The following is a 144,179-nucleotide window of genomic DNA, read 5'->3' on the forward strand; positions in this document are numbered from 1 at the left end:
CCCGGCCCGGACCCCTGGAGACTCCTGCACCTGCGGCGCCCTCCCCAGGATGCACTGGGGCAGGACTTGAGGGTCCCCACCAGCCGACTCGGCTCAGGACGACCCTCTGTGGGCACAGGGGCGACTGGACATGAGCCAGATGGACCACAGAGGTGTGGCCCCAGGGAGCCGTGCCATTTCCTGAGCTGCTCACCTGGGAGTCGGGGTCCCAGCTGCATCTCAGGTGGCCTGGGGAACCACAGGAGGGCGTGTGGCCAGCCGAGCCAGCATGATACCCCGGGGCGCCCAGCCCCACCGTCCACTGTGGAGGCGTCCGTTCCGGTGTCCGTGGTGGCCTGTGGGCTCCAGGAGGGCTGCGTCCACGTCCCGTCCGACAGTGCACCCTCACATGGTGGCGTGTGTGATGCATACGGCCAGGGCTCCATAAATGTGGCAGCTGCTTGAGGCAGGGGCCTCACCCTTCTCACTTGCTCTTGAATTCACTGAGCCTGCGATCCCAGACGCAGGGGGTGCGCCCTCACCCGCTGCACGAGCGGCGTAGGGGAGCGAGTAGAGGCGGTGCCCCGTATGCCCTGAAATTCTAGGGGAAGCTGACGTAGGATCCGGGCTGAGAAAGCCGAGCATGGGGCTTGGAGAAAGGATTGAGACCCCGTGAAGGCAAGGTTGCAAGCTTCGTGTGTTAACGTTTAGACGTGCTTTTTGTCCACTAGATTGTGCCTCCTAAGACTTCCCTTAAGAAAGGGTCCGTTCTGGTCCTCCACGGGTCCACCTGCTTCTCGTGCGGAGGTCTGAGGCGTCTTGCTCGGAGCCTGTGCGGCGGCGCTCAGCTCCCTCCTCCACCTGCAAACGTGCACCGTCTGATGCCTGAGCCTCCCGTGGGAGACGTGGTGCTGATGCGAGACCCGTGACTGGAGTCGAGGGAAGACGGCTAAGGAGAGGAGTGACAGTGATAAACTCTAACCTTTCATTTCCCTTTTACACAAATGCTCGCACTTGCAACGTGGAGCCCAGGTCTTTGAGCGTGAAGTCCGCCGGCTGGAGCCGAGCAGGTTGTTTCCTCTGCAAAGGGCACTGAGCTCTGTTTACAGTGGTCAGAGCGGGTCAAGAACTTCCAAATACTTGCCACACCACCTTCCAGAAGAAGCCTTCCGGATTCCTAGGGGACTGTCCCTGTCTTTTCTGGTTATTTTAGCCAAAATTGATTTCGTACTAAGTGTTTAAGTCACTTTTCTCACTAGCTAGTTTTCCCCAAGCGTTTAACTTGATTTTCATAAAAATAGCTCTCTCTTCACATTCATGAGATTGTGTGACATTTAATTAATTCACAGATTTAATGATAGAAATGTGATCCGCATAAGCACATTTTTGAAAAGTTAAATATGCCTTTTGGAAAGCGTACAAGCCGAACGGTGGTGGCAGATGGACAGGTGCCTGATGGCGAGGCCGTCACAGACACGGTCCTGGGGGGGAGTGTCTTAAAGGGTGGGGGAGGGTGGGAAGCTGGGTCTGAGGCCCGAGTTTGAGGGAGGAGCTAAGAGCATGTTATGGGTTGATTATGTCCCCTTCCCCAAATCCATATGTTGAAGTCCTAGCCCCCAGGACCTCCGAATGTGACCTTACTTCAAAATAGGATCTTTGTAGAGGTAAACAAGTTAAAATGAGGTCGTGAGGACAGGCCCTAAAGCAATATGAGGGATGTTCTTATGAGAAGGGGTAATTTGGACGCGAAGACGGGTGCACGCAGGAGGAAGATGTTGTGAAGACACACAGGGAACGTGATCTCCATGTGAAGATGGGGATGGTAGAGATGCACCTACAAGGCGAGGGATACCAAACCTGCCAGCAAACCCCCAGAGACCAAGAGAGCGGTTGGTGCAGAACCACAGACGGAGCCAGCACTCCTGACACCTTGATCTCGGACAAGTAGCCTCCAGACAGCAAGGGAATACATTTCTGTTACTTGAAGCTGTCCAGTTTCACTGGTTCCTCGTTAGTCCTCAGGGCTCAGTGCTTGGACCTTTTCTCCTTGTCCACACTCTGTCTCGATCAAATATCTCATTCAGTCTCATGGCTTAACTAACACCCATAGACCCACCATCCAGACAGCTGTGTCTGCAGTTCGGACCTCTCTCCCCAGATCCAGACCCATGTAACCAGCTGCCTGCCCGCCATCGTGCTTGGAGCTCTAAGCATCTCACTGAACATGGCCAGCATCGAGTGTTTGATTTCTCCCCCCAAAATACTCTTCCAGAAAGAATTCAGGAAAGCACCTGGGGGAGAATTAGAGCCAGAACTAAAGTACGTGGAAGTCGGAGCCTCACAGGGCAGCCTTCTTCACGCTGGCACTCGGGAGTTTCCCGTCGTAACGCCTGGTTCACGGCCATCTCTTCCTCACTTGAAGTCTGCCGGTTGGCAAGCCTGCCCGTGTGTACCAGAACCCAGGAAATAGGATGGGCTGGCTCTGGAGAGAGGCGCAACTCAGGGGACAATAGGAAACATTGCAAGTGGCTCTGATATTCTCAGAGAGAATTCAAGAAGATAGTGTGTCTTTTAAATAAGAACATGCTTCAAATAATCGAGAAGCAGGAAAGTTATACTAGAAGACAGTGACCGTGGACTTCAAACTTCCAAGAGAACGCAATTTTCCACCTAGAATTATATACCCGCTGGGGCCGACGTCCTCAGGGTCCTCCCACACCACACTGCAGTGGTCTCTCCTGAGCAGAACCGTGCTGCTCCCTGTGACACTTGCAGATGTTCGCCCAAGGGTTTTCCTTCTTCGGCTGAGGGTGCCGACCTGCAGGCTGGAAGCTCCAGGCAGGCAGCACTCCTGGGAGCAGCCTTCTCCCAGTGTCTGATGGGACAGCCTGGCTGATGACTCTGACCGGGGTAACTTGGAGGATGTACTATCATGTGCTCACGGTGGTTACCTGAATGTCCAGGGCCGTCGCAGTGGTTTGCTTCTTCTTTTCTTCCACGATTTCCTGCCTCCCTACCAGGGCTCCCTGGGAGTACCTCCCCCCAAAACTGCTTGCCGTTAACTGCCCCCTTGTTTCAGGGGTAACCCAGTCTTAGATACAAAGCAAACTATAAATAGAGTATAGATGTGTGCGTGTTCATTGTTTATGCCGCATGTACCAACACTGTGTTAGGATATTACATGAGGATGCAGTCCAACAAAATAGTGAGGAGGTCAGGAAGATGTGGATCTGGGAGAACAGTGGATACAACAGTGGATACAACTCAGCACAATGAGAAATGGGCCATGGTGACAGACCCAGGAGAAGAGAGGTCTCCAGGGGGGAGGCCTCGGGGGAGAAGGAGACAATGTGGCGGTAGATTTCACTGACTTGAAAATGACCTTAAATATTAGATCTTAAGGACGAGGCTAAAGAAGTTAATGCAAGAAAAACAAGGCAAGTAGAATCTCCAGGGAAAACAAAAAGCTACCAAAGGAAGGGAATAGAATTGTAGCATATGAGCACACTTCGCAGCGAGTAACATAAAAAATCCGTAATGTAAATATGGTTCATAGATTTTTTAAGCTTTAGAATCAGTCACACAGAAATCAGAGAATTCTTAATTATGATTATGGAATAGAATGCAAATGGCATCAAACTTGACAATATAAAAGTAAAATGTAAAGAGAATTTGGGAGGTGGAAGGGGGGGATGATGAGGAAATGGAACCATGAGGGGTGGTACCATGCGTGGGGAGATTCATTCCATAGTTAATGGAACAAGAAGTAGAATTCCAACTATATGATCCAAAGTGACAGAGTAATCAATGGAAGAGCTAAAAATGATCAGACGTGGAGAGGGAGAGGTCATGGGAGTGAGTTAAAGTCACATCTCAGTAGGAAGTCAATAGATAATACCAAAAATTGCTATTTCAATAAATAGTGCTATAAACATATTATTAAGAGAAGTAAAGGTAAAAATAACTGGAAGAACTAATACCAGCAATAATTCGAAGTGGCCTTTCCCAGGGGATGTGTGGTCAGACTGCGGGGCGAGAGCTCTGTTGTTTTTTCACTATTTGAGTTAAGAGTCAGCATTCCAACATATTGTTTTTGTAACAATTTAAAAGTGCAATTAAAAATTTCAGCAGTTTAATAATCCACACGGTATCTCTTTCTTGTTCTCACTGTGCAGTTCTCACCTTTAAAGCTAAATGTACATTGTTTTTAATTGCTTGTCAGTCGGGTTCACTCCTTTCACTGACCTTCTCTTGTGATGGATAATTGAGAGCTGGCTCTAAAAAGGGACGGAAGCTTAAAATTGCTGCTGTAAAGCGAACGGCACATCATCACAACCGGACAACTAATTCCCAGTACAGAATATTTTCATGGTGACATTTCCCCTGTGACATCTGCGTTTCAATGACATGGAGGTCTCTGGAAAGGGAGCACGTGGCTAATGGCAGGGTGGGTGACATGTCCTGCCCATCTGCTGTCACCGAAGTCCCCCTTGCTGGAGCCTGCCTGCTGTGGGGACCCCCCTCTTCCCCTCACAACTTTACATAATTAAACCCGACCAGAATCACCCTCATTATAACCACATCTCCTGATAACTTCCAAACTACGTGGTCCCCGGGATCCTACTGGAATAGGAGGTCCTGTCCTATATTTGGCTATTAGCAAATGAGGTCCTTTTTCCAAACTGCAGAAATAGACCAATAAAAGGTACTGGTGCAAATCAATCCAAAAGTAGAGGCTAGAGATAGTAATTGAGGTGGTAATTTGATGGTATGAAACTTAATGACAGAGGCTAGCACCTAGATAATTTTGTAATTGGAGTCAGTGCGATCTCTGAGGTAATTGGGTGGAAGTAGCCATTTTTCATCACTAATAGGAAAGTGCTTGGGAAGTAACAGCATTAGTGCTGGAAGATAACTCTGAATTCCTTGAGTCACACTGCCGTGTTTCCAAATGGAGACTCTCAGGGCCCACAGAGGTGAAATAAATCAGGCTTCCAACCCTATCCCCACGACTGCAAATCAAGTCCTCTGCATGTCATCCCCGTAGCTGCTTGGAACTTTATTAGTTGTTTAAAAATTGTGTTGTTAGGCAGTCACGCTGGACATAGGAAAATGGTCGATGCATTTAAACTGTACTCTTTCAAGTACTTGGTGACTGTAACCATTGTAAGTGCTGCGGGCAAAGGGTTTTTCCCTGCAACATGGTGTTTTGTGTAAAAGTGGTGAACAGCAAATTGGATGCGTTGTAAAGCCAGAGGACACATCTTTTGGAGAGGCCGTTCAGTCAAGTGGTGACCTACATAGACCTGGAATCAGGCGGGTCCCGTGCCCGCCCACACTTGGCTGTCCTGTAAGTGTGGGACGTGAGCCTCACCCACACCCTTGCTGGGAGCGTCGAGTTGGATGACCTGGAAGACAGCTCCTGTGGTCAAAAGGAAGCTAGAATGTGGTGGCTGAATGTTTAAGAATCCTGTACTTATTTAAACAGAGAGGAGAAAGCATGGCTGTCCTGTCACCCACAGTGGATGCCCAGACCACGGCCGTCCCAGGTGCAGGAGTGGACAGACGCTCTGAGGCCAGAGACCTGGATGCCGTGTTACGGCTGCGCATCCTCTGAGACATGGAGACAAGATGAGAAATGGGCCCGGGGAGGTGTCAACCGGGAGCCCAGTCGGGGAGGCTGGGATCAAGCTTGTTCTAGGAGCATCGCGAAGTGGTGGGGGGGCAGGAGTCACCAGACCACCCACCCGAGCGCCTGTGAGGCTGGGTTTCCTGGCTCTGCCCTTGTTCTGAATACAGCAGACACTTGCAGAGCAATGCTTTGAAGTTGAACCCGAGTACCTCAATATAAGTTACCCCCTACTAAAAGACACGTAGACAGGCCGAGAAATAAGACAGCTCCCTTCCTGGGGTTGTCTGTGTGGAGATGCGCAAATTCCATGGCGCCCAGCATCTTCCAGAAAAGTCTCTCCCCTGACCATGTCACTGTTTAAAAAAAATGACTCTGTTTTTATTGTGGAAGGAGTACATGCTTATGATAGAAAATTGAGGAAACACAAACCTTGTTGAAAACAGCATGTTCTTAGAGAAATGTTTAGCTGTAGCATCCTTTGGATTTGTCTCAGTAAGATGGCAGCACCTAGGTGACGGAGGCCTCAGGAGATCACTGGGGAGGCTTCCTTCTCTCTTGATTCTGCCGAGCATGGAACCTGTGTTCCTTAAAAGCTGGAAAAATTTCAACAGGGGCAAACCCGTAACAGTTTATTTCTTTTTCAAAATAATGAAAGCGTTTCAAGTATCTCTATTTTCTCTGAATTCAGCTTTTGCCACTTCCTATTCATTTTCATGGGTTGGGTTCTCATTTTGCTTTTTAAATTAGCCTTTAATTGGAGTCTTGCTTTCCTCTTTGAATAGTGATTTAAGATTTTGTTCTTCAAATTGCACGATTGGTTTTTATTTTAAACCCCTGTTACTTGCTTCTCCAGTTTTCTTTTATTGTCCTTAAACTGGTAGAAATGCATCATCCAGTACATTCATTAAGGATTTCTTTGAAAACTGACATTCGATTATTTTCTACAAACATTTGATAGTTGTTTCTAAGTGAAGGAGGAGAAGTCTTTGCCTTTAAAAAGCAGTTTGCTTCATAGCTGCTAATTTACAGTTTATTCTTCTTGTTTCACAGATCGTATTGCTTAGCTCTACTTGATCCGTCTCAGGCTGAGAGTTTACCTTTGTTAACTCTTTTCTTTTTAATAAATTTATTTATTTATTTTTAATTTTGTCTGTGTTGGGTCTTTGTTGCGGTGTGTGGGCTTCCTCTAGTTGCGGTGGCTTCTCTTGTTGCAGAGCACAGGCTCTAGGTGTGTGGGCTTCAGTAGCTGTGGCATGCGGGCTCAGTAGTTGTGGCTCGCGGGCTCTAGAGCGCAGGCTCAGTAGCTGTTGTGAATGGGCTTCGTTGTTCCACGGCATGTGGGATCTTCCCGGACCAGTGCTTGAACCAGTGTCCCTGCATTGGCAGGTGGATTCTTAACCACTGCACCACCAGGGAAGTCCCTACCTTTGTTAACGCTTGACGTAAGTTTAAATTTCTCCTTGTACTTCTAATAGTTTCCTTACTACAATATCGAGCTAACTAGTGTTCTGACACCTATTTCCTCATTGTGTGTTATGCGTCTTGTCAGTTTAAAAGACCCTCGTTAGCAGTGGGATGCAGTTGACTGTGGAGATTGTCATTACTGATCTGTAGGTGTGGAGATTGGACAACCGGCCAGTTCCCCACACCCTACCTCTAGGGATCTGTCCCTCTGTACCCAGAGCAGCCTTTCCTCTCTGGCTTAGTGGAGACACTTCAGGTCCTCTGATGTGGGCTTGGCCCTGCCACGAGCTCTGGACGCCGGATGTTAAACTCCAGGGAGTGGACTAGTCTTAACCTGCAGCCTGAAGTAGAGCCCCCAGGTGAACGACAGACCTTCAGCAAGAGATACACGCTTTTATTTTATTTTAATAATTTTATTGGAGTGTGGTTGATTTACGATGTTGTGTTAGTTTCAGGCGTGCAGCAAAGAACACTATTTTAAACTGCTGAAATCTGAAGGTTGTTCAAACAGCATTACATCAGCAAAAGTCTGCCTAAGACATGATGCCTTCATATTATTTCAAAGACCTTTGCAACAGATCGTCGAGCTCTCAGGGTGCATTTTTCTTGTTAGGGAAGTAAGTTCCCACAGATGCAGAGATTGTCTATAAGAACCCCAGATATCTTTAGATCCACTGTTTCAGATTTTAAGAAAATTTTGTTCACTATGTTGTAAATAAAACTGGTGTTTAAGAAAATCATTCACTGATAAAAAGAAAAACTGAAGGGTGATTCCCCTAACTTTATAAGATATTTATAAATGGAATAATGATAGTTGTAAGTCAGAATTAAATCCATAGGGGATCTTAGAATTTTAGGTTTGTGACTTTCCTATGTATCTATTCATAGAGTAAATATTACTTTAAACCAAGTCCCTGACACAGTCTGTTCTCTGCACAAAAGCCACCCGTGGGTAGTGACACCCACCCACGAGCAACTGCTCAGAAGAAGACGCACATCTGGGGGGGGCTGAAGGGATGAAAACTGCAGTCGTTCTCATGTTCAGCAAAGTCTGCTCCCACCTCACTTCTTGTGTTGCCTGCCTGGAGTGAACGAGGGCTCAGAGCTGGGGACTTTTTTCCTTTTATCTCCATATGTATTTTTTGTTAACTTTTAAATACATTTCCATGCATTCTTCTTCTTTTTTTTTTTAGGTTTAACGAAACATTGTACAGAGAGAAAAACTTTTTTCCTCCATGTAGATAACTTTTACTTGTCACTTTTGCCATGTCTCCACTTTCCCTCTTGTCAAAGAATGCTCTATATTTAAATCTCATCTCTTTTTAAAAAAGATATCCTGCTTATGTGAGTAGACCGTGGGATTTATCACCCAAATGGGGACATTTTAAAGGTGAGAGATTAAAAACCTTTATGTCTCACAGAGCAAGCCAGGAGAAACAGAGGCGCAGAGACGGAAGGTGAGTGGATTTACAGGCCCCGAGGGCTGCCTGGTGGTGGTGTTCCTGGGGCTCTGTGTGCACCTGTGACCAGTGCCCTTGAGAGCGGGGTGTCCTCTGGGGCTGGACTTTCTCAGCGACACATTCCGGCTGACCGAGGGAGCAGCAGACTAGAGAAGAGCTGGCCTGGCCCGCTTCGTACGCTGGCAAGGCTGCAGCCTCTCATAATGTCCAAGTCCCAGCTAGCCTGTGGCATGGTTTGGTGTGCCACCCTTCCTCCTGCTCTGCTGTGGGTGGTGACACCGGACAGGGGCGTTGGCCAGAGGTCAGATGGAGTCTGAAGGCCCTTTTAAAAGTGAAATAAAAACCTTCTAACATGGGAAGAGCTTGTTATGTTTCTCTGATGTGAAAATGATCAGTTGCTAGTCATTGGGTCCCCGCTGAGAAGCCCAGGCTCCAGCCAGGCTGTGGGTTTGATCAGTGCTTGATTCAGAGATGAAATGTGTTTCATTTTCACCAGCACAGTTCTGAAGCTGAGATCCACAGAGATAAACCGCTTGAAACCCCAGCGTCTCTTCCTGCCTTCCCGATGCTTGTGCTGGGTTTCCTTTCTGACTGTGGCTGAAGTGGAGAGTTTAGTCATCAGTGAAGCTCAGGACTCATCCACAGGATGACAAAAATAATGTATTTGAGTTCATCCTAAAACCAGCACCAACGAGAAGGCTTTGGGTCTTCCCAGGCGGTCCAGTGGTTAAGACCCTGAGCTACCAATGCAGGGGGTGCAGGTTTGATCCCTGGTCAGGGAACTAAGATCCCACAAGCTGTGAGGCTCGGCCAAAAAAAATAAATAAATAAAAGTATAAAAAAAATCCTTGGGGCTTCCCTGGTGGCGCAGCGGTTGAGAGTCCGCCTGCCGATGCAGGGGACATGGGTTCGTGCCCCGGTCTGGGAAGATCCCACATGCCGCGGAGCGGCTGGGCCCGTGAGCCATGGCCGCTGAGCCTGCGCGTCCGGAGCCTGTGCTCCGCAACGGGAGAGGCCACAGCAGTGAGAGGCCCGCGTACTGCAAAAAAAAAAAAAAATAATAAATAAATAAAAAAAATCCTAGCTTATAAAATTTTAAAAAGCAAAGAGAAGATTGTGCACTGACTTCCAGTTTGTTTGGAGGGCTGCTCTCCTGGCCTTGCTCACAAGTATTGTATGGCAATAGTTTGCCACCGAGTACGAGCTGAAGGCACTTTCAGAGTAATTTTCACTTGAAAATAACGTTAAGTGCATCACTTTTAATTCCTAGCATTTAACTCCATCATTTTCATTCGACCTATTTTTCATTATCTGTTTGGTGACTGGTAAACTATTAATTCAAATAGACGTGGTTAAGTTTCTTTCCTCAGTGCTGTCCTTAATCACTTCTTAATAGTTTCGATCCTTCATTTTACAACTGAAGTTCCAGAAGACAGGGAGGTGTGTCCACTGGGCAGGAAAAACCTCAGTCCTCCCGCCTGTGTTTCCTTTGCTCCCCAAACGGACCACTTCACTTCTGACACTTCTGGTCACCGAAGCTGTGGTTTCTCCCCACACTGAGCAATCCTGCGACACCAGCTGGGTGTCCTACAATCTAACTCAGTTGGAACGCTGTCCACCTGGAAACAGCATCAGATCCCACAGGTTAAGGGCTTAGTCCCACAAGACCACCGCCCACTTCAGAAATCCCAAAGGCAAGTAGTCGGTCCCCAGGTTACCCCAACTTCTGCCCAATTCAGCTACAAATCGGAGGTCTCACCACCCCCTCCTCAGGGTCCATTAATTTGCTACAGCAGCTCAGAGAACTCAGGGAAACACTTCCTTACATTCACCACTTTATTAAAGGATATGAGAAAGGACACAGGTGAGCAGTCAGGTGAGGAGATGCAGAGAGCCAGGTCTGGGAGGGTCCCAAGCATGGGAGCTTCTGTCCGCATGGAGCTGGGGTGCACCCCCTCAGGGTACATGGCTGTGCTCTCCCACCTGGGAGCTCAGAGAACCCCCTAGTCCTGGGATGTTGCAGAGGATTCCTCACGGAGGCGTGGTCCACCATTTACTCCATTTCCAGCCCCCTCCACTCTCTGGAGGGTGGGACGCAGGGATGAAAATTCTAAGCTTCTAATCACGGCTTTGTCTTTCTGGTGACCAGCCTCCAGCCAGGAGTCCACCCAGAGTCGCCTCAGTAGAACAAAGGATGGTCCTGTCACCCAGGAAATTACAAGGGGTGTAGGAGTTCTGTGCCGGGAACCAGGGGCGGAGACCAGTATGTGTATTTTCTAATTCATGTCCTCTTTCAGAAGAAGGTTTCTATTTGTTCCCAGGCCACTCACCCACCCACCGTGTGTAAGAAGAACCCAGTGAGTTCCCTGCTCCACACGGCCACGGCCATACCCTTCTCTCCTGCTCCTTTGAGAATTTCTCCCAAATGCATATCAGTAGTCCCTTTGGCTGTGTAGACAGTCCAGTGAAGCAACTTCCTTAGACATGAAATGAATCACCGCCTCTTAGCAAAAGTCAGTGAGAAAACAAATTTGAGAGAGTAATAACATGGGCCAAATTCAGATATTAATATGAAAATAATAATCACTAGCAGATTTATTTTAAAAAACAAATAATATAAATGATACATAATATTAAAAGAGATATGCCAGAGTCAAGCATGGGACAGGGAAGAGGGAAGAATAATTATCATCTTATGATCATTATTGTGAGGAATAGGCTTTTTTTTAAGTAAAGGCTTTCCCCTTAATAAAACTGTCATTAAGCAAAAATATTGACAAATGCTAGGCTTCAGTGTCAGTATATAAGACAGGGAAATTGTATGCAGGTTTGTGAATTTTTTGTATAAATCTCTTATCTGGTATAAGCGTTAATTAACGCAGGAAAATGCATTTTGTATTTTGTTCAAATAATCAAATGATTAGTGTTAATAACCAATACAGACAAAATCCTGGTGAATTAATATGCTAAATAGTCTTCCCTCTTGCAGACATCCGCCTGCGGTGTTCAGTTTTTTTTTTTTTTAATTTTATTTTCTTTTGCTGTGTTCAGTTTTAACACGATGCAGCAAGGTACGTTGTTTTCATGAAAATTATGAAGTAGGAACTGGGAAAAGGTGGAACCCGGAAGCACTGATATCTGGGAGACTTGTGGGCAGGGCCCATAGTATCGGTTCCTGTGTTAGTTTCTACGAGGGTCCCTGGCCTTCCTGTGTAAGCAAGGTGCACATTTAACTCCTACTAAAGATAACTAATAGTGCCATTTGTTGCCTCTTAATGATTCCACTAAAGAACTGACAGAGGGAGGCCAGGAGAGGAAAACATCTTGCGTCAAATATTCTAACCAACAGTGCACGGCCGGTGCTAAACTTTGGAATAACTGTTACTGTAAAAATTTACCAAGTGGCTGTTACAACCACTCATGAATTTCATGGTCCAGAGTGAAGTGAGAGCAAAGACAGTCAACAGAAATGTGATCTTGAACGATCTGCTTTTCTACACATCTTTCCCCCTTCTGAAATTTAAGTGAAAATGATCAAGTTGGCCCAGATGAATAAAAATGCAAAGGACGTGGGTTGGATTAGGAGGAATAGGTGTATTTATTCAAACATACCTCAAAGGAAATCGTACTTTAAATAAACCCAGGAAACAGCATAGAATCCACTTTTTAAAACCTGCATTTCTTTTTTTTTAAGTATTATTGGCAGGGTGATCAAAAAAATAAGGTTCCTTATGCATGAGATTTTCCTTCTATCTTCTCTGTACTTGTTGTATCTTTTAAAATCTTCTGTCTACTCAGAACAGGATCGGTGTTACCCGTCTGAAGCAAAGGTACGGCTAAGATGACAACGCAGTGGCTGCTTCTGTCTCTGGCACCAGCACTCCCTGGGCTGCACTGCCCTTCAGGGAGAGCCACGGGGTTAGAACCCTCTGTCTGCCTCCTTCAAACCCCTGAGGGACGGGGTGCCCCACATCCCCTCTGCTCTTCACTTATCATCCCTGCCAGCCATTCCCAGGTCCCCTGTTTAGTCTCATCTTCTCACTCCTGGTATCTCCCTCGGAGCATGCAGTTCTGATAGAGCAGGCTGGGGCCCTGATGCTGCAAAGGCTGCTAGTTAAGATGCCACATTTCAGTTTTAACCAAGGCTTATGAAGCCACCCTGCATTTTAAAAATAAGGTGCTCTGGTGGGAGTTATTTCAGGTATGAGATAAGCCTCTGGAGCATTTGGGGAGGAGCATTCTTTCTTTTGATTTATTGAAGAATAGTTTAGTTGATTTACAATATTATATTTGTTTCAGATATACAACATGTGATTCAATATTTTATAGGTTATACTCCGTTTAAAGTTATTATGAAATATTGGCTCTATTCCATGTGCTGTACAATATATTCTTGTAGCTTATTTACTTTATACATAGTAGTTAGTACCTCTTAATCCCCTACCCCTATCTTGCCCTCTCCCTTCTCTCTCCCCACTTGTAACCACTAGTCTGTTCTCTACATCTGTGAGCATTTTTTTTATTATATTCATTTGTTTGTTTTATTTTTTAGATTCCACATATAAGTGACAACATACAGTATTTGTCTTTTTCCGTCTCACTTATTTCATTTAGCATAATACCTTCTAGGTCCATCCATGTTTTGGCAAATGGCAAAATTTCATTCTTTTTTTACGGCTGAGTAGTATTACATCGTGTGTGTTTGTGTGCATGTGTGTGTATGATATATATATATGTACCACATCTTCTTTATCCATTCATCTGTTGATAGACGTGTAGGTTGCTTCAATATCTTGGCTATTATAAATAATGCTGCTACGCACATTGAGATGCATATTTCTTTTTGAGTGAAATTTATTTTTCTTTTTTCAGGTATATACCCAGAAGTAGAATTGCTGGATCATATGGTAGCTCCATTTTTAGTTTTTTTGAGAAACCTCCATACTGTTTTCTACAGTGGCTGCACCAACTTACATTCTCACCCACAGTGTAGGAGGGTTCCCTTTTCTCCACACCCTCTCCAGCATTTGTTATTTGTGTTCCTTTTGATGATAGCCATTCTGACATGTGTGAGGTGATATCTCATTGTGGTTCTGATTTGCATTTCTCTAATGATTAGCAATGTTGAGCATCTTTCCACGTTCCTGTTGGCCGCCTGCACTTCCTCTTTGGGAAAATACCTACTCAATTCTTCTGCCCATTTTTTAGTCAGGTTGTTTGTTTTCTTGATGTTGAGTTGTACGAGCTGTTTATGTATGTTGGATGTTAATCCTTTATTGGTCACATCATCTGCAAATACTTTCTCGCATTCAGTAGGTTGTCTTTTCGTTTTGTTGATGGCTTCCTTTGCTGTGCAAAAGATTTTAAGTTTAATTAGGTCCCATTTGTTAACTTTTGCTTTTATTTCCTTTACTTTAGGAGGTGGATTCAAAAAAATATTGCTGTGATTTATGTCAAAGGGTGTTCTGCCTATGTTTTCCTCTAGCAGTTTTATAGTATCTGGTCTTAGATTTAGGTCTTTAATGCATTTTGAGTTTATTTTTGTGTATGGTATTAGAGAATGTTCTAATCTCACTTTTTACTTGTAACTGTCCAGTTTTCCCAGCACAACTTATTGAAGAGACAGTCTTTTTCCCATTGTATATTCTTGCCTCCTTTTCTGTAGATTAATTGACCATAAGTGTGTGGGTTTATTTCTGGGCTCTCTCTTCCAAATCCCTTATGCATTCTTCAGTATCGCCTAGTCGGCTATTAATTCCTTCTAGTGTGTTTTTAATTTCAGTTATTGTATTCTTCAGTTCTGACTGGCTCTTTTTTACATTTTCTAATTCTTGTTAAAATTCTCATTGTGTTCATCTATTCTTTTCCCTAATTTGGTTAGCATTCTTATTACTAATGTCTTGAACACTTTATCTAGTAAATTATTTATTTCTGTTTCATTAATTATTTTTTCAGGGGTTTTCTCTTATTCTTTCATTCGAAACAAATTCCTCTGTCTTTTCATTTTGCTTAACTTTCTCTGTCTCTATGGAATTAGGTGACACGGTTGTGTATTCTGGTCTTGAGGGGGTGTCCTCGTGTGACAGTGTCTCTGTGTGGTCTGTGGGTGCCCACTGGGAGAGCTGAGTCTGGCATGAGTACTAGTCGAGGCGTCCCCCAGGGTGTGCTGGCAGGTATCACGTTGGTAGGAGGTGGGGCTGGGGAAGGAGGGGTTGGAGCGAGAGCCAGGTGTGAGCTGGGACTTCTCTCCTCAGTGACCTACACCACCCTATTAGGGTGGACAGGCCCCAAGCTGCCGGTGCAGAAGCCCTGAGGGTCGGGTTTGAGTGGGCTTCATTCCCCCTAAGTGTTTGCTCTCCCTCGTCCCAGCACCAGCATCCTCGCCATAGATGAGGGCAGTGCAAGAGCAGCGGGGGATGGAGGAGGCACTTGGCATGGGTTGGGGCACTGGCAGTGGTGGCCCCAGTCCCAGTCAGGGTCCTGGACCGTTCTTGATCTGTTGCCTCCTTGGGTGCCAGCAATGGCTACCCTCACCTTGTTCAGATGCTGTTTAGGGTCCAAGCCGGGTCCATGCCTCACAACCTTGCACTCCCCTGCACCAGGGCAGCCCTCACCCTGGCATCATGGAGCAAGAGAGGCCAGAGTGGGTGGTTTGCTCAGGCCAAGGAGCACACTGGGGCGATTGGGAGAAACAAGCCAGAGCCCTGGGCAGTTGGTTTCAGGAGTTAGCAAGTGTGTGCGTGCTTTTTACGGGTGTGGGCTAGGCTGCTTACAACCTCACCCCTGCCAGTCCCACTGGTTTTCAAACCAGTCAAGGGGACCTGCCTTCCTGATGTCGAGCCCCAGGGCTGGGGCACCCAATGTGTGGTTTGCAGCACTCACTCCCCAGGGAGGATCCCTGAGCCCGTGTAAGCCCCTCCCCTTCCGTGTCCCCTCCTAGGGGCGTAAGTCCCGACATAACCACTTCTCCCTGCCTACCTGACTCCACATGCATCTTTCTTGTGTCAGCCGCCAGCTTGTTTTCAGTGAGGATTGCTCCACATGTAGATGTATCATTGATGTGTTTGTAGAGGGGAGGTGAGCTCCACGCCCACCTACTCCACTATCTTTAGGAACCGCTGCTCTGTTTCCGAGAGCTGGCCACACAGGCTGTGGGCTGTGTCTGCACACGAGCTGGCTGGCCTTGCTACCAGCATTCCTGATTTGGTTTTCATCTCAGCCCACCAGCATCATCCCAGTGCCATGCGCCTCTGTGAAGTGAGCTGCGGTGAGAGTCTTCTGTTCAACCTGAAGGCAGGACAGAATATCACTGAGACAGGCTTAGTGCAGAGGGCTGCAGCCTCATGGAGTTCAAGGGCGCTGTCAGAACTCAGCCCTGGGCCCCCAGATTCGGACTCTCTAGTCCATGTGAGAAGTCAGGCTAGAGATGTGATTGTGTTTATTCCAAGTGCATGTGCAACCTGGATTCCATCACTATTCTCACTAGCAACAAGTTTACTTCATAGGTACTGAGTGTCACCCGGGTGACAGGTGAGCAACGTCAAGCAAAAGATGGTTAATTGAGGAAGATTCAGGAAAGTCGTGGTGGAGAAGCTTGTTAGACTAATCTTCCTCCAATGACACTTGTGAACTCCCTAAAAACAAATTTAAAAACCCCCAACTATTTGAAGGCAACAGAGATAGACTGAAGGCAGGAAAAGAGTGTGTCCAGCCCTCACCAGAAGGAGTGATTTGCAGCTGGGTATGATTTGCAGCTATTTGGCCTTTCACCTGCGGAGATTCTCCCTTCTGCACAGTGTGGGGCCTCTGAGGCTCAAGGGAAAGCCACTGGCTTGCTGCCTTTAGGAGTCAGGAGCTGGATGAGCTGCTCAGAGGAAGGAGGGAATTCCCTTTAGGAGGGAACACTAAAAGGAAGCCCCCAACTCTGCATTTATCATGTGCAGAAATTTGTGGCTTACACTCAAATTCACAGGGATGAGGGGCTCCAAACTTCCCAGAAAAAAACAAACAGCTGCAAGATTCGAAGAACTGAGTGGAGATCTTGGCTGCCATCTGCTGAAAGGTGGACAAGATTGGGCTGTGAGCCCAACCACGTACAACACCTGCTAGAGAAAGTAGCATCAATCATCAGAGAAGGTAAAAGAGTTCCACGTCTCTATCATGTATAATTCACAGTGTCCAGTATATAATAAAAAAGGTTGGACATGTGAAGAAACAGGAAGTGTGATCCATCCTCAAGAAAAAAGACAGATTATGGAAATTAAAACCAGGAAGACTCAGGCATTGGAATTAATAGGCAATGACTTTAAAATAACTGCTGAGGATATATTTTAGGACTTACAGGAAAATGAATGAATTGCGGTATGGATATAGAATCTCAGCAGAGAAACGAACTTTAATGAAAGAATGAAACTGAAAGGACAGAACGGAGACATGTAATACTTAAAATGAAAAATTCACTGGATAGTTCTAGCAGCAACTGGAGGTGACATAATCAGCCCTAGTGAACTTCAAGATAGATCAACGGGACACCTTCCCCCTGGAGAATAAGAGACAGATATTACAAATAACGGACGTGGTCACCTGTGGAAACTATCAGCCAGTCTAACATATGTGTTACTGGATTCCCAGTAGAAGACACAAAGAATGAGAATATTTTTTTTCAAAACTAATGACCAGGGCTTCCCTGGTGGCACAGTGGTTGGGAGTCCGCCTGCCGATGCAGGGGACACGGGTTCGTGCCCCGGTCCGAGAAGATCCCACATGCCGCCAAGCGGCTGGGCCCATGAGCCATGGCCACTGAGCCTGCGCGTCCGGAGCCTGTGCTCCGCAACGGGAGAGGCCACAACAGTGAGAGGCCCGTGTATTGCAAAAACCCTCAAAAAACAAAACTAATGACCAAAAATTATTCAAAATTTGGTTTTAAAATCCCCTTATACTTACAGATCCAAGAGCCTCGTGAATTTCAAGCAGCACAAATAGAAAGCCAACCAAGGCGCGACCTCATCAAACTGCTGAGAACCAGAGAAGAAAAAAATCTTGAAAGCAGCCAGATTTAAAGGTACATGCATTAGTTCTCTGTCACTGCTGGAATGAATTACCATGGCATTAAACAGCAGCATTAAACACAAAAGTGTTGTCTTGCGGTTCCACATGTCAGTAGTCTGGCATGAACCTCACCTGGCTGAAATCAAGGTGTCTTCACCTGTGTTCCCGACTGAGGTGCTGGGGCAGACCTGTTTCCCTGCTCATTCACGGGGCGGCAGAGCCCAGTTCCTGTGTTGGAGGACAGAGATCCCTGGTTCGCTGTCAAATGCAGACCTCTGCCCCCACCAGGGGCACCCGCACTCCTAGGCTCGTGGCAGGTCCTCAGCGTCAAAGGCAGCAGTGGTGGGTCCAGTCCTCCCCTGTTGAACCACTCCTCCTTCCTTCTCCATGCCATCTCTGAGACTCCTTCTTCTGTCTACCTCTTCCACTTTTAAAGACTCATGTAATTAGATTGGGATGAACTAGAAAATCCAGGAAAATCTCCCTATTTTAAAGTTAGCTGATTAGCCCCCTCAATTCCATCTGCAAACTGAATTCCCGCATGCTGCGTAGCATGCATATTCACAGGGTCTGGGGTTAGGATTAGGGTATGGACGTCTTTGGGGCACCATTATTCTGCCTACTCCAATATGTTGCACACAGGGGAATAATGGTACTGTTGACACAAATAATAAACTATCTGTAGTGAGGAACAGAAGGAGTTTAACTTGAGCCATGCTCAGGACTCTAGGCTGGGAGTACAGTCTCCACCAAGGAAGAAAATGCTCTGGAGAAGTGGGATTTTCAGTGCTGACAGTTTTATACTTTGTCTGAACAAAGAAGTCATTCTCTCAAGGTTTCAACAGAGATGTATAGCTACAGATTAGCACACACACAGTGACTCAGCACAACTCTGGTGCCTGGGAAAGGATCCTTGTCTGTGGAGGCATCCTAGCATTGCCCTCAGAGGAAGGGGGCTTATCGAGGCAAGACCCACAAGATTATGGTTAGTTACATGAGCTGTTTATCAAAAAATTATAGTGGGAGGTGGCAGGAGGTAAGGGTGCTCGTTAAGGAAGGATTGGTTGAAATGGTTGCATAGTTACAAGGGGAGACCTCGAGACCATAATGGTCACAGCTGGTAGGTGCTTTTCTGAATATTGCGGGTGGTATCATTGAACCTGGTACAGTTCAGAGAAAGTTCAAGTTCTGGGTGGGGCAGAGACCTGTCTGAGACCACATCCTCAACAGCTGCGCGACTCCAATTTTTGTAAACCTGAATTGTGGTCACTCCATTATAGTTTCATTTTATCATCAGTATAAAATGACAGCCGATTTCAAATCCAAAAAGGGAACCAGAAGACAATGGAACATTTTTTTTGGTTCACAAAGTTAGCTTTCTATTCCCCACATCCTCATGAAGGAAACTGAGCTGTGTGACCTTCAGCAAGGTATTTTATTTTTTTCTAAAATTTTTCTGTTTTCATTTTTATTGGTTTCTGCTCTTTACGATTTCATTCTTTATGCTTACTTTGAGTTCATTTTGCTTTTTTTTAAATCTAGGTTTTTGAAGTGAGAACTTACATTATTGATTTCAGACTTTTCTGATTATGTATTATTGCTATAAATTTTCCTCTTAGCACTGCTTTAACTGTTTTCCACAAATTTTCGTTATTTGTAATTTAATTTTCATTTAGTTCAAGTTTTCAAAAATATTTATCTTTAGCCATTTGTGAAAAACATTATAAACCTGACCAAGTGAGGTTTAACCCATACAAGGCTGGTTTTCAGTTAAGAACCAATTAATACTATTCACTATCTTAACAGAATAAAGGAGAACGACATATGATCTTCTCAATAGATACAGAAAGAATCAGAATTCAGCACCTATTCATGTTATAAACACCCAGCAAGCTAGGATTAGAAAAGAAATTCCTCAGTCTGATGAAAGGCATCTGTAAAATAAAAATACATCATAATTAGTGGTGACACAGTAGTTGTTGTCTCTGAAACTGGGAGTCAGGTGGAAGTGTCTCCTCTCACCACTGCTGACAATACTTGATTCCAAGCAATACAAGTCTGTGATAATCAGAAAGTGTAGAATTAGTATAAGAATATAAACTTGAATCAGTGAAATAAAATAGTGAATCCAGAAATAGATCCATACTTACAGAGTCAATTTATTTTTTGACAAAGGTGCTAAAGCAGCTGGATAGCAGTAGACTAGGGCAATATCTGTAGGGATAAAAATGAAACTTGAAGTTTTGTTTCACATCATACTCCTATCTTAATTGGAGATTGATTGAAGACCTAAGGGATATAATTTCCAGAGGAAATCTTAGGGAAATATCTTCATGACCTGAGTGTATACAAAGATTTTCTAGAAAAGACACCAAAAGCAAGACGCATATAAGAAAATTATGTGAAAATCATAATACGTCAAAAATTTAAAAACCTAGCTTATTAAAATAAATCATAAAGAAAATCAATAGGCAAAGCAGAGACTGGGGAAATATTTGCATAACATACATCTGATAATAGATTGGTATCCATAACATAAGGAATTTCCACAACAGAATAAAATACAAGCAACACAACTTAAAAAAGACAAACTAATTGAAATGACATTGCAATATTCACGTGGCAAATGGTTACATGGAAAAATGTTTATTTTTTATCAGGGATGTGCAGCCATAAAATGATAACACCACACAGACTTTATAATAGTGAAAATTAAGAGAAAAAAGACAAAACTAAATGAAGAAGCAACAAGAACCCTCATATGAAGCTCTTGGCTGTGATAAAATGTATAGCCTCTTGGAAAAAGTTTGGCAGGTCCTGGTAAAGCTAACCATACAATTACCTCTGACTTAGCAGTGACACTGCTAGATACTTACCCGAACGAAAGAAAAGTTTTTTTGACAAAAGGGCTTGAACAAAAGTGTTCACACAGCTTTGTTCTTAACAGCCTCACCCTGGAAACAGTCGCAACGTTCATAGAGAGAAAAGTGGATAAATAGGTTGTGTGCATTCGTACAACGGAATAAAAGAGCGGTGAGAAAAGGAGCAAAGTACTGATACAAGTGATGACGTGGGTGAAACTGACATTATGCTAAGGAGAAGGAGTCAGAGACCAAAAGCACAGACTTTATGAAGCTACGGCACGAAGCTCTTGGACGGGAGCACTGATCTGTGGCGACAGCAAAAGAAGTTTGTTTTGTGGTAACTGTGAGGCATTAAACGGAATTCTGGACATGATGGGAACGTTTGATATTTTTATGGGTTACGTGACACATGCATCTGTTGACCCCCATCAAACTGTACTGTTAAGATTTGTGCACTTCACTGCATGTAAATTTAAGTAAAAGCAAAGAAAACTTGCATATATTGAACTCTGGTTGCAGGCTTGCTTTTATCACTTTTATGAGGTAACATACTTGAAACTACTTTCTGTGTATCCTGGGACTCAGCAAATGAGCACCTATTTTGGGAAAATGGGAGTCAGTGTTTCTCACCGTAGGAGGAGGAAGCTCCATGTATTGAAAAGGAAAGGCTAGAAAGTCCCCTGTGGGTTTGGATTGATTAGAGGTATTATCAGTAAACTCATAACTTCATTTTTACAGATGGAGAAATATTGATATATGTTTATGCACCTGTCTGTATCTATATCTGAATCTATTTCTTTCATAAGTCTGTCTACTGAGAGAGTCTAAAAGTGATGATACATCAGTAGCAGTGAGCACACCTACCACCCAGATCTTGGTTTCTAATCGCCTTTCTCCCCGAGAGGAAACAAGGCATCCAGAGGACAGACTGATGCGGGTTGAGGCAGGCAAAGCCCAGACCATCTTGTTTTCCAGAAAGTAAGAAATATACCCCCCAGATCACTAGGACTCCTCCAGACTTTCATCCCCGGCAAAGTGAAGCGCCAAGATGCCAGTCCGCTGAGCTGGTCCCTGGATACTGGCTGCCCCCTCCTGCCCCAGCCTCCTTCTGAGGGTCACTCTGTACTCCATCCCAGAACTGGAACCCCCATCACACTCCTCATCAAACAAAGAGATTATCATGCCAGATAAAAAGCAAGATCCAACTCTATGATGTCTGTAATAAATGTACTTTTAATATAAAGACACTGATAGGTTGAAAATACATGGATAAAAAGATATATAAAATATGAAAATACTAATTTGAAGGTAGGTGGTGTGGTGATAGTAACACAACCCAAATTGTACTACAGAACAAGATAAAGATGAAGAGGAGAAACCACATAATAAAGGGGTCAGATCATTGAGAGGACAAAATAATCCTAAGTGTGTACACACTTAACCACAGAGCTTCAAGATGTATGAACCAAACTGACAGAGCTGCAGGAGAGAGAAACATGTACACACTTGTATTTGGAGATTTCAGCCCCCTCTCCCAGGATTCAGTGCAACTTGCAGACTGAGATGGGTAAGTGTGGAATCCTTGAACTACTAACCAACTGGACCACCTGACAGATGAGAACACTCCTCCCAGCAACAGTAGAATACATGCTCTCGTTAATAACACAGAGAACATTTACCAAGAGAGACTGTATGCTGGCCTTAAAACAAGTGCCAGGATTACATGTGTGAAAGGATTACATCTACAGAATATGCACTCTGACCACAATGCCCATCAGTTAGAAATTCTTGCAACTCATTGAAGTGACAAAATCCTCACCAAAATGGGCAAATATTTGCAAAGCATTTTATTAAAGAAGACGTCTGAATGGCCAGCATCCTCAGTCACTTGGAATGTAAATTAAAACCATAGTGAGGGCTTCCCTGGTGGCGCAGTGTTGGGAGTCCGCCTGCCGATGCAGGGGACGCGGGTTCGTGCCCCGGTCCGGGAAGATCCCGTGAGCCATGGCCGCTGAGCCTGCGCGTCCAGAGCCTGTGCTCCGCAACGAGAGAGGCCACAGGAGTGAGAGGCCCGCGTACCACAAAACAACAACAACAACAACAAAACATAACGAGATACCACTGCATACGCAATGAATGGTGGAAAATAAAAGTGCCAGAAACACGGTGTTGCTGGGCACCTGGAGCAGCTTGGTTCTCAGAACCGCTAGGTGGGTATTAAAGGGTCCAGCTGCCCTCAGAACAGTTCAGCAGTTCCTTCCATGTGTGAATGTGTACGTATTGGACCACCCAGCGATTCTACTCACAGAGATTCATCTAAAACCAATGAAAACAAAGACGTAGGCATGAATCTTCCTAGAAACTTTAGTTACAATCAAAACCTGGAAACAACTCAGTGTTCTTCAAGAAATGAATTAACAAATTATGATGGAGACGAACAGAGAAATACTACTCAGAAATGAAAAGAGATGAACCGCTAATATAGGCAACAGAATGGTCTAATCTCAAAATTATTATGTTGGGTGAAAGAAGCTGGCCACGTGGCTACATATAAAATTCTAGAAAATGCAATGTAATATAGAGGTCATCAATCCATCAATTGTTTCTTTGGGCTGGGAGAGGAGAGAAAACTGATGCACAGAGGGCTCAAGGGAAGCTTTTGGAACAGTGGAAACATTGCAACATTTTATTGTAGCAGTGGATACAAAACAACGTGAACTGTACTCTTAAAATTGGTAACCTTTGTTGTATGTCAGTTATATCTCAACTAATTATAACTGCATTCCAGTTTTGTTTCAAATGTTAAAATGTCTGAATTAGTAATGACAACAACAGAAGTCAGGTGGGCAGGTGGTCCTCAGCCTGAGGGGCTGTGGAATTAGCTGCCTTCCCCTGACAACCAGGGTGGGTTAGGGAATCACCAGGGTCAGTGGACCTTCTCTGCAACCCATCTGGGCTAGCTGGTCCATTTTGTGCAGTTCTTGCAATAACTCAGAATTTGAATAGCCAGAAACCGAAAAGGAGTTTTCAGTTCATTTCTTTACATTTTCCTCCTAAGACAATATCAAGCCACCAAAAGCCATCAACCAGCTAGCTCTCACTTCTTTCCTTGATTCCACAGCTCCGAGTGGGGAGACCCCTGACTAGGGAGACGCTTCATCTCTGCACTGTTAGAAACACTGAGAATTACCAAGACTGTGGCTTCTCCCCAAACGTAGAGCAGAAGGGGTGGGGCCTGCTGATTGTTTCTTGCCTTTGTTTCTTTCTTTTGTAACCTTCCAAACTTTAGGGATGAATCCGCTTGCCAAGCTATAAGAGTCTTTCACTTTTTAGGATGAAGGGCCAACATACAGTAAGTGGGCGCATGTTCAGACTTTCCATGGGCAGGTTCATGCTGTGGGCTTCCCCTCGCCCCTGCCCCTGGGTGGGGCAGCCACGTGTCCAGCCCTGCCTGCTGTGAGGAGCCATGTGCTGAGCAGACCTTGTCAATGGGCTGAGGACCTTGGGGCTCTGACTGAGCAGAGCTGAGAAGTTGGGACTGACACCTCCTCCTTGCTCTCTGCCCACCCAGGGCCCCAGGCCACAGTGCTTCCAAATGCAGTTAGTGGACCTTCTAAAACTTGACATTCAAGGGCTGTGCTCCCAAGGGTTCTGGCCCAGCAGGCCTGCCGCAGTCTTCCTGAGGTTGGGTGGCTGAGCCAGTGCTGGATCCAGGGGCGACTGCCCGGAACCCTCAGCGGTTTTGGATGTAAGGACTCATCTTTAACATCGAAAGTGGGGGGAATCCCAAATAACAGTTTACCTGTAATTTCCCTATAAAGAAGCTGGGTAAACCATCCATGCGACTTCTCTGATTACTTCTTACAACCGCAGGGTGAAGTTATAATTATGTCAATAGAAGAAGGACACACATCGCCCTTCCCAGGCCAGCCCTCGGTGCCCAGCATCTTCCCACATAGCGGCCCCCCCTTCGGTGACCGTCCCAAGGAGAGGTCACTACTGCCCTCCTTCCAACCCTAGAGGAGGAAAGGAAAACTTAACCAAAGGGAGAGACGTTTAACCATAGAATTTGAACAGGTCACTGGGGAAGTTTACTTTGGACAAAGGTTATTTTTTTCCCTTGAGATTTCATCTCTTTAATTTTTCTGTGCTCTAACAATTTCAGTTAAGGAGCCCCCTTGGAAAAGTGATCCCGTGACCCTCTATTTCCATAATCGAACACCTTTATTTTACAAATATTCTTAAGTATTCTTGTCACTCTCAGCGCAGGTCGGGCCTGCTGGCGGCTGCCTTTGTTAACATTCTCCTGTGAGCAGACACGTGGACACTCTCACAAGATAGCCGTTCGACCCCTGGATTCCTTTAAGACTCTGAAGCTGGCTCAACCGGGCTTCGCCCTTGAGGGGACACCTATGAGTAACTGGGTGGATGTACTTTACGGGAACATGACAGTTTATCCTCTCAGACCCCAAGGATGACAGCGAAACAAAGGTCCCCCATCAACACTGCTCGCTGGTGTTCAGAAAATGATGGTTTCCCAGAAGAAAGCCCCCGCTCGATGCTGGGGTGTCTGCAGGGCAATCTCTCAACCCACCAGGACTCTCCACTTAGCATCAAGCTGTAGCCTCCCTGACCCTGACCACAAGCCAATCTTTGGGGAGTCCCAAAGCCCCCCGCCTCAACTGTTCCCTTCCCATGATTGATGGCCTCCGTCTGGCAGCCCAGAGGGCACCTTGTTAGGTCCCAGAACTGGAGCGGTTGCAGTGTGCAGAGATGGGGCAGCCCTGGGGTCGCCGGGCACAACTGCCACATTTATCTCTCAGGCCCTAGACCTGTCATCCAGTTGCCGTGGCATCAAGCATGTCCGCTGAACCGGCAGCACGTGAAGGAGAGGGAGTGAGGGCGCCTCACCCGTCTCTGCCCCTCAGCTCTGCCTGCTTCCGACACCACCTCCAGCCTCCTGATCAGCCCTGAATTCTTACAGTACTGAACCTGTTGCTTTGCTCACAGCGTCTGCTGAATGAGCACCTAGAGCTTAGAAGCAGGTGTTTTTGTTTAGTGTGATCCCAGATCCTAATTTTTGGCCTGGACCACTATTTGATGGTAATTGCATGATCTGACTTTTCCAGATAGCTGGACAGATGCCCATATACGATGTGTCCTTAGATTATTGAAACCCCCATAAGCCGTTACCACTGCTGATCTGTGAGCCCGGAGCAGCCGCTCCCCTCTGTGGGGTCTGGCCACACCACTTCTCCGCTTGTCACCGCACAGAAAGAACTTGCCACCTTCCACTCCCCATGTTACTAGCCTAAGAGGAAGCTGGTTTTCTCAAAACATGTATATTTTGGGGTTTCCAGAGAACAGAGGCCATGGGGCCAAATGCAGAGGCTGCTGATTCCTCTTGCTCTGCTCTCTCCTCTTGTCTGGGGACGAGTGGCCTGGCCATCTGCAGACACCAAACGCACAGAAGGCACAGCCCATCCTGTGCGTCACGGGCTGTCTCGTTCTGTCTTACTGATGTCTGGACGCCCACTGCCTTCCCAGAGCAGGAAAGGGATGCCCTTTCACGTGGCTGCTACTGACTCACTCCAACCAGGCAGCACCAGTGTCCTGGTCAAGCCGAGGTTCTGGGCCAGGCCATCCTGTCGACGCTTAGCTGAGAGATATGGGTTAACCTCTCTCTCCCTGCTTCCCGGGCTATAGACTTGGGAAAAGATGTTTTCTGCCTCAGAGGGTTGTGAGGATTACGTGAGAAACTCAAAGTCCTCGAAACAACACGAATGCAGAGTGAGTCAGCGCTCTGAGCTCTGCGACAGTTTTTGCTTTTTCCTCTGCAGGGTAGGAGTTGCCTGGATGGAGGTGAACTTCGGCCTGTGGTTCATTTTCACTAAGCTTTCTTGTTATTTTCTTGCAAAATTCTTGCTTTTTATAAAAGATAGGTTTGCTGAGGTGCTTCTGGCCGCTCTGAGTCACCTGCTGCTGGGAGCTGTCTGAGAGGGTTTCTCCTGCCTCTAGGCAGTCCGGGCGTTGCTGTGTTAAAGGGGTTGGAGGACCTATTTAGCTCCATAAACTGTTAACGGGCCATGGCATGAGAGTTCAGGTGGTCCTATTTGTACGTCCAGGGTCCTTCACATCGTCACCTCTGTTCACTGCCGGGAAGAGACCAGAGTCACCCCGAGCTGGTGTCCGGGCCTTACCTGCTCTAGCCCCACCTACTCCACCTACCCCTTTATCCAGGTGGGGCTCTTGTTGTCACGATGTGTTTGTTATGTGATTATTATGATGTAAACATGCTCTCAAAATATAAATGAACAGAGTTCCCCCCACCCCCAGCAGGAGGCTACAGCAGCGTGGAGTGCGGGGACCTCCTTCCCCCTGTCCCATCACAGACCTATGAACCCACGGGGTCTTGCTCAGAGCCCCACCTCCTGTCCCATAGATATTGGTGGGTGGGCACTGGCCACTCATGGCCAAGACCAAGTCAGAGACCCCAAAGGGGCCAGCTCTCAGTGTGCGCCTGAATGACCATCCGACCACCCACAGGCTGGGAGTCTGGCCACTGCAGGACCCCACAGCATCCTGTGCTCAGATGTTACTGGTCTCTGTCTCCTCTTCTCCCAGCGTCCAGGCGAGATGGGGCTCAGCTCTCTTGTGATACCCAGAGGTCTCACACATACAATATATACATTTCTGTGTTAACAGCATGAAAGCAATTGCTTTCTAACCTGATCACCAGGGACAGCAAGGGTCAGCACTTTGGCTGTCTGTCCTGCCCTCGCCTGCCCCCATCTGCCTGGGGTGCTGGTGGCAGGGAACCCATCCTTCTGGTGTCTCGGGACAGGAAGGAGCTGCCCTGGGAGGAGGCCGTGCCCCTCGACATTGTGGAACCCCAGCCTGATGCTGTGATGGCAGAAACCTTGGGTCGGAGGCCCTGGGTGTATCTCGTGGCGGGAGGTGCTGTGTACTAGCTGCATCACAGCCCCACTGTACTGCCTCTGGCATCAGGCCCTACGAGCCCCTTCTCACCAGGACTCTGGGCTTGGACCTCCCTTGCTTTGGGTAGAGGGGCACCAGCAAACACTAGGAGAGGAGGGGCTGGTGAGCCCGGTGCCCTGGGCCTGTCCCCCATCCCCTCCACCGAGTGCAGCCCTGAGCCTGCACATGTGTAAACCTGGCCACCTCCAGGGGGAGGGAAGGCCACACGGAGAGGGGCCAGCCGTGCCCGACATCCCCCTGACCTTCCAGCTGAAAGACGCCCCACAGGCAGCCCGAGAGACACCAGGAGGAGAAGAACGTGCTTCGATCTGAGCCCCTGAGCTCTGCCGTGTTTGGTACACGGTGATGGTGATGACACAGTCCATCAAAACCCAGTTAGTGAGTCTCCGTGAGGCCGACAGACTGAAGTTTCAGTGATGTTTCTGTGGCCACTAAATAGAAATGGTGCATTAAAAAATCTTAATAACTTTGCAAAAGTTAATCTAAATTGTAATTGAATTATGTCCACTTTAACTGGATTTTATTTGATTTTGGCTACAAATCATAATAACGGGCAAAGAAAATTTAGACTACCTCAATGCTTGGAAATGCCTAGGTCAGTCCTTTTTTTTTTAATCACCAAAAGCCAAAAGGATTCTGAAGCTGTTACTGCAATCAGAAAGGCTGAGATCTCTCCAGTGTAGATGGGTTTTGATGGCAGGCCAGACTTGCAGCCAAAAGAATGAGAAAGTCTTTATTAATAATTATTGACAGCATCATTGCCTTAAAGACTTGATGATTTTTTGTGTGTGTTTCTCTCACAAAATTGTCTTGGCCAAAACCAAGAATAGTAAAAATATCTATCTGTCATACCTGTCAACCTGCTACCAAGCTGAGGAACCGTGAGAAAACTCCTTAGTGTCTGGGCTACCAAGCTGAGGAACTGTGAGAAAACTCCTTAGTGTCTGGCAATGTTTAAGGCCTGGAGATTATGGCTCATCAGTTTTTATCTTCTAATTGATATAAAAATTATACAATGAAGCTGCTAATTTATTTGCATTTCTAACTCTAACCCAATTAATTCAATTGAAACAAATGTCCACTGTGAAAGTAAATTGTCAGGATTCACATCATTAGCATTTTCTTTGGTGGGTCACTGTAAAATGTGGTAACACAAGTGTTGATGGGCTGGCGTTCGGGGATGCTGACGGGCTGCAACTGTGGGCAGAGCAGTGGAGAGGTGCCCAGGGGATGGAACAGACATCAGAGTTTCTCCTGAGCCCTCCGTGGGGCCCCATCTGCAGCGTCCTGAGACTGGAGGAGATGTGCCTGGAATTCACCACGACCAGAGAAAGCTTGTGTTCCCAGGAGCAAGGTAGTATGTCCTTGCAGTGGACTGGGTACCAGGAGTCGTCCTCGGATGGCATCACCCAGTAGAGATTAAAAACATGCTCTAGGCTTCCCTGGTGGCGCAGTGGTTGAGAGTCTGCCTGCCAATGCAGGGGACACAGGTTCGTGCCCCAGTCCGAGAAGATCCCACATGCCATGCTGCTGAGCGGCTGGGCCTATGAGCCATGGCCACTGAGCCTATGTGTCCCAAGCCTGTGCTCCACAATGGGAGAGGCCACAACAGTGAGAGGCCCATGTACTGCAAACAAACAAACAAACAAAGAAAAAAACATGCTCTGAATGTTCAAGACACAGAGTAAAACGTGTAACTTACCTCAGGAGGTGGGACATAAGTTACATAATGAAAGTCATAACAGAAAGTCTAGATATAAAAAAGCATGATATCTGAGCTGAAAAGTGCACAGAATGGGATGAAAAGCAGAGTCCTATTAGAAGAAAAGTTTGAAGAAAAGTTGAGTGAACTTGAAAACAGCAATAGGAAGTATTTTTACTGGAAAAACAGAGCATCAATAAGTGGGAAATATTAAATAGCTTAAACGCATGTATGTGATGATGTGGTGGGTCATAAGATATTTTAAAACTTATGGCTGCAAATTTTCCAGACTTGACAAAAAAATGTAAACCCCCAGGTGAAGGAAACTCAGTAAACACCACACACGAACATGAAGAGGACTTCATCTCATGACTTCATAACCAGACTGCTGACCCCTGATAAGGAAAGTCTTTAAAGCAGACAGAAGGAAGAGATGCATAGGGAGGGTGGGAGGGAGATGCAAGAGGGAGGAGATGTGAGGATATGTGTAAATGTATAGCTGATTCACTATGTTATAAAACCGAAACTAACATACCATTGTAAAACAATTATACACCAATAAAGATGTTAAAAAAAATAAAGAAGCAATGGAAAACACAGCCAGCAGACAAGGGGCGATGCCCTCTCAGGTGTTCAAAGAGAAAGAAACTGTCAGCTGAGCACGTTTATTTCAGACGGGACAGTGATGAATTTCAACCGTGAGACCACCTCAGGACAGAGGAAGGAGGAAAGAGGCTAACTGAGGAAACTTTGGAAGTGAGTTATCTGCAGGGCTAAGTGCAAAATAAACTACACAAGCACTGTTGTCTAGTCAATAAAGGTGTTTCCACAGGAGGGGAAGTTGACAGGACGCTGCTGCATGTGCTGGAATTTAACAATCAATTAAACGGAGGCAGGTGCTGGGGCCAAGTCCTGCTGGGGTGGAAGCTACAGGTGAAACTAACACAATATTGTAAATCAACTATACTTCAACTAAAAATTAAAAAATATAGTTTAGTTACCAATAACGTGTTAATATTGGTTCATTAATGATAACAAATACACCACAGAATGGAAGATGTTATTAGTGTGAGAACCTAGGTGTGAGCTCTATGAGAACTCTCTCTACCATCTTCACAATTTTTTGTTGGTCTAAAATTATTCTAAAGTAAAACATTTATTTAAAAGCAAAAGGAAGTGGACTCCCACTTCCTACCAACCAGGAATGACATGGAGTGGATTTACCCTTATACATGAAGAAAATACAGACAAGTTTTCAAAACACAGTGAAGCACAATGAAGAACACTGACCCCTGAGATACTGGAAAAAAGTAGGGTGAGCCCAGGGTCATGAGCTTACTGTCTAGACAGAGTTTCTCTGTGCAGCACAGGGAGGGGAGCCCAGGCAGAGCTCACTGCACTTGTCAAGTGGAGGAGATGGACATGAGAGTTTGGCAGCTGGAGACCAGGGGACAGAGAGCAGAGAGGAGAGAGGGATGGAGAGAAAGTGAGGGAGAGAGGGGGAGAGAGCACTGTTCAGATTTTGGGAGTCATCCTTGAGTAGTACAATGATAACAAAGGGAATAATGGTAAACCCACATGCCTAAGGAACTATCCCAGTGAAGACTGGGGATAAAAACACCCAAAGGATTAGAGGGAATGGTGATCCCTGAGATATGGGTTGCTCCTGCCAGGCAGAGAGGAAAGTCTCCAACTCTACAAGACATGGAGCTGAGGCCTCAGTGCAGAACTCACACCAGCGGGGAACACTTAGACCCCAACCAAGCACTCCTCCAGTCCTGCCTAACACATCTTAAAAGGAGACCCAAAGGGTAAAGCTTTCAAAGGAATTTAATATGGTCCCACAACTAAGTGTAAGAAGATTTTTACCAACACAGAAATACCCAGCACCTACAAACTAAAATTCACATTACTCAACATTCAATAAAACAAATTACCAGGCATGCAAAGAAGCAGAAAATTGCAACCTATAATGAGGAGAAAAATTAATCATTTGAAACCAAAAGAGAACAAAGATGTGAGAATTAGCAGATGAGGATAGTAAGCATTCCAAGTTACAGCTGCAGTCCGGTTGTTCAAAAAGTCAAGGAGAGATACGGATGCTACAAAAATGACTCAAATGAACCTGCTAGATGGGAAAAATGCAAAGTCTAAGATGAAAAACACACTGAGGGGGATCAACAGCAGATTAGTTCTTTCAGAAGAAAATGTTAGTGAGCTTGAAGACAGCAACTGAAACTATCAAAAATGAAACACAGATGATAAAAATAATTTTAAAATAGTGAGAGTAGCAGAGCATTAGTGAACCCTGGAACACATTCGAGAAGCCCAGTATACACAGAATACTAGCCTAACCTGCAAGCCTGAGGTACTTGGAGCCCAGGAAGGAGAAAAGGATGGGGGTATAACAAGTATTTTAAGAAACTGTTCACCAAAATTTTCCAAATGTAAAGAAAAGTATAAACATGTACTTCTAACCAGCTCAGCAGACTACAATCATAAGAAACATGAGGGGAGCACAAAGGCACATCAAAATCAAATCTCAACAGCAGGGATGAAGAGAAAACCTTAAAAGTAGCCAACAAATAAGACAAACTGTGTACAAAGAAACCAAGATAAGGAGACTGCAAAGTTCTCACTGGAAACAATGTAAGTCAGAAGACAGTGAAGCAACATCTTTAAAGTTTTGAAAGAAAAACAAATCAACCTAGAATTCTATACCAAGCAAAACTGTCTTTCAAAATAAAAAAAATAAAGCTTCAGACATATCAAAGTTGAAAAGTTCACTACCAGCAGACTTGAAATGCAAAACTAAGTTAAAGGAAGGTCTTTGGACAGTAGCAAGTTATAACAGATGGGAAGATGTGTCTACACAAAGGGCGAGGAACACTGGAGATGGTAACTATATTGTCAATATGTAAGATCTTTTCTTGTTATTTATATCTCTTGAAAAAGTAGTTGTCTAGCAAGACCAAAATAATGGTAACGTGTGGGGTTAACGGGTAAGAGTAAAAGACATGAAAACAATAGAACAAAGTTTGGAAGGCAAGGAATGGAAGGTTCTTATTTATACAGTATGAGGCATAATCTGAAAGTAGATTGTAGTAAGGTAAACTGCATCCTAAAAACTCTAATAACCAAAGTCAAAGTGAAATACTAAAAGCTGTAGCTAATAAGAGAAAAAAAGGTAGAATAGATAACAAAAATTTAATTAATCCAAAAAAAGGCATAAAAAGAAAAAAGGGAGCACATAACAGATGGGACAGATAAAAACCGATAGGATATGACAGATTTAAACCCAATTATATTGATAATCATCTTAAACATAAATGGTCTAAATTCTCTAATTAAAATGCAATAATTATAAGATTAGATTAAAAAAGAAAGACTCAAGTATGTGCACCCTAGAAGAAACCATTTTAAATACAGAGACACATATAGGTTAAAACTTAAAGTGTGTAAAAACTATACCATGATAAGAATTTGAAAAATTAACATTGCAGTGGCTAGAGTATATCAGGCCAAGTAGATTTCAGAGCAAGAAACGTTACTAATTCGCGACAGAGGTATGATTTTATCAGAAGGGGGTAGTACCCCTAAATGTGTGTATATAACGGTTCTTCAAAGTAGCGATAACTAATAGTGACTGAAAAAGCAGACAAATCCACAAATATTGCACAGAGACTGCAGTGCGCCTCTCTTAATAATTGGCAGTAGAAACAGACAGATTATTTGTAGGGATATAGAAGACCTGAAAATACACTATAATTTAATTTCCCGAATTTACATATATAGAGCATGTCACAAAACAGTAGCAGAATATACATTCGTCTCAAACACACAAAGCATTTACCAAGATAGAACCACACTGTAGGCCATAGAACAAGTCTTAATAATTTAAAAATCATTCAGATACAGAATATCTTCTCTGCTCACAATGGAATGAATTTGGAAATCTATAGCAGAATTAATTCTCGGAAATTCCCTGTATTTAGATAGTAAATGACAGATGTCCACGTAGCCCATGGGCTAAAGAAGTAATCAAGAGGGACATCAGGAAGTATTTTTAACTGGAAGAAAGTAAAACTGCAACATGACCACAACAAATCTGAGGGAGGAAGCAAAGTGGTAGCTAGAGGGTTATTAGATTAGATGCCCATGTGAAATAGAAGGAGGTCCCAAATCAATGAGGTCAGACTTCACAGTAAGAAATGAGAAAAAGAACAAATTAAGTCAAAAGTAAGTAGAAGAAATGAAATAAGCAGAGAGGAAATCAACGTAATAAGAAACAGAAAAATAGTGGAGAAATTTAAATGAAACCAAGAGCGGTTCCTTGAGAAGATCAATAAAATTGATAAATTTTTGCCTGATTGCTTAGGAAAAAAAGGAGACACATGCTTGGTATCAGGAATGAGAAAGGTTACATTACTATAGATCCTACGGATATTAACAGAACAAGAAGGGAATATCATAAAACAATTTCTTCCAATAAAGTTTACAACTTAGATAAAATGGAAAAAAATCGTTGAAAGTCACAAACTACCAAATCTCATTCAAGAATAGACAACCTGAATAGCCCTAAGAAAAGTAAACTTCTGATCCAGATAGCTTCACACTTAAATTCTACCAGGGATTTAAGGAAGAAATAATACCAGTGCTACAAAAACTCTTAGAGAAAAATGAAGAGGGAAGAATACTTTTGAACTTGTTCTATGAGACCAGCATTACTCTGACACAAAAATCTGACAAAGATATTATAAGCAAATAGAACTACAGACCCATAACCCTCATGAATGTAGAGGCAAAAATTCTAAACATAATTTTAGCAAATTGAATCCAGCAATATATACAAAGAACAATACATTCCAAAAAGTGATGCTTTTGGAATTCCAGGAATTTGTTTGGATTAACATTAAAAAATTAGTAGATGTAATTCATCATATTGACAAACTATGAAAGAAAAAAATGTGATCATCTCAATACATGTCAAACATTTTTTTTTTTTTTTACAAAAACCAACAGCAATTCCTGATGAAAACTCTCAGCAAACCTAGGAATGGAAGGAAACTACCTCAAACTGATAAAGGGTATAGGTGAAAATAAATGTAAAAAAACAGCCAAACAAAAAACTGTAATTAACATATTAAATGGTGCAATACTAAATGCTTTCTCCCTAAGATCAGTAAGGAGAAAAGGATGTTCTCTTTTGTTCCTTCTATTCAACACTGTAGTGGACCATCTAACCAGTGCAGTACATTTAAGGAAACAAACAAAACAGACAAAGGCATCCAGATTGGAAGTGGTGAGGAAAACTGTTTTTATTCTCAAATGACATAACCACCTATGTAAGAGATCTTATGAAATGTACAAATAAGCTACATAAACTCGTAAATAACTTAGCAGATTGCAGGATACAGCATCAATGTGCAAATATCAACTGTTATTCCATATCCTTGCCATAACTATTGGAAATTAAAGTGAAACAATTATAATCGCATATGACCAAAATGTGTAAGACCTACTAAAAACTACAAAACATTGATCAGATAAATTAAGAAACACCTAAACAAATGGAGAGATATATTATGTTCATGGGTCCAAGGATCCAATATTGCTACTAGCAGGCTTTTATAATATTTTTGTACAAATTGACGAAATTATTCTAAAATTAATTTGCAATTCCAAAACGCTTTGAAACATCAAAACAACTTTGAAAGTGAAGGACAAAGAGGACTAATACTAACTTACTTCAAGACCTAATGCTACAATAGCCAAGGGAGTGATTGGCAGCAAGTTAGACAAGATAAATGGAACAGAATAGAGTCCAGAAAATGACAGTGACATACGTGAAGAGCTGGGTTTCAACAAGCATGCAAAGACAATTTAGCAGAGAAAGGATAGACTTCTTAAGAAACGGGGCTGGAACAATTGGATATCCACATGCAAAAACTGAACTTTGATCCATACATCATACAGAAATGGATTATAGACTTAGACATAAAGCCTAAAACTACAAAAATTTTTAGAAGGGATCATAGGAGAAAATCTTTGTGACTTTGAGTTAGGCAAAGATTTCCTAACTATGAGATCCAAAGCCTGGTCTATAAAAGTAAAAATTTGAAGAATTTGACTTCATAAAAATTAAAAGATCTGTTCTTTGAAAGAAACTGATAGCCTCATGAAAAGGCAAGCCATTGACTGAGAAAAACATTTGCTAATCTTATATTGACAAAGGACTTATAACCAGAATATGTAAATAACTCTCAAAACTCAGGAAAATGAAAACCACCTGATTAAAAACAGGACAAGGGCTTCCCTGGTGGTGCAGTGGTTGAGAGTCCGCCTGCCGATGCAGGGGACATGGGTTCGTGCCCCTGTCGGGGAAGGTCCCACGTGCCGCGGAGCAGCTGGGCCCGTGAGCCATGGCCGCTGAGCCTGTGCGTCCGGAGCCTGTGCTCCGCAACAGGAGAGGCCACAGCAGTGAGAGGCCCGCATACCGCAAAAAAAAAAAAAAAAAAAAAAAAAAAAAAGGACAAAAGACTTGAATAGAGCTTCACCATGGAAGATGTATAAATAGCAAATAAGCACATGATCAGATGATCAGCATCAGTAGATATTAAGGAAATGCAGTTTGAAACCACTGTGAGATGCCATTAAACCTCTGTTAGATGACTAGGCGTCAGAAGTCCCCTCCGCCATGTGCTGTCCGGGAAGAGAGGAGGATGAGGCAGAATGTGACATGTGACCGCCCGTCTGGAGTTACATCAGTGTGTACGAGGCACAAGGTGCTGTCCTCTGTGGCTCTCTAAGGCAGTCCTTTCTGCCTCTATTTGCTTCACACGTTTCACACATATTTAATATATAATTTCCCATTTTTCCCTCTGACCTATCAACGGGCAGCTTGTGTCTCAGCCTTCGGCACAAGCCACGTTACACGGGCGGCCAGCAGGCAGTGGTGTCCTTAGATGGTCCTGTCCAAAGCATGCATATATATATATATATATATATATATTTGTACTTACCCAAGAGAAAAGACAACCTACGTTATTTATTACAAAGACTTGAACACAAGTGTTCATAGCAGCTTTATCTATGATAGTTAATAATCAGAAACAACCTAAATGTTCTTCAACACGTGACTGGATAAACATTGGTACCTCTGTTCAATGGAAAACTACTAAGTGATAGAAAGGGGAAAAAACAAACTGTTGAGACACACAACTGCAGGGATGAGTCTCAGAATTATGATGCCAAGTGAGCCAGTCCGGACAAAGATGAATACATAATGTATTGTCCTGTGTTATAAGATTAGAAAAAATGCAAACATCTCTGGAGACAAAGCAGATTAGTGACAGCCTAGGAGCAAGGATACTTACAAAGTGCAATTTTGAGGTGCTGGGTATGGTCATTATTTTGATAGATTTGGTGGTTATTTTCTTAATGGGGTACATGGTAAACGTTGGAGAAACCATTAAAAAGAAACCAGTCTGATTCATAGACCACTTACAAAGCTAACACAGATGTAATACAAACAAATGCACAGTGCGTTCGAGCAGAATTTCAAAGAAATTGCATCGTAAGTGAAGAACTGATGGGATTCGTCCTCAGAATTTTCTCCTACGGCCTGGCTGACTGAGGGATTCAGCCCACTTTCACGTGAGACAGATTCCTGGGACACGGGACCATTACACTTGTTGCAACTTTGTACCTTTTTTTTTTTTTATATAGTATTGTGCATCTGTTCATCCCAAACTCCTAATTTATGCCTCCGCCCTTACCCTTTTGGTAACTATAAGATTGTTTTCTATGTCTCCGAGTCTGTTTCTGTTTTGTAAATAAATTCATTTGTGTCATTTTTTTTAGATTCCACAAATAAGTGAAATCATGTGCTGTTTGTCTTTCTCTGTCTGACGACTTTGTGCCTTTTTAAATGGTAGAAAGTAGCCCCCTAGTGACTGAGCAACTCCCACAATCCTGAGACTGAAGGGAGCTGGGTCCCAGGTGGTGACGTCACTGCATCCTCTTGGAGACAAGCTCGCATTTGCAGAGGGGTGTGGTGGTGTCTGTGTGGTTCCTGCCCCGCTTTCTCTCCTTACTACTGCTTCCCTTGACAGTTAGCAACGCTCACTTCCGTGGCACATCTAATGCACTCTTCTATTTTAACTTAGCTTATTCCTCCCTGCACACTTGGTTATCAAATATGTTCTGTACAGTATAACTGAACTTTGTTTCTGTTGTCCATCCAAGATGTTTCCACTCTGCTGCGGGGTGTCTGTGGCCCACAGAACCCATGAGAACTGGTCGATCTGGGATGGGGTGGAGGCACCCGGGGGCTGGGCCACAGGAACGCTACCATCTGCTGATGGTGCAAAAGAAACACGTGAGTCAGTGTGGCTCCATCTCAGTCTGTGTTCCGCATCACAGGTAGCGAGGGAGCTGTGGGGTGTTTGAGCTCCACACCCTGGACCCGGTGGGGCAGGGACCCCCCAGACAGAGTCTCAGCGTGGCCACAGTCCCAACCTGCCAGCTGACTGACATCCAGTTTCCAATGAGGCTGAAACTCAGGGCAGGACTGTCCAGTCAGCAGTGTCATAATTTGCTCTAAGTCTCTGCATTCTGTGCCCCAGGAAATGGCTTTTCAAAGAGGGCAGCCTGCCCTCAGTCACTTAGCTGTCCACTGCAGAGCTGATGCCAAGGTCTGCGGCTACCGGGCACTGAGCACATCTCCCCAGCCCTGGTGGGAGGGCTTCCCAGAGGGCTTTGGAAGTGGAGCCTGCCATTCAGGGACCCTGCCAGTCAGATAGGCAGTGATGCTCTCTAGGTCCTAGCGTACAGCATCTAAGGGGCCCCCTTCTCCTACTACTGCAGCAGATAACGATGATAGATGTAGGAGTCGTCCTAGTTTGTGTTTCTATGGCAAAAAGCCATAGACTGTGGCTTACACAGCAAATGCTGATTTCTCACAGTCCTGGATGCTGGGAAGGCCAAGACCAAGGCGCCGGCTGATTTGGTATCTGGTGTGGACCCCCTTGCAGGTTGCAGACTGCTGACTTCTCCTCGTGTCCTCACAGGGCGGAGAGCGGAGGGCAGTAGTAAACTCTCTTCTTGTGCAAGCCCATTCACGTGCATCCACCCTCATCACCCGCGAAGACCCCAGCTCCCAGCACATCCGGGCCAGGAGCTCAACACAGACATTTGGGAGGACACAGACATTCAGTCCGTAACATGTTTAAGACATTTATGTATTGATAGAAGGACAAACTCGAGCGTATGAAAATACGGCACTCAGCTGTGATAACTAAAAATGACATACAGTGATCATATTTGCAGACAATTTGATGTTAGGAATGGAAACACTGACCACTCATGTTTTTATTGGGTACCCAGCTCTTACCCGGCACTGTAACTCTATGAATGAGAAATGACATATGGGAACTTTAAGTTCTGTGACTCAGCTTCTAAAGAAGGAGATACAGCTCAGGAAGACACATCGAGCTTGAGAAAAAGAATAAACACAAAATAAAAGGAGGCTCTCGTCTGGGCCTCCGTGCAGCCCTCGGAACCTTGTCTATGGGATCTCTGCTTGTGGTCCTTCATCAGGATGACATTCGTGTTCCGAGCCTGGTGGCCTCTTTGACATCACATGATTCCCAGCATCACTGAATTCGTCAAGATTGCCCAGCATACAAATCAGGAAAATTGTCTGCTAAGTGTTAGAAAGAATTTTGAACGACAGGTAGAATTTTTTTTAACACCTTTATTGGAGTATAATTGCTTTACAATGGTGTGTTAGTTTCTGCTTTATAACAAAGTGAATCAGCTATACATATACATATATCCCCCTGTCTCCTCCCTCTTGCATCTCCCTCCCACCCTCCGTATCCCACCCCACTAGGTGGTCACAAAGCACCGAGCTGATCTCCCTGTGCTATGCGGCTGCTTCCCACTAGCGATCTATTTTATGCCTGGTAGTGTATATATGTCCATGCCACTCTCTCACTTCGTCCCAGCTTACCCTTCCCCTTCCCCGTGTCCTCAAGTCCATTTTCTACGTCTGGGTCTTTACTCCTGTCCTGCCTCTAGGTTCTTCAGAACCATTCGACAGGTCAAATACAATTAACAGACAGATTCCAGTCAATCCAGAGATTCCAGTCAATCTCACTCTGTGTTCAGATGTTTCTTTGGTGGGTGTTTTCCTCTCTAGAACACTGAGCACCTGAGACCAGGGGCGGGGCGGAGAGATTCACTCCCCGGTCAGACAAAGAAGCAAACCCTCTGGGAGTGGTTCCTTTGGGTGAGAGAGGAAAATACCTTCCAGCAGACTGTCTGTGGAATCTAAAGTCTTGTTAGTTATGCACTCTTCCAACTGAACGGCCACTTGAGTAGATTCAGCGACCTTCCTGTGACCCCTCAGCAGAAGCATCTCCTGGGCTTCCAGGGGCGACAGGTGACGGCGGTCGACGCTGAGACCATGGAGTCCCTTTCTCACTTGGGATGTGCTCAGTGCATTTCCTACCGGATGCCCTTTGTTCTAATTTCTGAACCCTGCCCTGGTGGGAATTGAGAGCATTTCTTCCTTTCATAAAGCCAGTAACCGTCTCGAGGCCAGTAGGGGGACGTGCTGGTGTCTCTCCTCCGGCTCCCGGCTGCACAAGGCAGGTGTCCTGGCCACCGCTCTGCAATTGCCCGAGACCGTGCACCTGGGCTGACGTCTCTATTCTTCTGTCTGACAAATCTGTGCACCGGCTTGTGAAAAATCAATACTGTTTTTCCCTGGTACTTTCTGCACAGATGAGTTGATGGATCATCTCGTCTTCCCCTTCACCCCCCCATTTTGTTATCACTTTGTTTCTCTTGCTTTAGGGTTGAGCATCTGATAACATCTCCAGTGGGATGACACCAAAAGAGTTTCCACGACCTTATCCCCTGGCGATCGTGTCCCTGGTGACTGAGTGCCGGCCGAGGCTATAATGCAGGGTCCGTATCATCCAGGATCTCCCAGCCGACTGATGAGACATGTTCTGGAGCCAATAAGAGCAAGCAGCTGTCGCTGGGCTTTTCTGCCAAAGGTGACCCTGTGCACCGTTCTATTGCCGACGTTTAAGAAGACGTAGCTCTATCATATCAAGCTGCCTTTGAACGCGCTTTACGCCTCCTGTGATGGCATGGGGGGAGGGGGTGCTGAAAGCAAAGAAGCTGCAAGAATCTGTCACAAAAGGAGCCGCTTATCTGGCAGGGAGATCATATTAGTTAGAAAAATCGGGGCTTTCCCTGCTCTAGGCAATTTGTGACTGTCTGGTGGTATTCCTGTCCCCACACCTTTGGAGGCAGGGACTGATTTTGAGCAGCACGCAGACCGCCCTGGGGCCCCGACAGCCGAGGATCCTTCACTGCAGAGGGAAAGTGCGTGGGGCTGTCTGAGCTGGAATGCTGCATGCTGGTCTGAAGTGGGGTTCTTGCCTTCTCTTCCTGTCTTGAGATGGTGAAGTCCGTCCTCAGCTCCCGGGTTCCTGGAGACTGGTGGCTGGAGAAGCGAGGCCTCTGCCAGTTAAGTCCGGGTCCTGCATTCCCTCCTACGTAGGCTTCGGGTCAAATCAAAGCGCTGCCACTGACCCTCCCGTGTCTCCTTCTGTCCCTGTCTCTCTGTCTGTCTGTCTGTCTCCCCCCTCCCTTTGGCTCCCCGTGTCTCTCTCTCTCTCCCTCCCTCTTGCTTGCCCTTGCTGTCTTGTTCTGTTTCCTCCTCTCTCTTTAACTATAAACTTGCTCGTCTCCATCTGAGATTCAACCACTGACCCAACACTGAATGTTATGGGATACTCATCATGAAGATGTTTGATACTAGAAAACGACCGCAGAGAGGTTAGGATTCTTAGCAATTATAAGCAAACTAGAGGTAAGAAGTACTTTTGAAGATTTTAAATGGATTTAAAATCTGACAGTTTTTTACCCAAGATGCTGCTCTTTCTGGCCACTCACCAACATTTAGTGACAAATGAGAGACTGTCCCTTGGGCTGGATAACTGACCTCAGGTGCTCAGCTCTGGGTCTCCATTATGGGGGGCCGGCACCACTGGGAGAGGGGGTCCACATGCACCCTGCACCCCTAATTGCTTCGACTATATTCCCGCAGGTCTGTGTCTTTTCCAGCAATTTTCACAAATGCATCCCCTTTTTTTTTTAACATCTTTATTGGAGTATAATTGCTTTACAATGGTGTGTTAGTTTCTGCTTTATAACAAAGTGAATCAGTTATACATATACATATGTTCCCATATCTCTTCCCTCTTGCGTCTCCCTCCCTCCCACCCTCCCTATCCCACGCCTCTAGGTGGTAACAAACCACCTAGCGTCCCTTTTAAAAGCAGCATCTTCAAGATTAATCTCATTCAGCGATTCATTTATTAAAAAGCCCGACATTTCCACCGTGCGCTCCTTGCGGAAGCTCCAGTGGCGCTGAAGCGCACCGCTGCTTCTTTACAGAGATACTCCATCGGGCGTCTCTGAGCTGTGCTCCTTATTTTATCTTAAATGTGGCTTAAACTCACATTTAAAATTTTTATGGCATCTCAAATTATTTTAGTTGGGCTGCATGTCATACGACACCGACATGTTTGCTCCAAATCAGCAGAGACAAGGCGATGGGTTTGCCCCTGGGCGGCACTCACACCCCTCTTCCGGCCCTAGGGGTCTGAGCGGGAGGGCGGATGCTGTGCTACTTCCTGAACTTGCTCTGAGGGCAACGGGCCTCTGAGCACGCACCAGGCAGGTGGGGGCTTCCCAGAGCCGATGGGGGCGTTATTAGCCCTTGCTGAGCCCAGTGGATCGTGCGGAGTGGCGGCGAGCTAGGACGGCCTGACCGGTGCCCCCGGAATGGGCTCCACCTGCACTTCTCCTCCGAGGCGTCTGCTTCTTAGCGGTCGAGTGTTCGTCCAGCCCCAGCTCTAAGGGGAAGCCTGGCTTACAGCAGCCCTTACCAGTCAGAGCCAGACCAAGCCGTCAGCAGGCCAGGCTGGCTCAGTCTGTGCGCCTCTTAACCCGGACCAGCCACAAGTGCACGAATAACCCCGCCCCTCCTGGTCGCTTTCTCAGCCTCACACCCACATTTGCCCACCGCATAGTACTGTGACACCCTCAGCCTGCAGGCACTACTAAACCTTAGCTCCTAGAAGGTGGAAAGAGTGAGCTTTCAAAGGAAGGTGCACATGGTGAAGAAGGAAGACCAATCTCTATCTCAGTAGAAGCAAGGGGCACAATAAAATTACTTGGAAATATTTAAAAAAATAAATGCTGGGGATGGGTAAGATCCAGACGATTGAATTAGTTACGCAGTGCTTGCTACAAGTCAAGTGTGTATAAGAAATTGCAGACATAGTGACAAAAACGTATGTCCTAAAGTTTACAGTCACTCTGGGAGGTGGTGGCGGGCAGTACCTTTGAGCCCATTTTACAGACGGGAAAGCTGAAGCGCAAACACTAAAACAGCTCACGTCCCCAGGATTTAAGCCCCGGCTCTCTTAACTCCAAAGCCAACCTTCTTCCTGGCGAAAGGACTTCTGATGGGTCTGGAAGGACATCCCCGGAGACCTTAGGGCGGAGCCTGCAAACCCATCACCCGACAGACGGCACCTCAGGGCCGCTGTGCATCGTCCACATGGGCTGGGGCTCCAGGGACTGGGTTTGGCTTGATCGGGCAGGGCTCCTCTCCAGGTGCCTGGCCACTGCTCTGCATACAGCGAGGCTCCCTTCCTTCCTCCAGCCTGGTCCCAACAGCACTGGAATTGTGACTCTTACCTCAGTCTATCTGGACATGCAGAAGCCACTGGTGAAGGGGGAAGGTGACCTAGAAAACTCAGGGGAGCAGAGGTGGCTGCAAAAGGAAAAAGGAGTGACAAGAGAAGGGGAGTCTTACATACCAGTTAAGACGCCTCGAGAAAAGAGGTAAGTTAGATCATTTGCACGCTAGTTTGTCACTGAAAAAGCAGTCCATGCAAAGGCGAAAAGTCAAACAGCACAGACGTGGGTACCATGGAGAGGAAGCTGCTGCCTTACCGACCCCCTCCCCGTACCCCAAGATCTTGCTGCTGTAAGAGCAGGATCCCGGCCCCGCAGGCTGTGTCGCTCACTGGAAGAGCCCAGGTCCTGCGAGGTGCAGCTTGAGGCTGTTTCCTCTAGGGAAACAGGAGCTGCCCCTCGGTGCCTGGGCAGGGCCAGCTTCTTCAGCTTATTCTGTGTCCGAGTGCGAGGGGAGTGTGTGAATCACCAGGCAGCTGAGGCCGTGGGATGGGCGGGAACAGAGCACTGATGTGCTGGTTTGCCACCTTCCCGGCCATCAAACCCTGCTTCCTGAAGCTTTGGGGTTTAGTGTTGGCGGGATGATGGAGGGCCTCTGTCCCCGGGGCGTGTGCTACACCTTCTGATCCGAATTGCCATAAGATGTGGCCCATCCACAGCTCACCGGAACCACTGTGGATCGCTTGGGGCCAGGACCCGGGTCTCTTTAACTGCTCGGCCCTAATCACCGGTACAGCTCCTGGCTTACAGTCAGCACGCAATTAAAACTTGTTGAGTAGATAAAGGTCTTAATGAATATGCACATTTTAACATTTAGCATAGAATGGACAAAAATAAATTATTGGGGTGCAGAAGCTGGGACTTTAAAATTCCACCAACGTATTTCTGTGCTTACGTTAATAGCTCTGCCGTATTCAAATGATCAGTTCAATGTCAAGATGTAAGTTTTTAAAAAGCTGGTTTGCTAACTCTAGGCTGGAAACAGTTTTGTATTTTAAACATCTCTGCAGTGTGAGACACGAAGGACACGCTTTCTTGGTTCCAACACTTTAACTGTAATATGTCAGTTTCAAGCAGGAAATCCGATCTGAGTTTGCATCCCCTTCTGTCTCTCTGAGAGTCGATAATTCACCATTTTAGGGCACTGGGCCCATTAACACTGAACAGCTGGAGGATACACTCTTCATGGATCAGATAAGCAGGTCATGAGATATTTTATTACACAAGGATGGACCAATTTAGCCATCTTTTCACCAACAATGGACTTATATTGAATGTGAAATGGCAAGAAATTTGCTTCCTTGGGGAGCTATCATGAGAAATACAAAGTGAAAACTTATCACTAAAATGGCTTATCTACATGGATTTATATTGAATTCAACCCAAATTTAAGCCAGACCTCTGATCAACAAAAGTTTAACAGAATGGTGATTGGTTTTCCTTTGTTACTCCAAATCATGTGCAATACTTTGTTTCATATTTATGTCATGATTTTAGCTTTTTCTGAATGTTTCTTATTGAAATACGGTAACTATATTGGTAACTTATATAAGCATTATTTATCATAGTTCTGAATTAATTTTAGGGACATGGCTGAGACAATTTAAAATCCACCTATGAAGATTTTAAATTGTTTTCTAACTTCTAAAAATATAACAGTTATTGGCTAGATACATAAGCAAGACGTGAAGGGAGCTCGTTTGTGCATTTACATAAAATCAACTGCAGTTGTGACTAACAAAAACTGAACAAAAAGCAGATGTGTAGTTGAATCAGGGTGTTTGGGAGGCTGTGGGATTTCCCTTTCCAGCATTACTTCACACTGAATATTCAGAGAAATCCCTCTCACACAGACTCTCTAAAAATGTGGGGTGAAGTTAAAGTCTAGCTGAGAAGGCATCTGACGGCAGCAGTGACGAGAAAGCACGATGCTGCCCAGGGCGTCCATGTCCGTCCTGCGGTGTCTACAGGGGAAATGCTCCCATTACAGCGCATAGTGACCACTCCCCACAGAACGCACCATAAGTAACCTACAAGGATGTATATGGCTGTCCTGCTTCTACAGGTGAAAGCCCTCCTGGAGCTGGTGTTTTCCTGACTGTGTCTGCTGATGCCTGATGGTTTAGAACCTGGATGTGAAAGGGTCCGATGTGGGGCAGGAGATGAGGTCAGGGTCAGGGGACAGATATATCAGAGGCTCCTGCAAAGTCAGGACTTCTGAGGAATGGCATCCTCAAGGGCAGATGGGGGGAAATGTACGTTCTAGAACACACCGCCTGTCTCTAAATGTTGACTCTAGGAGAGAAGATCAAAAGAAAAAGTCCTATTCGTTCTGCTGCTCAAGCAGAAGCAAGCACAGGTCTTTTCTGGAGAAATACAATTTACTTTTATTTTTTTTGTGGTTGCCATTATTTTCACTACCTCTTCCCCCTCCTTTTTCTAATTGAAGTATTGTTGATTTACAATGTTGTGTTAATTACTGCTGTACAGCAGTGTGACTCAGTTATACATATGCATATTCTTTTTCATATTCTTTTCCATTACGGTATATCACAGGATATTGAATATAGCTCCCTGTGTTATACAGTAGGACCTTGTTGTTTATTTCCATCCTATATATAAAAGCTTACATCTGCTAACTCCAAACTCCTACTCTATCCCTCCCCCAACCCCCACTTCCCCTTGGCAACCACAAGTCTGTTCTCTATGTCTGTGAGTCTGTTTCTGTTTCATAGATAGCTTCATTTGTGTCATATTTTAAATTCTACATATAAGTGATATCATATGATATTTGTCTTTCCCTGTCTGACTTACTTCACTTAGTATGATCATCTCTAGTTGTATCCATGTTGCTGCAGATGGCATTATTTCATTCTTTTTTATGGCTGAGTAGTATTCCATTGTGTATATGTACCACATCTTCTATATCCATTCATCTGTAGATGGACATTTAGATTGTTTCCATGTCTTGGCTATTGTGAATAGTGCTACGATGAACATAGGGGTGCATGTATATTTTTGAATTATAGATTTTTCTGGATATATGCCCAGGAGTGAGATTGCTGCATCATATGGTAGCTCCATTTTTAGCTCTTTAAGGAATCTCCATACTGTTTTCCATAGTGGCTGCACCAACTTACATTCCCACCAACAGTGTAGGAGGGGTTCCTTTTGGACAAGTACACTTTAAACAAGAACAATGCCTTCAAAAGTTTCCCACAGATGAAATTCTATGAGACATGAACTCAGAATAAAAATTTAATAAACAAAGGAGATGAGCTGCCACAACCAAGAGTAAATGGAAACCACATGCTACAAAATCAGAACCACACATGGTTCAGATATCAGAATCATAAGAAACAGAATATGAAATAAATATATGTAATACAGTCAAAGAAACAAAAGAAGAAATTCATAGCATGAAGTAACAGAGACTATCAAAACTGGCATGTTGAATTGACAAAGAACCAATAGAATTTCTAGAAATGAGAAACACAATAATCAAAACAAAATCCATGGTTCTGTCACATAGAAGTTCAATGGAGCTTAAGTTATTATATATAAAATTGGGAGACAGAATTTAGGAAATGACTCAGAATGTGCCAGAAAGTTAAAAAGAGATGGAAACTATGCCAGAGTTCAAAGCACACAGCACAAAGAGGAAGGATGGATGAAGAGGCAAATTCAAAGACTCAAAGACATATACTAAGAATTTTCCAGAATTGATAGACAACAGATCTCAAATTCAGGAGGTCTAGTGAATCCCAAGCAAGATAAATAAAATGAAATTATCTCCCAGATAAAATCATGAGACTGAAGAACACCAATGACAAGGACAAGATTTCTCCTGTTGAGACAGAAATGAAGATTTACTACAAAGGGGAGAACCTCAGACAGCAGTAGGCTGAGAAGTTCTCCAGGCTTATACAGATCTGGGAATAGCTTGTATTCCAACCAGCCAGGGTAGGAAGCCCTGCAATGACTGAGGCACCAGGTAGAGACCACAGGGGTGGGGGGCTGGGGCATCACTTCAGTAGTGGGGCTAAATGAGCCCCAGGCTGCACGCCACTGTGACTTTCCCCCTCAAAGCTTCAAAGGATCCTCAAAAGATTGAGCTAATTCCAAAAACTTAAATGTAAACAAGAAAAACAATAATCTTTAGAGGAATATAACAAAATTTAGCATCCAAAAATGCAACATCCAATAAAAACACATCAGGCATGTGTAGAAGTGGGCAGTATGACCCAGGACCAGGAGAAGAATTAGTTTAATCGACAGCTATTCAATAGCTGCTTCTCTTTAGGAGCCATGGAGGCCAGAAGAGGATGGACCAACATCTTTAAAGTGTTGGAAGAAAATAACTGTTCAATCCTAAATATCATATGAAGTGAAAATATTCAAGAATGGAGGCAAAATAAAGACATTTTCAGATATAACTAAAATACCTCATCAGCAGCAGACCCTCTGCACTAGAGAAAGTGTTAAAGATAGTTCTTTAGGATGAAGAATGACACCAGAAGAAAACCGGAATATCAGAAAAAATAAAGAGTACCAGGAAAGGTGAATATGTGAATAAATTCAAAATACTCTTTTTCCTTTTGCTTTTCTTCCTCTTGATTTTGTATAAGCCAAAAAGATGCTTAAAAAAACTATAACATTGTATCATGTGTTTATAAAGTATGTAGTTGTATTTTAGAATGTTATAACATAAGGGGCAGGGAAGAAATGTACACCTTAAAGTTTCAAAATTTTGATATTTTACAAGAAAAGTGGACCCATTAAACGTTAAGAATGTATATTGTAATCCCTAGAACAACCATGAAAATAAATTCAATTTTATAAAATTTGTAGTAGTGTAACATATGGCAACAGTTGCCCAAAGAACAGGAATGAAGGAGAGAGATAGATGATAGGTAGATGGATGGATAGATGCATACATTATAGATAGATACCTATAGCTAAATAGGTGAGAGATAGAGGTATATAGATAGATGAGAGATAGATGTGAGATAAAGAGAGATAAATAGATAGATAATATCAATATATAGATAGATACATTATAGATAGATGAAGCCATTGAGTCAATAGAAGACATAAGAATAAATTGTAATAATATTAAATTAGTCAAAAATAAGGCAGGAAATGAAGAAAGAAAGATCAAATAGAAAATATGGAAAGCAATTTGAATAGAGTAGAAACAATTGTCTGATGAGTTCCCATTTTTTTCAAAATTCACGTAATCAATAATGATTTATTTATTTATTTTTTTGCGGTACGCGGGCGTCTCACTGTTGTGGCCTCTCCCGTGGTGGACCACAGGCTCCGGACGTGCAGGCTCAGCGGCCATGGCTCACGGGCCCAGCTGCTCCGCAGCATGTGGGATCTTCCCAGACCAGGGCACGAACCCGTGTCCCCTGCATCGGCAGGCGGATTCTCAACCACTGTGCTACCAGGGAAACCCCAATAATGATTTTTAATGACCAAATAAAATATTCAGAAAAAGGAAAAAAAAAAGAAAATATGGAAAGCAATTTGAAAAATGGTAGATGTAAACCTAACTGTATCAATAATTACATTAATTGGAAATAGTCTAAATATTGATTAAAAGGCAGATATTGTTAAATTGGAAAAGAAAGCAAGACCTAACTGTATCAGTGCACAAGAAACTCACTTTAAATATAGAAAAAACACATATACATTAAAAGTAAAGTGTGGATAAATACATATCATGCAGATATAAATCAAAAGAATGTTGAAGTGGCAGGGTTAGTATCAGAAGTGAATTTCAGAATAAGAAATATCATAAAGGATAAAGAGGCAAATTTACCAACAATAAAGGAGTTGTCTCATGAGGAGACCAAAACAATCCAAAATGTGTATGGATCCAATGACAGAGTATCAAAATACATGGAGCAAAAACTGATAGAAATAAAAAGAAAAATGGAACAATTGACAATTATAATAAAATAATCTCAACAATCCTTTCTCAGAAATTGGTATAAAAAGATGATAGAAAATTGGTAAAAATATAAAAGGTTTGAACAACACTTTCAAGCAACCTGACTTTTTTAAAAATAATACTTAATTACCAACAGTAAAACGTACTTCAATTTTGAAGGAACACAGACAGTTCACAAGATAGACCATATTCTGTGCCTTAAACTCATCTCCATAAATTCAAAAGGACTGAAGTAATAAAAAGTATGTCTTTGGACATTAATGAAATTTACCTAGAAATCAATGACAAAAAGCTGTCTGAAATTTCCTCAAATTTTTGGAAGTTAAACAACTCACTTCTAAATAATTTATACATCTCATCCTCACCCCAACATAAGAAATTAGCAAATATGTTGAACTGAATGAAAATGAACACACAACATATCAAAAATGCAGCTAAAGCAGGGCATAGAGGTAAATTTATAGCATTAAATGTTCATATTAGAACAAAAGAAAGGACTCATGTTGATAATATAAGCTTTTTATAAAAACTAGGAAATGAAGAAAAACTTAAGCCTAAAATAAGCTGAAATAAAGGAATAGATATTTGAAAGAATAGAATCAATGAAAATCAATGAAATAAAAAAAACAAATTGTTTGGAAAGATCAATACAAGCAATTATCCTATAGCTATGGAATGACATGTCATAGTATGTATGTAAGTATGAGTCTAGCTCTCTTTTCTTCTGTTATGCCTTTAATTTCTCCTCCATCCATTTTCTCTGTTGTCTTTCTGGAACTTGTATATGGACCATGTTTCTTAACTCATTTCTTCGTTATTTTTTCTCGGTGATCAGGGTGGGTTATTTGACCTTTCCTCAGGTCTCTAACAGTTTTGAGCTCTTCTTTATATTTTATTTCAGCAATCCCATATTTAATATTCACCAGTTCTTAACAATATCTTCTTAAAGACCTGTCAGTCTACTTCTATGAATGCAGTCTCTTATTATACCTTTCTGGGATTCTAATAAGAAATGTATATATTTTTACTTTTCTTCTATTCTTTAGATAACTTGCATTCTCTAGTATCAGTGGAAGAGTATTCAGCATCATTCTTTCCACCTGGGATTGCTATGGCATTTGTAGTCATCCAAGTGCTCTTTCCTGTTCCTCTCCTGGCCTTGGACTCTCCCTGAGACCCTGAGTCCTTCTAGGAAGACTGCTTAGTATCCATGGAGACAGTTCTGTGCCCAAACTGTGGGCAATGCTATTGCCACCATCTTGTAGAGGCCATATTAACTGATGACGTGGATTCCTTTCCCAGGGGGCCCTCCCCTCCTCCTTCAGCCTAGGCCTCCCCCCACCCCTGCCACACACACAGTGGTTAGACTTCTCAGGATTCTGGCTGGGGGAATTTTCACCCTTAACCACATCCTTGCTGTCCCATTCTTTCCTGGTCTGGGACATCCCCATCAGGCTTCATCTGCTACAAAAATCCTAGGTCTGCAATGGTGCCCCATCCACTCTGCACAATTATGGTTGTGGCTTAGTGTTTGCAAATTCCTGGCCATGTCAGGATGTTCAGTGTGTGTGTGAGGCTTGCGAGCTCAGTCTATCATTTTAAATCACAAATTTGTAAAATTGGCTGATGATTGGTCGCCAAGACCGTTGAAGAGATCTACCCACTGTTGGAATGCGGGTGATTCACTGAAAGTGCCTGCAGGACCCCTTTACCAGCCACACTGTGAGGAAGTATCAGCACAATTTCCTTTGCTTAAACATCTTTGTTCAGCATACTCCCATCAATAGCAAATGGATAAGCCCTCCTGGGGGCCCTGCAGCTGACCTCAGAGCACAATCAGAGCACCTGACCGGACCACTCCAGGTGCTCCCCCTGGCGACCCATCACCCTTGGGGAGCTTTGAGGGCCTGTGCTCGATACTCTGAGAGTCAGGGCAGGTCCACTCTTGACGCTTCTCTCTGTTGCTGGCTTCTGACGCCCCAGATCCCAGCTCTCCTGTGCTGGCACATCCTTGTGGCTGTGTTCTGCCCAGCTGCTCCAGAACCCGGCACTGAGTGGCTCTTCCAGGACCTCTTGGATGGAGATGTCTCTCTAGGAGGCCACACGGTCCATGACAAGCACGTCATAGGCACTCGGCTCACGTCTGGGGATGGAATCAGTGGGCTGTGGGTGCAGGTAAGGGTAAAATCTGGGTATTTGGGCCATTTCCAAGATCAATGGAGTCAGTTTCCTGCTGCAGGGGTTTATGGGAGCCATTTAGACTGTGCAAATGATCAAGTTATATGTCCTATCAATTGCTCCAAATAAAGACAACCTAACGCAGCCTGCCCCAAGGAACAAACAGGAGAGGTGGGATGCAACATCTTATACCTGCTTTAGATACAAAAATCAATAAGGTAAGTCAGAGTCTAAGGAGAAATATTTCATTTGTCAAGTTCACTTATTTGTACTTGTATTCAAATTTGAATGAAACTCTGTGGATTTCTGGCAGAAGCCAAGAATTGTCCTTAAATTAAAAAAAAAATCCAATTCATAAGTTAGCCAATTCATTAAGAGTTTTCAAAGTTTCAAGTGTAAATAGTTTTTAATGACTACAAGTTCATCACTTTGGTGGAAATACATTGATTAGAGAAGTTGAATATATAGTATAAATATCATGTAATCACTGGTTTCAATTGGTTCCAAGAAGAAATAAGAAAAAATATTGCCCCTGTAGTGACAAAAAATTCCAATCTTGGGGTGACTCAAGCATCATGCTGTAACCTAGGCAGACCCTTGCCAGGAGGAAGCGTGGAGGTGAGCCAATGCTGGGAGGCAGAGACTTTCCTAAGTGATTCTCCGGGGACCACTGTCACCTAGACGTCTGACCCTAGGGATGCTCGTGGAAAGTGCAGTTTCATCCCCCTCCAGTTGAGCCGTGTGGACAGTGCAGCATGGTGCCCGTGAATCTCCATGGGGGTGCCATCCTGAGTGCACTCCGAGCAGACGGGCTTGGTCTCCGTGAGAGAAGACCCCAAGTCCGTCACAGTCCCAGCGAAGCCCAGCAGACTGCGTCCCTGAGAGCTCTCAGTGTCCTAGCCTGGGCGGCTCCACGGCGGGATGCCTGACGTGGCGGGGCTCTGCCTGTCTCTGCGTGTCTCTGTGTCTGACGCGGCGCTCAGGAAAACACAAGGCTTTGCTCTCCCTGTTGGAGCCAAAACAGCAACAAGACAGACTGAATAATAGAGAAAGTCCCAGCCAGTGACGGGGAGATGAGTGTCCCCAACTCTCCCTGGAGGTGGGTTCCAGGAGGATGGGGCCCTCGGGCTGTGATCTAGTTCCATCCTTCGCGGAGGGAACTGTCAAATCTACGCCCCTTGGGTCAGTGGCTGCAGCAATGCTAACATGACACCAGGAAGAGAAGCCACTAAGTGACGGTGCCCGGAAACCGAGGGCCTGGGGTGCCTGGTGTGAGTGGGAAGGAGGTCGGGGGCTCCCGCCTTGGCGCCGGCCTCCTCTGGGGTTCTCTGTGGACGACCTTGCCCTTGACAGCTAGGCTGGTTGCCCATCCATCTCGTGCTTGAGTGTGATGTGAGGAAAAGGTGGGCAGCGCTGTGCATGTGGGCGAGTACTGCTGGGCAGACGCTCAGCCCATCATGGACGAGAGAGGGAGGAGGACGGAGGACAGAACCACAGGACCTGGACGGGGAGAGGTCAGCCTTTATAAAGAGCAGATGGGCACGTGAGGCCACGCACGCATAGGGAACGAGCAGGCAGTGTGACACTCGAGGACTTGGAGCTGGGGCCTCGTCAGCCCAAGCCTGTCCCATCTGACCCCTCATCTTCCAGAGTGGACGGTCTCACAGCTAAACGCACAGCCACAGGCGGCCAGGCTGTGCAGGGAGAGATGTGCAGGACCAGCTTCCGGGCTCTGATTCTGGGAGGATTGTCCTGTGTGTTTGGACCCCAGGAGACCTGGGCTGCTGCTGGGGACCCTTCCACAGGGGAGGGGGACAGCCTCTGGGATAGAAGAATGTTCTGGAAACACAGCAGGGCTGCGTGGGGACCCAAGGCTCCCGCCTCCTGCATCTGCCTCCCCCTCCTTCTCTCCATGCCGAGAGCACCAGTAATGCAGCATCGCCTCACAGAGAAACGCCCACCTACTGATTTATCTACTTGTCCCAAATAATTTTGTTTCAAAAGTCAGGCAGCGGTGAGGGCTGACGGGTGCCGAGAGCCAGAAGCAGCCCCCTGCGGGCGGAGGCGGAGGCCGGTGGCATAGATCTGGCTCCGGTAATGAAGTCTAATAACAGCTCTGTCGCTGCCCGCCCGCCCATTGGCCTGGGCGCCCTCCAAATTAGCCACAAAGAAGCCAGCCTGTCAATATTAATTCCACCGCAGAGATTACTTGTTCTGGGAGAACAAAGGTGCTCTGGCTTGGGCAGAACAACTTAACTCCTGTCTCATAAAATTTAAGCTGCTATTGATCGCCTGCTCCTATTGTGGGGAGGATTAAACACGCACACACGCGCACACACGCGCACACGCACCCGGGACGTGGCACCGGCCCTGCTGCCCCCATCACTCACGCGGCGCAGCCCCTCCTCCCCGCCTGCCCGGCATCATTCAGCAACATGGAGCAAATTAAATCAATGAATTCATCCTAGCAGATGGCCACTTTAACACTCGGTTAGCCTTTAGATAATTGAGCGTTGACTCCGGAATCATAAAATGGATGGCTCGTTTGTACATTTTACTGAAATAGATCGCGGAGGTTAAATAAATGAAATCCCATTTGTCAGGCGGTAATAAATGGTCTCCCTTTCTGCAAACAGCTCTGCTTGGCCTAATAAACACAGAGACATTACAGGGCCCCTCCCCTGATGGGGTTACAGCTTAATGAAATGGTCTTCCCTCTGCTTGTTTGTGCCCCCTCCTGCACTGTGTGATAAGTAGCAAACCAACGAAGCTTGTAATTACAATCTTACAGAAACCCGGCCAATCTGTGTATAAATCTCACCCTCCAATTACAAGATGTAATAATTTTGCAGTCAAGCTGGTAATGAGGTCTAATACTCATGCCTGCGATAATCCCCCCCGGATGCTGACTCTATCAGATGTTAGCTTTGTAATTATACTGGCAGAAAATCATTATTTCATGTTCAGCAGAAAAATGAGGTTGGTGGGAAGTTAATTTTCTCTATGCTCTGTGAAGCGGAGACAAAATTTTAATGATTTAATCATTACGGTTATCCCTCTTACAATTGACCTGCGTTACTTGTGGAGAAACATTGGCACATTTAAAAGTCCCTGTTACTCGATAAAGCTTGCCAGGTATGCAGCTTTTAATGTCAGAATAACTGTATACAATTAAACTATTACCCAGCCGATGGGGAAGATTCCTTTTATTTTTAGTTTTCATTATTTGCGTGTGCATGAGTCATGGAAATAGCCATGCCTTGCCCATACTGTAATAAATGGCTGATTAAAAACAATTGAATTGTGCTCTCCTGATGATATCAGCCCCAGAAAGTATCATCGTAAAAGAGCAATGCCAGCAGATGACTTTTGTGCGTGGGCCTGAGAAGTTATGCCCCCTGTGTTTCCCGTAAGAAATAAGGACAAAAAAGTTGGGGAGCTGCCAACAGGCCATTTTGTGAATGTGATTTCTCAAATGTAAGATTTAATATTTATAAATTTGGCACACACACCCACACTGCACACTCAACACGTTCCAGCCAGTTACAGGCTAGAGAAAGACAAGGATATTAACATCGCAGTCTCTAGGGAGTGGGGTTTAGTGACAGACTCTGGGAACATAAAGCGAACGTTCCTCCCAGTGCTATGCTTTGTGGTAAAGCTAGCTTTGTCCTGAAACTCCAAAAATGTCACAGGGATGTTTCTGCCGGCCTGGTCGACTGCTGGCGGCAGCTTAAGTCCTCTATCCGTGTCCACACCAACTTGCTCCACGGTGATGAAGGTTATTGGTGACAATCCCACACACACGTGAACTGGCTCTCCCAGCAAATAGAGTAAGCGTGTTTGGGGAACACACGTCATGTTTCTGATTCTAGACTTACCTTTTTTCCTGTCTACGCTTTTCTGCCAAAATTAAATCTTCTAAATCAGACTTGGGCCACCCACTTGCCGAGGACTGTAGCTTCCCCGGGACGGACACTCAGGGCTGCAGGAGCATCGCCACCTTCAAGTCTGGATCTGAAGGGCGTGCGTGTAGCTACACCAAGGGGGAGCCTCTGAGGAAGAGAGCCAAGGTCATGTTTTGGGAGGAAAAGTCCTCATTGGCAAATTAGCTTTTTGCTAAACCTCATCCATATGGAGATATTGGCTGATAAAATTCTGCACACGTTACAACGATAGTTTCCACGCTTATCAGGATGAACTATACAAAGCCAGATGTGAGCGTATCAGTAACTCGCAGAACTTGGCTTCTCTCCTCACAAAAATCCAGGCATCAAGATCATTGAAGAATCTGCCTATTCAGGGTTAAAGTCAAAGGGATGGTTCTACAGGGACTTTTATGTCCGTCACTGGTATTGGGACCGCTAAGTATCTTACGAAACATACGAGGGCGTCAGTCCCAAGATGGAGTTCACGTCCATGAATAAATCAAGCCGTGTGGTGTCATCATGACGATGACATGTCTCTCGCTCCAGTTCCTGCCCCCATTAGCTTTCCCCGGGGAACAAGGAGGCCCCAAGTCTGCCCGAGTCTTCCAAGCTTCCTCCCCAGACTCCAGCTGCCTGCGGAGCATTGAGCTTCTGCCTGTCCGGAATTCTGGAGGTCTGGTCTCCTGCCATGCGGCTGGAGCTCCACTTTAGCTAGGCTTAAACCTGCAATTGTGGAGGTGCTCTAGGGACGGCGTGGGAGTGTGGGGCTGTGCAAGTGGTGAGGGTGATGGACTCCATCCCAGCTGAGCGCAGAAAAGGCTGTCCTCCTTTCTCCACCAATCAGGCGCCAGATCTACAGGCACATCCCACAGACAGCATCATCTCCTTTACTACTAAAATGTCCATCTATCTTTTGATTCTGTACGCAGGGGGCATGATGACAGGACAAACTGCATTAGCTTCATCAAAGTTTTTCTTAATATAAGAAAGCCTAGATTTTCCTAAATATTGGAAAAAATAAAGACATGATTATCATCTATCTTGTCCCTAATATCTTGGCAGTCTTTAACGTTCTCTCAAGGCATCTTCTGGTGTGCGAGCTGATGGAGGAGTGATGAGGGCTCAGGGCCGTGTCCAGGTTTTTCTGGTTGGTGGACGGCAGGACGCAAGGATCCCTGAGTCCCCACCTCACAGCTTTTGGTTGGTCAACTTGCAACAGTAAAAGCTTGCAGGTGGTTAGAGCTCTGGGCCACAGTGACCTGGGAGAGTGACACTCCCCCCAAGGCCAGGTTTCAGGACTTTAGCTGCAAACTGGATTTTCCTGGGGGGAATTCTCTGTCTTGTAGTTGAATGAGGGTGGTTTTTAAGAATACAGATTTTGGAGTAAGAAAGACAAGGGTTTTTCTCTTCCACGTGCTGGTCTATGCCTCAAGGAAAGTTACTTGGACTCTTTGAGACGCAGCACACTTGTCTCAAAAGTAGAGAGTTAACGACTGCTTCCTGTAACTGTTGGAAGAAGACATTGGTAACTTAGTAAAGTAGTTACCAGAGGACTTGGCACCTGGAGCATATGATCAGTGAGGATGCGGGCTTGAAAAGACAGACCAGGGCTGCATGCTCTTCCCGAAATCCCACTTCACTGGGATGCTTGGACACACACACACACACACACACACACACACACACACACACTCCAGAACACCTGCAAAAGCAATGCATTTCTTCTTGAAGAGAAATAGAACATTGCTGAAATGCTCTGTTAGTGCTAGAGGCCAAAATTCTACCCCATGATATATGAAGCATAGCTCTGAGCCTTCTCTGCTTCTGGTCCCAGGCTCCCACCTGCCCCCTTCTGGAAACTTCCCCTGACTTGTTCTCCAACAGGGGCAATTCCACACGGCCTCATGCAGAACAGCCTTCTGCCTTCTCCCACATCAAGTTCCACCCACCAATACGAGAAGGAAAATGAGACAATCTGCACACACCCCTCCCGGCAGGAGAGGGGAGAGGGAACTCCAAGCGCTTTTCATAGTTCCCTGCCTGATGCTGTGAATATCACGATAAATACAAATGTGTTTGCAGAATACTGATAACCAGGCCAATTTCTGATAAACTTTTCCCATAATTTCCTGGGAGAAAATGCTGTGGCGTATCAACACCAAATTACACATCTTCATCTCTACGGGTCCGTTTGCTTTCTTGTTTGTTTTCCATCCAAGTGGACAAGCCCAGGACAGAGGACCCAGCTCCACGCCCAGGGGGACTCGGAATTCCCAGTCGTACACAGAGGACTTTCCTGAATTCCAGACCAAAAGATAAAATCTTATCATATGCAGTGGCAAATATGTTTTAAATGATCAAAAAATCTCATTAGATAAGAGGCTCATCCCCTTTAAAATATGGTAATTCTTTATTTTGTTTGTAAAATCTTTCATTTTTGGCTACTTAGAAATAAGAAGATTCCCCAGGGACTCACGAATACTTAAAGTTCTGTATCCAAATTGTACTTCCGATTCCTGATACACGCCACAATACGTGTTATCAAATATTGGCGGTATAGTCATGCGTGAAACACACAATCTAAGGAACACAGGCTATCAGTTTGTACAGCTCTGGACACAATTTTGCCGGTTAAGGGATTAGCAATGAGATTTAAAGGGGACATTTGTTTATGATAAATATTTCAAGTACCTGTCCTAAAATGTGGCCAAGCCTGTCTGCACTTTAATGACAGATTTCCATGTTTTATCCGCTTCCCCATCCCAAGTTGTTTTCATACATTTTCTTGCCCTGAAATTCCTGAAGTCGGTATGGAGGAACTCTTTTGGGATACTGGAGTTGGAGTGAGGGGGTTGAAGAGGATGAGGTCTCCCCCAGCCCCAAGCTCATTATTGGGGAAGTGAGAACGGTCCAGACACCTCACAGCAAGTCTACAAGACGGGCCAAGACTGGGCCACGACTGGGCCACAGCGGGTCACATCAGCACTTGGTCAGGCCTTGCAGTATTCGTCCTCATCTTTCTGACAGGAGTCGTTCTTTTCTCCTTTCAGTGCCCCTGACTTGATTTTATGTCACAGGTTTATTTAACCTTTCTAAGATTTACTTCCAGATAAAGCAGTTTCTTTTATACTTAGATAAGTATTTATTGCTATTCCTTTGGAGTCGTGTTTCTGGCAGATTGCTTTATTCCCCAGAGGAGAGCATTTGCAATTTGGATTAGAGGAAGATTTTTGTCATATTTGAAGTCCTTTTAATCATAATAAAACATGTTGAGGTGGTGTTGAACATGTTTATAAAAAATGCATGTATTTGCATTGGTGAGAAGCCTTCCAGAAAATGCCAAGGATTTCCAGGCATGTTTCAGAGGCTCCAGATAAAACATGATCATTTTGCTGTTTTCAGAAGCCACTGAGTTGCCTTAACTCATCTGTATCAAGAAATACAGGTAAAATAAAAGATTGTGTCGTGTGCTGCCAGAGTTTCCTTTCATTATACTGACTTACTTTAAATGTTGTTAAGTGCTTATAGAATGACAGTCTATTGAGGGAACAATAGATATCATTTCTCCTCCTTCTAGGAAAAGCAATTCTAAACTTTTCCAGGATAATGAATAAAACCACATCCTTTTTTTTTTTTTTTTTCTGTGGTACGCGGGCCTCTCACTGCCGTGGCCTCCCCCGTTGCGGAGCACAGGCTCCGGATGCGCAGGCTCAGCGGCCATGGCTCACGGGCCCAGCCACTCCGTGGCATGTGGGATCTTCCCGGACCGGGGCACGAACCCGTGTCCCCTGCATCGGCAGGTGGACTCTCAACCACTGCGCCACCAGGGAAGCCCAACACATCCTACTTTTAAATACCACCACAATGAAAGAGATTCAGTAAAAACCGTGGGATAATAAATTTGCTAGTGACAAATTCTTCCAGTTTTCCTTCTTCTGAGAATGTCTTTATTCCCCTTCATTCCTGAAGGATAGTTTCACTGCCTAGAGACGTCACAGTTCACAACTGTTCTTTAAACACCGGAAACTTAGTGCTGTGTCACTTCCCTCTGGCCATACGTGGTGCACTGTGGGAAATCTGCCGTCATTCACGTTGGCATTCCTGGAGGTAAGTGTTATTTTTCTTTGATTGCTCTCAAGATTCTTCCTTTGATTTTTGTTTTCAGAAGTTTAATTATATTTGTGTGCTTTTGTTTTATCCTGTTTGGAGTTTGCTTATCTTGTTGTGTGTGTAGGTCTGTGTCTTTCACCAAATTTAGGGCATTCCCAGCCACGATTTCTTCCAACACTGTTTTAGCCTCTCTCTTCCTCCCCTCCCTCGGAGGCCCCAGTGAAATGGATGTTGGACCCTCTGTCATTATCCCACAGGTCCATGAGGCTCTCCTCATTTTCTCCCCAGTTTACTTTCTTTCTGTTGTTCAGGTTGGGTAAGTTCTATTGATCTTTCCTCAAGTTCACTAATTATTCCCTCTGTCAGCTCCACCCTCCTACGGAGCCCATCCAGGCAGTGTCTCATTGATAGAATCTTTCAGGTCTATGATTTCTGTTTGGCTATTTTTACAACTCCTATTTCTTTGTTGTGATTTTCTCTCACTTGTTTCCAGGCAATTTGTAATTGATCGTTGGAGAATTTTTGCAACAACTGCTTTAGAACCCTTGGTGGGTAATTCCAACGTCTGATTCATTTCAGTTTTATCATCAGCTGGTTGCCTCTTCTCATTCCGGGCGTGATTGTTTTGTTTCCTGGTATCACAGTGATTTTCTCCTGGGCCCTGGACGTCCTGTCAGCTCTGTTAGGAGGTACTGTTTAATATTCTGTTAGAACACGCACGCACCCCATTCAGGGGTGGCACGTCGTTCCTGGCTCCCCTTTGTGGGCTGTGGCTCCAGTGACGGTTTAATAGTCAGGACTTTGTGGTGCCATTTGGTTGGCTTGGTGTAGCTGGAACTTCTGTGCTCCCAGTGGCCCCTGCTGGCATTACCTGAGAGGGTGGCATAGGCTCCGGCCAGAGCCCGCAGCATCTCTTGTTGGCCAAGAGGACCCTCAGGCCCAGGAGAGTGAAGAGACTTCCCCAGCTGGACACTCCTTGTGGGGGGTTTCTACAAATGTCTCTGGCTGCCCCAGGGTCTCTGAGCAGGGGAGGGGGCTCCAGCCCCAGCTCAAGGTGGAGGAAAGTGAGGACAGATGAGTCTGTAGGATGGGAGGTGAAAGAAAGCTGTACCCATAGGAGGAAACAATTGCTGGGTGGGAACCTGAGCATACAAGCTGGAGGAGGGCAGGGTGGGCGGCTGGGATGTTTCCCATGATGATGGGACGTCGCATGGGAGGGTGATAGGACAGCAGGTGCCAGGAAGGCAGAAAGACATGCCGACTGTGCGCTATCCTCTATGTCCTCTGTTAGTGGACATTTGTGTAGGCAGGTAACATTTTAATGTAGCTGCATTTTTTCTTTAATATAGATTTCAAAAGAAACTGAAATCAAATTAAATCACATTGTTATGGTATTTTCCTCACTTTTTTTTTTTAAATAGTGATCTTGGGGTCTTCTTATTTATTTTTTTTTTAATTTTTTTTTTATTTTTGGCTCTGTTGGGTCTTCGTTTCTATGAGAGGGCTTTCTCTAGTTGTGTCAAGCGGGGGCCACTCTTCATCACGGCACGCGGGCCTCTCACTATTGCGGCCTCTCTTGTTGTGGAGCACAGCCTCCAGACACACAGGCTCAGTAGTTGTGGCTCATGGGCCCAGTTGCTCCGCGGCATGTGGGATCTTCCCAGACCAGGGCTCGAACCCGTGTCCCCTGCATTAGCAGGCAGATTCTCAACCACTGTGCCACCAGGGAAGCCCTTCCTCACTTTTTAAATTAGCAAAATACCCACAGGGACGGAGGGCATATCTGACAGGGTAACTTTATTCGTCTCTGGGCAGAAAATAGGTGAAAAGCCTAAAGGGCCATCCTCTGTCAATGCCTCATCTTTACCAGTGGGGCCATGCCTGAGGTGGCGACCGTCCCCATCTGTCTGTGGTTATGGAGGGGGCACAGGAGTAGGGTCCTGTCCTGGTCTCCCTCCTGTTCATAAGGGAGAAGCAGAGGGACAGTGCAGGTCCCAGAAGTGAGTCCTGTTCTCCAGCAGTGAGAACTGAGGGCCCTTGGTTTTGTGCAAGAGACACTAGAGAGGGCTTCCCTGGTGGCACAGTGGTTGGGAATCCGCCTGCCAGTGCAGGGGACACGGGTTCGAGCCCTGGTCTGGGAGGATCCCACATGCCGCAGATCAACGAAGCCCGTGCACCACAGCTACTGAGCCCGCGCGCCTAGAGCCTGTGCTCCGCAACAAGAGAAGCCACCGCAGTGAGAAGCCCGCGCACCGCAACGGAAAGTAGCCCCCGCTCGCTGCAACTAAAGAAAGCCCGAGCACAGCAACGAAGACCAAACACAGCCAAAAAGAGAAAAACAAATACCGTAGGCAGCCAAAAATAAAATAAAAAAATAAATAAATTTATAAAAAAAAAGAGAGAGACACTGGAGATGGAAGGAGAAGGAGCCGTGGGTGCAGGGACCCTACGTTGTGCTTCGAGTTGGGCTTTGCCTGGTTTTCAAGATCAGTTCTGCATTAAAAAAGTAATATTTTAGAACAGTTTCAGATTTTACAGAAAAACTTAACAGAAAGCACAGAGTGTTCTCATATTCCTTCATCCCCCAATCCCAACTTTTTTCTGTTTTGAAATCTTGCTTTAGTGTGGTACAGTTGTCATAGTTATGAACCAATATTGATACGTTAGCGTTCACCCTGGCTGTTGTATATTCTATGGGTTTTGGCAAATGCATAATGTCATATTTTTGCCCTGAAAATCCCGTTCTCCACCTATGCATCCCTCCCTCCCCCCAGACCGTGGCAACCACTGATCTTTTTACTGTATCCAGAGCTTTGCCTTTTCCAGAATATCATACAGGATGTGGTCTTTTCCTACTGGCTTCTTTCATTTAGTAATATGCATTTAAGTTTCCTCCATGTGCTTTCGTGGCTTGAAAGCTCATTTCTTTTTAGCTGAATAATATTCCATTCTCTGGGTGCTCCATAGTTTATCCGTTCACCTCCTGAAGGGCACACAGCCTGCCTAGCCAACTTCTTCAGAGGAAAGGCATTAAGGTTAAGATAAATTGTGTATTTTGAGGGGCAAAGATGTTGGTGCCCTGGGACTTCTACTTCTATGAACCTAAGTTTTCCAAGGTGCAAGTGAGCTACGCAAGAAAATCAGAAACTTAAAGGAGCAAATATTTATGAACTGCTTTTAGCTCTGCTGATAACAGGTACTTACTAGAGTTGCTGGTTAGGTCAACAGAAGGTCAAATAAATACTAAATATTTTCCATTTTTAACAGATGCATGGTTTGGCTACTTCACAGCCATAATAAAAGTAAATTTAACATAAAATTTTCAACATTTGCCATGTGAAGCGAACACAAAGACATGATGACATTGAACAGGGATTTGCCTGAAGGCGCCCCTGTGTTTCCAGGCCTGCAGCTGGTCATGCAGTGACCTCTGTTATGACCGGCCAAGGAGTGTGGGGGGAGAATGGGGTCTAAGACCCAGAAACATGGACGATCAGAAGAGATGTACATTTTGCAAGGCACTACTTTGTGCTTTTCTTCTGTAGTACTTTTTAAAATGTAAAACTTACCTTGTTTTTACAACGAAGACTGCATTATCTTGAAATACACAGGATGAAACAATGATTTCACTTATTAGTACAAACAATGATAACACTGCTCCTTTCTTCCATGTATAATTACACAGGGGTAGCAGGCTCAGTCGCTTCGGACGCAAAGCATGTCATCTGTTTTAGAGGTAGGATTTCTTTCCAGGAACATTGTTATTTAAAAAAAAAAAACCAAAAATCTAACAATTAGAACATAATCGGATCTAATGAATTCCCCCATTTTCATCATGACTGTAGATGTTGCTTTCCTTGCATGCCTAAATAAAAGAAATGAAAGTTTGCTGTACATGAGACCAGGGCCACTCTGCAAAAGAGGACGTGGGCATGACACTTAGGAACATCAAAGCCCGGACTCCATCACCCACACTTCCATGTTGTCCATCAAAGAGGTTGTGTCTGGCGCTGATGCCACATGAAATGCATTGATGGAAACTTCAGTCACACTTGGAAACTTTGGCAGATGGTGTCTCTTCTCGTTTAATTTTTTTCCAATTTTTTCCCCTGAAACTCCAGCTCCAGGCCCTGGACCCCCCAGCTCGATACCTTTTTTGTTAATAGATCTAATCAACGGCGTGTTGAACAAGAGAGGCTCTTTATGTGTGCGCTGTTAGGACAAGAGGAGCATCGCTGTAGATCACCAGAATAAACAACTTGGACCGATTCAATTACAAGGCTCGGTCCCGGCTTTTATCTGGCTGTGACATCATTTCAATCAAAATGTAAAATAATACAATCCAATAGTTGCAAGAGGAAGAGATAGGACACAGGCGGCTGCACTTAGTCATTTAATAAAAGAGGAGAGGAAGGTGGGCGGCCCTCCCCTGACAGCCAGCGAGGGCTCCCAGCTCCAAAACTCCATTACCTGCTGTAATAGTATTCAAGGACCTGAATGTAGGAAATTGTCTATTACTTTTTATTAGTGGAAGCTGTTATGTAGGATACAGCCTACTGCACTGTTTTTTCTCTCTCTCTCTCTTTTTTTTTTTTTTTTTGCTTTGTTCGTTTAATTAACCAAAGCATGAAATCTCCCTATTGGCAGCTTTCTCCTGGAAGCTTCTATTGCTTTTCGCCCTCCAAATGGGGATTTTATTCATTTCCTTTGTCTCCTTTGATTTTTTTTTTTTTAACAGTGATGTTTTTCAAGTCCCGCACATCATCGTGAGAAGAAAACTAGAATTCCAGGGCAAATATAGTGTCTCTAAACTGCTTGGGTTGTGAAAACCAGCAGCAGGAACGTTTCCTTCTCACGGCATTTATGTATGAAAGTTTCCCTCTCGATTCTGAGACTTTTACAGTCCCCAGGGAAGGGGGCGGTGAGCGTCACCTGCTTTGTGTCAGGATGATAAAAGCGATAATAACCAGTTCTACCCAACGTGCCTGAAAGCCGAGAGAGAAAAGAGGGAGAGTTTTAGAAGAAGGAGACCAAGCGTGTCAGGAGGCCATTTCCCTGGGTCCCGGCCTGTGTGGACACTGTGACCCTGAATATCCTCATCAGATAATCAATGAGTTCATTGTTTTTCCTTGAACTGTATTCAGTTTATGGCAATCAGTCATTGTTTTAAAGGAAAGAATCTGTTTACCTTCAATATTTTTGGTCATTCTGTACACGAGCGGATCCATCAGAAAAAATCTGCCTTGAATGAGCTCTAAAATGAGGTCATGTTGTGAGACGGCCCACAGATATTTACAGGCTCTCCCGCGAGTACCTGGGGGGTCGTGCTGCTCCAGCTTTGGGACGATTGGATTTGGTGTTCCCCGGCAGAAGAGGGATAGGTACGTGTTTTTCCCCCCGGCCTCATGAAGAGCACAGTGTCGTTGGGAAGGTGGTATCTTAGTTACATAACAGCTTGTTCCATGACAACCAGGAGCAAAACGGGAAATCAGGAAATGGGGCGACTTGCATAGAGGAAGTGAAGTGGGCCTTTCAGCTAAAGCTCCAAGCTGAAGACCAGGGCTCGCCGTCCCACAGAGGCCCAGCCTCACCCGCAGGCCTCACTCTAGAAACACGACCTTTGATCTACTGTGTCTCGCATCCAACCGTGTCAAAGAACAGACACTTGGGTGGAGGTGGTGGCCTTTGTGTGTGGGGCGCGTGCTCCGGCTTTCTGTCCCGTCTCTGCCTGTGGGAGAGGGGTGCTCCCTGACCCCTGGGCCAGACGAGTGGCCTCCAAGGAGACCCCTCGTGAGATGGGGGCCCTCACAAGAGGGATGTGGGCTGAGCCACGGGGTGGCAGGTCTCTGTGCTGCCCTGCGGCCTGAGGAAGCTGTGCTGAGATGGCCTTAGAGAACCTGAAGTGCAGCTCGAGTCTTTGGGGGATGGACTTGCACAGAGAATCTGCTCCCAAGAGGGCAGGCTGGCCAGGAGCAGGGGGCCCGGCAGCCCGGTCACAGCTTGGAGGGCCAGGCCGAGTGTCCATGGCAGGGGGACACAGGGGAGGGTAGTGGGCTGGAACCATCTTGACGGGCAGCCCCTTCCTGTCTCATAGATGAGCTGAGAAGTGTTAGGGTTACTCTCAGAATTGTCTACCATCATACCCACCTTTCTGTCCATGCTGTTTACAATGGGGCTTCAAAGCTCCCCGTTGAGAGATGAAGGGCATGTCCTACTCCCAAATCTGGGCTGGTCTTGCTGGGGTGCATTTTGGCCAATAGAACGTGGCAGAGATGACGATGTGACAGTCCTCAGCCCAGGACTCCGGCCACTGTCTCCAGACCCTGAGAACATCACGTGAAGGACAGTCATGCCCACCGGCACAGCTGACAGTGGCTGACATGGGACCGAGGCCACCCCAGGCCCGGCTGCTGGCAGATGTGAGAGTGCCCAGCTTGCCCAGGCCCACAGACCCACGGAGCTGACCGGCGGCCTCGTGAGCAGTCCTGAACCTACTGCTGGGGCCACAGAGCACAGGGTACTTGTGACTGATACGGGGGTGTCCTGGGGCGTGGCGGCCCCTGCATGGGGACTTCACAGAAGGGGCCCCCGTGGAGATGGTCATCCTGCAAGCAGCCCCGCCAGAGCAGCCTGATGTGATGAAGACAGCTGGCCGGCTGGTGTGCCTGGAGAGCCGGCCCCACAGGCACTGAAGGCCCCATCCACCCAGCTTGGACTTGGGAGGGCACATGTCAAGAGCGAGGGCCCCCACCTGGAGCCCTCCCCGCTCCAGGGCTCTGAACTAGGAGGATGAAGCAGATTTCAGTGGAGGGGCTGGCAGGAAACTTCCCAATATGAGTTTGGATCTGGTTGTGAGCCCTTTGACGTCGGGCTGCCTTTGTGAACTCTGGAGGGCACTGGGCGGTCTGTGAGAGCAAGGAGGCATGATAAAATCGCACCCTAGGATCACGCGTCCGTGCGGTGCCTCGTGCGTCAGCACAAACCACTAAGGAGCCACAGGGTGGCAGGTCCTGGATGGAACGGAGGGCGGGGGACAGGTGGGGCAGGCAGGTGTGAGGACTCAGAGCTACGCCCACTGCCTCCGTCTTCTGTCGTCGTCCTTGGAGGAAAGGGCTCCCTGACGGAGAACCAGCAGGGCAATAGGAACCGAGGCACAGTCTTGTTTCATGTCCCCCCAAAAATTACTCAGACTGTGCTGTTTCCAGGTCAAAATGCCTGCCATCTGCTGACTTACGTACCCTCCAGCTTCTGGAACGAACTGGACTGCGGAAGTCTGGACATCGCCGTGTTCAGGCGACAGCGCGGTTTAGGGGAAAGTAAGAGTCAGGCTACAGAGGCAGAACAAGAAGAGCTAAACCTGGCTGAGCGCCGAGTGACCCCAGGCAAGATGGCCAGGTGAGCACCGCTGGCGCTCTCACACCTGTCGCTTCACGGGACCCTCGCGACAGCCGGTGGGGAGGCGAGCGGCACCCACTCTTGGGGGGGGGCGGGGAGATGCCCCATGGCCTCAGGCAGACGGCCCAGAGCTGGCAGAAGCGCCCACCCGTCACCCTCTTGCCTGGGCCCTTGTGCTGCGTAATGAGATCTGGAACGTCTGTTTATTTACCAAGCACGTGGTAGACGTTCAGTCTCTTTTCTGCTTCAAAAAATGGTCTTAAAAGGGGTCAGGCTCTGAGGAAAAATAATAGATCACATTGGGGTTTGAGTACTTGAGGACCTTTGCAGCACATTTAAACTCTTTCTCCTTCCGTCTGTAGTTACATGTTTCAGATCAGTGTTTCCCAACTCACAGTACGTGCAGGGGTGGGGGCAGGAAAGGCCGATGGACAGGCGCTGAAGCAGCTAAAAACCACACGATGTGTGATGTGCGGTCGTCACATGACGTACACTGGTCCCATGATGCATGGTGGTTACATGCGATCTAGAAGTTGTATCGTGGCTGTGGTCACAGGACGCATCGTGGCATAACGTGCAGCAGTCACGTGATGATGTGTGGTGGTCACGTGACACGTCGTGTGAGGCTTAAACACCACAAACCACATATCAGAGGTGCCTGTTCTTGAGAGTTTCCCTCCTCCAGCCCCAGACCTTCCCTCGACACAGAGCCTGGCTTGTTACCTTTTCCATTGTATTTCGGGGCAGAGACACCGGCCACTTCCCTGATCCCATCTACCACTCCTCCGGGGCTTCTGTCCCAGCAAAGCGCCGGGGTCCCCACTGCTCTCCGTCTCTCTTGAGCCTCCTGGTCAGGCTCGTTCTCCCGCTGATGCTCAGACGAGGGGTCCTGTCTCGGGCCCCAGCACTGCCACGGTGCTGGACCCACTGGCTGCTGAGTCTGCGTTTATCCACAGCAGCGGCAGCACTTCTGACACAGTGGGACACTTCCTGTTTGAAGGCTTCCTCCAGAAGCCCCCGTCACCACTAATGTGTTCAGCGGTGTTTGCTGAACTTCCATCTGTGCACCCACACCGTGCAGGAAGCAAACCCACACGTCCACCCTCTGGGCTCTGGTTCCAGGTGGGAAGACAGATCCCAGGTCAGACAAGGAAATTGTCCAGTGTGTTAGGAGACTAAGGAGGGTGGATGTGGCACTGGGGGGCAGAGCTATCTCATCCCTGCTCTCTTTTCCCGTCACTGGCCACGTCAATGGCTTCTTGATTTTGGAAGCTTCTGTCCTCACTCAAGATGGTTTCAGTCCCTCTCAAGAAACTCAGATCTCCTTTATATGCAGAGGAATCCCAACCTGCATCTCCAGAAGCAGATACCCTCCCCAAACTGCAGACCATCCATCCACCTGTGCCCAGGACAGCTCCACTTCCACATGTACTCAGCACCACCAGCCCACCTGTGCTTATGTGATGTCCTTCTTCCCGCACCTGCTCCTGGGCCCCGACAGCCCCTCTCAGTACAGGCAGAGCTCTCCTCCCAGTGGCTCAAGTCCTAGTCCTGGAATTAGACTGGGTTTCTCTCCATCTCCAGAGCCTACATCCAATCTGAAAGCAAACCTGCAGGGTCCACCTTTCCTCCCACTCGCCTGGAGCACTGCGGAGTGTGACAGCTGGTCCTCTGGGTCTGCCTGAGCCCGGCAGTCTGTCCTTCATCCAGCAGTCAGGGCGATCCTGTCGGATCCAGAAAAGATCCCTGCCCTCAGGGTCTCAGGGTGAGAGCCAGCCCCTCTTCTCAGCTCCTCTGGACCCTCCAGTCTGTAGCTGCCCTTATCTGTCTGGCTTCTGTTTGGCTTTGCTCTCCTTCTTGGCCTCTGCTCTGGCCACACTGAGCCCTTGGTGGTTTTGGACTCTGCCCAGCACACTCCCATGCCCAGGCCCTGCCTCTGCCCTCCATGTAGGGGCTGTTCTCTCCCTGTCATTTTTCTCTCCCTCGTCTCCCTCATGTCTGCTCAAATGTCACCTCCTCAGTGAGGCCCTTCGTGACTGCTTCATTCCATGGCTACTCCATCCATGGCTACTTGATGCTGAGGTTACTCCATCCCTTGGCAACTCCATCCCTTGGCGACTCCATCCCGAGGCTACTCCCTCTTGAGGCTACTCCATCCTGAGGCTACTCCATCCCGAGACAACTCCATCCCAAGACTACTCCATCCCGTGGCTGCTCCCCACACCATGCCCCCCTTCCCGGCTTGGTGCTTCTCCTTGGTCTTTATCACCACATTACACATCATCCAGATTCATTCCTTTGATTCTCCCCTGCAACCCCATCTAACTGTGTGTGCCCAGCGATTCTGACCTCAGTCATCCATGCTGGTGTCTATTCTCTAGAACCCGTGAACTGTTCCCTGAACGCAGCAGTGGCTCATTCAATATGTCGCTGAGTGGATGAAAGCCATTCTTGTCCACTTTCTCTTCTCCTTTTCAGGAGTAAAACTTTAAAACAATCTAATTTTCATACGCTTGTTTCTACAGCTAAGCGCTCTTTGGGTTGTTTGTGTTAAGTGCTTATAGCTATGCCTCAGGGCTCACTCTCCACCCTGAGGGCTTAACTGTGTTTTTCCACAAAAGGACAGTCTATTCACTATGAGGCTTTCCGGGTGGGCTCCCCAGAAAACACACAGATCCTCCCCTCTCTTTAGACACACAAGCTGATGGGTTTTTCTCGGGAGCTGCCCCACGTCCTTGGAACGAGCCTGTTAGACGTGAGCTGCTCCGCTGCACAGAGAAGCTGAGGGCGCCATCCAGGCCCCACCTGTGCTTGCCGCCCGCGTGTGTGGACTCAGCTGCCGCAGCATCTCCTGCTTACGTTTCAGCCCGAGCGGCCCCTTAAGGCCTCGCCTGCCACGGGGCCTGGTGCCATGGACCATTTTAACCTGGCCTCTCCTCTACTGTTGGCAGGAAGCCGAGGGAACGCAGCACAAGTGGGTGACGGCAAGTTCCCAGAGCGGTCGGGCAACCTTCTGGGACTTGGTACTCACGCCGGGGAGAACCCTTGGAAATGTGTGAGGTCAACATGAATGGAAAGGAGACCGTGAACTCCACATAAGCAGGTTCTCCTTCACCTGGGGAGCTCGACTACACCTGGGGTGGCGTCACCTGCCTGAGACCGTGAGCCAGGGTGTCCCTCTCCGAGAGGAGTGGGACGGGTACCTGCCCAGGGCCCCGGGGCCCGAGTCCCGTGAGCAGCCCCCATGCCCAGCGTGGTTCCACTCACGTTATCCACAAACTTCAGGGGGCCCTGGTTACGTGGGGGGCCTCATCTCGGCGATCCTTGGGGATTAAGGACCTTTTCAAAGCAGTCATGGGAGCAGCAGTCCTGGGGAGCTGGCCGGGCATGAGCTTGGGTGAGGAGCTGAGGACGTGAGGCATCTCAGGGCGGCTGCTGGGGCAGTGGATGAGCAGAGCTCCCCAGACCCACACGGGGGGCAAGCCTGGCTGCAGTTGGGGTTTCCTTGTTGGGGACTCACAGCCTGAGGGAGTCAGATGTGCCTTTCCTGTGTCTCGAGGGCCAGCTGGCACAGGGCATCTTCTGGGCAGGTGGGCACCTCAGCTCTCTCCCCTCCGGCTGTGGTCCTGGGCTCCTGAGCTGAGTCAAAGGTCGGCTCCTCTCAGGTGTCTCCTGGTCCTGAGTGGGAAGCCCGCCCCTCCTGCAGTGTGTGTCCCTGCCGTGCCAATGGAGGGGTCATCTCTGTCCTGGGCGACTGGTCTCCAGGAGACGTGAACTTCCAAAGGGCACACCTTCACACCTCAGAGGTGTTCTGTCAAATACCCTGAACGAAGTAAATGGTGAATATGTGTATCAAGTGGTTAATATGCAGATCTGTAAGCCTCTCCTTCGTAAAACTGGGGACCCGGGGACCCGCTCCTGCTGTGTCTGCTCAGACACCATGACGAGTGGGCTGGCCTGAGGAGCAGGGGGCCCGCAGTGAGGGCCAGCGGCCACAGGGGATATGGGGAGGGATGTGCCCTTCCCTGCCCTGGAGTCCTGGTCATGGTGCCCTCCTGCTGGGGACCCACACGAGGCAGAGCCCACCCTGGGCTGCTCACAGCAGCAGGCATTGGGGGAGGGGTGGTGGCCCTAATGCGGCTTCACCCACCAGGGTCCCGGCTGTGGGAGCCTCACTCACGGGCCATGTCCCTAAGGAAATCAGAAGAACGCCCACCTTCCTGCTCAGACAAAAGGATTCCTTAGACTTGCGTTTTGGTTGGTACATGACATGGAGGAGAAGCAGGAGAGCTGGTGTCCCTGGCAGTTGTGCTTCTGTCAACACAGAACCTCTTGGTGGTGAGGATGGACAGGGTGGTGTGGGGATGAGGGGTTGGTACCCAGGGACCTGCAGTCTCCTTAGTTCAGGTGCCAAGGCGGCACCGCCATCAATCAGTGAGATGATTAATTAATCAATCGATATCTCTCTGCAGGTGTTTAACTGATCTTGGATTATTTTCCTTAAGACACTTTTACCTTTTCATAGAAATGGTAAAGCATTATTATCCGTGAATTGCTTTCATCTCTCATTTCATGGAGATAAACTCTGACTGGACGCTTGCTCCCTGCCGAGCGCTGCTGGACGTGCTGGGAAAACCAAGAGCACCACCGACCCCTGCCCTCTGCCCAGCCTCAGACGCGCACCTTAAAATAAACATCATCTCTAAGGCACCTATTTACTTACACACTAATTAACTGGTGCCCACGCGCCCTTGGTGGCACCCATGCTCCTCCGGAGGGCTCTCTGGCTGGCCTCTCCCACCATCAGAACGAGTGTGGCCCACCCCCTGGTACGTGCAATGGACCCAGCGTCGGCAATGTTTGCGTTCATCCACTCCCTGCTGGGGCCTTTGCTCCACCCCGCCAGCACCGTCCTGACCCTATGATGCTCAGGTCCAGCGGGCCTCCTCCTCGGTCCCCCCACTGAGAGCGCGGTCCGGGCAGCAGTGAGCAATCAGACTCTGTCTGCAGGGGGAACCCTTTAATTAATACAAAGACAGAAACGTGAAAAATACTGACCGTACCTTGTGATGGTCTCTGCATTAGAAATAGGTACTCAGTATCGACAGAATGCCAGAGAAAACCACGATGCTTCCAGAGATGTGTGGTAGCACCCAGAGGGTAATGGGTGAGCCATGGCTCCCAGGGGTCCTCGTGGGGACGGGCATTCTGTAGGGGGGTGGCATGCAGCGGACAGGATGCTGCCTCTGCCTGGACCCAGTACCAGAGACTTGAATTCACATTATCGAGCCTTGTTACCCTGAGAGGCACACGTTTTAGAAGCAAACATATTGTGTCTTGAATGGGGTGAGTCCTCCCTTGCAATGGGCACCACATCACGTGGAGGGCCCCCGTCCAGGAAGGAGGTCTCTGTGTAGGACATGTGCCCCCTTTGGCAGGGCCGACACAGGGTGAACACCCAGCTGGGCACAGGGAAGGGGCCCGGAGTCCTTCCTTCCCCCTCCCTTTTATTTCCCAAACAAGCTAGGAGTTTTATAATTCATCACCTGGCTGACAGATGAGTTCTGCTAGAGAATATTAGAAAATGTCTCAAATCTCATATATATGCTAATGGTATGCCGAGGCCGGTCGGCGGTGTGCGGGGTTTTAATCTGTCTCGGCCGGTGTGGGGAGTGGGAGAGACATGCCGACACTCGACAATTTATGATCAAACGGCTGAGTTGTGAAGGGGGAAGGACATGCAGAAAGGGAGAGTCGTTTTCTGATCTAACAGCGTTGTTACTACAAATAAAGAAATCTTGATTTTGACTGCCCTCGACGGTAAATGAGTTTCCTGTGCCGGCTGCTGCATTTTTCATTTGCAGATTCGTAGAAAGAGCCCCGCTTAGATACAAGTGACGGATAAGGAAACGCTTGCATATGGAAATCAAATGTGTGTAGTAAAGCCGTCTTCTGTTCATTAAATAAACACATGTAGATTACTGCTGTGGAGGAGGCAGTGATAATTCCTCACGATGTTCCCCTTTCTTAGTGAGTCACAAAGAATCTTATTTAACAACCACGCCTGCTAGATCTGGGCTCTTCTCTTTATTACCTCCCTACCATCCGGGGGTCTGGCATCTGGGATTCATAGCGAACGCCTGATTTTGGCCCTGCAGTCCACACTTCTGGGCCTGATTGCAGTCCATCATCGTGAGTACCACGGTCATCTTGGAGGATGCACCATTCAGTTGCGTCTTGCTAATATTTCCAGTATAGGAATGGCAGGAATACAGCAGGAGGGGAAGCCACAGGGACATTATTCCGAAAAGCGAGGGGTGCCCTGCAGGGCCTGGCATGCCACATCCGCTTCTAGAAAGGCGAGAAACAGAAACGCTATGTCCAGTCAGACCTGGGATCCCCGGGCTGGACCACTCCCAGCTCCAAATGCACGAGGGGCTGGCTGAAGTGTGTCCTCAAAATCGAAGGAGGGACTCAGGGTGTGGGCACAGCCGAGGCCAGAGAGGCAGGTCCCAACCTCGAGAAGTTCGGAGGCTCCTGTGTTTACTGGGAAGGACACCCCGTGAGGCTGGAGTCTGCGGACAAGACCTCGGGACTCAGGCGGGGTTTGCAAGGCACCTGGGTGGTAGGACGCAAGGCGCTGCTGAATCCAGCACCCTCACATCCTCCCACGAGGTCCTCGGGGCTAACTGTCCAGTCACGCAAATGACAGGTTATTCTGCCCAATGGAGAAGGGAGGGGAGAAGACCTTCCAGCTGCAGGGATCAGAAGAAGCAGGTTTTTTGACGCATTGAAGGAATGAGCCTGGAGATGGAGGAGGACAGCCCTGCTCTTTTGCCTCCCAGGAGACCTTGTGTCAGGAGAAATGGGCTGTGTTCCTGTACTCCCAGATCTTCTAAGTGACATTTTCTAGAAGTTTCAAGCTTTTTGGAAGTTAGGGTACAAGTCAGTGCCAAAACGAGGCATGAAAGTATAAAGTCCTTCCATTTTATTCAAGTTTCAATATACACCCAGATTCCCAAATATGCTTTTATTTCTTTTTACACCATTATCAGCTTTAAGTTTTTCAACTATCTATCTATCCATCATCTATCTATCTATCACCTATCAATCTTCTACTTTGCTTAACTCACTTTATGTTTCTTATCTTGAAGACACACTACCTGGTTTTTACTCGATGCAATTTGATAAGGAAAATGTCAGGTTATATGTTGATTGACGTGGGAATCTCCTCCGTCATCACAGGTCTAGTCTTAGTTCAGATGAGTCTGATGCAGTCGTTCTCACCTGGATGTGACTTTGCCCTCGGCCCTGCCCCCCCCAGGGGACATTTAGCAGTATCTGGAGACATTTCTGATTGTCAAAACTGGAGCTTGGTGGGAGACAGGGGAGGGATGTTCCTGTTGTCTAGTGGGTCAAGGCCAGGAATTCTGCTAAATGCCCACAACGCACAGACAGCCCCCACCAAGGAGGTGTCCGGCCCCCACTGGCAATGGCGTTGAGGTTGAGAAACCCTGGCCTGATGTACCAGCCAGTGCATCCAGTGGAGAAAGGTTTCAGGATGTGGGCAAATGAGAGGTGAAGGAGGCCGGCCTGGGACCCAGAGGCTGAGTGCTGGACGCCGTGTGAGGTGGGGCTGTGTTTTCACGTCACTCCCCAGCTTAGCATGTCCGTGAGCACATGGTCAGCTTTCCGTCTTACTCCCCCTTAAGGTAACGTGTGTCCTTCAGTTGGTTCTGGAATGTTAAACGGGGGCTTGGAGACGGGCACAGTTGGCCTGTGCTGGCCGCTGGACGCAGACAGAGGAAGGTGCGTTGGGCAGGCTGGGCGCCACCCTGGGTACCTCGTGTTGAGTCCATTTGTCCGAGTCAGTTTGGAACACTGACCTGGAAGGTTCCGGAGCCCCATTCTGCCATGCGACAGAGAGCGTTTTCAGAAGATGCTGTAATTTTAATTTACATTACATTACTGCTCCGCGTGGAACTTAATTTCACATCTCTTTTGTAAGCTATTTATTCCAGGAAACACTGTTCTTATTGTACGACTCTAATGAGGTGCTAGAGGCATTTACAGTGTCAGCTTTTATTTCTGAAGAAAGAAGAAATGGCCACTTTAATCTACTACAAAGTGAAAGCACAACGACCTGTTGGAACAGATACCCAGAGCGAGTCTTGTTCTGTGTGTTGGGTCCTGTGAGTGCGTACAGGCTTATTTGAGAAACACTTCTTTGTTTCTGAGCTGGAGAAACACAGCTGAGAGGCTGACAGATACTTTCTGTTTGCTATTTGGGGCTATGAGGACATGATTTCTCTCCTGAACGTTCCTACGTGGCAGTGGCAGGTGGCGGGGGACACGTGGGACTGGGCAGAGGGAACTCCACGGCAGGCAGTGCTCCCCACAGACTTCCCAGCTTTTGGTTTAAACCCCCTCTGGAGCCTTCCAAAGTCGTAGAGTGTAGATCAGCCCAGAGGTCTGGACACCCCCAGTGATCGCCTTCCTGTTTGCACTGTGCTTAACGCAGTCGGCTCCCTCTGGGATGCAGCCAGAAGCCCACTCTGGGGGCGCCCTGGTTCCACGGGGGCAGCGCTCGGCTCTGAGATGGTAACTTGAGAGAGAGATGCCAACGACTTCCCTGCCTGAGTGTTCAGATAGGCAACTGGTCAACCCAGAACCCGGTGAGTCCTTCAGCTCACTCTACCTGAGGTTCTGTTCGGCACCGCTCAGAGCAGGAGGAAGCAGTAGCTGCACCTGCGACCAGGAGCCCGTGCAGGCAGCTCCTGCTTCCAGCACAAACAGCTCAGCTTGTTGTCTGCTTCCCTGGGGCTCTTCTGGAAGTGGAGAACCACATCGTCCCCCACGGCACGTTCTGGGCTCATCTGCAGACCGTTCCCTCCACGCCCATTTCCTCCTGAGGCCCAGTCCACGGCTAGAGAGAGACCTCAGCCCAGGGCCTCCGGGAGCACCGGGGGCTGCCCCCAGATCACACAGATACGCGCCTTTAAGCCAGCTGCCCCCAGCACGTGGGGCAGAGCAGCGGAGTCGCCACACCTACAAGCTTCTTTTCCTTTGTTTTCCTCGTTTCTTTCTTTATAGCACACCATTTTGGGGGGTTTGTTTTAAAAATAGCCTTTCTTGAATATCTAGATATCAGAGAAAAGCATAAAGATAAAAATAAGAAAGCATTAATTGCTCTATTTCCATCAGGGTACATACTAATACATTTTTTCTATTCTTTTCTCTATAAAATAAAAACATAAACATTAGAGAAGTTAGAACAGGCTGAAGTTAACGTTCTTCTATCACACTTATTTCATTTAACATTGCAATAGTGGCGTTTTCCTGTTTTATCGTTGTGTTTGAAAGTATGATTTTAAAAGAATTATGTATCATTTAATTCCCTGAATGTTCCACAATTTATTTAGCTGCCTCGACATTTTTAGATTTCGTTTCTTATCAGTTTTATTGAATGATAAAATTCGGTGATGACCACTGGTGTACATTCACCAATCTCCTGTCTCACCCAGGTCCCTCGGATCTGAAATGTTGGACAACCGGTTCTAGGGGCCCTGGTGCTGGTGCCGGTGATGCTGGCAATGGGTGAACATCTTAGCCAGGACAATAGTAATGGTGATGTGAATAACAGATAAAAATGTTTGGGTTCTCACTGTGCGTCAGGCAATTTTCTAAGTACTTTACATGTGCCAGCTAATCTTCACAACAGCCCAGGAGGGCAGGTACTGGGTACAGCAATATCCCAGCAGTTACAGGTGTGAAAACTGACCCAAGAATAGGGAAGGAGATCTACCTGCCCCGCTGCCCAGGGCCGGGAAGCCCCTTCCTCGCCACAGCCCTCTCCTTCCTGTCACTTACACGCCTGAGCACTTAGCACTTAGTTTTTTGTTTCCACCCGAAATTACATTTATTTAGTCTATCAATTTCTCTCAGTATAAAATGGGGGAGGAGGAGAGGGTGTTATTTTTTTAAAATTAATTTTGATCGGAGTCTAGTTGATTTACGATGTTGTGTTAGTTTCTGCTGTACAGGAAAGTGGTTCAGTTATACGTATACATATATCCCCTCTTTTGTAGATTCTGTTCCCATATACGGCATTGCAGAGTATTCCGTAGTTTGTTTCTGCTTGTTACCTACATGTGAACATTCTGGAATGCAAGGGTCATTCCAGGGGGAGGTGCGTGTTCTAGCCTCTTCGGGTCCAGCCTTTGGCCCAAGGATCGACCCCCCATCCTTTTCGAGCTCCTCCCCAGCTGCGTCCTCCCCTGACGAGGACGCCTGCTTGGTGGCGCTCATAGGCCTCTCCCACTGGCCATGCTCAGCACCCTGCAGCCCGGCCTCCCCGGCATGTCTCCAGCTGCTGGAGCATCACCCAGCAGGGAAGCATTGCTCCCAAGCACTGCCGACCTGGCCTGTGCTCTTATTCAGTCCACACAGATGATTCTTTCTTTGTTATTAGCAGAGGGGCTTCTAGGAAGGGTCCAGAACTGGACGTACTCTGTGTGTGGAAGTAATGAAGAGATGCCATCAACGGGCTGCCGGTGGACCCGCCCCTCCCCCCACCCAACCCCAGAGGAGGTGGGCCTGTGAACCAAGGGCCTCACACGGTCACTGCTAACTGCAGGGCCATCCCCCCTCCTCCCTACACCGACTGCCCCCAGGCAGAGGAGATGAGCTGGGGACCACCTTAAGAAAACCAGCCAGTGGGTGTGCATTTTTTTTTTTTTTACTGTGTAGAGAGACGTGGAGTGTGTGCAAGTAGACAGTCTAGGATTTGGTTTGAGCAACACGCTTCCTCCATGGGCCACGCAGGTGGGCATGATGTTCTAAGCCCGCAGGTCTGAGCCCGCCCACGCCACCTGCCCACGTGCTTCCCTCCGTATTCATGTGTTCCTCTGCACGTCCCAGAAAGAATCCATTCACCAGAATCGTGAGTCATCAGTGACGATTTTACCCTGCAGGGGAGACACAGGAGGGTTTCCACCTCAAACTCACGTCATCCAAGATACCGGACACATCATGTCTCCAAAATCTGTCTCTGGCGTTTTCCTTTTCTATCCTCCCTGACGTGGCTGACTGCAGTGTTGCGCCTATGCCCTTCAAATCTCCACTCCTTTTTTATGCAGAGGAGTTTATGGGATCCTAGCTTGCATTTGCACACCGAGAAACCGTCTGCTAAGACACCTCTCGTTAGAAGGCTCTGTGTGGGCAGAGATACCGTATTGCTTCTATGACTTATGTCTCCCTCTCTCTCTCTGAGAGAGAGGGAGAGATTTTAACAAATTAACTTGTGCAGTGATGGAGGCTAAGTCCAAAGTCTGCAGGGAGGGCCGGCAGGCTGGAGATTCAGGGCAGAGTTTCAGTTCAAGTCCACAGGTCGCCTGCTGGCAGAATTCCTTCCTCTTCTGTGAGGTCAGCCTTTGTTCTATCCAGGCCTTCAACTGATTGGATGGGGCCCTCCCTGGGACAGGGAGGGTAACCTGCTTTACTCAAAGTCCACCAGTTTAAATGTTAATCTCATTCAGAAAACACTTCCAAGGAAGCATCCATAAAAGTACTTGAGCCGATATCTGGGCACCGAGGCCCGGCCAAGTTGACACATCAGATAAAGCATCAGAGGAAGACTGGAGCACATGCTCAAGCCAGCTCCACCGTGCTTGTGCACACATGTGACTCCTCTGTCGGGGTGGAGGCTGTTCACACGCTCATCTGGGGCACTGCGCTCAGCCCTCTGTGCTTCCAGGGAACGGCCCTGTCATCTCCATCAGCACACCTGGTCTCAAGGGTGAGCATTGCATGTGGGGAAGGATCGTGGCCTTTGCATCCAAAGCATCGCTGAACAGGACGGGCCCGGGCTCCCCTCTCCAAAGCCCTTGGAATTCAGGAAGGATGCTACTGGATCTTGAAATAATCTGTGTTTTGCAATTAGGCCTTCAACTCTATAACTTGTCATCCAGGATTTTCCAGAGACTTTGTCTTTTTACGGCCTTTTTTAAAAGCTTGATTTTAACTGATTTAAGAGGCACACGTGGAGGAAGAACCCAGGCTTGGTGCGTATCGCAAAGTGGCGATTGCTCTTCTCACGCGGCTTGGAAGATGGGCTCAGACACGTGCCCCCGTTGGGCTGGTTCTATCTCCCGTGGAGTCGCTGTTCTCCTTTCCTGGGAGGGCTGCCGTGTGTCCAGGTCACGGGTCCTCGCTGGGCCCAGCACAGGAGGCGGGATGCTTCGCCAGCACCTCAGGAGCGGCTGAAATGCCCCAGGTTAAGCGTCATTGATTTCAGAGCAGCAGGTTGACCTCTTGCAGTGTGATCGAGTTTCAAGCTAGCTCCCGTTGAATTAATGTTTGCTGTTCCGCGTTTGACGTTCAGACGGGAATGCCTGGCCTGCGAAGGACTCCTTGCCTTCCCACTGCGCGAGGAAGCTACAGGCGGGTATTTTGCCCCGTCTCCAGGGAGAGGTTTGATTTTGAAGCCTTCGGTGGTTTCTAGGAGACTGTTCTGACTCTGCCTGCAGCCGGTGGCGGACGAGGACGAGCAGGTGGACGCAGGGCTTCGGACCTCCCCCTGTTTCCTCGTGGTGCGTGAGGACGCGGCTCTGGCGGACCCTCTGCCCTGCGCGGGGGAGGTTTGACGCCTTTGATTCCCAGTGAGATCCAGAGCCCTTGGGTTTGCGGTGTGAGCTGGAGGGGAGAGGCTATGGCCGGGGCATCACAAAATCCCACTTTTCAGACATCACAGCCTCCTCGGCCTGCAAACCTCCCCAGCCATCCATATACAGGCTAGGCTTCAAAGCAGCTGGCCCGTCTGATCCCTCCCTGTTTTGGCTTTGTTTTCATTCTTTGCTTCTTTTATTTTTTTTTTTACATCTTTATTGGAGTATAATTGCTTTACAATGGTGTGTTAGTTTCTGCTTTATAACAAAGTGAATCAGTTATACGTATACATATGTCCCCATATCTCTTCCCTCTTGCATCTCCCTCCCACCCTCCCTATCCCACCCCTCCACGTGGTCACAAAGCACCGAGCTGATCTCCCTGTGCTATGCGGCCGCTTCCCACTAGCTATCTACCTTACGTTTGGTAGTGTATATATGTCCATGCCTCTCTCTCGCTTTGTCACAGCTTACCCTTCCCCCTCCCCATATCCTTAAAAAACTACAAATAGAACTACCATATGACCCAGCAATCCCACTACTGGGCATATACCCTGAGAAAACCATTCTTTGCTTCTTTTAGATCATGTACTGGTTTTACCTGTGTTCAGAGATGGAGGGAACTGTTTTTCTGTCCTCACATGAAATGAGGATGCCTTCCTCAGGGACTTGGGGGCACCTCCTTGGGGGAGACCAGCCTTTCACCACTCTCAGGGCCAGTCAGGGAGACAGTCCATGGTAAGTTTGGTGGTCAACGTGAGACTTGGTAGTTTTGTGACTGAAATTCATTCTACCTCGCACGCAAGGCCTTTGAAGAAATAAATGAGGGCTCTCCGGAAGCCATAAAGGTCTGCACAAATGCTGACCGTTCTCGTCACTAATAAAGTGCATAGAGCTGGTGGAGAGTCAGGCACTGCCTTTTGCGAGGGGTCTGCTTTCCACCCGAGTTCAAGGCACCAGGTGTGTAACAGAATGGGGAAAGCCACATAAGCATATTCCAGAGTCCCCTGGCTTATCCCCGCCCCTGTTCCTCTCTATTTGCAGAGGTTAAAGGAGAAGCAGTAAACTTTTCAAAACGCTCATTGAGCTGCTAGTTTAGACATTGATCGTTTTCTAATCGGAGATGGAGTGACCTCTCTCTGCAGGAGGGGTCTTTGCTGGGGAGTGGGTTGTGACACTGTTTTATCTGGACCCCAAGTTTAAATCAGTCATTGGTTTCTTGATACCAGGGAATCCTCCTGGGCAGTGTCTGCAGGGTCGGGGGGCGGGGAGTGGGAAGGAGAGCTGAGTGGTCAGTGAGGCACCCCTCCCATCACAATGGAGGAGAGGTGTGCAGCTGATGCAGATGAAACGCATGGAGCCTCAGTGCGAGAGGGGTCCTAGCCAGAGAAGGCTGGTCTGGGGAGACGGACGGATCACTGCCTGCCTCTGTGTCCTGAATAGCTAAGGAGGTAAGAGGTATGTTTCAGCCCCCATGAATCTTGTGTTTTGGTAACTGGACATTTAATTCATTGTAAATATCTGCAATGTATGCCTATTTTATTGCTCTTTTAATCCGATTATGATTTTGCTAAACGTTTGTGCAGTTGACCCTGCCTTCCCTCCAGTGCTTACAAAATCATGTGAAGAGCCTTCTAGCAAAAAACTCAGTTTGGTTTCAGGGAAGAACAGGGTCAGCAAAGGGGAGGAGTTAGTGAGGTGCTAGCCTTCTGTTTCCTGACTGTCCTTATCTCAGGGTGCTGCCTCACCTGCAGGAGGACGGGGGCTCCCAACGAATGCAGATGCTCCCCCCACTTCTGGTCCATGCCCCCAACCCTGCATCTGAAGCGTGGGAACCCCGTGTTCTGCTGCCAGAATGAACGAGGGTGACATCTAGTGGCGATATCATTAAACTACAGACAAGCGTTCCCTGGGTCCCAGAATCTGATTCACTGATTCATTCATTCATTCATTCATTCAATAGATGCTGTTCTGAGACTTTAATCCTGGAAAGCTAAAGCTCATGCAGATTTATTATTATTAAGCTCTTAAAATCTAGAAATTTATAAATGTTTCTGATAGAAACATCCAGTCCAGCACCTCATCCAAAATGTGAATCTCGGCGGCAGCATCACTGCTGGGCAGCCAGCTGGTCTCTCTGTGGACCCCTCCAGTGGCAGAAAACTCATTGATCAGTTCATTCCCTTTTCACAGAATCATGTTGAAGCTGGGCAGGATCTAGAGGCCATTTGGTCGACACCCTCAATGTACAGGTGGGAGAAGGGAGAACAGATGAGAATAAGCTCGGAGGACACTCAGGCAGTGAGTCAGTGGCTGAGTCAGACTAAACCCGATTCTCCTTTTGTGACCCCACAGGTTTTTCTCTAGCAAACACTTAGTAGACTTTTCCTTCCTTCTTTCCTCCCTTTCTCCCTCCTTTCCTTCATCCCGTTCTCCTTTCCTCTTTCTTCCTTTCCCCAACAAATAGCTTTCAACAACCCATTTTATTTACCCAGACACCATGCAGAGTAAATGCAAACCATCTTGGGGATTTGGGAGCAGACATTCTTGTGGGGAGCACAGTGGACAGGCAGTTACAGGATCCTGTAAAAATAAAGAGGGCAGGCAGTGAGGAAAGTGGTCTAATCATTATGCTTATGGTTGACAGGGACAAAACAACAAAAAATGGCTTAAACAAGGAGAAAAGGCTGGCTCATAACCTGGGGAGCCAAGATGGACAGTCCAGGAACTGAGACTATGTCAATAAGACCCTTTATATTTGTCTCTTGGGTCTGCTTCCCTCTCTGTGTTGGTCACTTTCTCTCCCACTGAGGATGGCTGCTCACAGCAGTGTGTGTGTGTGTGGGGGGGATGGGTAACACCCCAGGAAGGCAGGGCCACAGACAGAGCAAGACGCAGCTGGAGGAAGAGAGCTCATCTTTCCTAAATCTGCATTTCAAATCCCAAGAAAGGACCGGCAGAACTGACTGGCCTTCCAGGTCCACCCAGAAACAAGACTGTGGAAGGTTTCTAGGTGGGTCTTGGTCACTGCCCATCTCTGCAGCCAGGAAGGATGGTCGCTGTGCCTAGTAACCCTACCAGGACACCCAGATGGGATGGGGAAGGCAACTCATTGAAGGTGAAGATGTTGGGCAGATGCACAGATTGGGGCTGCCTTTGGGACTCAGAGAAAACTTCTAGGACCGAAGAAGGTCGGACTCAGGGTGGGAATGAGTTTGTCTCCGCCAAGAGAAATGGGTGTGCAGGTGGAACATCACACACCAGGGCCAGGAGTGTGGAGGGGACACTTGGAGCACTTGGGGGGGGGTCTAACGGGACTGGGGAGCAACTCCAGAGCTCAGACTGAATGGGAACAGGGACTCTGTAGTCTGGTTTATGCCTTTGAGACTTTATTCAGGGGGTACTCTGGGGCCATAGGCAGTTTTTAAGTATAAAAGTGATCTGTTCAGACTTTGATCTTATACAGATAATGTGGTTGCAATAAGAATTGAGCAAATGCCTAGCAGCAAATAAACCAGTCAAGAGGTAATAATCTGAAATGGAAAGGATGTGGGTGTACCAGGATGTTGCCTGAAATTAAAGTCCATAATATGCTCACTCTACTTTTCACACATTTCTGGGCCAGGGAACTCAGGATGCAAGGGGCTCAGGCCCTCTGGAGGTATTCCATCTCGTGGCTTCAGTTTCCTCATGTGAAAGGAGGGAATTAGAATCAAGAACTTCAAAGACTCCTTTCTGTTCTAAAATTCTGTATTCCATACTGTATAATGAAAAACTAGGCAAGGATCCCTGAAAGGGAAAGACGGAAAGAGGACGGAAGAGGACATGTGATTAGAAATCAGGCCTCTCTTCTGGTCTCTCTGAAAAACCACTGAAATACTGTTTCCATACTATTACTTTCACATCAATTCCTTTGCATTAAAATCTGATTAAATATAATCAGCGTTTGAACTTAACTCTGTACTTCTCAAAGCACTTCCTCGTGCAGAAACACCCGAACGTGTTTAATCTCTCATCCAGGAACTCCCTGTGAGTTGGGGTTGTAGATGCTCAGACCCTGGGCTCCCCTCCAGACCCCCATTACTCCTTAGCTGTTGCCATTTGCTGACAGGAAAATGGTTTCCAGCAGTTGGTCAATATTTGCCCAGCCCTGGAATATTCAACGCAGACATGAACCCACTGCCTAGGAGGCAAATGGCACATGATTAATTTTGAATGAGTGAGGGGGGACACAGCCACCTTTCAGATCTGCATTTACTCATGAGCTTTGGCAACGCAAGACAAATTTCCGAGTTCCAAGTTCTTAGATTAAAGGTTGTCTGTTTAAATCAAAAGTAAGCAAATCCTCTGTAATGTGCCTGACATATACTTATTACAATGTTCTTTAGAAGCAATTTCCATTCTGATATGCCATTGCCTGGATTATTATTAAAGAGTTAAGAAAAATTGAGAGAAGGAGATCAAGATTAAATTTTTCAGAGATGTAACTACAAAATGAATGGGGCATATAAGAACGTTGCAAAACCAATAGAGTTTGAACTATTAAACAGATACATGTCAACTGATGGATGCTGCGGAGTTTGTTTTCTTTTTAACACTCCCATCATCAGAATTATGAAGCTGGAGTCTTACAGGCTGTGGTTTTAAAACATCTGTATGGAAAGGTTTTTATATGCTGTAGGGAAATGAATCCATTTGGAAGTAATGCACAATTATTATTTTTATTATTCTTATAATTTAAAAACTACAATAAAATCAAAGTATAATATAATAAACAAAAATGAACCTTTCGCCTTAAATGAGTTAATACAAGCATTTGCATTGGACTTTTAAATTTATTTGTACAGATGGATATAGGTCCACCGGATCCCTCCTTAGAACCAGTGTTAACCGCCCCCCTCCCCCTGGGACCCTCCCCGGCATATGGCATGTGTACAGCCCGTGTTCTTATACTTTTATCATATGTATGCTTTTACTCTGCACACAAATTCTTCATTTGAATAACTTGCATATTTGAACATGGATAGTATGTTCTGGGCTTTGCTTTTTCTACAATTCTGATGAGGCACAGAACATAGGAAAACACCCAGGTGAGTTTAGCCATCCTCATACCGATGAATATTAATATTAAACAGTTTCCTGGGCCACTCTGACAAGTTGCCACAAACCAGGAAACTTAAAACAAGAAGTTACTGTCTCACAGTCTGGAGGGCAGAAGTCCGACACCAAGATGCCGCAGGGCCGCCCTCCCTCCCGAGGCTCCGGGCTGGGTCCTTCCTGCCTCTTCCTGCTCCCGGGGGTTCCAGGTGTGCCTGGGCTGTGGCCGCATCACTCCATCTGCCTCTGTTTTCACATGTCCGTTCTACGTGGGGCTGTCCCCAAACGTCCTTTGCCTCCCTCTTATAAGGACACACGTGACTGTCCTCAGGGTCCACTGTGATAATTCAGAATATCCTCCTCTTCTCAAAATCTTTACTTTGATCTCTTTTCCTTAGATGGTGATATCATCTTTTTCCATATAAAGTAGTGCTCACAGGCTCCAGGGAGTGGGTCTGTCTGGAGAGGAGGGTGCATTTCTCAGCCACTTTAGTGTGTTTCTTTCTTGGGACCTGACAATGATGCTGTGGGGACTGTTGATGGTGGGACGTGCATATGAGTGTTCTTGGGGGGCTACCTGGAATCGTGACGCCGAGTCTGTGCCCTCCCACCCCCAGCGGTGTCAGAGGCCTGTTCCCCATGTTCCCACCCACATCCAGTTGACAAACTTGGAAGTGTTTCCCAATATCAGAGCTCAGATGATAATTCATTTGAAAAGGGTTGTTTCCCCTTAGAGTCAGTCAGATGCAGTGGGTTTTCCTGTTTAGGGCTGGGTTGTTGGCATTTTTCTTATTGATTTGTGAAGAGTTCTTTACATGTTTTGGGGATGAATCTGTTTTTTCTATTATATATGATGAAACTTCTCTCAGGATATCACTGCTTTAAAACTTTGCTTGAGTTTTATTTTGGTCATGGAGAAGTTTTCAAATTTAACGAAGTCAATTTGATTCATTTTTCCCTTCGTATATCTATACCTTGCATCTCAAAGTATCCTTCCATATCACCTAATTTTGTCTTATAGTTTTATTTTTCCACATTTGGTTTAAAATCCACCTGGAATATATTTCTGTGTATAGTGTGGGGTAAAGATCTAATTTTATTTTATTTTTCCACATGTGAGGCTTCTATGACTAGGTCTACCATTTTGTCATTGATTTCTAATGCTTCCTCTATTTATTAAGTTTTTTCATATGATTGATTTCATTTGATTCTAGGTTTTCTTCTTCTTTGTTTCATCAACATATTTCTTGCTATGCACCAGCATCACACTGACTTCATTACTATGTATTTAAAATAAGTTTTGATAGCGGGCAAGGAAAACCTTCACTTTTTTTTTTTGTGGTACGTGGGCGTCTCACTGTTGTGGCCTCTCCCGTGGCAGAGCACAGGCTCCGGATGCGCAGGCTCAGTAGTTGTGGCTCACCTGCCCAGCCGCTCTGCAGCATGTGGGATCTTCCCAGACTGGGGCACGAACCCGTGTTCCCTGCATCGGCAGGCGGACTCTAAACCACTGCGCCACCAGGGAAGTCCCGCCCTTTTCTTTTTAGTTCTTTTGATTATTCTTATATCTTTCTTTTTATAATTGTATTTTAGAATCCATTTTTCGAATTTATGCTTAAATCCCTGTAGGGTTTTGTTTTTTCAACTGCATTAAACTGAAAGCCAGATTTAGGGGAAACTTGACTTTTCAGGCCTGTTGAGTCGTCCACGTCAGGGATGGAATATGTTTCACTATATTTATTATTATCTTTTTTTTTTTAGTTCTTGAAAAATGCTGAATAGTATTCTTCACAGTGGTGTTTTATACCTTCTATTAGGTTTATTGGATGCATTGTAGATCTTACTTTTTTATGACATTTCCTAAAACCCATTGCTGCTAATCTATAGGAAGTCTGCTGATTTTTGAATGTTTGTGTGGTGTCCAGACACCTTGCTGAAATCTTTAGTGAGTTCTACTAGTTGTCTACATATTTTATTGGGTCTCCTTGAAAACAGTCCCATCGTGTATACATGTTAGTATCTCCAGCCCCGGCTCCCCAGTGTGGATCTGCCTATCCCTGCATAATAACTAGCCACAGGCTTAGAGGCTGAAAACCACACATGTTTATCTTCCCACAGCTCGGGAATCAGGAGTCTGGGTGCAGCTGGGCTGGCAGCACTGCTCACTGTCTTTTCAGTCTGCAGAGACCAGTCACTTCAGGCCCCCACAGGCCCCGAGCTGGCCCTCCCACGGAGCACCCTCAATGGCACCTTGAATTGTGAGGGTGTCCTTGTGGGGGTGGGGAGGAGATCTCACATACGAAGCATATTTATTTTGGAGTTCCAATCTCCCTGCGTCACTGGATACTTTCCTCTGTAGTGTATCGAGGAAGTTCTTGAATCTCAGCTGCATTCACTGTAGACGACCTTTGGGCACCAAGCAGATGGAGCAAAGTGTTGGAGCCGCTCCCAGGGACAGAAGTTAACACCACAAACTCAGAATTTCTGCTTGGTGCACCCGTATCCATTAATTTGTTCAATTCTTGCATTATATTCCTTCTACCTGGATGCAACACCTGGAGACCAGTTTCCAATCCTATTCTAGGGGTTTCTGTTACTATAAATCATGAATCTGTTAATATAAATTAGCAAATCTTGCAATTCTTTGGGTGTGTAGGGTGCATCTTAAGGGGTCACACTTGGTGCTCACTCCTTGTACACCAGCTCATCTTCCTGAACCCTGTCCTGCTGCCCAGCAGTAACCCTGGGAACACTGAGAAGGGTGAACATGGGCCTTGAGGAGGATCTGTGTCCCCTACATGTCAAGGTCTCAGGAGAGGTCATAACGAGCTCTTTGGGCAAGAGGGGACTGACCTCCTCAGGTAGGGGAAGAAGGGCTACCTCTGGTGTCAAGGGAATTGTGGCAGAATTTGGGGGATTGAGGTTTACAGCCTCATTGGCTCCCACCCCAATGTCCCTACTCCAAGTTTCAGGGTCCCTGTCCCTCCCAGTCGATGTCCAAAATGTAATATGACACTTTCACAAGTTGTGCATTCAATTTGTGTTGTAAGTTTTCCATTTGCAGGATTAGAGTTTAGGCTTGGTCTGCAGAAGTTCTGACTTTAGAGTTACAAAGGATGCACGTTTATTTCATTCACAGAAGCTTTCTGACTACTCACCTGGTCTTTATACCAGACACTGAAAGCCATGGGCTTATGATTCTCTCCCTCCAAGCTCTCCAGCAGGTGGAAGAAACTTCCAAGCCACCCCACGAGTCTTATCTCCCCCAAATTGTTCTGACAGAGCTGGGTCCACACCCAAGTGTCCAGTGGTGGCCCTGGGGCAGCGTTGGTTGTCAGGACACAGTTGAAAGACAAGATGGTACACAGGGCAGCAGGTGGAGGGGCTGGACATCCTCTGAGTTACTTGCTTAAGTATTGCTGCTAAGTAGCAAATAGCTTTTCTTGGTAAGTCTGACAACCAGTTTTAAAGAATAGACTGTAAAAGAAGAGTTTGCCAGTAGGCTCTTGCAAACCAGTTCACGCTCAAATGTGTCCTTTTCTTTTGCATTTCCCTCCGTTTTACTTGGAGCATCGTACAACCACTCAGCCAAACAAAGGTTCTGAAGTTAACACAACGCTTAACAATATCCTGCTCTCCTCAGGAAAGAAAGCTTAGCACCTCTTCTAATGAACCATGTAGGAAACTTAAAGGATATTTTTCAGGTTAAAAAGGCACTGCACACTGGAATGTTTGACTGAGCTTTTCTGATTCATCTTCATTCCCATTCTAGGTGAAAGGCTTTCCCAACTGTCCTGATAGAGGTAGTGCCTTGTATTCTCTTGACTACTGGGCAGCAGTGCTTACACAGCTAATATTCTCCTTGGCAATTATTCACATAATGTCCCATACAGAGCAGGCTGCTGGATCTGAGACAGGGGGAGCAGAGGGCATCTCCTCACCTACCTGAGAACTTGTCAAGGTGATTCTCAGATCTTCAAGTATGTGTTTTTTAAAAAAATTTAATAAAAAAGACCCCAACTCAAAGCCTCAATGGGGGTGGCAAGTAATGGAAACTGAGTGTGTGGAATTTGTAAATGGTAGCTCATTTCTGGAAACACCATGAGGTCCTCAGCTGTGGTTTTCCAATCCCTGCACGGACACGGGGCACATCACACCTCTGGGTGGAGCTTGGCCAGTAAAGTTATCACTCAATTATCATCAACTGGCCTTTAATTATTAATTGTCACTTCCGGGGCTGTCTGTGGACTGAGTGCTGTATTTCATCTGAAAGTGGGACCCAGATTTGACAGGTAGGAGGGAGTACCGAGAAAATAATCAGCACTGCCATGAATAATTGAGCTTTAATAATTTTTGCTGTATTTAGAAATCATTTCCCACACTTGTTACGTGACCAAAGTGCCTGAAGCCAAAAAGTTGATTAGACTCATCTCATACTTGGTGAAACTCTGTGGCCTGAATGAGAGCGAGGTGCAGATTTTCCAGAAGAAAGCTTGTGGAAAAGGAGTCTGTAAGGAATGTCTGAGTGACACTGCCTATCTGTGGTGTCACCCAGCAAGGAAGCTCTTCAGATACTGAGACTGACAGCACGTTGAGGACAGAGCTGTTTCTTTTAGAACCACTTTATTATTGTTGATTTTAATTAAAAAGGCAACATCTTAATTATAAAGACAATATTTGTTCACTGTAAACAAATTTAAAACCTAAGTAAAAAAGTATATAACAAGAAAGGTAAATACCTACTTTCTCTCCTGTAGTGGCCACCGTAGAGAAACAGAAGGGACCACCGCTCAGAATTGAGTTTGGATGTCAGGATTGATTACACCACACAACCAAGAGGGCACGAAAAGCTTTGTCTGTTACAGAATGAGGCCTTTGCGAGAGAGCAGGGCAGAATCCCCAGGTGGTGTGAAAATGGCTCAAGAGAGTAGAGCACAGGCTTTGCAGTGTGGTTGAAGGAGGGAGGCTGAGGGGTTCCCACATGTGGGCTGGGGCTTAGTGGTTTCAGTCTCCCACTGGTGCTGAGGTGGGGACACCCAGGCTGTTTTATCAGCTTGACCAGATGTGGGGCAAAAGGAAAAAACAGAGAGGTGGGGCTGAAAGCTGTCAGCAGTCAACCATCAAAAATGGGGTCATACTATTTATTCCATTTCTTTAGATCTCTCACTCCAGGTAAACCATTGTTTCGTTTTCTTAGTACGCAACCAGATATTTTCTATGTATGGATAAAAATATTCTTACATGCAATCTATATCTCCATCATCCACCCCCTCATCCATCCATCCATCCATCCACCCACCCACCCGTCCATCCATCCATCCATTTACCTATCTACCCACCCACCCAACCAGCCATCCATCCATTTACCTATCTACCCACCCACCCAGCCATCCATCCGTTTATCCATGTACCCATCCATCCATCCATCCTCTTTTCTTTTTTTTTTTTTTTGCAGTACGCAAGCCTCTCATTGTTGTGGCCTCTCTCGTTGCGGAGCCCAGGCTCTGGTCGCGCAGGCTCAGCGGCCATGGCTCACAGGCCCAGCTGCTCCGCGTCATGTGGGATCTTCCCGGACCGGGGCATGAACCCGTGTCCCCTGCATCGGCAGGCGGACGCTCAACCACTGTGCCACCAGGGAAGCCCCCATCCATCCTCTTTTAATGCAAAAATGGCATCACATTACACATTCCTTTCTGAATTTGTTTTTCCACTTAACAATGAGTCTGGAAAGGACATTGTCCTAGTTCTCCTGATGGCTTCCTGGTGTCCCATGTCCCTGACGGTGGTCATTTGGGGTGTTTCTGTTTTCTCCCATCACAAACGATCCTTGTGCCACATGCTGGTGGGATATTCTCTCAGAAGCGTGATCATTAGGCACACACATTATAAGTTCTGATGGATAATGTCAAAGTTCCTTCCCAAACTCTGCTCTGGAGCACGCTGTGACCACAGGTTAAAAGAACTTCTTGTTCTATCAACTGCGTTGATTGGCGTGGGGGGGCGGGCACTGGAAACAATCTACCCACCTGAGTGTAAGAAAGTGTTATAGAATTAGTTTCCACCTTCCCACATACTTATCGCCTTTTTATTTCTTATTACTCTGAACTGCCAGTTTTTCTCAAGCCAATCATTTATTTCTTATTAATTTGTAAGAAATCCTTTCTGGTTTTGCAAATATGGCTTCTGGTTTGTCATTTGACTGTTTATAGAATGTTTTACTCAAGAAAACTTTTTCATCATTGTGAAATAAAAGTGAGCAGTTTCATCTTTTAAGAAACCACTTGTTTAGTTATATTTAGAAAGTCCTCCTCTAATGAAAGATTAGTTGTTTTCTTATTACTTATGAATTTGTTCTAATAGTTTTTAACTTTTATATACAAATTGACGCTCCAAGAAGAGTTTCTTTAGTTGTGAGGCATGAAATAGGATCCCTCGCTTTATCAAATTGCTGGCATCTTGTCTCAATACCATTTAGAAATTATTAATCTTTTACCTGGTGATTTGAAACGTTACCTCTATCATACTAATCATTCTGAATTTTGTTTCACTTCTGGAGTTTATATGTTTTATTTGATCTATATGCTGATTTCTCTCCCATGTTATGGTTTTATTTATGGTGCTTAATAATATATTTCAATGTCAAATAAGGCAGCTTCTCTGAATTAGTCTTTATTTAAAACTTTCTTGACTATTTAAAAATGTTTATATTTCTGAAAGATCTTTATGTCATTTTATACAGATCCTCTCTCTACCAGAAAACTTTGAAGATTCTGTTGTTATTCAAACTGGAAATGCATTAAAAATATAGAGTAATTTGGGTAGAAATGATATCTTTATATAGTTGTCTTTTTAGCTAAGAACATGATTTGTTGCCATTTATTCAACATTCTTTTACGTCTTTACATAATGTTTTAATGTTTTTAAAATAAAAGTCCTGCCTTTTTCTTAAATTTATAGTTATTTTAATAATTCTTTTATTGTAAACTGAGTTGTTTCTTCCTTTGTATTTCTAATTGGTCCTTGGTTTTTAAATAGGAAAAGTATTGCTTTTTTATCTTAAATGTTTTTATATTTTGATACTATTAAATTTCTAGATGAAATTTAATTATTTAATAATTATATAGTTATAATTTAATATAAATATATAAATAATAATTATAATGTAATAATTTATTTAACATTTCCAGATTTTATTTAATTACATAATTACACAGTCTACAGAGTAATAGTTTTTTCCTTTTCCTGATGTTGCCATTCCCAGCGTGTGACCAGGGCAAGCCTTCCTCTGTGCTGAGACTCTGCGTCCTTGTCTTTAACGTGAGAACAGCGTCTGCCTAAAGCATACTCGAGGTGGGAGTCTTGGCTCAGCTGAGAGAGCTGCGTGGACACTCAGCCTCCCTGGGAGAGAAGACCTGGTGCTCCTGGACATCCACACCTTCCAGAAGCTCAGGCCGCTTCCTAGGAAGAGATGTGGCTGTGCACCCAGCATCAGGACCAGGACGTGGTGGGGGGCAGTGAGGAGACACCTGCTGTGTTGGGGCTTGGCACACACGTCTGTTTTTACGGGGGATTCGAGGTGGGGCGAGCCAGGTGGCACAAGGAGTATCCCCTGAGGAAGGGGGCGAGTTAAGGGTCCCCTTTTCCTTTAGGGGGCATAAGGGTGTGGCCTCTTGTGGGGGCCACGTTCATATTTATTGAAGAGAAGTGATGAAGAAGCAGCTGGTTGAATATTCGGGCAGATGAATTCACAGCAGACCCAGGGAGACAACCGACCTCACTCAACGCGGCTGGGGCAGCTCTGGGCAGCGTCCTGGGGGCTGGTCATCGCCCCGTCCTCCATCACAGGGAAGACCGACTGATCACTGCCCTCCTGGGAGGATCCCAACAGGGCACATTTCTGTCCCCTGACGGCTGCCCCTCCCGTGTGGATGGGGAGGTGGTGCGCTCAGGCCTGATGGAGGCTCCGGAATAGCCCCCCCGGAGCTGGAGCTTGGTTCCATGAGCCGGCATTTCAGGTGGGGGCTGGGTTGCTCGCAGCCTTGTTTTTAAAACCACAGGCAGTTCAAGGACGAGATTCCCATCCTCTTCCCCGCTGCTCTGACCTTTGCTTCCTGCCCAGCCCAGTCTGCGTACTCCGTCTGGGGGACAGCGTGACAGGACGAGTGTCGTCTTTAGGGCTGCTGCCCCGTGCGGCCCCTCCCACTGCTCAGCACCTGCAGCCCACCCATCGGCAAGCCTCAGCCCCTGGTCCAGCCACAGCAGTCTTCCCACAGCCGCCGACACCCAGCCTCTCTCTCACCCGGGCACGCCTGTATTTACCACCTAGACCTCAGTTCTCTTCAGTTAAAGCCCTCCAGTCGATGTCCATTGCAAGCAGAAAGGCTTCCTGGGCCCACCCCTAGACGGCACGGCCCTCCTGTCTGCCCGGCCTGCAGCTCCGGCCTCACCTGGTGCCTCGTGCATGCTCACCTGGCCCTCCAGCGCGCACACCTGCCCTCCCTGCCTGTGGTGCTCCTGCCGGGGACCCTCCCACCCGCACTCTCCCACTGGCCTCTGCTCGCTTGCCCATCAGAAGCTGTGAGTAAGCCCTGGAGAGCGTCTCCCCCGTGGGTCCAGGGCCCAGCGCATAGCGGATGACTCAGTATTTGGTGGCTGAGAGCTCAGATGTGCATCGCCCAAAACTTTAGTTTCCTTCCACCCTCCCTTTCTGGTGTGATTTCGGTGCCATCTTCAGTGACTGGCTTTTCCAAAGTTCTGGACTCTTCTTTACAGAGGTCCTGGTTACACACAGGTTTCTGCTGAGTTTATTTGGTTTTCCATGCTCCCGCCTTCTGCCATCAAATCCACAGGAGACTATGCAAGAACTTAAGCTCTCGGTGCTTTGTAAAACCCAGGGCATCACAGAAGAAACACTTCATTCTGGTATCAGTCCAGGGCAGCTGATCCATCCAGATCAGAGATTAAGGCTGGGCCAGAGATAAGCCCATTCAGGCTTGAGCCTGGAATTATAGCAGCATCCCACGGAGCCCGTGACACAGCACGAGGGGACCAGACGGCATGCCTTTAACAAGCAGGCGCAGTGGCTGGATGCTGTCTCACTCACATAGAACAGAACACTTCATCATGACGTTTTTCCCCCTGAATCATCCCATGTAAAGCTTTTTTTTCCCCCCTGATTAATTAAAAAGTTAATGAGCTTGATTAAGTACCCACTATTTTTTGGTAAAGATTAAAAAGAGCATAAATACCTCTTTCTACTTCCAATATACAAGTAAAGATTCTATAACCCACTTTCTGCTTCTGTCATTAAGTGTGTCCATAGACTTATTTTATAATTTTGTAATTTATACTCTTTGTGGACTTGCTGCTCCCTGGTCTATAATTTTTCACGAAAGTACACTGGACGATAATATCATGCCATACAAAATATTACGTGCCAGTAAAGATGAAAATGTCAGAGTCGATTTATTTAATTTCTTCAAAGCGTGGTTGATGTGGGATGGAGACAGAGCTGGTGGTGTTGCATTTCTCTTGCATGTGTGCATATGAATGTGTGTGAGTGCACGCATGTGTGTGTGTGCGTGTGCACGTACAGGTGCATCCACGTGCGTGTGTGTGTGCCTGTGTGTGTAGCAAGGCTGAGGTCTGGAGCTGGAAGAGCCTGGCCTGTGACTTGGGCCGGTGGCTCCAGACCTGTGCATGGGTTAGAGCACCGAGGGCTGTGGCAGGCAGATTCCTGGGACGCCCCGCCCTCCTGAGGTTCTGATGGAGCAGGGTCTGGGTGGGGCCCCAAGCATATGCATTTCTAATAACTTCCCAGATGACTCTGCTGCTGCCGGCTGGGGCCCCCTTAGAAAACCCTGGTCCACATCCTATACAGTTTTGATCTGTGAAATTAGAGGGAGCAGCCCCCCGTCCCTCCCCCGCACTCACCTCAGGCTCTGGCACGAGAAGCACCAGAGCCGACTGTTGGGTGAGATGTTATGAGCATCAAGTACTACATGGAGCTTTCTGTGCTGGGAATGGCTTGCTTAAAGGACTCCCTGCAGATGGATAAGCTCACCTTATCATTCTTCTCCTGGACCTTCGGGGGGAAACATATGTGGACCCCAAAACAGGTGCTGCATCCCCTCCCCTGGTGCCCAGTGGTTTTTACTCAGTAGATGCTCAATAAATATCACCCACCTCCACTTCTGTGGAGTCTTGTGATGCTAACAGCTCATCTGCAGGATGGTGACTGAGCAGAATGGCCCAACGCGACCCTCCTTTGGGCCTCCCTGGTGCCGTCAGACACAGTAGCGTGTTCAACAGGGTAGCCCGGGGTGGGGCAGCCCTCATGGGCAAGGCTGACCTCTGGCTGATGGGAGATGATGCAGATGCTACAACCAAGCTCATCAGAAGTCCCATCTTAAATGCATGGGGGAGGTAGGGGTTTATATGGAAATAGCTAATTCTGCAGTGAGCAGGCAGACCCTAGGCTGACCCCGTGACCCCTGCCTCCTCGTGTTGGTGCCCTTGTGTGACCCTTGGCCCTTGAGTCTGGTGGGCCCTGTGATTTGCTTCCACACCCGTAGACTGGCGAAGGGGATAGGAGGTCCCTCTGGGGATTATGTCCCTTTACAGGAGGCTCCATCTGCACAGACTGGAGGGAGACGTTCCTTGCAGGCCTGATGAAGCGTTGGGGTGACCTCACATGGGGAGGTGCTGGGGGGGAGTCCCTAGGACCTGAGGGCAGCCCCCAGCCCAGGCCAGCAAAACGGGGGCTCTCAGTCAGACAGCCACAGGGAAATGAATTCTGTCAGCATCTAAAGGGACCTTGGAAGAGAGGTCTTCCCCAATCCATCCTCCAGATGAAAACGCAGCCCAGTGATGCCTGGATCGCTGCCTGGTGAGGCCTGAGCTGAGGGCCCAGCTAATCCAGACTCCCGACCCACAGAACTAGGGCATGACAAATGCATCTTGCTTTAAGCTGCTGTGCTTGTGGTCATTTGTGCAGCAATTAAAAGAGTTAGAACTTCACAGTTTATGAGCACGCGGGGGTGGTGATAACTGAGAGTGTTGCGGGCGGTGCTTCAGGGCTTTAAAGTCACTTCCGTCCCATCCCTGTCCTGAGCAGGCTGGGGTTGAGTTAGCAGCTGGTGGACAGTGGACGGGCCCAGGGGAGGAGGCTTCGTGTGGGCTTCCCCTGTTGGAACCCAGTGTGGCCTGTTTACCCGCATGCTGGGGAGAAAGGAGGAAGATTAATGTAATTACCTAATGACTCAGCGTTTGTTGAAAGGCTGTTACACTTACTTCTGAGGCAGGAAGTTCAACGTGCTTTGCTTTGGGCTGGACGAACGGGTCTGAACATGGACGGCTGCCCTTGGGGTCCACACAGTGAGGATGTGAGTTCACCCCGAAGCCTCCTTCCCAGGATGAGACAAACTGTTCCACACCAGGTTGGCTGGGGGGAAAGTGCTATTTCTAGGATCAGTGCAGACATGGAAGTGGCTTCCCAGACAAAGTGGCTCACTTTCCAGACACAAGGGATGTCTAGACAGTGGGGACGTGGGTGGGATTGGACCTGGAGCCCCGCCCAGGGGCTCAGGGAAGAGGAGGTTATTCTGAAGTGGTCATAGATGCGGCAGAGGACCTGGTCCCATCACTTGGGGCCGCTGGGAAAGTGAGCTGTGGGGAGTTGGGGGCAGGGGGTGTCAGGGCTCAGCCCACAGGGTCTTTCTGGAGTGACTGGTCTGCCCATGTTCTGGGGCAGGATAGGGCCACACTGCTTTTGTGCCATTTTTTCCAAGAAGATAAACTAACAAAATTAATAAGTAACAAACCCAGCTGTACTTCCTTTCGACTCAAGAGAAGAGGAGGGAGACCCGTTTGTGACCGTGTTCGGGTGGCATTTACTGATGTCCAGCACGCAGCTCGTTCTGGAGAAAACAGCGGATATTCAAGCCAAGCTCTTGTTTTTCCTTCTCACAGATGTGCTGTGCCTTCCCTCCCTTCATTCTGGCAAACTGAGACGAGGCATGTGTTTGCCTGTCACATGCGGATGGTTTTTAGTAAGAAATCACCCTCCCCGGCTCACCTGCTGTTTCCCGCCCTCACAAAGGGCCAGGGCTCCCGTGGTTGGACCTGTGGGCTGGGATCTTCTTACGAGATGAAAGGCGAAGCAAACGGAACCGGCGTCCGGGTGGGCTCTCCGCCCCCCAGCCCGCCCCCCTGAGCCAGCTCTCACGGGCCCTCCCCTGTCCTTCGCAGTGATGCCCTTGTTACCTTCTCTACCTGCAGAGGCCTGCCCATCCTTTCTCCCTCTCCACCCTCATCCCCACCTGGCCCTTCCAACGGCAGCCCATGGAAATGGTCACCGTGCCGTGCTTCTCGTGGACACACGGCCGGGAATTATGACGTTTCTGCACTCTGTCTCTGGCCTGCATGGCCCCTCCCAGCCAGCGAGAGGCTGATGAAAACTGTCTGTCTGTTCCACTTACACTTCCCTCTCCCACTTTCTTCTGTACGAGGAACAATTTATGTTCTTTCTTTGCAGGAAAAAAAAAATCCTTTTTGAAATATGTAAGAAGCAAGTTAGCAGGTAATAAAAATAGGCAGAAAAGTCACTCTTCCTCGTCTTTTTTGCGTGTGCTTGTCCCAGCAAAGTATTGAAAAAAATCTGTGCCCTAAACTCTCTTCAACCTCAAATGCGTGCAGTATGGGGAACTTTATTTAACGTTTCTAGAAAGTGTCCCCATTTCTGGAAAGCACAGGTGGCCCAGGACTGGCTGCCAGGACCCGGCCCTGGATTCACCTGCCCACCGGCCGCCCGCCTGCCCGCCAGGACCAGCATCCCTTTTTCTACTGCTGCCACTCACGCCTGTGTGACTCTATCAAATAACCATTTGTCTTGAGGTCTTGTCTGAAATAATTTGAACTGCCAAATACTGAAATGACTAGGTTTTGTTAACACAAAAGGCTAAGGGACTGGTTGGAAATTTTAAAGAGCTCCCGGCCCTGAGTCTTAACGGATCATATTGTTTGGCTCCCAGGCATTCTCTTGTCAGCATCCCTCGGCCTCCGTGGGTGTGGGATGATGGATGGTCCAGCGGCTGGAGGAGAGGGAGGCACGCGGGCGGGGCTGGGAATTGGCTAAGTACTCCTGGGCACTTCAACCTCCTCGTGGCACACAGCGAGCCGGCCGCCGTGATTTATAAACTGGGGTGGTGATGGATGGTCTCTGGAGGGACGCAGCAGGCTGAGGCCTCGCCGACCGGAGAACTCAGACTCGACGGCCACTCGCGGCAGAGTCACGGCCTGCTCACACCCATCGGCCCCAGAGGACACCCGTTTTTGGACACGGGTCCCCGGGCCGAGGCTCCCGGTCCGTGGTGAGGGAGGGCGCCGTCTCCTGCACGACCTGGGTAGCTGTGGATGGGGCCAGACGGGAGGAGCTCTTGCCGGGCCTGGATCTGGGCAGCCTGCCCGGGCTTTGTTCCTGCTTCGTGACCCCTCGGGCCCTCTGAGGACCCTAGTCTGCTGCTGAGGGCACCCGGCTGAGCTCCTCCCCCGGACCCCTGGCCGCCTAACTTTGTTCCCCTCAGGTCCTTCCTTCTGATCTGAAGGTGAAGCCGCAAGCGTGGGGTCACCGAGACCCACTGGCCACGCCAGGAGGGACTGGACACAACTCCTCTGGGCCTCCATCCAGGCGCCCCTGACCCGGGCCCTCTCCTGCTCCAGGGATGGGAAGGGCAGGCAGAGGCCGGGACTCCTGCAGTGACCAGAGCCCGACCTGGGGGATGCTCTCTGCCTGGAGGTTTCAGTATTTGTCAAAATAACGATTAAGCTGGAGTCAGCCCTGCTGCCGACTCGTAGATAAACGTGGGTGCCGGGGCTCCGTGGCTGTAGGTGAGCAGTGAGCGGATCAATAGTGGAAAACGACTCCCGAGAAGAAAAGAGCTTTCGCGTCTCCCCAGAGGGAGATTCCAAAATCACTTCGATCTGTTCTGAACTCCGGGGAAGACTTCAGTGTGGCTAAAGGAGGAAAGAGCGGGGAGAAATCTCAGAGGCAGACTTTGTGCGCATCAGTTACAATGAACTGAGCCCTTTGCTCTGAGACGTGTAATATCTTCCTCAAATGCCTTTTGCAAGGCAAGGGAGTGCAACTAATGAATTATCCTGTGGCTCGGGATACCTGTGGATAATTAACGTCACTCCCTTTTAGGCATTACTGTGGCCGCTGCCTTTTGCAAAAGGCAAACTCGAAACAGGGAAACCACTTGGTGAAGGGAGAGGTTTGAAGGGTGAGCTAAAAACTTCGCTCCAGAATACTGCAGGAGGAAACATGCTGGTGGAGACCTCAGGAAAAATATTACTTATGCAAATAGATTTCTGTACAGAGGATAAAAGTAGAAATGGGTGGGCAGGAAGATCTGTCTCTACTTATGATGATGTTTCTTTTTCCTGAAGAAATGAATTTTCATTTTCTGTGACTGGTTTTTGAAGTCAACAGAAGAGACTGTCAGTTCAGAATAGTGTTTAATTTGTGGCTTAAAAAGCCTGTGATTATCTTACTTTACTTCTACTACAAAGAATTTCATCCTGCTGGCCCAGGATCCTGCAGGAAGGACTGAAAAGGGGTCTCCCGGTGGCTTTCTCTAGGAGTTGGGGTGTTTCTTCTTTCCTTGGGCTTTGAACATGTTTCCTCTCTATTTTCTTTGTTTTTCCCCCACATCTTTAAAGCATGTATTAACTTTATTACAGAAAATTTGATTTAAATAGTCGATGAATTTCACCTTGTTCCTTTTGAAGGAACAGGGGCTGGAAGATAAAAGTGACAGCGTGCAGCTGCATTGGGCTCTGCTCCTCAGAAGCCCCCCCAGTTCTCGAAAGAATTCAAAGTGTCACTGACCCCACAAGCCGTGTTAACAATAAGCTCATGCCAAGGCGCTCATTCACCTTCTTTCCACTTCCAGAAACAGCGGGAAGAGTATGGAGTTTGGAGTCTAAATGATGTGGTCAGGTTCTTTTTCTGCATCCTCACTGTATCAATTCGAGTAAGGGACCCGGTCTTTCTGGGATAACAAGTAAATAACGAAGATTTCTGTAGCTCATGGCATAACCCAAGCGCCACTCTAAGCCCTATTGCACATCATACTTTGTTAATTCTCATGACAACCCCAGGAGAGAGGTACTATTCTTATGGAAGAGGAGACAGGCACAGAGATGGCAAGCGGCTTGCTCAGGGTTGCACAGCTATCAGGAGGCAAAGCCTGGTACCCTGACACCATACATGAGCTAATGTAGATCAGCTTCGAGGGTTATTATAAGAATTAAGAAAACTATGATATGACTCCTTTCCTTTCAGCCAATCAGGTGGTCCAAATAGCCTAAGTTAAATTCTACAACAGGCGATCCCAAAGTCTGCCAAGCAATAGTCCTTTGCAGTGGTAATTCTTATCTCCCTGAAGCCTGATCATGTACCATCTTGGATTCACTTCTCTGTGAATTGTGGTCCTTCAAACAGCTGAACACTCCAGTGCTTCTGATGGAGCAAGTGATACAACCTCCTGCATTTCTTGAACCCGTGATGCTGTGACACTTTGTAAGGAGCAGTAGACTGAGCTGTAATGACAGTCAGTCGATGCTGCTGGCTCAACTCGGCTTTCCAGAGGCAAGTTAAATTTAAAAAAAAAAAACCTCAACCAAAAACCAAAACCAGAAAAAGAAAACAACCGCCCCCCCAAACCTCGTTGGGTTTATGAACAACCCATAGGAAAACCCTGAATTTTCATCATCATTCATAAATCACTCACAACTGAAACTATTTCTTTTAGTCTATTTGCAGCTACCAAATTGTAGACCCATTTGCTGGACCTAATGGGAAAAAAGGAGACCAACTTGTCAACGTTTGGAGAACAAAGAGTGTGCTTATAACAAAAGTGTTGTACAAAGTAAAATGGTTCGGGTAGTTGACCTTTGGGGTGGGATGATTTGGGGAGAGGAAGGAACATTTATTTAGATCCCACGTTTCCACATCTGCAGCAGATACTCTGCGCCTGCAGAAACTGCCGAAGCATCCCTGGAAAGTTTATTTTGCTATGGGTTGTTTCATCTTCAACCAGTTGTAGTATTGATTTCTCTCAGTGGATTAATTATCAGAGGCAGTTTCAGACTTCCCTGAGCTGGACGGAAGGAAAAATGATGTTTTCATTTCAGTGAAGCCTGTTGGCAATTGCGCTTGTGTTTCTCTGGAGCCCTGGCTTCGACGAATGTCAGAGAAGGCCCGTAAACAGAATTACTCATCTCCTCTGTGCTCGCGGAGTCTTGGCACGATCGGTAAAAGGGGCTTCCGGTGGTCCTCTGCCCCTATTTGTAGAAGGAGTGTTCAGCCCCAGAGAGGAAGGAAGAGAAATAGTGGAATTGCGCAGATGTGGAAGTCAGGGTTATTTACAGCACAGCCGTGGCCTGACAGAGGGAGACTTAGATAGCTCTTCAAGACAGAGGGCTCTAACATGGGCTCCAGGAGACTCTTCTCCACGGGACCTGGATTCAAAGCTACCTCCAAGCACCAGGACTGTGAAAAGCTCTCTGAGAATCACTTCCGTAGACTCCAAGGATCTAGATGATACAGATGAACAGAACACTTAAACCCAAACTCCGTCTCGGCAATTTTTCATGTGAATTCTCTGAGCTGCACCTTATACTTGAATGTTAGCGTTAGCCTTTCAAGGTGTCTAGGCGTTTCTCATCTTCTGGAACCCCTCTGAGTGGTAGAGGGTTATGAATTTCTGCAGTGTTTCAACCGTTAAACATCTGGTTGGAGCAGGAGTGCAGGGAGAAGGCTGAGCTTCAGGGAAGTGGCAGGATTTTCCTGGTGCTTGGTGGGGGCTGGGACACATTTTCTGGGATGGCGTCATCCTACAGAGAATTTAAATAGAACTTCCAGACGTCCTTTTCGTTTCTTATAAACTTTATTTTTTTCTTTAAAAATGTAATAAAATAACTATAAAATGTCACCATGTTGTCAAATTGAAATCAGATAAAAGACGGAAATAAAAATAATATGTGTGTATCTTACCACCTAGATGTGATCATGTTAATAATTATATGTTCTCTATATTTTTGCAGATATACAATAATAAGAAGTAGCACTTTTTACATTGCTTTGTGATCTTTTTTCCACTAGAAAAAAAATACATTGAATTTATTCCCTATACTCTTTTATAACAGCATTTCTCAGGGCTGTGAAGTGTGCTTAGACGTCATTGTTTTATTTTTTCCTTCGACCTCTTTTCTAAGTTGATACACTTAAGAGTGTCTCCTATTTTTCACTTCAAACCCCTACACTGAATATTTCTGGAGCTGTGCTTTGAGCTCGTGTCCGTCTGGGCGCAGCCCCAAGCGGGGTTGTTTGTCAGAGCTCAGCGTCCCTCCATCCAGCAAAGGGGAGCCCAAGTCCCCCAGGACAGCCTGGAACCCTCTGGTCTGGCCGAGACGGTGACGCACACACTCTGGTCTCTGTTATGATGTATTTTCCAGAGTCGTGTGGGGTATGGATGGGCCTTTGTCCAAAAGAAATGCCTGTTAGGATTTTCTTAACATTTTGTTGTGGACTGACTTTCATTATACCCTTGCCTGGTGTTTGCTGCAAGTTACCCCTTGTGTTTAAGAGACATCTCAGCCCTTTCCTGCCGTGTGTAACGAAACTGCTTCTGCACGCTTGCCTTTCACTTTATCGACTGTGTCTTTCTGTGTGCTCAGCATTTCATTTTTAGTTTGTGAAACCCATCAGATGGTTTTCCAACAGTGTCTGCCTTTGACATGCTTAGAAATAGCTCCCCTATTCTAAGTTCATGTAAATCTTCAGGTATATTTTTTCTAGCATTTTATACCCTTATTGGTCGCATTTAAAACTTTAAATTATCTGGATAGATAGATAGTTGATAGATGTTGTGTGAGGCACGGTGGGGACCGATCAGATTCCTGTGTGGGGCGGTCACTGATCCCTGGGGAGGCTCGGGGTCCATCCTCCTGCTGTCCTGGCGCTGGAAACTCGACGACTGAATCATGGTGACTTAACCGCATTCAGTGTCCCAAGAGCCCTCATTATATGCTTCTCAAAGTTTATTCTTTTTGAATCAATTCGCCAGATTATCTAAAAGCGCCTTTCACGCTGCTGACGGCTCCTGATTATTTTATTTACTTTCAGGATCCTTCTACGACAATCTCATTATTGCTAACGTTACTTTATTTGTTATTAATTTACTTGGCGTAATGGCTTCCATTTCTAGATTAATTTGGGGGGCAGGAGCCGTTGGGCGGCTGTTTGCTCTGGGCCTTCTCTTGTCCTTGCGGCGGCCTCTCTGGGTCACTGGTGGCACTTTCTCCAACTGAGTCGCAGAAATCCCGCAAAGCGGGAACACTGCAGGGACCAGCTGGCACTCTGCCTAGGAACCTGCATTCCAGGCCCTCCCCCCGGTGGTTGGAAGGCAGGTGTTTGATGGACGGCCTTCGGGAGGACCCCAGTGTTTGTCTGTTTGAATTGTGTGGGGAGGTGGCAGTTCCTCCTCGGCCTTACAGAGCAGCACAGAGCATGACCACCCCGGGGTGCGTGGCCCTCTCCTTGGGGACTCCTGCCCCGGCACGTGGCCTCCTGACTCTCCGAGGCGGGGATGGCCTGCAGCCTTGTTCTACCTCTGCGAGGCTGGCCAGGACAGCCGCTCTCCCCCCGGCCGCACCTCAGGCTGGGCCACCTCCTTCTGGACCCCACGGGGCCTGGCAGTAAAGGAGGGACGGTGAGCAGAGGCAGGGCTGCGAGCCGGGCAGTGATGCTCCCACTGTCTTGAAGGCTGTTTACCCAGATTGCTGGGCCTCACCTCCCGGAGCTTAGCTTTACCGAGTCTGCCGGAATTTGCACTTCAACAGGTTTCCAGGTGACGCAGCTGCTCGTGCTGGTCTGGGGACTGCCTTACAGGGAACGGGTCTCTCTCGTCTCCCTCTGTTGTTAATCATATTTAAGATACTGGGTAATTGTTCTTGAATTTTCCTTCTACTGTTTAAAAACAGTGAAGCAGATAATAGAAATATTCTTTTAAATTCCTTCAGGGAGAACATTTTTGTCTGTTAATCAATTTTCTTAATTATTTAAACTGATTATTACCATCTACTTCCTTCCTGACTGATTTTCTTGGAAGGTAAGTCCGCACCGGTGCTACTGTGACTTGCGGAGTTGCCATGGATCCCAGGAAACAGAAAGAAAGACATCACCAAACCATACAGGCGACGGACATGAACCAGTGGGGCACTCTCTCCACCACGCTTTGTTCCCTGGAGCCAGTAGGTGAGCTGGGCAGAGAATTAAAGAATCATGGAAGCAGGGCTCTGACTTGCATGCGGGAGGGGCTGGTTCCCCCCAAACACATCGAAGTGGCTGTGGCGTCCCTGAGACATTTGGAACGTACGCTGAGTACGCCGATGGATTCTGGATAAAAAAGTGAGTCAGACATCAATGGTCAATTTATCATTTGATCACTTGCTGGGAAAATGCCTGATTTATTTGTAAAGTCAGTTATTTGTCATTTTCCTTAATCATAATTAGTGTGATCTGTAATGCATACAGCATATGATTTATTTAAAGGTAAATTTTTTTCAGATAACTGAATCTGAGTGTGAATGAAATACAGGCCCTGAGTGAATGATTTAAATGCTCCCGAGCAGGAAGCTTGTATAGACATGGGTTAACCTCCACCAGCAGCCGGCAGAAGAATGGGTTGGAAAATACCAGTATCTCTCACGCAGTTTAAGCACGTGGCAGGCAAGAGCCCCTTCTCCTATGAACTCTGAAGTGTGAACTCAGGGCTGCTGGGGCCTAGCAAGGAGCAGCCGTGCAGGTCCTGGGCCCCAACCCCCCTTTCCCGTCTCTCCTGCCGGGTGGACGGCAGCCTCTCTGTTTGGATTTGTGGCCCCAAGGCTGTCTTTGCTCAGCCAGCCCCCAGCCCAACCCACATGTTCCCTCAGAGTCCCGTGCCCAGCGGTGACCTCCGGTGGGCTTTCTGTGCGGGGAGGTGGGGGAGTCCCTGCAGGCATCTGTCCACGCCGCCCAGGTGCTGAGGGTCCTCACCCTGTCCCACAGCCGCCGGCCTGGGGTCGGGCCGGGGTCAGGCCTGGGAGCCCCCGGGAGCATCCGTGGAGGGACTGGGTCTGCCCCTCCCACTGCCCCGTCAGCCACCGCAGCTCGTGAGGTTGGCAGTTACCCCTCCATTCTTCAGGGTCCCGGATTATCTGCAGGTTCCTAAATTCCGTATTGAAATGCAGAGTCCACTGGAGTGAGGACCCCACCGGCCTCCCGACTACGACGGTCGGTGGGGCCGGTGGGTTGGCTGTGGAGTCCCTGAGGGCAGGAAGGGCCAGGGTTCGGGCCTGACAGGCGGGTCTGCAAGTCTGGACACGACCGGCCGGGGCCAGCCGCCTGCGTAAGGGTGACCGCACGGTGTTTCCCCGCATAAGATGCCTGAGAGCAGGTGCTGCTGAACAGTGAGCCCTGGGGCGCGTGTGCCCCGCTGAGCCCAGCTGGTTCAGCTCCCCTGCCGGGCCCTACGCTGAGGACAGCTTAGTTACCACGGACCAGGCAGAGGAGTAGATTCCCAGGTAGGCCTCACTGCAGGGCCACTTCAAACAACCTCCATGGTGTCCCCAAAGGCAGTGGGTTCAGAACTGAACCAGGGAGGGGCCCACAGGGAAGGCTGTGAGCTGGGCCTGGAGGGCGGGGCCTTCCTCAGCCACGCCCACCGGGCCTTCCACCGTCAGTGTGGAGTCGCAGAGCCACTGACCACTCTTGGCCGTCTGCTACCTGTGGACGTGGGTCAAACACCCACAGGGGATGGATGTCCCCTCTGAGGTGCGTCAGTCCACTTCCGTCCCCCACGTCCCTTCTTGCTGACGGGCGCTCACCAAGAGCCTCCTGTGCCCGATGGGCGGATGGTCTCATGGCATCAGCCTCCCAGGGCCCCGTGCCAGCAAACCCGATCGCACGGGCCGGGCGTGACGGCCGCGAGCAGACTCGGGGGAGTGCGGGGCCACATCTCCACACAGGAGCTGGAGGCTCGGTCAGAGCAAAGCAAAGCGACCGCGTCGTCACAGGCGACGAGCACACACATCGTGCGCCTGCTTACAGAACGCAGGGGCGCGCAAGGTGATAAAGCGAGGGTTGCCGAGCCGCGGGGCGTTCCTGCGAGGGTCACACAACACAAGCCGGTGGAGGGAAGGCTCCTGCAGCTTCCAGAGGCCTACCGTGACGGGGCTTCACGGGGCGGTCCAGTGGCCAGAGACGCGGAGGGAAGCTGGCATGTGGACCTGGAGGTTTCATTTTACAAACTCAATCCAAACGAATAGGGTGACATTTCCTGAGAGCTTTGTAAAGCTGGGTGGGAGGGACCCGCACAGGCTGGAGGACACCCCAGCTACAGACAGCCGTGTTCCCTCTGGCCAGGATGCCGGGCGAGGTGCGGGTCAGAGTCAGGAGCTGCGCCGTCCCAGCTGTATTAATAGCCATCTCTCACTTCAGTTCAAGAACACTGTTTTAATAGTCACTTGTGAATTCCCCGCTTTGTTGCCAATTATAGGATACAAATCATTTGTTTATGGCGGTCATTTAAGGCTTAGGGATGCTCTGCTCTGGAATCGGGCCTCTGGGTGCACTTTATTTGCTATTTTCTCTGGCTAACCAGTCGGCCCAGAGCAGAGACCCTGGAGTAATTTAAGGCCTATCTTCCCCAGCGTTGTTTGCATCTCTGTAAACCAGCCTGCCCACGAGATGACTGACAACATGTTTGGTTTCCTCTGAAGCCCGCTGCTCCCAGTGCCTCCTGCTGAGACGGGTCAGCCCTGCAGCTTGCTGTGCACTTGGGGGGCCGAGCACCCCCTCTCACCTGTCGGCTGCAGGGCTGCCCAGCCCGCCTCCCTGCTCTTGGCTGTGACGCACAGGAGAAGAGGGGAGGCCACTCCCTCCGAGCCTTGCCATGAAGCCTGGCACCTGGATAAGGCGTGTCCCTGCCAAAGGGAATGCCCACTCAGGTTCCACTCAGCTCTGAGCCTGGACGGGAAGTGTCTGGAGCTGGGGCCCCTCCCTCCTGGAGGTGAACAGGCGAGGAAAGGGACTTCACACCAACATCTACAAGTGTAAATGCGTGAGTCCCTTACTGTAGGAGGTCCAAGGAGATTTCCCTACCCCCTACCCTCATTCCATTCAAATAGGCTTCTGTGTAAATAGTATTCCAAGTGTGAACCAGGTGAGACGCTTGCCGAGGAGTTATTCAGAAGAGACCTTTCATCTTTCCCTCACACCAAATTGTCTGTTTTGGCTACTTCAAGATATTAAGAGGAAGGTCATGCCAACATTTACTTCTAAAGGCTTATGTTTGTTAATTTGACCCTCAAAACGTCTCTGTGAGGTAGGCAGAGTTGTTGTCCCTTTTTATATTTGGGAACTAAGGCCCAGAGTGGGTAGTACATTTCCCAAGGTCACACAGCTGTAAGCAGCAGGGTCTGAGTGTGCTGTGCTATCTCTCAATGTGGGCGATAGTCCTTTCTCATCTTAACGCTCTTTCTGACCTGGCTTTTGAACCACCACCAAGTACTGGGGTTTCTTCTCCATCCAATGTTTGTACTGTTTTCAAATGTCTTCTGCTGTATGGGTTTCCTGGGGCTGCCGTAGAAAGTTACCACAAATGGGGAGCTTAAAACACAGACATTTTTCCTCTTGTGGTTCTGGAGGCCAAATGTCTGAAATCATGAGTCACAGGGCCTCGCGCCCTCAGGAGACTCCAGGTGAGTGTCCTTCCTGCCTCTTCCAGCTTCTGGGGATTCCAGATGTTTCTGGGCTTGTGGACACATCCCTCCAGCCTCTGCCTCTGTCTTCACCTATTTACAGCCCTCTGTGTCCTCCTCCTCTTATAAGGATACTTGTCGTTGGATTTAGGGCCTATGTGGATGATCCCAGGATGAACTCATCTCAAAATCCTTAGCTCAGTCTGCAAAGATGCTTTTTTCCAAATACGGTCACATTCACAGATTCCTGGAACAGGACACGGAGCTCTTCTTGGGGTGACCCTTCAACCCACTACAAACCCAAATATAGCTATCACCTCTAGACAGAGGGCGCTATACACACATTTGTTTGTTCAGTGAGCAGTTCCCCAGTGCCTGCCGAGCCCCTGCACGCTGCTGGGTGCAGCAAACGCAGGGGAGAGGAGGGTGGGCCCAACCCTGGCCTGGCGTCCACCACTCCAGTGGGCCCACTTGCCTGTGAGCGAGCATGGGTGAGGGAATCCTGCAGGGGCCTTGTCTACCCAGCTGCATGGCCTCTGCCCATGAACCTGCCTAGGCTCCAGCTCTGAGGGCCCTCTTGAAGGGAGATCCTGACCCTGGGCATGTGAGCCCCCAGCCATGACCCCCATGTGGGTGCCAGACACCAGACGTGCCGTGGAGGGAGCTGGAATCCAGAGGCAGCCACCAAGGCCCTGGAGCTGGAGAGGTGGCCCATCGGGAGGGGATGGGCTTAGTGAGGTCAAGGTCATGGGGCCAAAGGTCATGCATTGGCCTCACCCACCGCGTGCCTGTGCAGCCCCTCCTGCAGAGGGAACAGTGTCCACCTGGCATCATGATTGATGCCCCTTCCCCAGGGATCTAAGTGGTAAGTGTCTCTTGGTATTTTGCGTCTTCTCGTATAAGCCGTGGAACACCTCTGTCTCTCCTTGTACCTCAGCTTCCAGGATGCCCAGGCATGACGTCACTGGCCTGCTGCCTTGCCAACATGACCCGTTTTTGCTCAAGGTACCCTGTGCCCAGCCTGAGCCAAGGCACCATGGCTAGACTTTTCCCATCCTGCCCCGGGTTTCTCAGCGTCCCTCTCAGCAAGCAGTGGACAAGCGACCTGGACTCTGAGACCCAAGGTGAAAGATTGCGATTGCCTGATGAAGGGGACAGGCAAGGCTGGAACAATGCCTGGAGCTGCAGCATCTATCCTGTGGCCATGAGGCCACAAGCATGGAGATGACAGTTAGGATGGGGGGACAGGGGACGGTAAGAGATGGGGAGTCCACAAGGAACCCCTCTCTGTGGACTTTGCGTCCCTGAAAAATAATTGCTCCTTACTAAACCATTGTTGGGGTTTTTGTGACTTTCAGGTAAACTGATTCCTCACCAATACAGGTGAATTCTGTGTTCAATTACATTTACTTCTCAAAAACAGCTTTCCTTATATTTACTTCTGCCTTTTCTCTTTATTACTTGAATGTTGTCTTTTATTTTTTTATTTTTATTTTTTATTTGCGGTACACAGGCCTCTCACCGCTGTGGCCTCTCCCATTGGGGAGCACAGGCTCCGGACGTGCAGGCTCAGTAGTTGTGGCTCACGGGCCCAGCCGCTCCGCGGCATGTGGGATCTTCCCGGACCGGGGCACGAACCTGCGTCCCCTGCATCGGCAGGCGGACTTTCAACAACTGCGCCACCAGGGAAGCCCTGATTTTCCAGTTTTGCATCTTATGATTGCTCTACTTTAATTAATGCATGCCATATCAATCCTTTTATAAATATGTGTAAATAAATGTGATATTTATATTATAAATTTTTATATATTTATATGATATAAGTACATTTATATATTATAAATATATGAATTTATGTTATGGTGTATCTTGGTAAGTATTTTGTGTGCCCTTGAAAGGAATGAGTATTCTGCACTTGAAAGTAATATTTATCTGCAGTGTTCTATAAATGTAGCATAGGTCAAACGAGTTTAAAGACTGCTTCAAGTTGTCTTTATTCTTACTGATTTTCTCTCTACTTGCTCTATAAGTTATTGATGGAAAAGTGTTTAAATCTCTCACCATAATTGTTTATTTTTTCTCATACTAGCGAAACTCCTTTAGTTTTATCAGTTTGTACTTCATTTTATTAAATGCATAAGTTTTTAATATTTTTTGTGGTTTCTTGAACACTTTATTATTATGAGATAATCTTCATCCCAGGTAATACTCTTTGCTTCACTTTGATATTAATATAAGCAGTCCAGCTTTCTTTGATTAGTGTTAGCATGGTATATATTCTGCATTCTTTATATTTTAAGTGGGTTATTATAGTTAGGTTTTTTTTTTTTAAGTGATGGCCTTAGGGAATATGATCTAAATATTTAACTTATCACTGTCTACTGTCAAGTAATATTATACCACTTCATGTATGGTATAAGAACCCTATAAAAGTATACTTATAATCCTCTCAGTTCTTGTGTTATTGCTGTTGTAAGTTATATTTCTACATAGGCTGTAAATACCTCAATACACTGCTATTGTTTTTCTTCAAATAGTTATCTTTTAAGAGATGTTTTTAAAGAAAAAAATGTCATTTATATTTACCTTCCTTGAGGCTCTTTATCTTGATATTTTATTCTAGATTTCCACCTGGTGTCATTTTCCTTCTTAAAAGACAGTGGCTGCTGGCTATGGATTTTTTTCAGCCTTTGTATGCCTGAAATTTATTTTGCCTTCATCTTTGAAAGTTAGTTTTGCTGGGTACGGTTTGTTTTATTTTGTGTTTTCTTTCAGAACTTTAAAGATGTTACTTCACTGTCTTCTGGCTTGAATGGTTTCCAATGAGAAATCTGCTTATGTTTGTTCCATATTCATAGTATACGTCTGTATTTTCTTCCCTGGCTAATGTAAAGATTGTTTCTCACTGGCTTAAAGAAAATTGATTACAACACACTTCGTGTTAGTTTTCTTCAAGTTTCTTGTGTGAGAATTTTGCTGGGTTTTGGAATCTGTCTAAATTCATCAACTTCAACATTTATAGGTTACTTCTTCAAATACTTTTTCCCTTCCCTACTTTCAGGATCTCAAATTACACGCATACTAGACTGTGTGAAGTTACCTGACCTCTCACTCATGTTTTCAGTCTTTTCCTCTATGTGTTTAAGTTTGGATGATTTTTCCTGCTATTTCTTCAAGTTCATTAATCTTTTCCTTTACATTCTCTAAATTGCTGTTGTTCCATCTTATGTATATTTTATCTCAGATATTTTGATATCTTGATGTTTGACTAAAGTTTATTTTTTATATCTTTCCTATGTTTTTATAAAATTTTCAACCTGTACTTTCTTGAACGTATGGAATATAGTTTTTTTTAAAATTGAAGTATAGCTGACTTACAATAATATATTAGTTTAAGGTGTAAAACATAGTGATTAAATATTTTTATAGATTACACACTATACAAAGTTATTATGGTATTATTGACTACATTCCCTGTGAAGTACATTACATCCATTACTTGGAATACAGTTATAATAATGTTTTAATGTCCTTGCTACTAATGATATCCTTTGTGTCATTTCTGGGTCTGTTTCTATTGATTGGTTTTCCTTTCATTATAGATCATGTTTTTCTGTTTCATTCCATGCCTGGTAAACTTTATTAGACTTTGTAAATTTTGTCTTGTTGGGTGCTAGATATTTTTTATATTTCTATAAATATCCTTGAACTTTTCTCTGGATTACAGTTAAATTACATGAAGAAAAGTTTGCCTCAGGCCTTGCTTCTAAGCTTTGCTGTGTGGTACCAGGGAGGCCTTTAGTCTGGGGCTAATTTTGTCCTGCTATTGACTCTCTACAATTATGTCCCATTAATTACATGTGTTTTCTATTCTGGCTGGTGGGAACACAGACTGGCTCTGTTCTTACTCCTGTGTGTGCTCTCGGGACATCTCTCTGTCCACAGAGAGCTTTCTCACATGCGTGCACTGGCCAGCACTCAGCTTTGCTCAGCAGGGTGAGGACAGGGTCTCTGCAGGTCTTTGCAGCTCCCTATCTGTGTATAATTCCTCTTTCTAAGAATACCCTGCCCCATGAGCTCTAGCTGCCTTGAGCACCACAAAAATCCAATTTTTTTTCAACTCAGGGAATGCACTTGATTTTGCAACATTTTCCCCTCCCTGCACTGACATCTGGACTCTCTCTCTAGCAGGGAGCTGGGGACAATCCTAGGATTCACCTGGTTTGTATTTTCTCACAGCGATTTCTGGCTTGTGCTGCCTGCTGTCCAGTGCCTGAAAACTATTGTTTCAATATATTTTATCAGTTTTCTTTACAGTTGTTTCAAGTGGGGGATGTAAACCCCACCTCTGTTACTCAATCTTGATAGAAATCTAGGTTGTTTTTGAAAGTGATTTAAATCAGTTCCTACATTAACAGCTGACCTCAGGGAGCTCATACATTTAACTAATATGTGTTGAGCAGCAACTCTGTGCTTGGCTTTGTTCTAGATGCTGGGGCTGTGGTGGTGAGCCAGCCAGATGAGACGTCTTCCCGTGTGGAGCTTATACTCCGTGAGGTGTAGACTGACAGTAAACAGATAAGCAGAGGGCACCAGGTGTTGGGAGTGATAAGTGCTGTGGGAAAAAATAAATCTAGGCAGGTGGGATTGAGAGTCTGTTTGTTGCGCAAAGTACAGTGGCCTTGAGGAGAAGATTCTGGATCAAGTACCTTCAAGACGTGAGTGTGTGAGCTCTGCAGACACCTGGGTGAGAGAGATCCAAGCAGAGGACGTGGCAATGCATAGCACTGACTGATAGTCCAGAATTCCTGAGAAATAATTAGGAGAACACACTATAGACTGAGCAAAATGAGGTTTGAGAAAAGATAGTAGTAGGTCCTGGGTTACATTCATAGTCTGCTTTAGCATTAGAAATAAAACTCTGCTCTTCATGCCTTTGGGGTCCAGATCATCAGAGATGTCTGAGGAGAAACTTCCTACCCGTTTCCAGACAGGGAAACTGTGGTGGATGAGAATGAAAAGATTGACTCAAAATGATCTCTTTTGACAGTGGTTGTGCTGTAGGAAAAGAGGGGAGGGTAATGGTGTAGTTGATAGATGTGTCTAGGGTAGCCTTGAGCACTCATGAAGCCCCTTGGGTCTTCAGGTTACCAATGAGGGGCAGCGACCCATGAAGAAAGTGAGGAAGAAGATGTATGTTCTGATGGCTGAGGACGCCTTAGTAACAACTGACTGCATCAGTTCATAATCTCTGTCTGCGATGGGCATATTTTTCTGTTTCAATTCTATGGAGCTTGAGCAAAAAATGCAGATCCTGGGGTGTCCTGGAGCATTTTTTCCAACCCTTTAAATCTTAATATTGTCTGTAGTAAAATAATAGGAATAGAAGTCTCTACCTTATAGGGATTTCAGGAAGATTAATGAGGATAATACGTTCAAAGCCTTTATAACTCTGCCTGGTACACAGCAAGTGTACATGTGGTAAGACCTTATCAGATATTAGCTCTCACCATCATCATCACCATCCTCACCACTACCATCATGATTACTCTCATCATCAACAACATAACCACCATGATCACCATCCTATCATCACCATCACATTATCATCATTACCATCACCACCCTCAGCATCAACCATCCCCATCACCATCATCACTAACTTTGACATCATCACCATCACCACCACTATCATCATCACCACCACCACCACCAGTATCATCAGCAGCAGCACCGTCATCTTCACAATTGTCATCCCCACTACTGTCACTCCCACTTACAGCATCACCATCATCATCAACAACATAAACCACCACCATTACCACCATCGCCCCCAACTTATCATCACTAGCATCACCATCATCATTACCATCATCACTGTCAACAGCACCACCAGCATCACCATTGTCTTCACCATCACCTTCATTATCACCACCCTCAACACCAGCATGCGCTTATTTCTGAAAAGCTCTTCTTCCTAGTTTGGATATTCAACACCTTTATTACCATCTTCAGAGGAACAGTTGAGTGACATGGACTTCCATCCAGGGGAGGAAACGAGAACTCTGTAACCTGGGTGCCAAGTGAATCCTTCCATTATGAAGAGTGAAAGAAACCTTGATTTCAGACTCTAAGAAATGACTCCTTCCCACAGACAGTACTAGTTACACAGAGCCCCTACTGTTTCGGATTCCACCCTTAAATTCATAGCTAGAAGTGATTGCACCAGCACCAGAGTGGAGTGAATTTTGATTTCAATCATTTTATTGGCATGACAAAGTATACAGGAATTGCCAATGTTAATACATCGAATCCCAGTGTCTCAGAGGTGGTCATTGATCATGTGTCTTTATTCCTCATTGCTGTCTTTCCAAGTCTGTGTCAGGCTCTAGCTACTTTAAGGTTGCTCCTGCCAAAATTTAGGCTTATTTCAACTTTATAGTTTTTCTTCTTATACCTGCCTTGACAGTACTTCTTCACCATTTTCAAAAATTGGAGAGAAATATTGTCTACATTTCTGCATCTCGTAAGGAAGAGTAAGCACCATATTTTGTCTAATTTACTGCTTTCTTGTGACAATTATTGAGTTATGTTCCGTTTACTTTTTCTGGTTAGTAAGATCAATAGCACAGAAGATAAGCCTAGATTATTATTTCAATTATCATGTCTGTCAGGCAAAAATTACAATGTTCAGGTATAGTCAGAGCTGGTCAGTTATTGAATACTTAGGAAATATAATTCATACAGTTTAGTGGTTACATAGGAACCATTTTAGCAATTGTTTCACCATCCTATCTTGAGATAAAATTACTGAACTGAGACGTGATAATTTGGCCAACAATCCAATAGTGCTCCTGAGAATTTTTTTCTCATAACACCCAGGAGCATTACACTATCAATTTTGTTCTTTTTGAGTTTCTATCGTGGAGCACTGTCATGGGTAAGGAGGGGTTCAGCCAGTATATATAGTATATTTTGTATAGTAATAAAGTATGGTCTTTAGCCTGATGGTTCTTTCCCTCATTTTTTAAAATCCAACATAGGAGCTGTAGAAATCCAAGAAATCCTCTATGTTTTCCTCATACCCCCTAATTCTTCCTCCCAGACCCCCACTCCAGACTGCTATAGAGTAAATGAGTATCAGACATATAGAAACGATATGTCCCAGTACCATAGATCAGAAAATTGTAGGTAAGTTTAAATGTATCTTCACCCAATTCCAATGTCCTTAGCTCTACTGTAAAATGTAATCTTTTCGGTAAATTGAGGCTTTTCTGATATTTCCTAAAAATCAGTCATTTTTTATGTCTGAAAAATTGTGGCTTAAAATATTCTGTGTCACAGCCCCCCACTGCTCCTCTCCTGTGGCAAAACAAGCCCCCCCCCCGGTGAGGCTTTATTTTGGGGAGTCTATTTCTGCAACTGTTTTCTAATACTCCCTGTTTAATATTTTGTGATTGTCTCCCTGGTGGTTAAAATGCTTTGAGCTAGGGCTTCATTTCAAGCAGGTTTGCTTTTCCAAAGCCCGGAGGTGCCCAATTCACTGTGTGCAAAAGAAAATGGATAATGAAGCACTTTAATTAATGTGAATATTATGAAATTTTAACTGCGGTTGATGGGCTCCAGTTAAGAATCAATCACTGTCTCTTACTTCTCTGATGAGTCTGAGAATCTGTGAAATGAAACACCACCAAGGTACTCACATAGGAAGAGCCAGTTGGATGGAAAGACTTTTGATTTATTGGAAGCCAGGTAGGACGGGTCTGATACAGCATCCTGGGGCTTTATGAGCCTATAATACTTGTGTAATGAAGGTTATTCCTGCACTCATAACATTTCATACTCTGGTTTGTACTCAATCATCACCCTACACTGTGAGGCTTGGATGGATAAACATATTAATTATAGAAAGAATCCTTCCGTGGATGGGTGATGCGGAGTGTTCCAGGGCAAGCCGTATTACAGAAAGGAGAAAACTCTCTGTGAGGGTCCTGGCAGACCCCCACAGGTGGTAACAAGCTCCTTGGCAATTCCCTCTAGGGTGCAATTTTCTGAAAGTTGGAAACTGAGGGTTCCTTTGGGGTGTCAATAACCCATAGTTCTAAATAAAGTCAAATTTACAGTTACACTGAAATCTTGTTCACAGCTTAACCTTCACTCTGGAAGGGTTCTAGCCTTTTCCACTGTCCCCAATACTCTGGTGAGTTGCTGGGGGTCCTCCTGGCGCATGAGCCAGTGCTCTTCCCCATCTTTGTTAGCAGGGCCTCCTGGGATGCAGTCCCTCCACCTGAGGTCCGCCCTGCTGAGCGGGGGACTACTGATCAGTCCCAGCCTCCTGCCTCTGAGCCTGGTTGATGCTGAGAAGGCGATGCTCCGTCTTTCCTCACAGTGCCCAGTTTGTCAGGTTTCTTGGCCTACAGGGTCCGGGGGCTGGGAGTACCTTGCTGGAATGGCGAGGTGGGGATGGGCACCTGTCCCGCCTGCCCCTGGACACCCAGACCCACTGGCTGCCATGGGCTTGGGCCCACACCACAGCCAGCCCCAGCCCATCTCGTCTGCGAGCTCTCTCCACGGAATTTAGTATGTGTGGTTTTGAAGGGCTGGAAACATTTCTGATCATATCACTTTTTATAAGCTTGTAGTTGAAAACTATTGAGCCTTCTTCAGTGAATTGCTGCTAATCTCGGTCACTACCTTCTTGGGTCCTGAAGCTGGCTTTTTAAGCCCCAGTCACACTTGACACGTATCCCTGCAGAATGGTACTAGATTGGTTTGCAGCATATCTGGAGGGTGCCCTCGGTGCCTGTGCCAGCAGTGTTGAGTGTTTTGAACAGGTCAATGCAGGGGGTTCCTCTCAAGGCCGTCCACACAGACACCCACCTGTGGGTTGGACCAGACCTCGTCCCCACCAGGTGTGCCTTCGCCCAGGCGTGTTCTGTCTCACCTGGCAGCCAGCATGTCCTTGATGAGCTCAGTGGATAACCTGACCCCAGCGTTTCCCTTCCTGCAAACCTGGAAACTTACTGGACCAGAAGATGACACCTTGGTCTGAAGGCTTCAAGGTTCCGTGACTATGGCCACAGGGTCCCTCCTATTTTGAATCCTAACTCAGGCCACACAAGTGTCCAGTGAGCCTTTGACCCTGGATAGTGCCCTATTTGGCCATTTGTAGGCGGATTGAGCTATCAACAGATGTGTACATTTCAGGACAGGTGGACTTGGAAAGAAGAGATACATCCTTCCAGAGTATAGTGTGCTCTAGTAGCTAGAGTAGCTGACCTGTGTCTGGTGTTTTAGGTTCACTTGGTGATTTCACAAACACCAGCTTCCTGTTCCCATGGTAACATCTGAGAAATTAGGCATCGCAGCATCATGGGCTCAGCAGTGAGAGTTTAGCAGGTGCCCCAATACCGGGTCCTGATCTCGGGTTAGCACAGCCAGGACCCCAGATTCTACCCTCTTCATTCTGATCCGATTGCCTGAGGTTAACATGTCACCAGAGCCCCTGGGACGTGACGACCTCGCCGGCATCAAGCTGCTAAGGGCAGGGACGAGCACTTTAGGGCTAAGCCTGTTCGTTATCTTCTGTGCAAGTGACACTCCCCTTGCAGCTGATTTTGTGTCCCCGCCCCCCCACCAAGCCTGGAGATGGCCGAGCTGTCCCCCAGCCACAGGCAGGTCCTGTCCGTTAGCTATCGCGTCCAATTTCCCTGCATACAATCCTGTGGCCACTCAACCTCAATGATCCCCGCCCTCACTCCCTGTCCCCCAGAAGATGTATGGCCCGCGTCCTCAATCACAGGAAGGCATTTCAATAAAAATCACACTCTGTCTGCGTCCCATTTTCCCTCTGAGAGGGGGGAAGCAACCTTATTAAATCAAATTAGATGTGACTTTTAAACTTCCTCTTGCAGCAGTCAATTGAACATCTGAATCCTATCATAACACATTGCCTTTTTATGAGTAAATTGACTCTACTTGGTCCCTTGGGAGTTTCCTACCTCCTTTCCATATTCGGGGAGAAACGGCTCCCCTCCAGCATGGGTCGCAGAGCCCGGTCCCGCCCTTGCTGGACCCGAGGACCTACTCCTGGTCCCAGCTCACCTGTGACCCGGGTTCCTCAGCTCCAGAGTTTGGCCCTGGGGCACCTGTCAGAGACAGAGGCAAGTCAGTGGGCCTCGGGGCCCAAGGTTCGGTATCACCAGCTGCTCTGGGGAGTTAGGTGGTGGCTAGTCTCATGGGAGCCTCTTCTCATGTGAGGCCCTGTGGCTGTGAGCAGGGGTCAGCGTGCAGCCAGGGAAGGCATCTCCCGACCCACCGAGGCCACAGAGCCCACTCATGCTGGGAAGATTCTGGAAGGTGCCCTCAGGGACTGTGTCTGCAGCTTTGAGTCTGGAGGAACCAAATCCAGGGCTGGTGGAGGCTGCAGGGCACCTGCCCTCTGCTCAAAGTCGTGGCCAAATCCAGGGCTGGTGGAGGCTGCAGGGCACCTGCCCTCTCCTCAAAGTCATGGCCAAATCCAGGGCTGGTGGAGGCTGCAGGGCACCTGCCCTCTGTTCAAAGTCGTGGCCAAATCCAGGGCTGGTGGAGGCTGCAGGGCACCTGCCCTCTGCTCAAAGTTGTGGCCGGGTCTGCAGGGAGGGGACGTCAGTGGCGCCACCTCATCCATGACAGATGCGGCCTGTGCCCTTTGCACAGGTTCATGAGCAGACGTCCTTGCTTCACAGATGAGGAATCAGGAGGTCAGGGGGTTCGGGGAATGCATGCGCCCAGAGCTGTGTAACTTTGTGCCTGCCATTTACCTGCCACGCCAGTGGGGCCACGTTCCTCACTCGGTGCTGGCCCGACCCTAGCAGTAAGGACGGCCCTGGGACCACTCATGGCTCTGTTGGTGGAGGAACGTGCGGTGTCTGCCTGCCTGGCTGTCTGTCCCGCTGTTCTTTATGGGTCCTGGTCATGGTCCCAAAGAGATTTTATACCAGGGCACGGAATTATTTGTTGGCTAGAAATAGCAAGCATCTTAAGAAAACCTGGAAAGATACCCGGTGTACGTGTGCTCTGTGTAGATACAGACGTAGAGCTAGATGTACATTTATATGTGGATGTAGATGTGGATATACATAGAGGTTAGATTTACATATAGATTAGATATATGGATGATATATATATATATATATATATATGTAGATACAGAAGTAGGAGCTCTAGAAGTAGATTGTGTGGATAAAGATGTAGATGTAGATGATACAGATGTAGATGTGGGTATAGATAGAGGTTAGATTTAGATATAGATTATATATATATATATGATGTATATGTATATGTAGATATAGAAGTAGGTGCTCTAGATGTACATTGTGTGGATACAGATGTAGATGTGGGTATAGATAGAGATCAGATTTAGGTATGGATATAGACTAGATATAGGTATAGAAGATATAGATCAGATATGAATATAGATGATATATACATGCATAGCTATAGATAATACAGATATAACTGTAGATATAGATGTATAGGTAGATGTACAGATTAGATTCAGACATCGATTAGGTGTGGATGTAGGTAGTTGTTCCTTCGCCCGCTTTGACAGAAGAAAGGCTCACTTTGTTAAGGGCACTTGAACTTGGAGTCTTGGTGAGCACAGATGCTTGGCATCAAAGCAGACCCTTTTAAGAAAGACAAGACCTAATCTCAACATTGGAGGTTATTTCTAGTAACTCTTAGGAGGGAAATCATCCTGATCTCAGCCAGTGACACACCAACAAACCCACGTGGGTGATAGTGACATGGGAGGGGGCCGTCGTCGCCTGGAGGCTGGCTCTGTCCCACCATCTCCTGAGACCTGGAGTCTGGGACCCTCAGGGAATTGCCAAAGTTAGTGTGGTTGTGGAAAGGGTGCAGTGAGCTGTGGGGTGAACTGAGGGCAGGGCTCCCGGCGAGCGTGCCCTAGGGGAGCTGGAGCTCGGAGGTGAAGGAGGGCAGAGCAGACGTGTGTTCTGGCAGGACCCAGGGTAATTCCTGGCCAAGGGGACATACATGGAGGTTCCCAGAGACTGAAAACAGCTGGGACAGCCCAGGGCCCGAGGGCCTGAGGCCCCGAGGCCCCGCACAGGGTCCAGTCACGCAACGCGGCTCAGCCCCACTCCAAAATGGGCTCCCAGAGCCCAGAGGGGCTCAACGGCTGCCCAGGTCACATGGCCAGTGGGCAGCAGAACAGCCCCTGCCCCACCCCTGCAGGCCCCATGGAGCCAGGAGTTGTGCTGGGTGAGTGTGTGGCCCCACCTTGCCCGCCACACAGGGCTCTGGAGAGACCCATCATGTCCCCTTGGAGGATGGAAATGCTGAAAAAACCCACACACCCCAGAGGAAATTAACAAAAGTTAGAAAATAATAAACAGAATTCAGAAATTTTAAAGAATGATAGCATGACCAGAGATTCTAAAGGGAACTGGATCAAGAGGAAACCTCACATTTAACACGTAGAATTCTACCAAGACTACAACCTTTTTAAAGGATAACACAGGCAAAAGAAATGAAAAGATTGCTTCTGTTAATGAAGCTCAACTTCATCCTGAAGTAAGATTTTATAATCGGTGTGTCCCATCGAAGGCATCATAAACAATTGGAAAGACCTCTTAACATAAAAGGCATCCATAGAAAAATTCTGCCATAAAGGTATTCGTTCATTCGTTGCACCTGTAATAGCTCAGCACCTGAGGTGGGACGGGGCTGTTCCAGGTTCCAGGAAACATTAATGAGTGATCAGAGAGGGTTCTGTCCCCAGCTGGTTTCTACTGTAGTGGGATGGACAGAAAGCAGTGTGCCAACACACGTGTATACACACATGCACACTTACACACACGAACACTGTCAGGGGGTAACTGACAAGGGGACGTTAGAGAGAAGGGGAGGCCCCGATCCTGGCTGTCAGGAATCTGGTCCCAGCCAGTGCCCCAGAGGGAAGGCTTTGGGGGACCCCACAGGCCAGTTTCCAAGGCCCTGAGGCCAGTAGTGCTCATGTTCTAGGAGTAGCAGGAAGCCACGTGTGTTCGGTCTGTCTGTCTGTTTGAACAGGAACAGGGTGGAGGGAGGAGATGAGCTTGGAGACGGGGGCAGGAGGTGGGATGAGGTAGCCAGTGAGGAACTGGTTGTATTCCCAAGGCAAGGGGTGGGTCTAGAGCCTGGTGAGCTGGGGCAGCCAGTGGGTCAGGGGGCTGCTGTGGGAGAGATGCAGGTGGTGTGGACCAGTGTGAGGGTTAGGGGGTCTGCAGTGGGAACCTGGGGAGATGCAGGTGGTGTGGACCAGGGCGGCTCTGAGGGCAGTGAGGTCTGCTTAGATTCCAGACACTTTCTGAGGCCAAGCTGACAGGGCTGCTGGTGGACGGGACATGGGTGCGAGTGAGAGGGACCAGTGGAGGATACTTTGAGTTTTTGGTCCCCGACAGCCAGGTCAGTGGTTGTTCCATATTTACTGAGATGTGGGGAGCCTGGACTTCCAAGTGGAGGTGAGGTTGGCTGGGAGGTGAGTCCAGAGCTCTGAGGAGAAGGCAGGGCTGAGCCATGAGTGTGGGCATCACCCGGACACTGGCCAGCTGCAGAAAAGTGGATGTGACACAGACACAGTTCATGGGAAAAATATGCAGAAGATTAAAAAAGACTATTTAAATGTTCCCTTTTCTTAGAAAATAAAACTGAGTAGCTGAATGAAAAGAAAGAGGCTTATAGTTTTGTTTACTAAATGATCCAAGACAAAAATAATACCGCTGTTGGAAGGAACGCCCTCTGACTGCAGGTACTTGAGACGTTCACGAGAAGAAACTTGTCAGTAGGTGAAGGTGTTTCACAGCTCAACCTTGCCTCTATTATTTCCCTTCTAGTCATCCAAATTTTGGGAAAAGACTGAAAAACTCATAGATGTTTAGACATAAAAATATATTTTGGGACTTCCCTGGTGATCTAGTGTTTAAGACTCCTCTCTACCACTGCAGGTGACACGGGTTCGATACCTGTCAGGGAAATAAGGTCTTGCATGACATGCACACTGCCCCCCCCCCCAAAAAAAAGAAAAAAAAATTTAAAAATGTATTTTGAACTGATATTGATGATATTGAAAAACTGAGATAGCCTACAAGTTAAACAGTGAAAGATTATTTTAAAAGTGGTCCTTCCATAAGATGAGCTATTATAAGATTAAGAGATATTATTGAGAAGAATTTCATAATGGTGAGAACTCTTCACAATATTTTAGTTGAAACAGTGTGCATTTTAAACATTAAGTACACATTCTATATGCAGAGAAGAAAGACTGGAAGGACGTGTATTAACATGTTAAGAACAGTGGTTTCTGGTGGAGAATTTCAGGTGGTGATAACTTCCTCCTTTCTCCTGTGCCGTGCTGTGGGTTGTGGTGTTTCTTCTTTGCTTTACTTATAGTTGTCGTTCTATTTTTCCTCTAGTGATTTAGAAGTTATGACTCTATTTCAGTTCTTCTAGTAATTGCCTTTTGATGTGTAATACAAATATATAAACTAATGATTTTCTATTACAGAAAATAATAGAGTCCAGAGTGAGCTTGTATATCTCGTCCTCAAAGGAGACAAACAGGGCCTTCAAACCCTGTACCATCCCTAACTTGGAAGCTTTCTCTTTCCGGCTTGTGCACACTTTTATTACACCTTGATAATTATTTAGGCTTAATTATATGTTTTTTGGTTCTGTTGTTCATTGATGTTTTAAGTCCTGTGTATTTCTCTTTCCAAATACAATTCTCCTTTTAGAAGATTACATCCTAAGATAATTATTTCAGAAATCCTGATTATTCAAAGACACTTACTGAGCACTTACTGTGTTTCAGGCAGTATTGCAGGTGCTTGGGGGAACACAGTGAACAAGCACGGGGGCTGTGTGTCTTAGGTTCCTGTGAGCTGGGCTTCTGAGTCCTGGAGCGATGGCTGGCTTGCCAGGGCCCAGCACGTATCACAAATTCTTTCTTTCCTGTGTCAGAGCACTTACAACATTACAGCATTGTCTTCTTAAATTCAGTGGTACCGTGGCGGAATGTCACACCAATATTATTTCTGTTTCTTTGTGGATAATCAAATAGTTTTTTTTTTCCTTTGCATCTTTAAAAGCTTTTCGAATTTTTCATTTATTCTCGGCAATCTAAGATTTCACCAGGGAGTGCCAAAGTGTGAGTCTTCTGATGGGTCTTTAAACCTAAATGCGTTCTTCCTTTCTTGAGCTTCCAGAAGTTTTCTGGCATCAGTTCTCTTTCTGGAGCCTCACTCTGCCGGTGTCCTGGTTTGATCTTCTCATTCACAGATCCGAGCTCTGACTGTGCTATCGAGTTATTTAGCTTCCCATTTTGTTATTTGTTTCTTCTTCTGTTTTTATTTTTGGTTTTAGGGCAGGTATTTCTTGAAGGAGAACTCTTACTTTTAGGACGTTTTCCATTCTGCATATTTTAGTCTGCAGTTTTCTCTCCTCTGACTCTTCGTTATTTCTAGCCTGTGCTTCTTTTAATTCCATTAATTTATCAACATAAAAATTCATTACTCTATCTTGTTTTCCAATTCTGTGATGGAATGCACACACATGCATGCTGTTCTGGACTGAATGTTTGTGTCCTCCCTTCCCAGATTCATTGAGGCCTTAACCCCCACTGAGATGGCATTAGGAGGTGGGGCCTTTGGGAGGCGAGATTAGATTTAGATGAGTTTGTGAGGGTGGGGCCCTCATGATGGGATTCGTGCCCTTAGAAGAAGAAAAGAAAATCAGAGTTCTCTCTCCACCCAGTGAGGACACAGCAAGAAGGTGGCCATCGGCAATTCAAGAAGTGGGACCAGCCAGACAGCACATCTGCCCATGGGCTCTCAGCCTCCAGAACTGTGGGCATACATGCTTGTTGTTTAAGCCTCCCCCCCCATGCCCCCATCAGTGGTGCTTTGTTTTAGCAGCTTGAACAGATGGAGGCATGCAAACAATTCTGAAGGCTCAAGGTTTTCAACATATGTCTCTGATCAATTGTGGAACCTGGTAGAGCTGACAGCTTTGGAAATGGCGAACTGTGGTGATTTGGTAAAAAAGAGAGTGGGCATGGGAACCACGAAGGCTACATAATACTGATTAGTGTACAACTAATCAGATGATTTGGAAGAAGTTACAACGAGAAAGGAATCAGCTGTACAAGGAATACGGGCTGAATAAGAAGCTATGCTAAAAAAGTGAATCCTTCCTTGGTAGGATTACAAGAGGGCCGTGTGCCACAGATGGTGGGCCTTCATTTTTAGAGACGTGTAAGAAAGCTTCTCATGACATTTTGATAACCAGGAGCAGTGAAATGATTATGTAAATGATATTAGATTTAGGTGATTAAAAACTGAATTAATTGTTGTATTTGGGGAATATCAGTTAAAAAAGTTTCTTTACTTAAAAAAAAAAGTATTTTAATTTTTTCCCCAATTTTATTGAGACACAGCTGACATGTAACGTTATGTAAGTTTCAGGGGCTACTAAATGAAGTACTGATGGAGTTGTGGGGACTTACCCGTGTCACCCCCTGTGGAGTGTTGAAGGTCGCTGAATTATCAGATGTCACAGTTGTTTGGGGAGGGACAGGGGTGCTGGAGAAGGGAGTCAAAACTCGAGTTGGTAAAGTGAATATTTTAAAATGAATGGGAAGAAATTAACAAAATCAATGTTAGTAATAGCAAACGTACGTCTTACCTGAGATTTTAAAAAACACAGGACTAGATTTACAGAAGTCAGGTCCAGTGAAGGCGTTGTGTTGACCACAAGTTAAGCACAAGCCAGCATCACAAGGTGGTGAAAACACCTTCAGAGTCATGGTCCAGGGTGAGATTTTGCAATCAGGAGAGGAGAACAAATGCATGTTCTTTGAGTACTTGAGGTAAACTTGTGATTAAGTCAATGTATCCATACATTATTTCATTAAAGAAAAATGATGTTGGTCACTTCTGTTGCATGGAAAATGTTAGGAGTCAAAATTTGGGGTTACAAATAAAAATCTGGTTTGTTGGCAAAAGCTGTTGAAGAGACCTTTGAGTTACCGTGTTGCTTGTGTGGTAAGAGCATAGGGTTCTCGGTGCTGGTGTCCTCCCAACATGGTTGGGACTGAGATGCTCACTCAGCTGAGGCTTTGCCCTGACTTTTATGCACTTGCTCCTATGGGTGTAAGCTTGGGAGGACCTGCACTCTACCCGAATCCCACACCTGGTTTCTGGAAGATGGGTTTCCAAACGTCTTGACAACAAGGGTCTCACTGCTGTTTCTCACCTGTGCTGTGGGGACTGGAAGACAAAGCTGATACTTGGGGTCAAGGAGCTTGGAGTCTGTGCCCCAGGTCCACCACTGACTAGCGGAGTGGCTGGTGGAAATCAGAGCCTGTCCAGGGCTGCCCCACCCCAATCATAAAATGAGGAAAGTAAATCCTGCATCGTAGGATCGAGGGCCAGCATGTTAAGTTAGCCCCGTACCTGGAACATGGATTTGATTTTAAAATTGACTTCATTTCTTCATCTCTCTCCCAAGGCCACTGTCTTCCAGGAGCTCCTCCGGGTCGTCCTGCAGGCAGATGGTTCTGGGTTCAGGGCTCTTGCTTGTGCACAGACCTGCATCTCCTCCTTCTGCTGGACCATCCCCCCCATTCTCTTCCTGTGCTTTGGTCGTTCTAGGGGATCCATTCCACATTCTGTGACACCCACCTTCCCCTTGTACCTCCTCAAATCCACAAGCATCCTGCTGAGTTCCTTTTTGTAAATTGCATTTGTGATTTGAAATGATGAACATGGATGTTTTGACATTTGTAATGAGCATGAGTTGGTTTGTATATTTCTAAGGTGCTTCCCCAGATAAAATCTATTCGTGGTCACCTCTTGCCGGATAATCCATCTGTAATGACCCCACGGTCATGTGATCCATTATACTTTATCATTAGCATGATAGCATAATCATATAATGAAAAAACTGATGCCATGTGATTCTTCCTGGTGGAATGGATCACGTGAGAATCTGCGAGCCACCTGCCAGTCAGGTGGCGGTGAGGGCGCACATGCCACTTCATGGCTAGCACTACAGAGGGGCTCTGTTCTCTACGATTAGCAGGTTTGGGCTCATGCACCTAACTTCATTCATCTGCCTTGAAGATATAGCTCACACTCTTTCCCACACTTTCTATGTTTCCATTCACTGTATATAATTTCACTTCACTGTCTTGACTGGTTCAGTTGGAATCTCAGCCTTGGCTATGGTTTCACCAGAAGGGAACTGAGGGTCCCGGTGGCCCAGGTGTGTGCTCACCTGTGTCACGCAGTGGCTGGGTGCCAGGGGCTCAGCTGACCACACCTGTGCACCTTCGGTGCTGAGGAAAACCACCTAAAATCCACCCAAATGTCAGGGCTGGTCGCCAGGGTCTGCTCCCACAAACCAGGTGAGCTTCCAAGGCCGAGAGGACGTTAAGATACCCTCAAGGCCCTGTGGCTCCATGTGGGACCAAGGTCAACAGGGCACTGCTACCTGCTCAGAGAGGCACCTGTGCCCTTGTCCTGGGATCCCCTGGACGCGGCACACTGTCCCCAATAGTCAGTGTGCAGAAGCGTCTATTCTGTCTTCCATTGGGTTAAACAATGGTAAGGGGGACGTTTGGGTGCGTGAGTTTTCCTGTGTCTGTTTGAGGTCTCCCACATTCAAAATGTCAGAGTCCGCACTTGTAACACCAACAAAATCCAAGGCTAGTATCACCTAAACATTGACACAAAGGAGGGTGTGGTTACAGTGAAGCCCTGAGGCTGATAATCCCAGGACATCTAGAATTTTCTATTGAAAAACATGTATCTTTCCCCTTGCTCACTTAAATTGTTATTCTAATTAACAGTTAATTTGAATGATTTCAGGGCTAACGCGCCCGATGTAAGTTAAGTGATCAGAGCTCTTCCACCTCGACCTGACGGTCCACAGGGTGTCCCTTCATCCCCTTCATCTCCTCTCCCGCGGCTGAGAGTGTGGAGGTTGGACACAGGGCCTGTGCTCCCTTCCCCCTCCACCTCTATTCAGTAGCAGCTTTCTTCTCCCCTCTGTCTGTTGAGGTCACACGTTTTAGTTCAAAAAGTGTGACTTTTGGTACAAAGCCATCCTGCACGTTTGGACGCAGGATTCTTGACCCCGCTGCTTCTCGGGAGCCGAAGCGCCCTTCAGCAGGGCGTCCACTGACTGTTTCTTTGACATGCTTCACTAAACCTAATAGCTCCCTATTACCAGCTACAATTTAGCATCTGAGCCAGGAACTGGATGAGAAAAGGGGAGAAAAGGGTATAAATTATACGGAGTAGCGGGGAACAAAGGTTTTATTTCTCCTGAGCACAACCCTTTGATAGGAAAACGGGGAGACAACTGTGTCACTAATTTAATTAAGTAGTATGAGATTTCAGGGCCCGCAGATGCCATTTAGAATGGGATTAATCAAGAGCGGGTGACAAAAATGAATAGTCACACACAATGTTCGCGTTTTTAACAATCCGACACAGTCGACTGGAATCAAGGGCTCTTAAAACAGGACACAGTTTTGCTTGCTAATCCAAATCTACCTCTGCTTCCTCCTTACAATGCATGGCTTGTCCTCATGGGGCAGAAACCTTTTCATATTTTCCTGCTGAAATCCAGGCCCCCAAAGTAAGAGGATAAAGGAGCTGGTTCATCTACGGACAGTCTGTTTATTCCCCTTTCTCTGAGCATCCTCTCCAAGAAAGAAGAGATGCCCTTGGGGAATCGCAGAGCATCTTTTGCGAGAACCTTAGTGCATGTTAAATATCAAATATGTTACAACTCAGATCTATGGCTGAACACACAGGTGCAGCCCCGTGGATGGGGGGTGCCAACTGTGTGCTCAGGCGGTGTGTAAGGAGCGCCGGAAGGAATGGGGTTGACGCTGCCCACCCAAACACACACACCACCTGTGCAGAGGCTGCCCGAGGGTGCCTGTAACAGGCTCTCGGACATAGCAGAGAAAACACCCATTTCATAAACTGGACAGAAAGGAGCAAAGAGGGCCCCCAGCCCTGCATTGCCCAACACAGGCCTCAGGACATCACAACCAAAAATGCCTCCGGGTTTGGAAAGCCTTGGGGAGACCTGACTCACTTCCAAATCAAGTTACTGATTTGCATATGTTTGGCATAGGGAGCATTTACGCATAAATGGACTTTTCTCAAATTCTTGGAGTACTTGAAAAGTATTTTCCAGTCTCTAAGAGTTTAAGCAGCATTCTGAAAATTCTACTTAGCCTCACTGACTGCTTTATTGCACATATTTTGGAAATGGTGAAAAAGTTTAGGATGCCCATCAAATGTTTTCAGAAATTCTACATTATTAGAGACTGGGATAGGGAGGTTGGCTTGTCAGGAGATTCCTAAGCTCCACGTGAGTCAGGCAGGTGGGCGCTTGCATCTCTGCACACCTGGTTGTCAGACGTTTTGGCATGTGTAGCATCTCCGTCTAGAGATCCTTCCCTGTGGCTAAAATCCACAACCAAACCAAACCACAATCAAAGTCCTTTCTGAACTCTAGAGGTTTGTAATGGCCTGTAGTGGCTTTCCCAGGGAAACATTTGAAACTATTAAACATTTATTAAATGTATTTGAGGAATATCTAGGGATTTCAGATAAACTTTTTACTCCTCCTGCTTCAATGCCACAAATAATTAAAATTGGTTACATTATCTCCCAAATCTGAAGAATAAAAAATGATATCGGAAAAGTTTTTGTTGTTAGAACAATCTCCCTCTTCCATGCTCATGAGGAAATCACAGAAGCCCTCCTTCCTCAGATGAACGAGATCCGGCTCTGAGACAGTCTGAGAATGCCTTTGTGAGTCCAAAATGCCTCACTGCCCTGCCAGCCCCGGTTGGGCGGCCCCCTGGCAAAGGGCCTCCATCCAAGCAGGACAGCCAAGCACACAACCCTAATGAAGACCAGGACCCAGAACTCTCTATCTGGTCGCCTGCAGCCCTGTTCCCTGCATCCCTGCAATGTTGTCTCGAAGCTGGTGGATCCCAGACACTGGAAGGGGCTGCCAGGTCTGGCCTTGGTTCAAAGAATGGCAGAAAAGTAGCAGGACTTGGGTTGTAATCGTGTCTCCACAGTGGAAGGGTGACGTTTGAGGAGAGGCTGGGATGCAAGCTGGGCACCAGCCCGGGCATGTGTTTCCAGGCCAGGCCCCCTCGATAGACATGTCTTGTTCAAGTTCCTGGACATTCCCGGCCACAGCTGCCTCCTCACAGACACAGACCAGGTCCTCCCAAGATGCTCTCCAGCCTGGAAATCTGGGAGTTGTAACCACAGGGGCTCTGCTGCCGAGAGGGACAGAGCAGACGGAACGGGACTGAAGCCTCGGTGTTGACCTGGCCTTTGGACCCGGTGGGGATTCGTCCAAGGAAGTGTGAAGAGGAGGTGAGACACTGCGTCGGACTGGCTGAGCTCAAACCCAGGTTCAGCACTGGGGCCGTTTCTACCTGGCGGGAGGCTCAGACAGGAAGGACTCTGGGAACATCAGACTGACTTGGCTGACAGCGGTTTCCTGGGTGGTCAGGGCACCCTAGGGAGCAGGAATGCCCCCCTGCTTTCATGCCAGACGCCGGGTCACTCCTGCATCTGCCCAGGAGCTGGAAGCGTAGGGGCAGGGCTCCTCCTTTCCCCACAGGAAGCCTGGCCGCTCACTGAGATGGAAGTGGGGGCGTCAGGCCTGCTAGCGAACAGCCCCAGAAACCTCTGTATGTCTCTTTCCTCTTGGTCCTCCTGGGTGCCCGGGTGCCTGTTTGCCAGGAGACACCCACTGGAAAACTCACAGCTAAGACAGAGCGTCAGGAGCCGTTTCAGGTCTGCAGAGGATGCCTCTGAAGCTGGCTTTGGCCATTTTCAACCACCCTTGAGCTTCCTTCCGCTAACTGGACCACGCATTTATATTTTGTAGGTGAGATTTCATTTTCTTTAGTTGCAGGTGTGTTTTCTGCTATGTTGGCAACAGTACGAAGCAGAGAAGACCTACCTGCGTTCAGACACCTGCTCACATTTACCCTGAAAACCAAGGAGGAGCCCCTCGGCCCCTCAGGCTCTGCTTCCTGCCCTTGGGGAGCTGGCGGCAAGCATTTCAGGACCAGTGACTGCACCCAGGCCACACCCGCCAGGTCCAGGGGGCCCCGTGCCCTCCGACCATGCCTCCCAATTCCCTCTCTCCAGCAGGAATTGCCGTGAAGTGTTGGATCCCTAGATAGAGAGGATCTGGAATGAAAGTTCAGGACATTTTGTTATAAACAGTGTATAGACTTGAAAACTACTAGGACTTGTACAGATTTTTTTCATCATTCAAAACTCATTCCTTGGCAGACTGTTGGTTGTTGTTTTGAGGAGACTTAGAGCCCCTGTTATCTTTCTGACATTATGTGTGCGATTACAGTTACGTACAACCTGGAAAATTTTGTTTGACTTTCAACAGACGTTTGCTAGCCAGTTTCTTTAGGAATGATCAGTTGTTGATTTCAACTCAAACAAAATAGCTCTTGTCGACGGCCCAGCCCGAGAGTGCCTCAGACGTACGACACACGGGTCTGGACTGGCGGGAGCCTTTCTTTTTTCCGCCATCAGGCATTTGGCCAACCCACACAGCTCTCCCATCTTTCTAATAATGCCTCAGTGCAGGAAGGTCTCAGGGATTCCAGGGGTGGCCCTGTTTCTCATTGCAAATCGGACCGGGTCCTACCCCCACTGCACCCCGGAGGAGAAATGGAGGAGGGACTGCCCGGTGTTTGTCTGCACACCCTCAGGGTACAGCTGGGTGCACAGTGGGTGTCCTTGCACTGGGATTCACCTGGCTAGTCTGACCAGGGCACCTGGAGCAGGGGAGGGTGCTTAAGAAATCAGGCCTGATGTTAATCTTAGTCAGTGAGGCCAACACACTCGATAAATCAACCTCCTTCTTCTAGATGTACTTTAAAGATTTTTTTTTTTTTATTTGCAGTATGTGGGCCTCTCACTGTTGTGGCCTCTCCCGTTGTGGAGCACAGGCTCCGGACGCGCAGGCTCAGCGGCCATGGCTCACGGGCCCAGCCGCTCCGCGGCATGTGGAATCTTCCCGGACCGGGGCATGAACCCGTGTCCCCTGCATTGGCAGGCGGACTCTCAACCACTGCGCCACCAGGGAAGCCTTTTAAAGATTTTTAAATATATATATATTTTTAAATTTAGTTTTTATTTATTCTTTTTTTTTTTTTTGGCTGTGTTGGATCTCCGTTGCTGTGCGTGGGCTTTCTCTAGTTGTGGCGAGCAGGGGCTACTCTTCGCTGCGTTGCAGGGGCTTCTCATCACAGCGGCTCCTCCTGTTGTGGAGCACGGGCTCCAGGTGTGCGGGCCTCAGCAGTTGTGGTGCACGGGCTTCAGTAGTTGTGGCTCATGGGCTCTAGAGTGCAGGCTCAGTAGTTGCGGCGCACAGGCTTAGTTGCTCCGCGGCATGTGGGATCTTCCTGGACCGGGGATGGAACCCATGTCCCCTGCACTGGCAGGCAGATTCTTAACCACTGCGCCACCAGGGAAGTCCTAGGTGCATTTTAGAGAAACACAATCTCCATCAGTAGAATGCTTGAAGTAGAAAATATGTTGATATCTGTTCCATGATTTTATTTTGAGATGTCTCAAACTTGAAAGGTCCATGGAAATGGGGTTCAGTAGACAGAGGAGAGAGCTGAGAACCCACAGGCAAGATGCTTCATCAGATAAACGTGAGGTCCTAAAACACACAGCACAACCACAGCAAAGGTGCTTTTCATAGAAAAAAACAAAACTTATGTACAATCCCTTTCAAAATTGTTATAATTTTAAGTCTTAATTAATGCGGTTTTACGTTACAACTCAGTGCAAGACTCAATATTAAATACCTGAGCTCATCTGCAGTCTGGGATTATTGAAACGCTCCCCTTCTTCCATTGTCGGCTAACAGTCCTAAGAGAAAAGGAAGGAGAGAAGATACAAGGTGGCATGAGAAGTGGGCAAACCAAGCACGGGGGGGCAGGGGGACTATCAGAGCCGAAGAGATGTGATTAGGCACAAATGCATCAGACAGAGAAGCTGGTATAAGTAGCCCTCAAGTACAAAGGGAGAAGTATAGACAGTTAAAAAAAGAAAAAAAACGCAGCGTGTTCATGCTGGACGGGACATGAATGGGAACCTTTAGAATTAGGCTAATAAGCCATTTGATTAAAAAGTGAGCCAGGCAAACTTCAATGTGATGAGAATGATGACGTCGGTAAAAACAGTCTTGAATTCTCTGAGTTAGCATTCTTTTTCCAAACCTGTTCCTCCGGAAAAAACTAAAGGCAAACGTCTGGGCAATTAGGAAGCAGCACAGATGTCATGGGAATGGCTCATGGGGAGCAGACCAGAGACCCCTGGGAAACAGACAGTTGCCCTCAGGATCCCTGGACCCTAAATGTGCACCAGGGAGAGAAGGTGAAGGGCTCCTAGTAGGAACAGACACACAAGCCGTGGATGTGAACGCATCACCATGATGCAGTGTCAGGTGACCCAGACAGGAAGACGGCACGGAGTCAGATTACTCAGATGCATTTTTTTTTTTTATTTGCGGTATGCGGGCCTCTCACTGCTGTGGCCTCTCCCGCTGTGGAGCACAGGCTCCAGATGCGCAGGCTCAGCGGCCATGGCTCACGGGCCCAGCCGCTCCACAGCATGTGGGATCTTCCCGGACCGGGGCACGAACCCTTGTCCCCTGCATTGGCAGGCAGACTCCCAACCACCGCGCCACCAGGGAAGCCCCTGAAGTCGTATTTTCTTGACTTGGAGACAAGATTTAGTTTGTTCTTAAGCCACATGTGGTTGTGACTTTTTGTCCTTTTGCACAAATACAATTTACTGTGGCTACTGATACCTTGCCCAGGTCAGAATTGGGATTCAAGGCAACTGACAGATGTGCAGAGGGTGTGGTAGGTGAGGGGACAGAAAGCAGGCTGGGGTCAGGCACAGCCTGGGTCTGAGCTTCCTCTCCACCACCCCCAGGGCACGTGTCCCTCCCTGCCCCCTCGGCAGGCGTTCCAGGGGCTCCCGGGCTGCTGGCATCTCCAGCCTGTCCGTGGCCACAGCAGGGCACTATCCCAACACGTCGTCCAGGGACCTGCTCCTGAGAGGACACTGCCCAGGGAGCTGCGGGCACTGGAGAAGGACAGGACGTGAGCACCGTGCCCTGCCGAGGCTTCCAGTGCAGGCCTGAGACAGAACACGAGCCCCAGTGAGCAGAGGCTCCCCTGCGGTGGTGACACACAGAGGAGAGGGAACCGAGCAGGGGAGCAGGGCAGGAACCTGAGTCTGGAAAGAGCCTCAAGGAGCAGGAAGCTGGGCTGGTGGTCCCCTGGGGGCCTCACTCCAGGCACAGGGAAATGGGGCTGCAAAGGGTCAGAGGGGTCCCAGAGGGGCCAGTGGTCCAGGGAGATGAGGAAGTGGGAGACTGTGGATGATGAAGCTGGAGAGGCAGGGGCGGGCCTGGGGGCTTCCCACACGGAGTGATGCTCGACCAGCAGGAAGTCTGGAGGCAGAGAGATGTGCCCTGACACCTGGGAAGGTGGAGGAGGGGCCGTAGGGGCCGGGGGAGGGGCAGGGACCCCAGAGGAATCTTGTTCCTTAACCCAGTGCTGACAGGATGGAGGGTTGGGTGGGGTGCCGGCAGCAGGGGTGGCGGGAAGAGACTGAGTTCCATAGCTGTCTCTCTCTTTGAATGGAGGGAGGGGGCCCCGAGGTTTCAATTGTGACCACTGACCACAGAGTGTTACTCACCAGAACCCCCGCTGCAGGCTGTGCTGGGGCCCCCAGGGGAGGGGAGCTGGGTAGACGCAGGGATGGGCTGCCCTTAACCCAGCAGGAGGGGTCTCCCTAGGTTGGGACCTGAAGTGCTTCTGAAAGAAGAAAGATGATAATGAAAAGGGTGATATAAACTGTGTTGAAAGCAACCTGCCTTCCCATATGGTGCTTGTTTTTCCCAAAGGGAAAGACAGGCCAACAGGAGGGAGCCCCTGTCAAGGGGCCAGTTGCACCCCCTTGGCCGGGACCCCTCCCTCCCTCCCCCGGTGCATCTTACAGGGGGAAGGCGCTGGGTGAGGGGGTACCTGACAAGTGCCGGGGCGGGGCTTCCACTCAGAACCCCAGATGTGGGAGATTCGGTTGTCACCCCCATGCCGCACCCAGCGTGGGCCCTGTGGTCTCCCTAATCCGTGTGGCATCACAGAGACGGCCGTGGCTGCTGCAAGCCCGAGGTGACGTGGCCGCGGGTACATTCATGCAGATAAAATGGGAATTTAACAGTATCTCTGGGTGAATGCACGTTGCCCTTTTCTCTAAGTGCGTCACATGATCTCACTGCGTGACATCGCCCAGCTCCAGCCCGGCTTTGTGGGCTTCTATGCATGAAGGATTTTCCCAGTGCTTGTTTTTGGTGGAGCCGGGGAAGGAGCACATCGTGGGCACGCAATCCCTTGTTGCGGGCTCTCAGCATTCTGCTGGCCTGAGCCGCTTACAACAGTGTAAAGGCGCCAGTGGCATGTGTTATAATATATGAGGCATTGTCCCTCTGAAGAACACACGAAAGAAAGAACATTGTTCTACGAGGGAGCAATTCATCGGGTTTTTCCCAGAGACTCTTGGGTCAAGTTTTTATAGGCCTATTTGATTTTCAGATTCTTTCTACTCTCTTTCCTCTCAGCAAGCGTAGTGCCCAAACCTGTCTACATTCACTTCCCATGTTCTGTGGATGCTAGATGTCCTTTAAAAAGAGTATCTCAAATAAGTCTTTATTCTTGTTTTGTTGCCTCTTATTCTGTGTTTTCATGAACTCTGGCCCCAGCCATGGCAACTGCAAGAAAAATGTTAACAGTGATGGACAGGATGAGAAAAAGCAGGGTCCCTATCCGCATTTCAAACACTTTGGGAACAATGGTGTTTGGTGTGATTGAATTAATGAGATACCGTGGGCTGTCAAAAGAGCACACATACTTTACATAAACCTGATTATCTTTGCATGGCAGAAATGGAAAAAAAACAGAGGAGGGAGCCGGGCTCGGCTTTGGGTCCACCTCCAGAGGAGCCCGGCTGCTGGCCCTGCTTGCGGAGGGGCCCGGGCAGCCGCCGCTCTCCCCGCCTGCCCACTCAGCATCCGTCAGCCATGGTATTTAACAAGTCTATTCAGGAAACCAGGCTCCCAAACACCACTCTTTTCACAGCTCCGCACCTCTGTGGGGTGTTTTATTTTCTCTGGGAGCCGTTGTTTCACGTGAACTAAGCACACATCTCAACAATTAGACCAGAGCGGGCGGCCACGGCCCCATCCCAGCCCTGAGAAGTGACAGCGGGCAGGGTGGTGACACGTACGTAAGGGCCCGGTCCAGCTGGTGCTGACTGGAAACCCCCGGCGAGGGCAGCAGGAACCCATCTCTCCGGTGGTTGGGGTGAGACTCTGTTCCTGGAAGCTTCGGCTGGAGCCTCACAATTTTAGTGGCGAAGCGGCGTGAGTGGCTGGGAGTGTCAGAGTCCTTCCCGAGAGAAGAGCTGCTGTCTTTGACTGCAACGACGGCGGCGTGCAGGGAACGGGGCTCCGTGTAAAGGCGAGTGAGCCGGGGCTCCCAGCGCAGCATGGAGAGAGTGGGAACATCGCCCCCTTGTCGTGTCCGTGTCACCCTCCTGCTTCCAGAACGCCCGGCGGCTTGGCCAGCAGAGGTCCAAAAGCTCCTTCCAATGACGCCAGGGTTTGGGAAGCAGAGCTCTGCACCTCCTCAGGCACGCTGACACCTTAGCAGGAAGAAAGTCCCGTCAAAGTGACAGATCAATGAAATAAAGCAAGCAAACGGCTGTGCCCTCAGTCGGCGCCCAGACCCGAGTTTCCAAGCAGTTTTGCCCTGGGAGCTGCTGGTGTGACTCAGAATCAGGAATAAATCAGCAAGAAATAACAGAGGCTGCAAGGCCACTCCTGCTGTGTGCCAGCAGGTCGTAGGTGATGTAGACCTGGCCGAGGAAAGGGCTGAAAGCAGAGCTGCTTCTCCAAAGCGAGTGTGGACTTCAGCCCACCACCCTCGTCCCTGGCGGTTTCCACCCGAGATGCACAGCTCAGCCCAGACACCGCACGCACGAAGCAATTCCAGACTCTCTGGTGTCTTGTGCCTGTGATCTGTCTGTGAACTAAATGCACACACACAGAAATAAAACAAGAGCAGGTCCAATCTGGGTCATCACCCTGGGTGAGCTCTGTGTGCTGGTCCCCAAGGATGGTGGCACAGGGACGCCCTCAGCTCCTGCAGCACAGCTTTGGGGAAACACGTTCTGTTCTGCAGATTTCAGAGCAGCCTGCGTGCGTGGAACTCCACATCAGGCTCCCATTCAAGGCTGAGGACAGCCCAGAAATGCCTGATCAGCAGGGGCGGGGAGCATGGAGCAGGGCCTGGGGCTTGGCCAGCAGGTGTCTCTGTTTCACACTGCTGGGCATCTTCTCCCTGTGGCTGTTCAGGTCACCCTGCCCACTGGGCGGGGCCGGAGGGAGGTGCATTCCTGCGCTCTCTGGTCCACAAGTAGGACGGGCGGTGCCGGAGAACATTTCTGGAGGAGCACAGTTGCCCCACTTAAAAACACTGGTTAGAAACTCCCCAGACCTCACTCCAGCTTAACCTATAAGTGCATCCCCTCCTCCCTGGGCCTAAGAATCTGGAATTTTCCCCTTTAGTTCCCAATCAGGAAAACTCTAAAGTGACAGCAGCAGCGCTGGAGGTGGAGAGAGGGATAGATATTCATTGGATTTTAGATTCACATTTTCATCGTTTTGCTCGGTAAAATTACAGTCCACACGTAGCTAAAAGGAAGTTCCTGTGTCATCGTCCCTGGCTTACTCTATTTGCGGTCCTTTAATTTTCAGCTTAACGTTTGGTTGTTGTTTTCTTAAGGAAAAGGTCTTTTTTCTCACGGTAAATAAGAAAGCTTGATAGTGGAGATTTTTGAAAAAGTGGTTGTAATATTTAAGTTCTACTTTAAAATGTCACACTCTTGCAAGATAAAATACACACTTGAATTTGCTTTCCTGTCTTAGAGAACCGTTTCATTTCTTTCTTCCTTCCTCCCTCCCTCCCTCCCTCTCTCTCTCCCTCTTTCTTTCTTCCTTCCTTCTTTTCTTTCTTTCTTTCTCTTTCTTTCTTTTTCTTTCTTTCTCTTTCTTTTCTTTCTTTCTTTTTTCTTTCTTTCTTTCTTTTTCTCTCTTTCTTTCTCTTTCTTTCTTTCCTTCTTTCTTTCCTTCTTTTTTTCTTTCCTTCTTTCTTTCTTTCTTTCTTTCTTCTTTCTTTCTTTCTTTCTTTCTTTCTTTCTTTCTTTCTTTCTTTCTTTCTTTCTTTCTTTCTTTCTTTCTTTCTTTCTTTCTTTCTTTCTTTCTTTCTTTCTTTTCTTCCTTTTTCTTACCAATTTAGGTTCATTGGGACTATGTAAGTGACTTTACAATGTTCAAACCTAGAAGTAAACAAAAGTCAGTACTCTCATTGGTCCCTCCTATGGTGTGAACATTTGTGTCTCTTCAATTTTCTTTTTTTAATTTAATAACTATTTATTTATAATTAAATGATGCATACAACACTATGATATATTATAAAAGAGAATTAATATCATTAGATTCATGGATTAAAAATCAGAAGATTTGGGTTCTGCTAACGTTTGTTTTTTGCTTCTAGCTACTGCCTCTTAAAACAAAATATTGGAGTATAGCTGATGTATCCATTTCATTTTCTTAAGCCCACCAGATATTGCTGTTAATCACATGACAGACTCGTAAACCAAGAACCTGGCAAACAGGTGTGATGAGCTTCTGCTTTGAGCTCTTTGGCTGAAGTTATTTCAGACACTTGCTGGCACTTGAGCCCTGGAAACATGCCTGGCCCAGAGAAGAGCCTCAAGAACTTAACGCTGGTGACGTTCAAACAACGAAGTTTCCAAAACTGGAACAGAAATGTCCTGGAAATGAGAGCTTTGCTTCAGTTTTATCAAGTGAATCTCTCTTGGGGTTTTTATATATTTAGCTCATGTTTGGGGGCTGATTTGAAGCAAAATCACATTTCAATACAATACTATTCGTTCCTTATGAACTCCTTGCTGCAAGACAGGGTTTGAGCCCCTTTTCTTAGAGAACACCCCTTCTTTCTGTGGGATTTTCTGGCTTCACTTTCGATGGTGTGCACACTGAGATATAAATCATTTCCAGGGCACAGAGTGCTCTGGGGGAAAGAAATCTGTATTTGTATGTGGGTCCCTGGGACCCATTTGCATTGCTTGGTTCCCCACATTGGAGCCCAGTGCTGTTTACATAGGGTGGCTCTGCTCCCTCACAGCAAGCTCCCTTGAGCCTGGTACATTTTAGTTAAAAAACATGCTTTGGATGATCATAAAACCTTTTAAACAGACATTTCAAAGACTTTACAATCAAGTTTGAACCCCCTCGTAAAGTTCAGTAAAGGAGCGACGTGCCTGGTGTCTCTTTCCTCTGGCCAGGGGGAAAAAGGCGCCCTGGGGCAGCTGTTTTCCACTTGCCTGTCCAGCACCCCCCTCAGCACCCCTTCCATGCTCGGCACCTGCCAGGAGCTTCAAGATGTGGCCAGTTAAGGGGCAGGAGAGACTGGAGGAGAGAGAGGCTGATGTTTACCATTCACAGCAGGGCTGTCCAGGCTGGTCCACGCCGAGGGTCAGATGCCATCAGGGGGCCACCTGCCTCGCCTGTACTCCTCGCTGTTCTGGCGCCGACTCTCCCTGTCCTCTGGCCCAGGGTCCGTGGGCAGCACAACCCACCCGCCTGACCTCTCACAAATCCTCCTCAATGTCTCCACCAGGCTGCTGCCTGACACTTCCTTTCCCAGTGACAGAGATCCCCGCAGTGGTGACCCTTCTCCGTGGTGGGGCGGGCAGCTTGGGGCATGTGCACCCGGGGCAGAAGGGAAGGTGTTCTAGGAGTGACGTCCCTGTGTCCCCACGTCGGTGTCCCTGGCCGTGCTGTTCTCACCGGCTAGGCCAGAGCGCTTGGCTTCCTTCCTGGGAGGTGGTAACGCACGGGTGCATCCTCTCTACACATCATCACTCAGATAGCTGCCCGGCCCCTCCCCAGGCTCAGCGTAGACTCTGCCATAGTGTTGGGGACCAACAAGGTGACAAGGGCAGGACACGGAGGTTAACCTCAGAGAGCAGCCTGGGATGGACCCGATGAGCTGGTTCAGATGCCTGGGGCGAGATGAGATAGAACTCTCATCTCTAGGGAGGCGGAGCCAGGATGCAGGCCCGACTGAAGGGCCCCTGAGAAGTCTCTGGGCGGGAGACCACGGCTCCCAGGCCAGGCGCTCAGGCTCCCACAGCCCTGCTTGGACTTTGCAGTGGTCACAGGAGAAGCTCTCTGTACCACTGAAAACTCCTGAGTCTTGGGGAGAACAGCAGGGAATGTCTGGTCCCCATTTCTCAACCTCAACGAGAGGCTGCGGGGACAGCAGGGCCTGGGGTCACCACACGTCACAGGGTTTCCAAGGTCCTGCTGCTCCAGCAAGTTCAAGGCTCTGGGGGTAAACACGTCCAGGAGAAGCGTCAGATGACGTAGACGGTGGACCCATGGGAGGCTGGAGACACACCCCTGCAGAGGGTCAGTTTCGGGGATGGACGCTCCGTGTCCCTGTGTGCACTTGGTGGGGCTCCCGAGACGCAGGGGAGTGTGCTGCCACAAGCACTCAAACCAGTGGGCAGGGCTCAGGGCATCCCCCTCCTGAAATAAGTGAACCCTCCAGTTTCCACAGTCACGTGTATTTTGTTTCTGGCGAAGAACAGCCACTGATTTTAAATAACTGGTTATTGTGGGCAAACAAGATAAAGTGGAATCCCTTTAAATTGTTGGTTAACAATTTAACCAACAAAGCACAGATTAAAAGTCAACAGATGCTTTCAAGACCACGTACAGTGTTTTCTTTTGTTTTAGACTTTCACCGAGAAGTGTGCTCTGTCAAATAACCCAAGCACCACTCTGCGATTGTCATATTGAAATAGTTTGCGCCAGCAAGGACGCTGCCGCCCAGAGGGACCTCGGTTAACAGCTGAAGAGAGAGAATAAATCCCCTTCGGCGGCCCCTTCAACACTTCATAGCTATGGTTTTAGGTCTATTTTTCCCCTCGGGGAATGGGGCTGGAAATGAATTTCTTTTCAACCTGATCTTGGGAAGAACATTTTTGAGCCATAGATTTGGTGTTTTTGTGTCACTGGAAATCATCAACACACAATTATCATTAGAACAAGGGCAGGAAGTCTGTGGTCAGTCCAACAGGGAGGCAAGATATTCTTTTGGATGGGAAGTTCATGGAGATTAACAGGGGGATGACAGATCCAGGGTCCTGGCTGGCTCTTTATTTCAGGGGAGCATAAATATTCTTCTTAACCCTCACAAACACCTGTGATCACGCACACCCATGATCCAGACATGCTGAGGAAGAGGAGAGACCCCAACCTCATGCCCGGGGCTGTGATGAGGACACCCTCCCTTTGTGAGTCACCCCTGCCCCAAGTGACTTGCCCCGGCCAGCGTCCCCAGGGCTGGGCACAAACCGCTACCAGCTTCCGGCCTCATCCAAGTCAGAGCAGAGAGCAGCACGTCGGTTTTCAGGTCTCTGATGGCGCTGAAGTTCTGTGCCTGCCGGGACGTCAGGTTGACCCGTGACCCCAAGGTCTCTGGACATTTTAAAATAAAGCCCATGTTCAATTTCAGAGTCTTTCTCTTAATATCTAGAAGGCTCTGTCTCAGTCTCCGTCATCTAACAAAACCACAGTGGCTCAAGGCTCCGGCCAAGCGTGGGGCCAGGCAGGGAAGGGTTAACAGCCGCCTGGGCCGCAATTTCTCCATCAGCCTCGGGAAGCCTCAGGTCAACTCTGCTCATAAAACTCTGCACAAATATTTCTCTTTCTATCAGAGGAATTCTAATTCTGCACACAGACCAGGGCCACTCAGATTATTACACATTATTAAAAATTAATTTAAAAAGTGGTCTGGTTCTCGAAATGTGCTCTAGAGATGTGTGTCCAAGTTTGAAATTATAGCAGGACAAAACCGAAAGGAAAGCTGTGTGTCGTGCAGGCAGAAACAAGCCTGGAAAATGGCTCCTTTTGCTTTGACAATTGGGAGTCACTGGTTTTGGTCGTGCTCCCTTTACCGTAATGACTAAGTTATTACACCCGACCTTAAATTACAACTTTTCAGCCAGCGCCCATCCCCCTGCAGTTTCTGAGTGAGTTAGATTTGTCCCCTGGATGGGGAGTCCGGGTCAGGCCAGGCGATGCCCTCACACTGCACCGGGTGACGGTGTCCCCTGAGGTCTGTGTGGACACATCGTGGGGACACAGGCACTGATTTTACATTTTCCCCTGAGGACAGCTGTGGGTCCCCTCAGTAAAGAGTCTGGACTCCAAGCCCTGAAAGAGACACTAAACAGAGGTTTCTTGTTGTTTCATCCCCATGGCAGGCATCAAGACCGTGAGGTCTGATGACGGTAGGCACACGTGCCTGGTTGTGTCTTTGATATTCTCATTTCTGCTCATTTGAGAAAGAAATGATTTGGTCCCAGTTAAACACAATAAGAAACAGATTCCACATATATAGGTATAACTGAATCACTTTGCTATACACCTGAAACTAACACCGTATTGATAATCAACTATATGCCAATATAAAATCAAAATAAAAAAAAAATAGATTCTACATTGCTAGACCTAAAGCATCTCTGGATACAGGACATGGTATTTAAAATACTAACAGTTCCCACTGTCGGGCGGCCTCCTCAGCCCCAGATGCCTCACGTTATGATCTAGTGGGCAGTGGGTTCAGCTCCTGATGCCGGAAGCTCCTCTCCAGCCTCGGCACTGCTGCATCCGCTCTTCTGAAGGGGTGCAGGGGACCCCTCGCTGCAGCCCCTCCTCCTTCCAGGCAATGCCCACCCCATCAGCTCCAGCTGGGGAGCAGGTGAGTGCATTTCCAGGAAGGAGGGGATGGTCACTGGGGAAGGGACTGGGCAGGGCTAGAGACAGGGCAGGGTCAGCCAACAAGGACACAGAAGGGACCTCGTCCTGCTGCCCAGACAGGGCAGCCCCTGGGGAGGGGCTTTCCTTAGAAAGTGGCTCTTGGGTTTTCTGTGAGCCTGCCAGGGTAACAGGCTACCCTGAGTTCGTAAACAAAAAGCACCCTGTTAATAGGGATACACAGCCCACATCATCACCCTCGAATGTCAGTGAGGAGACGGGGACACAGAAATGTATCGTCATCCTTGTCCCTGTCACCTGCCGCATTAACATTCAGTGAGACCAGCCTTCCCGGCCCCAGCGCAGTGACCAGCTGTGCGTCTGGTGGCCAGTGTGGTGCAGCCAGCAAATCCTCCTTTGCCACTGTCCCCCCCGGGCCAGAGTTTCCACTCTGACGTGTCCAGTTTCTTTCTGGCTGGAGTTTTTAGTCTGGAAAGACACACCTTTCCCTTTACGGAGGAGGGATTACAGGGTTAAGGAGGTGAGTGGGTTCCCCTGTCCTTCAGAGGATGGTGTATGTGCCTGGCTCTGTGAGTTCTGAGGAATGTGACACATCCAGCTGTGCTTCCAGGAGGGATGGGGCAATGTTTCCTGGAACTCTGGTTTCTTCGGAGGGACGGTCACAGTCACACTTTTGTCTAGAGCCTCTACAGCACTAAGTGCTGTTACTTTTCCCAAGAACACATCTTCTCAACTAAAATAAATAGATGACGTGAAAGGTAAGAGCTGGCCTTCCGTTCCATGCAGACTGAGCCCTGGAATCTACCTGGTGGCGACGTCCCAGCACCTGCTTGGCAGGACACCCCGGGCAAGGGTTCCCAGCTGCATCTCTCACCCTGGGCCCATGGAATAGGGTCTTTTGGCTGATACCCTATATATTAGTCTGCCTGGGCTGCCATAATACCAAGACGGAGTGGCTTAAACAACAGGAATGCATTTTCTTACAGTTCTGGAAGCTGGAAGCCTGAGATCAGGGGGTCGGCAGGGTTGGTTTCTTCTGAGGTCTCTCTCCTTGGCTTGCAGATGGCCGTCTTTTCTTTCTGTCCTCACCTAGCTGTCCCTCTGTCATGCCTGTGTCCTAATCTCTTCTTATAAGGACACCAGTCAGATTGGATTTGGACCCCATCCAGATTAAGTTAAAAGTCTCATTTTAAATTAATCATTTCTTTAAAGACTGAATCTCCAAGTACAGTCACATTCTGGGGTGCTGGGGTTAGGATTCCAACAGATGAATTTTGGGGTACAAAATTCGGCCATGAACCCTGTGTAATCCCCTTCCCAGTGCAGCTGTTTTTTACAGAGAAAACTCGTACACACAAGCCAGGCCCGGGCCCTATAACTCAGACTCAGAGACCCCAGGGCTTTCCCTTCCAGGCACTCCTGCCCTTCTGGCATCTCACGATCAGAGCAAAATTAGTACATTCTAGTTGTGTCTTAATCTGTGGTTAAAGATGGATCATGGGGCTTCCCTGGTGGCGCAGTGGTTGGGAGCCTGCCTGCCGATGCAGGGGACGCGGGTTCGTGCCCTGGTCCGGGAAGATCCCACACGCCGCGGAGCAGCTGGTCCCGTGAGCCATGGCCACTGAGCCTGCGCGTCCGGAGCCTATGCTCCGCAACGGGAGAGGCCACAACGGTGAGAGGCCCGCGTGCTGCAAAAAAAACAAAAACAAAACAAACATGGATCATGGAAGGAAGGGAAGAGGGGGGAAGTGAAGAGGGGAGGAGGGGGGAGGGAGAGGGGATGGCGGGATTCCCTCCACTGCCAGCACTGTCCTAAGGGCTTACATCTGTGATCTTATTTCATCCTGATAACAACACCATGAGTTGGGTAGTACCTTTGCCACCTTACAGACAGGAGAGCTGCACCTCAGCCGGTGAAGCTCAGAGTGCAAGGAGGTGCTGCGTAACGATCCCACCCCCGTCGGACTCAGCTCCAGGGGAAGGGGCAGGCCCAGGCCCAGCTCCGCGGGTGGTCCACGGACCAGGCCAACCCCACTCTGCACACAGGCTCAGGACCTTGCAGTTATCAGGTGACTCTGCACCAGCACTCCCTGACACGAGGCCAGGTTCTAAGAGTGGTCACTGGCGATAAGGTCATGCTGATGGTAACACTAAATGTTCACTTGCTCCGAGCAAGGGGGCCTCTGCTCACGCTGCTGTACCACCCGCTGTTCCAGGGCCTCTTCGTCCACCGCCCCGCGAGTTAGTCACATGGAGAAGCCCGCGGCCCTTTTCCTTAATCACACCTTGGGACTGGCCGGGGTCTGAGCAGGGCATGTGTGTGTGTGTGTGTGTGTGTGTGTGTGTGTGTGTGTATGGAGTCTGCTGGGAGGCTCCGAAGGCTTCTGATGGGACGTGGCACCTGCCCCAGATCGAGTGCGAGGCCAGGGCTCTGCCCCGAAACCACGTCACTTCAGAAACCCCTGGAATCCAGAGCTCCCGGGGGCCGGGGATATGGGTCACGCCCGTGGGCGAGGCAGCTCTGCATTGGAATTGCTCTTTCTGCATTTCTGGAAGAGATGCTGCCTCATAAGCTCCACAAGTGTGTAACATCTGCTTAGTGCGGTTCAGCCACTGCTCATATAACGTGTGACCTGACATTTAATTTTGAAATAAAAATATGACTTGGACCCAGAACTGAATTGAGTCTTCTCTGCCCAGACTTGGTGGATCTGTCAGGATCCCAACAGGAGGACAGAAGCCAGCGTGTGCTTCTAGAATGCATGGTCTCAGTGCAGGAAACTGGGGAGCCCGGAAGCCCCAGGCAGCAAAGCACTACCAGGATTTCAGCTGCCAGGCTGGCAACGTCCTGTCCCCTGGGGAGCTCGCCCAACTGCCACTCTAGGCTGGGACGGGCTTCCTGGGCCTCACCTGGAGAGGCTCTGCCCACTCCCTCTGTAGGCAGGAACCCCCTTTCCTGTCTGGGGTCCCACTTTATTCTGCGATGGAGGCGGCCTTGGAGAGAGGCGGGGAGGCTGA

The sequence above is a fragment of the Globicephala melas genome, chromosome 3 (assembly GCF_963455315.2).
Source record: "Globicephala melas chromosome 3, mGloMel1.2, whole genome shotgun sequence".
Lineage (NCBI taxonomy): Eukaryota > Metazoa > Chordata > Mammalia > Artiodactyla > Delphinidae > Globicephala > Globicephala melas.